The sequence below is a fragment of the Dendrobates tinctorius genome, unplaced genomic scaffold (assembly GCF_039654945.1).
Source record: "Dendrobates tinctorius isolate UK_male_01 unplaced genomic scaffold, ASM3965494v1 ptg000456l, whole genome shotgun sequence".
Taxonomy (NCBI): Eukaryota; Metazoa; Chordata; class Amphibia; order Anura; family Dendrobatidae; genus Dendrobates; species Dendrobates tinctorius.
In genome coordinates, this window is record NW_027362118.1 from 2,645 (window position 1) to 146,823 (window position 144,179).

The following is a 144,179-nucleotide window of genomic DNA, read 5'->3' on the forward strand; positions in this document are numbered from 1 at the left end:
AATGCTTCCTATTCTTCCCTCTTTTCGGAATTGTTAACAACTGTGCTTTGAGAATTTCATTTTTCAAGATTTCCCATCCTTCCTGGACATTTTTGTCTTTAAGGATATCCAGCCAATGGATCCCTCCAATTCTCTTTCTGAATCCCTTAAAATCTGCCTTTCTGAAATCTAACCTTGACGTCTGAGTCTTCACAGGTCTTCCACCTCTAGTAATCCAAAATTCTAAAATAGCATGGTCGCTACCTCCTAGGGTCCCAGCCACTTTTACCTCCTCAACCATTTCCTCCCTGTTTATAAGGATTAGATCCAAGGTAGCAGTTCCCCTTGTTTTCTCCCTTACCTTTTGGAAGATAAAGTTGTCAGCAAGAGAGGATAAGAATTTCCTTGACCTGTTAGTTTTGCCTGAGAGAGATTCCCAACAAATGTCTGGATAGTTGAAATCTCCCATGACAACTATGTCATATTTTTTGGAGAACTTGGCCATCTGATGCATAAAGAGTTCATCTATATCTTCGGCTTGCACAGGCGGCCTGTAGTAAATGCCTACAATGGTGTCCTTTCCATTGTTCTGTCCTTGTATTCTTACCCAAACAGTTTCCACAGAACTCCCAGTCTCTGAAGCTTCAATCTCTGTGCAGATATACGCGTTTCGAACATACAATGCGACACCCCCTCCTCGTTTATCAAGTCTGTTTCTTGCAAATAAGTTGTATCCTTCTAGTCTTGTATTCCAATCATGTGTATTGTCCCACCAAGTTTCAGTGATTCCAATTACATCATATTTCTGTTCCTGTGTTAGTAGTTCCAATTCTCCTTGTTTGTTGCCCATGCTTTGTGCATTAGTATAGAAACATTTTAGTTTGTGATTGGTTTCTCTTTCTCCAATATTTTTAGTAATTAGATTCTTTCGTCTTTGTTCTTCCTTTCCACTTCTAATAGCAGAGTTCTCAATAGCATTTGTCAGGTGTATGGCTTTTTCTGGTCTTTTGCTTCCCTTCCCATGTTGTTCTAGTTTAAAGCTCTCCTTACAAGTGTAGCAAGGCGACTTCCAAATACATGCTTTCCAGTCTTCGTAAGGTGCACCCCATCTCTAGCAAGTAGTCCATCGTATAAGTAGTTCACTCCGTGATCCAGAAATCCAAATCGTTGCTGACGGCACCATCGACGTAGCCAGTTGTTCACCTGCAGAATCTTATTCCACCTCCTTGTTCCATGGCCATCCACTGGGAGGATGGAAGAGAAGACCACCTGCGCTCCCAGTTCTTTCACTTTCTTGCCTAAGTCTTCAAAGTCTCTGCAGATGATTTCCAGGTCGTTTCTTGCGGTGTCATTTGTCCCCACATGTAGTAGCAGGAATGGGTAGTCATCTGTAGGTCTGAAGAGTCCTGATATCCTGTCAGACACATCTTTAATTTTTGCACCTGGAAGACAGCACATTTCTCTTGTAGTTATATCCGGTCTGCAGATAGCGGCCTCTGTTCCTCTCAGCAGGGAATCCCCCATGACCACCACTCTCCGTTTCTTCTTCACAACATTTTTCTTTCTCCATCCAGGAGGACTCTGAGGGCGTACAAGGTTGCTGTTTGTTGGCAAAGTCTTATCCTGATGTATTTCTTCATCGTTTTCCTGCGTGAGAGCCTGGTACTGGTTCCTGAGCAGTATGGGTGCTGACTGCCTTCTGATCCTCCTGCTTCTCTGGGTCACATGTCTCCATTCCTCTGTTTCTTCAGGTGCACTTCGAATTTCTTCTCTTTCTGTAACATGAAGAGATAATTCTGCTCTGTCCAAGAACTCTTCACCTTCCTTAATGATCTTCAACGTAGCTAACCTCTCTTCGAGATTTTGCAACTTTTCCTCCAACAGGGACACAAGCTTGCATTTGTGGCATGTGAAGTTTGGCTTTTCCACTGGTAAATCTGTGAACATGTAGCAAGAAATGCAGCTCACCAAATGGCTCCTGGCCTCTTCCATCTTGAGATTTCTTAAAAACGATGAAAGATGAGCCAAATTTCCGATTTCCTCTTTTCAGCTGCAACGGCCAAAACCCAGTGATCGTTGAGCTCGCGGACACTCTTCACTTATCCCAGAAGGCACTGGGAATATGCAAATGATCTCCTCAAGACTCTTCCCCTGGTTTTCCGATTTCCTCTTTTCAGCTGCAACGGCCAAAACCCAGTGATCGTTGAGCTCGCGGAGACTCTTCACTTATCCCAGAAGGCACTGGGAATATGCAAATGATCTCCTCAAGACTCTTCCCCTGGTTTTCCGATTTCTTCTTTTCAGCTGCAACGGCCAAAACCCAGTGATCGTTGAGCTCGCGGAGACTCTTCACTTATCCCAGAAGGCACTGGGAATATGCAAATGATCTCCTCAAGACTCTTCCCCTGGTTTTCCGATTTCCTCTTTTCAGCTGCAACGGCCAAAACCCAGTGATCGTTGAGCTCGCGGAGACTCTTCACTTATCCCAGAAGGCACTGGGAATATGCAAATGATCTCCTCAAGACTCTTCCCCTGGTTTTCCGATTTCCTCTTTTCAGCTGCAACGGCCAAAACCCAGTGATCGTTGAGCTCGCGGACACTCTTCACTTATCCCAGAAGGCACTGGGAATATGCAAATGATCTCCTCAAGACTCTTCCCCTGGTTTTCCGATTTCCTCTTTTCAGCTGCAACGGCCAAAACCCAGTGATCGTTGAGCTCGCGGAGACTCTTCACTTATCCCAGAAGGCACTGGGAATATGCAAATGATCTCCTCAAGACTCTTCCCCTGGTTTTCCGATTTCTTCTTTTCAGCTGCAACGGCCAAAACCCAGTGATCGTTGAGCTCGCGGAGACTCTTCACTTATCCCAGAAGGCACTGGGAATATGCAAATGATCTCCTCAAGACTCTTCCCCTGATCAATAAAATCCTCCCTCACCTCATCCATCGGGATCAGGTTGGTTTTATACCAGCGCGACAGGCCCCAGATAATATTAGGAGAGCGTTAAATATTATTCATACAACTAACCTACAGCGAAAGTGACTTCTCCTGCTTGCATTAGATACTGAGAGGGCTTCCGATTCGGTGTCCTGGTCGTATCTCTTTACGGTTCTATCGGAAGTCGGATTCTCCCCTAAACTTATAAAGTGCCTCCAATTGTTATATGATAGCCCTATCGCTTATGTAAAACTCCCGTCACCACATCCCCCTCCAATTAATATTCAGAGGGTACCAGGCAGGGCTGTCCTCTATCTCCGGATCTTTTTGCACTTACAATGGAACCCATTGTGGAAGCAATAAGGAGAGATCAGAATATCCTGGGCCCTGAGAATATGGGAGACCAATATAAAGTCAGCCTCTTTGCGGATGATCTCCTGCTAACATTAATAAGTCCCCACACTACACTCCCTCACTTGTTTTCCCTCCTTCACGAATTTGAGAAGATCTCAGGGTTAAAGATTAACATTGATAAATCCGAAGCATTATTTGTAAATTTTCCTAAGACAGAGCAAACTACCGTATATACTCGAGTATAAGTCGATCTGAGTATAAGTCGACCCCCCTAATTTTGCCACAAAAAACTGGGAGAACTTATTGACTCGAGTATAAGTCTAGGGTGGGAAATGCTCCATAGATTATTCCCCCATATGCTGCCCCCATTAGAAGCTCCATATTGTTCCCCCATATACTGCCCCCATAAGCAGCTCCATAGATTGTTCCCCCATATGCTGCCCCCATTAGAAGCTCCATATTGTTCCCCCATATACTGCCCCCATAAGCAGCTCCATAGATTGTTCCCCCATATGCTGCCCCCATTAGAAGCTCCATATTGTTCCCCCATGTGCTGCCCCCATTAGAAGCTCCTTAAAATTATTCCCCCATGTGCTGCCGCTGCTGCTGCATGTAAAAATAAAAAAATGACATACAGTCATGGCCAAAAGTATTGACACCCCTGCAATTCTGTCAGATAATATTCAGTTTCTTCCTGAAAATGATTGCAAACACAAATTCTTTGGTATTATTATCTTCATTTAATTTGTCTTAAATGAAAAAACGCAAAAGAGAATGAAGCAAAAAGCAAAACATTGATCATTTCACACAAAACTCCAAAAATGGGCCGGACAAAAGTATTGGCACCCTCAGCCTAATACTTGGTTGCACAACCTTTAGCCAAAATAACTGCGACCAACCGCTTCCGGTAACCATCAATGAGTTTCTTACAATGCTCTGCTGGAATTTTAGACCATTCTTCTTTGGCAAACTGCTCCAGGTCCCTGATATTTGAAGGGTGCCTTCTCCAAACTGCCATTTTTAGATCTCTCCACAGGTGTTCTATGGGATTCAGGTCTGGACTCATTGCTGGCCACCTTAGAAGTCTCCAGTGCTTTCTCTCAAACCATTTTCTAGTGCTTTTTGAAGTGTGTTTTGGGTTATTGTCCTGCTGGAAGACCCATGACCTCTGAGGGAGACCCAGCTTTCTCACACTGGGCCCTAAATTATGCTGCAAAATTTGTTGGTAATCTTCAGACTTCATAATGCCATGCACACTGTCAAGCAGTCCAGTGCCAGAGGCAGCAAAGCAACCCCAAAACATCAGGGAACCTCCGCCATGTTTGACTGTAGGGACCATGTACTTTTCTTTGAATGCCTCTTTTTTCTCCTGTAAACTCTATGTTGATGCTTTTGCCCTAAAGCTCTACTTTTGTCTCATCTGACCAGAGAACATTCTTCCAAAATGTTTTAGGCTTTTTCAGGTAAGTTTTGGCAAACTCCAGCCTGGCTTTTTTATGTCTCGGGGTAAGAAGTGGAGTCTTCCTGGGTCTCCTACCATACAGTCCCTTTTCATTCAGATGCCGACGGATAGTACGGGTCGCACTCTGCGGGATAATGATGAATGTTTATTGACACTGAATTACATGTCACGTCGGAGATGTGAAGGAGAGTGTGTCAAATGGCTGACTACGGCCGTTTCACACTACTCGAGCGCTTCCACGGGTCCTGGAAGCGCTCGAGTAGCGTGAAACGGCCGTAGTCAGCCATTTGACACACTCTCCTTCACATCTCCGACGTGACATGTAATTCAGTGTCAATAAACATTCATCATTATCCCGCAGAGTGCGACCTTTTTCTCTTGGAAACTACATTCGTCTTGCTACGAGGTCAAGCACCTGGGAGTCCTGGATGTGAGCTCTCCGCCTGCTGCCAGCCACGGACCTTAGCACGGTAACAGCGGTGCCGTCCGCTTTCTTGCATTGACTTCGACGGATAGTACGGGCTGACACTGTTGTACCCTTGGACTGCAGGGCAGCTTGAACTTATTTGGATGTTAGTGGAGTTTCTTTATCTAACATCCGCACAATCTTGCGTTGAAATCTCTTGTCAATTTTTCTTTTCTGTCCACATCTAGGGAGGTTAGCCACAGTGCCATGGGCTTTAAACTTCTTGATGACACTGCGCACGGTAGACACAGGAACATTCAGGTCTTTGGAGATGGACTTGTAGCCTTGAGATTGCTCATGCTTCCTCACAATTTGGTTTCTCAAGTCCTCAGACAGTTCTTTGGTCTTCTTTCTTTTCTCCATGCTCAATGTGGTACACACAAGGACACAGGACAGAGGTTGAGTCAACTTTAATCCATGTCAACTGGCTGCAAGTGTGATTTAGTTATTGCCAACACCTGTTAGGTGCCACAGGTAAGTTACAGGTGCTGTTAATTACACAAATTAGAGACGCATCACATGATTTTTCGAACAGTGCCAATACTTTTGTCCACCCTCTTTGTTATGTTTGGTGTGGAATTATATCCAATTTGGCTTTAGGACAATTCTTTTTGTGTTTTTTCATTTAAGAAAAATTAAATGAAGATAATAATACCAAAGAATTTGTGTTTGCAATCATTTTCAGGAAGAAACTGAGTATTATCTGACAGAATTGCAGGGGTGTCAATACTTTTGGCCATGACTGTACTCACCTCTCCGTCGCTGGGTGTCAGATTCTCACCTGTCCTGCGTCCATGGCTGCTCACCGCTATCTGCCACGTCATTGGTCAGTGACGTTCAGACTGCAGGGGGCGCGCACTAACCACGTCACCGCGCCCTCTGCTGTCTGAAGTCACTGACCGATGACAGACACAGACAGCAGCAAGCAGCCATGGACGCAGGACAGGTGAGTATCGCTATACTTACCCGTCCTGACGCTGTGTCTTGAGCCCCCAGCTTCTCCGGGCTCTCTCTTCCTGCCTTCAGCGGTCACGTGGTACTGCTCATTAAAACTCATGAATATGCGCATATTCATGAGTTTTAATGAGCGGCACCACGTGACCGCTGAAGGCAGGAAGAGAGAGCACGGGGAGAAGCTGGGGGCTCAAGACACAGCGTCAGGACGGGTAAGTATGACCTGACACCCCCGCCCCCCATCCCCCTCCGACCACCTTTGTATATGACTCGAATATAAGACGAGAGGGGGACTTTCAGCCCAATTTTTTGGGCTGAAAATCTCGACTTATATTCGAGTATATACGGTAATATAGCCTCCCATTTTGGGTTTATACACAAAGGACATTATCTAACATATCTGGGTATCAACTTAACAGCCAACAGGTCACCTCTGTTTCGGTGGAATTACACTCCACTGATCCAAAACTTCCAGAGGGACCTGGATAGATGGGCTTCCTCAAAGTTATCCTGGCTCGGCAGAACACATGCATTAAAAATGGTGTCACTGCCTCGCTTCTTATATCTATTTAGGTCCCTCCCAATTATGGTACCAGCCAGAACGATCACTCATTTACACTCTATGATGTCTAAGTTTCATTGGCTCGGAAAACAACCCAGAATTGTGCAAAAACGTATGTTCCGTCACAGAAAAGAAGGGGGTTTATCCCTCCCTAATTTTACACTTTATTACAAGTCGGCACAGATTGCTCCATTAATAAGTGCGTGTTCATATCCCAATAGTCTGAGATGGGTTATTCTGGAATCATTTCTCTCCAAACCATTCTCTTTATCAGGCCTAATGTGGACCACAGACCGACTTCCACGGGGGTTAATGAATGTGGCTCCTTTTACAGTCCACTCGTTGCTTCTTTGGAGGAAAGTCCGGTTTAAATATAACTTACAATCAAGCCCTTCTCCCCTGACAGCTATATTACAAAACCCCATGCTCCCGCCAGGCCTTGAGCCTCAAATTTTTTCTTGGTGGAAGCTGAAAGGTATTCATATACTTAAACATTTGTGTTCCCCATTTAATATCTTACTTGACAGAGAGGAATTTGTTCAAAAATTTGAACCAGATCTTCCACTTTGCAAAGCAGATCCTCCCGAGCGGTACTACTCTCAGGGCAACGAGTTTTGAAAATAAATGTCTAAATGACCCTTTGGGCAGGGGAACGATCTCATTGATCTACTATGCTATAAATTCTCCACAAAATGATAAAAAATTGAAGTATATGTTACAGTGGGAGGAGGATCTGGGGTTTGAACAGTCAATTGATGAATGGTATCGTAGCTGTGACACCCTATCATGAGGTAGTCACCAGACTTCCCTTGTGGAGACCTCCTTAAAACTATTGCACAGAGTCTATTATGTACCGGAAAAAGTTCACAGCATTTTTCCTAAAATCTCGGGAGACTGTTTTAGGGGCTGTGGAATATCTGGTGACATGAGACATATTTGGTGGTCTTGTATGGTGGTTTCTGGGCTTTGGGAGAAGGTGAAGTGTCTGATAGCACAGATGTATGGTGGACCGGTTGTTCTGGAACCTTCTACCCTTTTACTGGGAACCAGGCCTTCCCAGCTTCCAGAAAGCTTTCAGAAGCTAGTAAACTACTTATGTACGGCCACTAAAATCCACATTGCGGCAAAGTGGAAGTCGCCCTCACTGTCAATATCTATGGTGAAAGAGAAGATGAATGACATTATGTTATTCTCATTTGTGGCCCCAGCGTTTCTTGTAGAATAAATCCCTTTCTCACACAGTCCTGTAGTAATGACTTTGCTCTCACGTTTTGTAGGAGGGTTCGTCTGACTCCATCTTATGTTATCAGTATAAGTGCGAGAGATGAGACCGACGACCGCAGTTTTACCGTGTGTGTCCGGCGTCAGTTCTACAGTGTGAGAGATGCAGTGTCTGTGACCGAAGCTTGGGGTATATGGGTGTAAACAGCATACACAGAGGGGTCTGTGACCGAAGCTGGGGGTATACGGGTGTATACAGCGTACACAGGGGTCTGCGATCAAAGCTGGGGGTATACGGGTGTATACAGAGTACACAGGGATCTGCGACCAAAGCTGGGGGTATACGGATGTATACAGCATACACAGGGGACTGCAACCAAACCTGGGGGTATAAGGGTGTATACAGTGTACACAGGGGTCTGCAACCAAAACTGGGGATATACGGGTGTATACAGTGAACACAGGGGGCTGTGACCGAATCTGGGGTATACGGTGTATACAGCGTACACAGAGGGGTCTGTGACCAAAGCTGGGGGTATACGGGTGTATAGAGCATACACACAGGGTTCTGAGACTGAAGATGGGGGTATACAGGTGTATACAGTGTGAGAGACGCGGGGTCTGTGACTGAAGCTGGGGGTATACAGGTGAATACAGTATACACAGGGGTCTACGACTGAACCTGCGGGTATACGGGTGTATACAGTGTACACAGGGGTCTGCGACCAAAACTGGGGATAAACAGGTGTATACAGTGAACACGGGTCTGTGACCGAAGCTGGGGGTATACGGGTGTACACAGCGTACACAGAGGGGTTTGCGACCGAAGCTGGGGGTATACGGGTGTATACAGCGTAAAGAGAGGGGTCAGTGACCGAAGCTGGGGGGTATACGGGTGTATACAGCATACACACAGGGTTCTGAGACTGAAGCTGGGGGTATACAGGTGTAAATAGTGTGAGAGACGCGGGGTCTGTGACTGAAGCTAGGTGTATACAGTATACACAGGGGTCTGCAACTGAAGCTGAGGGTATATGGGTGTATAAAGAGCACACTGAGGGGTCTGCGGATGAAGCTGAGGGAATACAGGTGTATACAGCGTACACTGAGGGGTCTGCGACTGAAGCTGGGGGTATACGGGTGTATACAGCGTGCAAAGAGGCGTCTGCAACCGAAGCTGGGGGTATATGGATGTATACAGCATACAAAGGGGTCTGCGCCCGAAGATGGGGGTAAATGGGTGTATACAGCGTACACTGTGGGGTCTGAGACCGAAGCTGGGGGTATACAGCGTACACAGAGGGGTTCACACAAACACGGCTTCGCTCCGTACACCTCGTACACACACAGCTCCACTCCGTACACCTCGTACACATATGGCTCCGCTCCGTACACCTCGGACACACACGGCTTTGCTCAGTATACCTCGTACACACACGGCTCCGCTCCGTACACCTCATACACACACGACTCCGCTCAGTACACCTCGTACACACGCGGCTCCACTCCGTACACCTCCTACACACACGGCTCCTCTCCGTACACCTTGTACACATGGCTCCGCTCCGTACACCTCCTTCACACGTGGCTCCACTCCGTACACCTCGTACACACGGCTCCGCTCCGTACACCTTAAACACACAGCTCCGCACACCTCGCACACACACGGCTCCGCTCCGTACACCTCGTACACACACGGCTCCGCTCCGTACACCTCGTACACACACGGCTCCGCTCCGTACACCTCGTACACACACGGCTCCGCTCCGTACACCTCGTACACACACGGCTCCGCTCCGTACACCTCGTACACACACGGCTCTGCTACATCCACCCTGTAAACCCCTCCTGACCCCACACAGAAACTTCCCCTCATCCAGCACCATGACAACCAGCACAGCAGAGTCCTGCCCACACTGAGGCCCCTGATCATGTGACCCCTGACTCCTCCCCTCCTGTGACCTCATCACAGGTCCTGTGCGCACAGAGCAGCTGTAGAAATCTCCGGCTCGGGGGTCTCACCAGACTTCGCTCTTTTCTTGCAGGGGCCGCAGTGGATTTCATCCTGGATCCATAGAGCTGAATAGAGGAGCGATGTTCCTTCACTCTGATGGGAATTGATGGTGACGTTGATGAGTCTATGAGGAACGTGTTCAGCTGCCGACTCCGAGGAGGAAACTGCTTGTTGTCTGTGGCCTAAATATATAGGTTTTATTAGTAGATGTCAGGGAAGAAAACTAAACCCTGTAAGATAATAAATCTCCTCATATGTTTCCCTTATTATCTCCAGTAAGTGTATTATTACACAGGATTCTTATGATGTTACATCGGATCATCTTCTTCTCATTCAGGTCTCTACAATATCGGATCCTCTCAGTGAAGATCTTCTACAGAAGAGAATTTTCCTGATTTACCCATCAAGGATGGATATGGACAGAGACAAGATGGCGGAGAGGATGTTACACCTCACCCTAGAGATCCTCTTCCATCTCACTGGAGAGGTGAGAGATTCTGATGACGTCACATTACATCATTCTTATCTATGGGAATAACAGATGGACAGAACTGGAGAGGTGAGGACTCTGGAAATGTCTGTAGTGAGATTTATTAATGTGTCTCTCCATTACCAGGATTACACAGTGGTGAAGAAGACCTCTAGTGATCGCTGTCAGGACCCTGTGTCTGAGGGATGGGGAAGACCCCTGAGCCCAATCACGGGGCCTCCACCTCACCCCCTGATCCATGAGGACATCAATGACCAGAAGATCCTAGAACTCATCTACAAGATGACTGAGCTGCTGACTGGAGAGGTGACACTGCTGGGAATGCTGGGACATTATACAGTAACACTATGAAGGGATCGGGGGGATGACGGTATCATTGTATGTGTCAGGTTCCTATAAGGTGTCAGGATGTCGCTGTCTATTTCTCCATGGAGGAGTGGGAGTATTTAGAAGGACACAGAGATCTGTACAAGAACGTCATAATGGAGGTTCCCCAGCCCCTCACATCACCAGGTAATAGACAGGACTAAATACACACGGCCTATAATTATCTGTATGTAGAGAATGAATTCAGTCCCTGTATGTGTTTCCTCCAGATCTGTCCAGTAAGAGGACAACACCAGAGAGATGTCCCCATCCTCTTCTTCCACAGGACTGTAACCAAGAAGATCCCAGTGCTCCTCAGGATCATCAGGTAGATGGAGAGAAGGTGTCAGGAGATCCCCCCTATGATGTGTAGATGGCTGTGAAGGTCTTGTGCTCAGTCTTGTTTTATCCACCAGTATTATATGTTTTATACTTGTGTAATGAGAGCGGTGGAGATGGCAGGATTAGAGCTGATCATAGATGGGACTTCTCCATCTGTCTGTGACTTTTACAATATTTGTTTCAGGGTGAAGATCTGACCCATATTAATACTACAGAGACATATGTGAGAGATGATGAGCGGTGTAAAGAGGAGATTCCCACATATGACTACCCAGGTTAGTAGTAACCACTGAATGCAGAGAAGTCACAGATTCCTCTCAGTCACCGGCTGTGGCTGCTTTATCGGTGGTGTAGTCCGGCCGTATTACCATGATCACCATTTTCCCTCTAGACCACAACATTCTCCTCCACCCAAAACTGTTCTAATGACTTTGGGCAGTGAAAGCCCTTTTCTATAGAACTTACAACCAATTACATTGTTTCTGATCCTAAGGAATTCAGATTACTGCACAATCTCTCCTGAAATGGGGAGCAATATTATTTTCTCTAATCTTCTGCTCAGGATCCATAGTAGCTCCTATGGTCCACCATAAATGAGGGCAACTCTGGTTTACTGTTTAATCTGTATTTGTAGTTTTCAGTTAATGAGATTCTCGTGCTCTGGGGCGGGGCTGTGGGCGGGGCTGTGGATGGGACTGTGGGCGGGGCTTTATGTGGTGCACTGATTACATATTCCTCTGTATTGGCTTATGACCGGTCGCTGATCCCTCACTGACCTGCCCCCCATTATTACATAATGCATATAATAGCATTGATATTATTGGTGATAATGCCTATAATATTGTGGCCATTGTGAGGCTTAGAAAAAAATTTCATCCAGCAAAATTTCAACTTATCCAGATGTGTATTGATCACCTTGAACCCTCAAGTGCTTCACAGAAGTTAATTATGTAGAGCCGTGAAAATAAAAAATCATATTTTTTTCACAAAAAATGATCGCTTCTCTCTCACCCATGACAGCACCATGGAGAGAGGGGATCCGCCCATCAGGGACAGAAACCTACAGATAAAAAGGGCGGTACCTCTCCTCCGCCCCTGGTTGGGTTCCTGTCCCTGACGGGTGACCTACAGAACCGCAGCAGCTTAACTAATAGGAGATCCAGGGCTGTCCCGTCCGGGGGCTCACAGCGGGGAAGCCCCTGTCATGGCGGGTCGGTTCCTGAAGCCGCCACCGCTGCAGCCGACGGGCTCGACAGGGTGAGCGGGGGGGAGAGGACTGAGCCGCCGCTCTGGAAAGGATTCTGGGGCTGGTGGGGACCCGGGACACACACGGGCAGCGCCATGGTACAGAGGTGTACCAATATGGTGCTGCCCCGGAAATGGATAAATGTCTTCTGAGTCAGCGCACTGCGCACTCCCCGGGGCAGACAGTGGTGCAGTCTGGTAGAGGAGGTGACGTCACGCGCCGCGAAATTCGAAAATGAAAGTGCTGGAATTGCTCCTGGCTGGAGGCGTCCTGTAAGTATGGAAGACAGCGACCAGCAAAGGGAGCAACAGCTCAAGCAGCAGCCTAAGCAGCAGCCCAGGCAACAGCAACACCAGCATCACCGGCAAAAAGAGCAGGACAGGAGTGATGGCCGATCCAGTCGCCACTCCACGCAACGCAGCAGGTCGGCTGCAAGGAGCAAGTCACCATCCTTGGATCAGCCCGTACGGGACCTGAATCCACCTCCCGAACCGGTACCTGCAGCCGCGCATATCTGGTGAGTGACCTTCGAGAATGTTCACCATTGTAATAGACTTCTTTTCCCTTATCAGGGAAAAAAGAAGGGGAAACAAAGAACAGGGAATGCCCCACTTATAGCAGAGCCCTGCGAATCCTGCATACAGGAAGTTCTTTGTGAGGAAACCCCGGATTTCGCCTCGGACCTAAGACCTGTAATCAGATCAGAGGTTCAGAGTGCCCTTTTATCCCTGAAACAAGGGGAAAAAGTTAAAAGGAAGGACTCTGGAGTGGGTTCCCAGTCAGAAGTCTCGACGTCAGGGGAGGTTACCTCACATACCTCAGTCACCGGCTCATCATCCTCAGACGAGGAAACGGGAGGCCATCATTGTTTTCCCCCAGAGGAGGTAAACACGCTAGTTAAGGCAATAAGATCTACCATGGGGGTGGCAGTCCCTCGCCCTGATAGGTCAGTCCAGGACATAATGTCCGGGCCAAAAGAAACAGAGTGTTCCCGATAAACGAGAACGTACAGGGCCTTAAAAAAAGAAAAGGGAAAAACCAGAGTGGAAAAACTCCACTGTCCCTTCCCTTAAGAGGAAATATCCCTTTGATGAAGAGGCGTCCACATCTTGGGACAAAGCCCCGACACTAGACGTAGCTGTCGCCAAGGCCTCAAAAAAGTTTTGCACTCCCCTTTGAGGACACTTTTAGGGTACTCTGAAGGACCCCTTAGAGAAAATGGCCGATACCTTCCTCAAGGGCGCTTGTGAATCAGCTGGGGGAAATCTGAAGCCAGTTATTGTGGCAATATGTACCTCCAGAGCCCTTATGGTATGGGTGGATCAACTAAAGAGACAGTTAAGGGAAGGTACACCCAGAGAGAAGATTCTGGAATCTATTCCAGTAAATAAGGGGAGCGGTGGCATTCTTGGCGGACTCATCAGCTGACTTGGTGAGATTATCATCTAAAGCAGCAGCCATGTCAAACGCAGCCCAAAGAACGTTGTTGCTCAAATGTTGGCCAGGGGATTTACAAACTAAAATGAACCTAGGTCGATCCCCTGCAAAGGGAAGTTCCTATTCGGGGAGACGATAGATGACATCCTCCAAAAGGCAGGGGATAAAAGAAGGGATTCCCAAATCTGGGTCCTACAGTGTTTGAGGTCCTTTCGTAACAGAAAGTTCTTTCAGAGCAGAAATAGGATGACAGAAGGAGAGATATGGGGTTTCTCTTCGGTAACTCGTCCTGAGACAAGAAACCCTCTTGGTGACAGTTGCCCAAGGTGGGGGGGGGAGTCTAAACCTTTTTCTCCCAGCTTGGAGGGAAATCTCGAACAGCCCTTGGTTGGTAAGTCTGATTGGCTCGGGCCTAAGGATAGACTCTCTCTCTCCCACTGTAATGTAATGTCTGCAAAATATGATGTTTTCTGTTGGAACCTTCTAGAAGTCTCCCATTTTCTTATCAGGACATTGCAGCCTGCCATGTTGCTGCAAATCCCCCCTTTCTCTTCCCCCACACACACACACACACACACACCAGTGTCTTCATGGGCACAGCTCTGTGAAACCTGAAGCTGTCCATTTCCTGTGAGCAAGGAATGTTAATTAAGCTAGTGGAAAAGATGTTCCTTTGTTCTCTGATCTGTGGCTGAATGAAACTATGGGTGATATTAAAGAGACTGTACCGTAAAAACCATACGCAGCAGAGATATAAAACCCACATTTCTGCGAAGGGCACAAAGCCAGCTGTCTAAACCCCTAAGTTTCACGATTCTCGGACTTCTAGAAAATGAGATATGGATTCCTTCTAAACGGTGTGTCTGAAATACTGCATATTTGGTCTTGAATTATTGTAATCAACAAACTACAAAGAATGATACCATGTGCGTGTTTGTGCGAACTTCCTCCTGCGAGATACAGTTATATTAAGTTTTGTAGTTTGATTCTAAATCCAAGAGTAGGGGGCAGACCCTCTCCAGACTGCCCCTTCCGTGATGTCACACAGCAGAGGCTATAAGGCATTCCCTTGGCAAAACCAGTTCAGAGCAGCTGAAGTCCTCATGCCAGAGAGACGTGCCGATGAGTGGCGACGTTTGGTTACGTGCCCCTCCCCCTCCAGCCACATAGGATGCCTAAAGATTCATAAGCAACCGTGAGTGTACTTTCTGTTTTCATCCACTTTTGTTTTATACTTGTATCTGTACATATGTAATGTCTCAACTTTATAGCAACTTTCATCTATATAATCACTGCCCTCATTTTGGGGAATAAATGATATAATAATTCAGTCTGTCTTCATGCTCTTAGAAATGAACTATACGCCTTATTTAGATAATCGCTACTAATTTGGGGTTTGTCACGGACCCTCTTAATTAACTCTGTGATTAAGTAAAGCGTGGCTGGTGGCAGCGTAATGTGCGCGGCTGCCGAGACTAGCTGGCAGTACAGAAGGGTCTTATATTGCTGAATGAGGGGCTGCGGCCACAGCATTGATAATTCCTTACTGCAGTAGTCTAGAGGTCAGTGCACAACAAGCAGCCCATCCGGCGGCTAATTATCCTAGGTGCAGTTCCCTGACTGACCTGAGGGTAAGGGGGGCGCCGGAGAGCTGCAAGTTCCAAAGTGGAACTGAGAAAGTGGGATATACATAAATATTCGCAGTTCTTGGAAGGTTGTTAGCAGAGGTGGGGGCATCCAAAATAACCCCCCCTGTGGTAAATTGTTAGAGCAAGGTTAGTTTGCTGCATTTTGTTCACATGGTGCCAGTGGTGGGATAACTAAGATAAGCCCCCACTGTGCCTGTGATAGCCATGTGCCGGCAGTGTGTCGCGTCCCTCCGTCCACTGATACACCCGTGTCAGTGGTGAGATTGTGACATATTGGTGACACAGGGTCTGCTGTCCGTCACGTTTTGGTGGCAGCGGGACCCCTGTTCGTCATATTTGGTGGCAGCTGTGGGCTGTTCATCACACACCTCAAAAATACGTGGTAACTCCATACTCCATAAGATCTATATGAGAACAAAAAACTCTCGGAAATGAGGTCCTAAGTTTACTAAAGAAAGGAGGAAATGGAGTCAACCACCAAAATCCTGTTCCCACACTGCCTTATGACAGTATTAGATCTCAGCGACGCATACTATGACGTCCCCATCCACAAAGACTACCGAAAATACCTCAGACTGCCGGTCTCTATAAATGGCGAGATGAGTTTCAATACAGGGCCCTTCCGTTCGGAATATCTATAGCCCACGAGTTTTCACGAAACTAGTGGCAGAAATGATGGCCCACCTAAGGCAGCAGGACATATTAATAATTCCATGTTTGGACGACTTTTTAATAGCAAGCGACTCGGCTCAAAATGCAAGGAACGGAGGGACAGAGTGATGAACACTCTACAGAACCTCGGCTGGCTTCTAATCCTGGAAAAAATCAAGGTTGCAGCCCAGCAAAATTCAGGAGTTCCTAGGACTAACACTGGAATCAAACACCCAAGAGTGTTACCTCCCGGACCACAAAAAGAGAGAATTGCTCAAATGATAGCAAAGGCGATTCAGAACCCTTCCATGACACTAACAAAAGCAATGTCACTACTAGGCTCTCTCCTCTCTCTCCGCCTGCCTGCCGGCGGTCCAGTGGGCACAGCTACATAGGAGAGATCTCCAATGGGATGTATTAGCCAACCAGTTAGCATTAGGAGGTCACTTAGAGGGTCGCATTACCCTAGATTCCAAAACTTCATTCCCTAGCCTGTTGGGGAAACACAGACAACCTATCCAAATGGATTCCGTGGGTAATAAAAATCACATATAATTACCGCGGATGCCAGTCCCATGGGATGGGGAGCACACATGAACAGCAGGGTGGCTCAGGGGGAATTGGGAGGCCAGGAATTAGAAGCCTCCTCAAACCAAAAGGAACTCTGGGCAGTAGGCTATGCCTTAACACACTTCCTATCCATGCTGCAAGGTCATCATGTCCGCATATTTTCGGACAATCAAGTGACAGTGGCCTATATAAATCACCAGGGGGGGGATCCAGGTCCCGAGCCCTAATGAACACGTCCTCCAAAATCCTCACCCTAGCCGAGATAAACCTACTATCTCTTCCTGCACTGCACATACAGGGAACAGAGAACCAGACAGCAAACTTTCTGAGTTGCACTCAATTGCGCCAGGGAGAATGAGCCTTTAAACGGTCCATTTTCGGCAGATTGTGGAAATGTGGGGAATCCCAGACATAGATCTGTTTGCCGACTACAAAAATAAAAAAGTGGAAGAAAAGGGGGAATCCTCGGGCCCTGGACGCCTTGATGCTCCCGTGGACACAGAACCTAACGTATGCCTTTCCCCTGATCATTCTCATTCTGGCTGTCATAAGGAAAGTCAGAGAGGATGGGTCGAGAATGATACTGATACCCCCCTTCTGGCCAAAAAGAACTTGGTTTTCCTGGCTGAGAATGCTCTCGATAACTGACCCCTGGATCTTACCAGATCTCCCGGACCTACTGTCTCAGAGACCAAGGTTACACCCTCGGGCAGTGAACCTCCATTTTACAGCATGGAATTTGAAAGGGCACTGCTGAGGAAAAGGGGGTTCTCCGAAAGCCTAGTTTCTACACTACAAAAGAGTAGGCAACCGACCACGACGAGCCTATGGGAGAACTTTGAGGAAATTTCTGTCCACCTCCGGGACAAGGGTTCAGGATGGGGTCCAGATTGACAGAATTGTTGAATTTCTGCAGAGGGGCTTAGAGCAGAGACTGGCGGTTAACACACTGAAAATACAGATAGCAGCCATAGGTGCCCTTTATAACCAGGATATGGCAGGCAGCCCCGGGGTAACATGGTTTATTAGGGCCGCAACCAGGTCCAGGCCAATAGTCAGCCTGAAATTACCATTGTGGGACCTGAATCTCGCACTATCCGCACTAACAGGTCCCCCGTTTGAACCTATCCAGTCAGTACCCCTAAATATCTTATCATTAAAAACTGTGCTTCAGGTGGCGCTATCGTCGACTCGCAGGGTGAGCGATATTCAAGCTTTATCAGCGGCGCCACCGTTTACTAAAATACTAGACGACAGAGTCATCTTAAAGCCTGACCCGGCATATCTATCTAAAGTAGCATCACATTTTCATAGGTCCCAGGAGGCAGTCCTTCCTTCTTCTGCCCAAACCCTAGGAATAGGGGAGAGGAAAGATTTCATACCCTAGATGTAAAGAGGTGCCTAGTTCAGTACTTAGAGGCCACCAAAGAATGTAGGAAGGAAGGCTCTCTCTTTGTGTGTTTCCAGGGACCTCGGAAGGGACTCAAAGCATCTAAGAGTACCCTGGCAAGGTGAATAAGGGATGCGATTGCCAGGGCATATTCATCAAGTGGAAATACCATCCCGGAAGGGTTGAGAGCTCATTCCACAAGAGCGATGGTGACCTCATGGGCTGGAAGATCGGAGGTATCTATAGAACAGATCTGTAAGGCGGCCACCTGGTCATCACCTTCTACCTTTTTCAGACACTATCGTTTAGATCTAGCCTCTACGTCTGACCTGACCTTTGGGAGAAGGGTCCTTCAGGCTGTGGTCCCTCCCTAAGCTACAAATCTCTGAAATTCTCTCCGTGGTGCTGTCATGGGTGAGAGGGAATAGCTTAGTTACTCACCGATAACGGTGTTTCTCGGAACCCATGACAACACCCGCTTATTCCCCCCCTTCATGTGTGCGGTGAGCACGTTTTACTGTTCGTAGATTGGTTTTCATTTAGACACGGTGCTTCTTGATAATATGCAACATTACAATGTTATGTATATTCTTTTGTTGTTAACTAACCTGGAGACCCTCTGATGCTCTGTAACCAACTGGGGGCGGAGGAGAGGTGCCGCCCTTTTTATCTGTAGGTTCCTGTACCTGATGGGCGGATCCCCTCTCTCCATGGTGCTATCATGGGTTCCGAGAAACACCGTTATCGGTGAGTAACTAAGCTATTCACCCTCATTTTTTTTCCAAAGGGTAACAGGAGAAATTGGATGCCAAAAGTTGTTGAGCAATTTCTCCTGAGTACGCCCATACCCCATATGTGGAAGAATACTACTGTTTGGCCGCATGACAGAGCTTGGAAGGGAAGTAGCGCCATATAGGAGATCAGATTTTGCTGGAATTGTTTGTGGGTGACATGTCACATTGTCAGAGCCCCTGAGTTGCCAGGACAGCATAAGCCCCCAAAAGTGACTACATTTTTCCAAATACTTCCCTGAATGAATTCTTCTAGTGGTACAGTGAGTATACTGACACCACAGCTGTTCCATAGAAGATTATACCATTGGGCAGTGAAGAAAAAATAATAACTGTATTTTTCGGACTATAAGATGCACCCAAAATTTTCAAAAGGAAAATAGGGGAAAAAATGTGCCAAATGGGGGTCCATCTTACAGTCCGAATTCAGCTTATCGGGGGGATCAGCACAGGTGCAAGAGTGGTCACAGAGGTTGTTTGGTGGCCCAGGCCTCCGGAAAATCCCATCCCAGGCTGGTGAGGCAGCGGTGCTCTGTGCTGGGGTGGCAGCGCTCTGTGCTGGGGCGGCGGCAGTGCTCTGTGCTGGGGCGGCGGCAGCGCTCTGTGCTAGGGAGGCGGCAGTGTTTTGTGCTGGGGCGGCAGCGCATTGTGCTGGTGTGGCTGCAGCGCTCTATGCTGGGGCGGCGGTGCTCTGTGCTGCGTGGGGGGCTATGCCGCCATTTTGTCAAAGCCGGAGGCCCCTGCAGCTCCATTGCTGCGATGCGGTGGCAGAGATCTGAATCCGAGCATGCGCCGCCCACGGCGGCCATTTTTCCGGAGACCACCGCATCCCAGCAATGGAACTGCGGGGGTCTCCAGGCTTTGACAAAATGCCAACGGAGCTCTCCACGCAGCACAAAGCACCACCGCACTTTAGAATAAACCCTAACAGTAACTCTAACTTTAGCCTAACAGTAACCCTAACAGTAACCCTAACTCTAGCCTCAACACTAAACCTAACTCTAGCACTAACTCTAACATGCCTTATCTGTTTCTTTTTACTTTATAGCACAATCGCTGACTGACACAGCTGTTTGCAGCAGCACTTGTAACACTGTTTCTTCTCTAATGTCTCACTGACAGGAGATCTGAGGCAGATTGCCCAGAAAAGTTTGCTGCTACAACAAACTTATCTAGTGATTTGTCTCATTGGCTGGTGTGACACTGACGTCATAAGGACCTGAACCAATCAGGTCTCAATGAGGTCGGGGGTCACAGGAAGCGCTGTGTGCCAGAATCCCCCAGTTATAAGGTACATGGGGGGCCCGATGAGCACAAAACCGCTGACAAGCGTCGGCGGTGCACAAAGTCCTGCTAGCGCCGACGTTTATCTACTCTTGGTGGTCACAAAGCGGTTAAGTTAAGGGTACCATAATTCCTGTCCAGGCCTATTTCATGAGTTAAAAAAAAACAAAAAACTGGAGTCTGAACTGAGAAGGTAAGTTAATGTGTATGCACAATGTAAGTGCATATTAACACATGACCATTAACCAGAGAAAACAAAAAGCAAAAAACACAAATATCCTAAAATAAAAAATAAATTTCATGAGTTTTACTTTTTTTTTAAATACTGTGGAAGCATGGTTAAAAAGCTATGGTGTAACTACAAAGTTATGGGCCCCTATGCGAACTTTCAAATGGGGTCCCCCCACCCCGGGCTGCCACTAGGAGTTTCGGGGACCCCATACTGGCAAAATTTTCGGGGCCCCCTTGAGACCAGCCCAGGCTCCATCCCCCGAACTGTCCACAGCCTCATCGCTCCCATAATTCCACCCCCACATAGAGAATGAAAGGAGCAGAGGGCAGATGTCTGACTTGCTATACCATAGAATATAATGCCGCCCCTCATATTATATAACACAGCCTCCCCCATAGAATATAATGTACCCCCCATGGTATATAACACAGCAGCATAGTACATAGCACAGCATCACTGTTAGCGTGAGTGGTCTGGAGCAGGAAACCCCGGGAGTGGACCCTCTGGACCGTGGCACCGAGGGACCCCAGGCGAGCTGCCAGGTGGAACCGACCCCTATACAGGGACCGTTAGGAGCAGGCCCAGGGGTTCGAGTACCACGGTAGCCGGTACCAAGAGGGGCGGCTCAGGATGGATCGGAGTAAGACTGAGACTGGAGTAGGACGGCAGGAACACTGAAGGCAGGACTGGAGTAGGACGACAGGAACACTGGAGGCAGGACTGGAGTAGGACGGCAGGAGCACTGGAGGCAGGACTGGAGTAGGACGGCAGGAACACTGGAGACAGGACTGGAGTAGGTCGGCAGGAACACTGAAGGCAGGACTGGAGTAGGACGGCAGGAACACTGGAGACAGGACTGGAGCAGGAACACAGAAGACAACTGCGGAAGAGAACAAAGAACACGGGAAGCAGGACTGAGAAGCTGCTGCGGGGAGCAGCCGAGAACGGAACTGCAGGAGCAGAGCGTACACGATGTAGCAAGGCCAGAGTGCTGGAAACACAATGATCAGGCGCCTCCCTCAGGGGGAAGCAGCCTGATATGGCCCCGTCTGGTCCACCATTAGTCCAAAGGTGCTTCCGGGTCAGGGCACAGCCGGAGCATAAGAAGCAGGAAGGAGGCGCGGCCGCGGCCTATGGTGCATGCGCATAGCATGCAGGGACGGCATCGGTCGCGAGCCCGTCTCAGGTGACCGCTGCGGCCGTCGGGTGGAGAGAGGCTGCGGCATGGGAGCGGAGGCCAACTGCGGCGTGGGAGCGGAGGCCGGGTGAGTATGGCGGAGTGATGTAACCATCACATAGTATATAGCACAGCATCACATGGTATACGGCACATTACCGCATGGTATACAGCACAGCACCCCCCCCCATTCTATACAACACAGCACCCCCATGGTATACAGCGTAGCATGGTATACAGCCCCCCATGGTATATAGCATCGCATGGTATACAGCACAGCACCACATGGTATACAGCACAGCAACCCACCATGGTATACAGCACCCCCTGTTGTGAATTCGCTTTCTGGCCTCCCTCTGGTTATTACTGAAGGTAGTGGAGCTGGTCAGATTGACAGAGGGATTGTGAGTTCTCTTTCTGGGCTCCCTCTTGTGGTTACTGGAGGTAATGGAGCTTGTTGTGAGTTCATTTTCCCCTTCACTACTGAGGCCCGATGAACTCCCTCTTCTGGTAAGGAAAGGTAGTGAGCCTGATTATCAGGCACCTGAGCCTAATGATGATGACTGGCTGAGTGGAGTTACGGACTGGATATAAGGCTGCCTACGCCCTTCTGCCCTGCGGGTGATTTCTCTGTGGGATCCTTGGAGACCAGTCTGAATTCCTGCTCTTCTAAAGCTAAGTTTTTCTGCTCTGCTTTTTGCATTTGTGCTTTGACTTTGTTTGCTTTGTTTTTCTGGATTTCTGCCATTCCCTGCTGGGGTGAGCTGAATTCCTTTAGCTCTGTCTTCTGAAAATACCTGAGTGCTGATATAGTTTTTGAAGCCTAGCTGCTTCAGGGTCTTTTTCCATATCAGCTGTTGGCTTATGTCTTTGATAGGGTTTTGGCAGATTGCAGACAGCAACCTTCCTTTCCTGTCCTATTCGCATTAAGCATGGGGATGAATGGAAGACGGCGTTTAATACTCCGGAGGGACATTGTGAGTACCTGGTGATGCCTTTTGGGCTCACTAATGCCCCTTCTGTCTTACAGTGCTTCATGAACGATATTTTCCGAGATTTTGTCGATAAATTTTTGATTATCTATCTGGATGATATTTTGATCTTCTCCAAGGATTGGGATTCTCATGTGGAACATATTCGGACTGTGTTCCGGATCTTGAGGGAGAATTCCCTGTATGTCAAAGGATCTAAATGCCTTTTTGGAGTACAGAGGATTTCTTTTTTGGGATTTATTTTGTCTCCGTCAACTATTGAAATGGACCCGGCCAAGGTACAGGCCATTTACGATTGGGTTCAGCCCACTTCTTTGAAGGCCCTCCAGAAGTTTTTGGGTTTTGCTAATTTTTATCGGAAATTTATAGCAAAATTTTCTAGTATTGCCAAGCCATTGACTGATTTGACTAAGAAGGGTGCTGATGTGTTAAATTGGTCTCCGGAGGCTGTTTCTTCCTTTCAGGAGCTGAAGCGAAGATTCACTTCCGCCCCGGTTTTGCGGCAACCTGATGACCCTGCTCGTGAGAGCTTACAATCTACAATGAGGTGAGGGAGATACAAAGTACAGGTGTGTATTTACATTTGTATTTTTACAATGAAGGTCCAGCCATTTTGAGGGAGTGAAGGATGGATAGAGATAGTGAATGGGCTACACACGCACACTTACACATAGAATGACTTTGATTAGTGAATGTGATAGGCCACTGTGAACAAATGTGTTTTGAGGGAGCGCCTAAAGCTATGCAAATTGTGGTTAGTCCTAATTTCTTGGGGTAGAGCATTCCAGAAGATAGGAGCAGCATGGAGAAGTCTTGGAGTCGGGAGTGGGAGGTACAGATTAGTGCAGAGGTAAGTCGAAAGTTTGCAGAGCGCAGCGATCGGCTATGCCGATAGACAGAAATGAGGGAGGAGATGTGGGGGGGTGCCGCACTGTGGAGAGCTTTGTGGGTGAGAACAAGTACTTTGAATTGGATCCTATAATGAATGGGCAGCCAGTGTAATGACTGACGAAGAGCGGACACGTCCAAGTACCGATTAGCCAGATGGACGACCCTGGCAGCTGCATTAAGAATGGACTGGAGAGGGGATAGTCAAGTGACAGGGAGGTGTTGTGAGTTCATTTTTCCCTTCACCAGTGAGGTCTGATGAACTCCCTCTTCTGGCGAAGGAAGGTAGTGAGGCTGATTACCAAACAGCTGATGACTGGGTCACAGGAACTGATGACTGGATATAAGGCAGCCGACGCCCTGCTGCATTGCTGGTGATTTTCCTGCTGGATTCTTGGAGACCAGTCTGATTTCTGCTTCTCAAAGCTAAGTTTTGCTCTGCCTTTTGTACTCTTTAGTTCTGGTTTTGTTTGCCTTGTTTTATGGAGTTCAGCCATCCCCGGCCGGGGGTGAGCTGAATTCCATTTTTGTCTCTGATCTGTTGATCTCTGGCTCTGTCTTCAGAATTTACCTGAGTACTGATATAGTCTTTTTGAAGCCTAGCGGCTTCAGGGCCTGTTTTTCCTCCTTCGGTGACTCATCCATTACAGAATCACCAGCCATACCGCAGATCCTAGGGTACTCAATAGCAGGAAAGAATTGTAAGAAAAAAAAAAGGTGTCAGAATTTCTTTGTGTATATTTTTTCCTCTATCTCTGAGGCCGTAGGGGGAATTTTTTTTTTTCTCTCAATGGAGGTGAAGCAATTGTCTGATCGTGTGGAGCAGCTCGCTGCGGAAGTGCGGGGAATTTCCGCCTATCTTACTCATTCACATGCTGCTGGACCAAAGATCCCTACTCCTGATGTGTTTTTTGGGGATCGGTCTAAATTTTTGAATTTCAAGAATAATTGTAAATTATTTTTTGCCTTGAAGCCTAACTCGTCGGGGAGCTCCGCGCAGCGGATTAAAATTGTCATGTCTTTGCTGCGCGGCGATCCCCAGGATTGGGCGTTTTCTTTGAAACCTGATGATCCTATTCTAAATAATGTGGATGCATTTTTTCAAGCCTTGGGGTTGTTGTATGATGAACCTAATGCTATTGATCAGGCTGAAAAGGCCCTGTTGGCATTGAGCCAAGGTCGGGATTCTGCAGAGTTGTACTGTCAAAAATTCCGAAAGTGGGTGGTCCTTACTACCTGGAATGATGATGCCTTGGCAGCTCTCTTTCGGAAAGGTTTGTCAGAAACCGTAAAAGATACTATGATGGGATTTCCTGTTCCCTCAGGTCTTGACGATTCTATGTCATTAGCCATTCAGGTTGATCGGCGTTTGCGTGAACGTAAGACCGCACGAGAGGTGTTGCCACCTGTTGAACAAATGTCTGAACCTATGCAATGTGATAGAGTTTTGTGAAAGGGGGCAACATCAGGAGTTCAGAAGGCGTAATAAGCTGTGTTTTTTTTTTGTGGAGATGCCTCGCATATTATTTCTGTCTGCCCTAAACGAGAGAAACGTTGTGCTCACACGTTTTCTGTGGTTGGTGTTCAACCTAAGTTTCTTCTGGCAATTACTCTGATCTGCTCCCTGTCCACATTTTCCGCTAAGGCTTTTGTGGATTCGGGAGCAGCTCTGAACCTGATGGACTTGGATTTTGCTAAACGTTGTGGATTTCCTATGACGCCTTTGCGGATGCCTATCCCTTTGAGGGGTAATGATGCGACTCCTTTGGCGAAAAATAAACCTCAGTTTTGGACCCAGGTGGTAATGCGGGTCGCCCCAGACCATCAAGAAAATTGCAGATTTTTGGTGTTGCATAATTTGCATGATACCATTGTTCTGGGGTTTCCCTGGTTGCAAATCCATAATCCAGTTTTGGATTGGAAATCTGTGTCTGTGGTGAGTTGGGGTTGTCGGTGTGCCCTTAGTGATGCTCCTGTTTTCTCCACCTCTCCCCAGTCGCATGATGTTCCTGACTATTTGGCTGACTTTTATGATGTATTTAGTGAGAATGAGTCTGCGTCTTTGCCTCCTCATAGGAGTTATGACTGTGCAATTGAGCTGAGCCCGGGGTGCAAATTTCCCAAGGGTTGGCTCTTCAATTTATCTGTACCCGAACACGAGGCTATGCGATCCTATATTAAGGAGGCGTTGGAGAAGGGTCATATTAGACCATCCTCGTCACCCTTAGGTGCCGGTTTTTTTTTCGTGGCTAAAAAAGATGGTTCATTAAGGCCTTGTATTGACTATCGTGCCCTCAACAAAATTACTGTTAAATATCAGTATCCGTTACCCCTGATTTCTGATCTATTCTCCAGAGTTAAAGGTGCTTGCTGGTTTACCAAGCTTGACCTCAGGGGGGCGTATAATCTTATTCACATTAAGCATGGGGATGAATGGAAGACGGCGTTTAATACTCCGAAGGGACATTTTGAGTACTTGGTGATGCCTTTTGGGCTCACTAATGCCCCTTCTGTCTTCCAGTCCTTCATGAACGATATTTTCCGAGACTTTGTGGATAAATTTTTGATTATCTATCTGGATGATATTTTGATCTTTTCCAAGGATTGGGACTCTCATGTGGACCATGTTCGGACTGTGTTCCGGATTTTGAGGGAGAATTCCCTGTATGTCAAGGGATCGAAATGCCTTTTTGGGGTACAGAGGATTTCATTTTTGGGATTCATTTTGTCTCCGTCAACTATTGAAATGAACCCGGCCAAGGTACAGGCCATTTATGATTGGGTTCAGCCCACTTCTTTGAAGGCCCTCCAGAAGTTTTTGGGTTTTGCTAATTTTTATCGGAAATTTATAGCTAATTTTCTAGTATTGCCAAGCCATTGACTGATTTGACTAAGAAGGGTGCTGATGTGCTGAATTGGTCTCCGGAGGCTGTTTTTTCCTTTCAGGAGCTGAAGCGAAGATTCACTTCTGCTCCCGTTCTGCGGCAACCTGATGTCTCACTCCCGTTTCAGGTAGAGGTGGACGCCTCTGAGATTGATGCAGTAGCTGTTTTGTCCCAAAAAGATCCTGTGACATCTAAAATTAATCCCTGTGCTTTCTTTTCCCGAAAGTTCTCCCCATCCGAACGTAACTATGATGTGGGGAATCGGGAACTGTTGACCATGAAATGGGCATTTGAGGAGTGGAGACATTGGTTGGAGGGAGCTTGACACCAGGTTGTGGTCCTTACTGACAACAAGAATTTGATTTACCTGGAGTCGGCCAAACGCTTGAATCCTAGACAGGCTAGGTGGGCCTTGTTTTTCACACGTTTTGATTTTGTGGTCTCTTTTCTTCCTGGCACTAAGAATGTCAAGGCAGACACCCTCTCTAGGAGTTTCTTTGCTGATTCTCCTGTTGTGACCAAGCCTGCTACCATCTTAGGCGAGGGGGTAGTTCTTTCTGCCATCTCGCCCGATTTGAGACGTGCTCTGGAAGAGTTCCAGGAGGACAAACCTGAGCGTTGTCCCAGTGGAAAGTTGTATGTTCCTGACCAGTGGAGGAAGAAGGTGATGTCTGAAGTTCATTGCTCTGCATTGGCTGGTCATCCAGGTATTTTTGGTACTAGAGATCTGGTGAGTCAGTCTTTTTGGTGGCCCGCCTTGTCTCGTGATGTCTGGAATTTTGTGCAGTCCTGTGGGACTTGCTCCCGGTCTAAACCTTGTTCTCGCTCTAGTGGGTTGTTGATGCCTTTGCCGGTGCCCAAGAGGCCATGGACCCATATTTCAATGGATTTTATCTCTGATATGCCTGTCTCTCAGAGAATGACCGTTATTTGGGTGATTTGTGATAGATTCTCTAAGATGGTCAACACCTCGGCAGGTGGAGCCTTCTGCCTGCCCAGGTGTTGACACTGTGGTGGAGAGAATGCATCGGATCTGGGACCAAGTGGTGGATAAGTTGTCTCTCTCCCAGGAAAAGGCCCAGCGGTTTTCCAACCGGCATAGTACCATTGGTCCCCAGTTTAAGGTGGCTGATATGGTTTGGTTGTCATAAAAAAATATCGCTATGAAGGTGGCTTCTCCTAAGTTTAAAGCCTAGATTTATTAGACCTTACAAGATTTTGGAGATTATTAATCCGTCTCTTTTCGGTTGGCTCTTCCTGTCACGTTTAAGATTCATAATGTGTTCCATAAGTCCTTGTTGAAGAGGTTTGTTGAACCAGTAGTTCCTGGGGTGGCACCTCCTGACCCTGTATTGGTTGAAGGTAACATGGAGTATGAGGTAGAGAAGATACTGGATTCCCGTCTGGCTAGACGGAGACTCCAGTATTTGGTTAAGTGGAAGGGTTATGGTCAGGAGGATAATTCCTGGGTCTCTGCCTCTGATATTCATGCCGAAAGATTGGTGCGTGCCTTTCATCGGGCTCACCCTGATCGCCCTGGTGGCATGGATGAGGGTTCGGTGACCCCTCCTCAAGGGGGAGGTACTGTTGTGAGTTCATTTTTCCCTTCACCAGTGAGGTCTGATGAACTCCCTCTTCTGGCGAAGGAAGGTAGTGAGGCTGATTACCAAACAGCTGAGCAGGTAGATGATGACTGGGTCACAGGAACTGATGACTGGATATAAGGCAGCCGACGCCCTGCTGCCTTGCTGGTGATTTTCCTGCTGGAATCTTGGAGACCAGTCTGATTTCTGCTTCTCAAAGCTAAGTTTTGTCTCTGCCTTTTGTACTCCTTAGTTCTGGTTTTGTTTGCCTTGTTTTATGGAGTTCAGAGATCCCCGGCCGGGGGTGAGCTGAATTCCATTTTTGTCTCTGATCTGTTGATCTCTGGCTCTGTCTTCAGAATTTACCTGAGTGCTGATATAGTCTTTTTGAAGCCTAGCGGCTTCAGGGCCTGTTTTTCCTCCTTCGGTGACTCATCCATAACAGGGAGGCCAATTAATAGAGCATTGCAGTAATCCAGGCGGGAGTGGATCATTGCTACAGTGAGGGTTTTTGTTGCTTCCATGTTGAGAAAAGGGCGGATTCTAGAGATGTTCTTTAGGTGTAAGCGGCAAGAGCGGGCAAGAGATTGTATATGGGATGTGAAGGAGAGATTGGTGTCAAACATAACACCCAGACAGCGTGCCTGATGCCGGGGTGTTATTGTGGTACCACCCACAGAGAGGGAAATGTCAGATTTAGGGAGGTTAGTAGACGGCGGGAGCAGAAGAAGTTCAGTTTTGGAGAAGTTGAGTTTCAGATAGAGAGTGGACATGATATTCGAGACTGTGGACAGACAGTCACTGGCGTTCTGTAGTACAGCGGGGGTAAGGTCGGGAGAAGACGTATATAGTTGTGTGTCATCAGCATAAAGATGTTACTGAAAGCCAAATCTGCTGATGGTCTGTCCAATTGGGGCTGTGTAGAGAGAGAAAAGAAGGGGGCCAAGGACTGAGCCCTGAGGTACCCCGACAGCAAGAGGAAGAGGAGATGACGTGAAGCCAGAGAACAAAACACTGAAGGAGCGGTCAGAGAGATAGGAAGAGAACCAGGAGAGAGCAGTGTCCTTAATGCCTAGTGACTGGAGCCTAGAGAGTAGGAGATGGTGGTCAACAGTATCGAAAGCTGCAGATAGGTCAAGAAGAATGAGTAGAGAGTGGTCACCGTTACGTTTTGCTGTCAGAAGGTCATTGGTCACTTTGATGAGTGCAGTTTCAGTCGAATGTAGGCGGCGGAAGCCGGTCTGTGAAGGGGAGTGAGTGGAGAGGTAACGGGTAAGGCGGGAGTAAACTAAGAGTTCCAAAAGTTTAGAGATGAAGGGGAGATTGGAGACTGGTCTGTAGTTGTTGGTGCAGGATGGGTTGAGAGCGGGTTTCTTTAGTAATGGAGTAACAATGGCGTGTTTGAAGGAGGATGGGAAAATGCCCGAGGAGAGGGAGAGATTAAAGATTGTAGTTAGGTGGGTTGTGACGACTGGAGAGAGAGACTGGAGGAGATGTGAGGGAATGGAGTCAGTAGTGCATGTAGTCGGACGAGAAGAAGAGAGGAGTCTGGAGACTTCTTCTTCTGTGATGGGATCAAATGTGGAAAGTGAGCCAGGGGAGATGCAGGAAGGGATGGGAGTCACAGCACTTGGTGGTTGAGAGATTTCCTTACGGATATTATCTATTTTTTCTGTCAAGTGGGAGGCCAGGGCATCAGCACAAATGTCTGTGATAGGGGCTTGTGCTTTTGGCCTGAGGAGGGAGTGAAAAGTGTCAAAAAGTTTCTTGGGGTTGTTGGCTAGTGAGGAGATCAGGGTGGTGAAGTAGGTCTGTTTGGCGAGGTGAAGGGCAGCATTATAGGTTCTTACATAAATTTGAAGTGGATGAAGTCTTCAGGTGTGCGGGTTTTTCTCCATAGGCATTCAGCACTCCTAGAGCATTGCTGGAGAAGTTGAGTTTGCGATGTGAGCCAGGGCTGTTTTACTCTGTGCTTGGAGGTTCTGAGGGTGAGGGCAGCTACTTGGTCAAGGGTGCTTCTAAGAGTGTCATTGTAGTGATGAACAGCCAGATTAGGACAGGATAAAGAGGAGATTGGGGACAGTGATGAGTGTAGGGAATCTGAAAGTGTCTGAGGGTTAATGGCTTGTAGATTTCTGACTGTGTGGTAGGTAGGAGTAAGCTGGGGTGGGCGAGGATTTGTGAGCGTGAAGGAGAGAATGTTGTGGTCAGAGAGTGGAAGCGGTGAGTTATTTAGGTGGGAGATTGAACAGAGCTGACCGAAGACCAGATCCAGGGTGTTACCGTCCTTGTGTGTCTCAGAGGTTGAAAGCTGCGAGAGGCCTAGAGAGGTGGTTAGTGATAGAAGCTGGGATGCAGATGTGGAGGTAGGGCTGTTAATGGGGATGTTGAAATTTCCCAGGATGAGGGTTGGAAGTTCTGAGGACATGAAGTGTATAGCACAGCACCCCCCATGGTATACAGTCCCCTATGGTATACAGCATAGCACCCCGCCATGGTATACAGCAGAGCATAGTATACAGCACAGCACCCCCCATGGTATACAGCACGGCATGGTATACAGCACGGCACCCCCCATGGTATACAGCACAGCACCCCCCATGGTATACAGCACAGCACCCCGCCTTGGTATACAGCACCCCCATGGTATACAGCACCCCCATGGTGTACAGTACAGCACCCCCATGGTATACAGCACGGCATGGTATACAGCACGGCACCCCCCATGGTATACAGCACGGCACCCCCCATGGTATACAGCACTGCATGGTATACAGCCCTGCATGGTATACAGCACAGCACCCCCCATGGTATACAGCACCATGGTATACAGCCCCCCCGAGAATGGCCCCACAGTCCTGGCTGTACTGTTGCATAAACTAAAAGAAAAACTCTCCTCACCTTCTAATCGTGCTTCCGCTGCTCCCAGCTCCTGTCTCCTGCTCTGCCTGATAAACAGTTAGTGCGCATGTGTCAGAGGCAGACAGGGGAATGATGGGAGAGGGAGCGTCGGCTGACGCTCTCCTCCATCATTGCTTTGAACTGTACCGGCATCATAGACGCCGGTACAGTTCAATGCGGCGGGGGGGTCGGTGCTGACATGGTGCCTCTCTGACCCCCCTCCCGCCCAGCCTGCCCCGCCGCTGGGGCCCAATGCGGGCCTCCTCTGCTCATTGGGCTCCATACGCCAGTCAGGGCATTAATGCCCTGACTGGGGGCCCAGACCCCTAAGCGCTCGGGCCCCGTCGCAGCTGCGACCCCTGTGACCGCGGGGGTCATTTTTTATTTATTACTACTTTTGTCAGATTCAAGATATTTCTGTCACCATTGTGGGTTTTTCTATCATCAAACGAGGGGTACCAGCAATTTAGACCACAGGAGGAGTGAATATTTTGATTCCACAGCCACTTTCCGGAAATTAACACGCAGTGGATGTTGGAGAGTGAAAATTACACATTTGCCATTTTGATACCCAGCACATAATGCCCAGATTGTGCTCCAGGAGACACACACCAAAAATTAAGTGGATTCTTCTCACTATAATATTGCTAAATACAGGGATCCTAAATGTTGTTTGCGCACACTGCAAGACTCCGGAGTGAGAGCGGATTTTGCTGGATTGGTTTATAGAAACTCTGTTGCTTTTCAACAGCCTTTGAGCCACTAATAGTGTGGGAACCTCTGTTTTTCCAATGACAGATGATGGACCTGAGTGGGGACTTGTTTTTGTGAGATGAGAATTGGTATTATTTTTGCTTACATAACATTGATTGGTTTCTTTCTATTTGATATTTGGGAGGCAGAATGAACGGACAGTTGAACACCGCACACTACTGGTTCATCCAACAAGGTTTTCTATTAGACTGTGAATTGTCATTGTCTTGGTAAATAATTAAAGTTTTTTACATAGCTTGCCATTTTTATGGACAGTTTAAGTAGAAATGTTCAAGAATATAAAACTCAAGGATATTTTATTAAAAAAATTGTTTTTTTATCTTAGCAGATGACTGTACCAGGAGATCAGAGGGACAGCTGACATCTTCAACTATTAAATCTGATGATCTTGAGATCCTACAAGATACAACTGAAGTGATTACCATTACTCCAGATATATCATCATCCATTCACAGCAAAGATCTGTCATCTGATCCTATGAAACAGGTCCCATCTTCTGATTCATTACCGACTACTAAGGAAAATCAAAGTCACAAAAGAGACATTAAAAAGCAAACTGCTCCTAAAGCAAAGAAGTCATTTTCATGTTCAGAATGTGGGAAATGTTTTAACAACAAATCACATTTTGTTACACACCGGAGAACTCACACAGGGGAGAAGCCTTTTTCATGTTCAGAATGTGGGAAATGTTTTAACAACAAATCACATTTTGTTACACACCGGAGAACTCACACAGGGGAGAAGCCTTTTTCATGTTCAGAATGTGGGAAATGTTTTAACCAGAAAGGGAATCTTGATAAACACCATAGAACTCACACAGGGGAGAAGCCTTTTTCATGTTCAGAATGTGGGAAATGTTTTACACGTAAATCACTGCTTGTTACTCACCATAGAACTCACACAGGGGAGAAGCCTTTTTCATGTTCAGAATGTGGGAAATGTTTTGCACATAAATCACTGCTTGTTACTCACCATAGAACTCACACAGGGGAGAAGCCTTTTTCATGTTCAGAATGTGGGAAATGTTTTGCACATAAATCACTGCTTGTTACTCACCATAGAACTCACACAGGGGAGAAGCCTTTTTCATGTTCAGAATGTGGGAAACGTTTTAACAACAAATCACATTGTGTTGCACTCCAAAGAATACACACAGGAGAGAAGCCTTTTTCATGTTCAGAATGTGGGATATGTTTTAACCTGAAAAGAAATCTTGTTAAGCACCAAAGAACTCACACTGGAGAGAAGCAATATTCATGTTCAGAATGTGGGAAATCTTTTGCAGATAAATCACTGCTTGTTACTCACCATAGAAGTCACACAGGGGAGAAGCCTTTTTCATGTTCAGAATGTGGGAAATCTTTTAATCTTAACTCAAATTTGGTTAGGCACCAGAGAACTCACACAAGGGAGAAGCCTTTTTCCTGTTCAGAATGTGGGAAATGATTTGACCGGAAAGAGCATCTTGTTAGACATCACAGCAGTCACACAGAGGAAAAGCTTTTTTCATTTTCTTAATGTGGGAAATATTTTACTTGAAAATCAACTGTTAATAAACATCAGAGACATCACATAGGGGAGAAGCCTTTTTTATGTTCATAATGTTGGATCTTCTTAAAGGGGTTGTCTCTTGTCATTCCTCATGTTTACTGATGAAAGGAAAAAATAAACTTTATTAATTCCAAATGTAAAACTATACCCATAATTCACTCCCTGAAGGTTAGTCAGTAGGTGACTAATAGGTTGAGGGTATATAGGATGAGGTGACATATACACACTCACTCTCCAAGCCTCTCATTTCTACGGGTTTCATCATCCTCACCAAAGACGACTCATCAGGAGACAATTTAATATTGACCTATATTCAAGTGAGACTAGACAAAAAAAACTAAAATCATGTTATCCGAAACAGTCAGAAAACTAGCCACATATTGGCAGACCCCAGACCTCAAGCTATATACTTTGTAAGTTTATAAGCCACTCCAGTGTCAGGAATAGATAGTATGTGAAAATACAGTATAATTCTTGTGTTTTTATCCTATAGGGACCGACCTAGTTTGGTATTGTAACTGCTGTTAATTAGTGGTGCAAACAAATTGTCCTAGACCAGTGATGGCGTACCTATGGCATGCAGAGCCCTCTCTGCTGGCACGTGGTATCACCTCATCTACAAGTGTCCTCGCTCCAGATCTGTAGCTTCCTGCCTCACATGGCAGTCAGCAGTGCTGCTGGATAACATCATCATTCAGCTCCGCAGCCGCTGTGCCAGTGAGAGGAAGCTTCCGGCGAGTTCGCGGAGAGGTGAGAGGTGTGTGTGTGTAATGATGTGAGTGATGGAGAAGGAAATGATGGGGAGAAGGCAATGATGGGAGTGATGGAGAAGGCAATGATGGGAGTGATGGGGGTGATAGCAATGATGGAAGTGATGGAGAAAGCAATAATGTGAGTGATGGAGAAGGCAATGATGGGGGAGAGGGCAAAGATGGGGTGGTAGTGAAGAGGGCAAGGATGGGAGTTATGGAGAAGGCAATGATGCGGGTGATGGGGGAGAAGGCAATGATGGGGAGAGGGCAATGATGTGAGTGATGGAGAGGGCAATGATTGGGTGGTGAGGAGGAAATGATGGAGGTGGAATGGGCAATTTCTACATGAAGGAGATCATGATGGGGCAATTTCTACATGAAGGGGATCAGGATGGGGCACATTATTAAAAGAATGGGGCATATTACTCAAAGAAGGGGACAATGATGGGGCATATTACTACAAGAAGGGGACAATGAAGGGGAATATTTCAGGGTAGAATCTGCTTGTTATTGTTAGGTTCTTTAGAAGGACGTAGATCTGGGGATTTATTCTGACAGAATTTTATAGGCTGAACTGGATGGACTAATGTTTTTTTTTTGGCGTTACTAACTATGTTACTAAGTTATTCCATGCTAATATCTATCTAATCTGCATTTTTGTCCCTAAAGATCAATCCAGCCGCTGTGTCTGGAAAGGGCAGTGTGAGTGGCTCAGTGTCAGTGTGCGACAAGCACGCATGAGCTTGAAGCCCCCCTGCTGAACAGAAGAGAAGACTGCAAAGGTAAGTTTCAAATCAATGAATTGTTTACATAATAGAATTGATCATCAAGGTTTAGGGATGGCAAGCGCTGTACAGGGAAGAGAGTTTGCAGCTTTTCCTTCTATACCAGGAAAGATCTTTGAACAAATTATTAAACAACATGTATGTCAATACCTGGATAAGAATGAAGTGATTAAACAGAGTCAGCATGGGTTTGTAACTAATAAGTCATGTCAGACTAACTTAATTTCCTTCTATGACGGAATCACTGATTGGGTGGATCAAGGAAATGCTGTAGATATAGTATATCTTGACTTCAGCAAAGCATTTGACAAAGTCTCTCATACAATCCTTATTGAAAAAATGACTAAGTATGGAATGGACAAGGCAACTGTTAGGTGGATTCATAACTGGCTTAGTGATCGGACCCAAAGAGTGGTCATAAATGGCTCCACATCCGGTTGGAAGAATGTCTCAAGTGGGGTACCACAGGGCTCTGTCCTGGGCCCTGTATTGTTCAACATCTTTATCAACGATTTAGATGAAGGAATTGAGGGTAAACTGATTAAATTTGCTGATGACACAAAGCTAGGAGGGATAGCTAATACTAGAGAAGAGAGAGAGAGGATTCAAAAAGATATAAATAAACTGGAGAAGTGGGCAGCAATTAACAGAATGGTTTTTAACAGGGAGAAATGCAAAGTACTTCATCTGGGCAATAAAAATGAAAAAAGCATATACAGAATGGGAGGAATAGGGCTAAGTGACAGCACATGTGAAAAAGACTTGGGTATACTAATAGATCACAGACTGAATGAGTCAACATTGTGATGCAGCAGCAAAAAAGGCAAATGCAATTCTAGGATGTATTAACAGAAGCATACAGTCTAGATCACGTGAAGTCATTATTGCCCTCTACTCCTCTTTGGTCAGACCTCATCTGGAATATTGTGTCCAGTTTTGGGCACCACATTTTAAAAAAGACATCAACAAACTGGAGCAAGTTCAGAAAAGAGCGACTGGAATGGTGACCGGTCTGCAAACCCTGTCTTATGAGGAAAGGTTGCAGGATTTGGGAATGTTTAGTTTGCAAAAGAGAAGACTGAGAGGAGACTTAATAGCTGTCTACAAATATCTAAAGGGCTGTCACATTGTACAAGGATCAACTTTATTCTCATTTGCACAAGGCAAGACTAGAAGCAATGGGATGAAACTGAATGGGAGGAGACACAGATTAGATATTAGAAAAAACTTTTTGACAGAGTGATCAATGAGTGGAACAGGCTGCCACGAGAAGTGGTGAGTTCTCCTTCAATGGAAGTCTTCAAACAGAGGCTGGACAGACATCTGACTGGGATGATTTAGCAAATCCTGCTTTGAGCAGGGGGTTGGACCAGATGGCCCAGGAGGTCCCTTCCAACTCTACGATTCTATGATTCTTATCAGAGAAAATGAACTTCTGTATCGGGTTACCAATGCTGATTCCCTAGATAAGCCCTGGACTTATAGCAAACAGCTGATTGTTCCTCAGAAATACAGAATTCCCCTATTACACCTTGTTCATGACATTCCTACTGCTGGCCATCAAGGCAAAACACGCACTGAGAGACGATTGACTCAATCTTTCTATTGGCCTGGGATTTCCCAAGCCGTAGCGCATTTCTGCCGAACTTGCGACATTTGTCAGAGTAGAGGGCGACCCGGAGATCACCCAAAGGCACCCCTGCAACCGCTCCCTATAATAGAAGAACCCTTTCAAAGAGTAGCTGTCGATATCATTGGACCTCTGGCTAAACCAAGTAAATCTGGAAAGCAGTACATTCTCACTGTTGTGGACTATGCCACCCGATATCCAGAAGCTGTGGCCTTGTCAAGTATTTCTGCAGCCAAGGTGGCCGAGGCCCTGGTTACCATTTTCACCAGAGTAGGATTCCCCAGTGAGATCTTGTCAGACCAAGGATCCCAGTTCATGTCAGAGCTGGTCCAGTGTCTGTAGCGCACCTGTGGAGTACGAGCGATCCGAACGACCCCGTATCATCCCCAAACAAATGGACTTTGTGAACGATTCAATGGCACTCTGAAGAATATGCTGCGGGCCTTCACTGACAGAGATTCAGACTGGGAGAAGTACCTACCCCATCTCTTGTTTACCTATCGGGAAGTTCCCCAGGAGTCCCCCGGGTTTTCCCCCTTTGAACTACTCTATGGAAGAAAGGTCCGAGGACCCTTAACCCTGCTAAAAGAATATTGGGAGGGACAAGTTGAAGATACAGGAGCCCCTGTTGTCCCTTATGTCCTAAAGCTGCGAGAAACCCTGGCTCAACTCACTAGTTTAGCCCAGAGTCATGTGCGTATGGCTCAAACCAGACAGAAGACATGGTATGACCGTAAAGCACGCTATCGGGAGTTTGTAGACGGACAACAGGTCTTAATGATTGTTCCCTATTGGCAGAATAAACTGCAGACAACATGGGAGGGTCCCTTCCGGGTTCACAGAAAACTAAATGATACCAATTATCTTCTTGCTTAGATGATCAGGGGCTAAGACAAAAGACTGTCCATGTGAATATGATTAAGGAGTACCATGACCGGAACTTTCCAATGATAGCAAGCTGTCGGCTAGCTTCAGAAGACGGTCAAGAGGATGAGGACTCCCTACCTGATCTCGTGGAAGCAGAAAAAAGCCAGTAGAAAAAAATATATAAAGTGCTCTCAGTGAGAGAAACAAAATTCCTATTTCAAAATTCCTATAACAAGATTCCTATTTTGTTTCTCTCACTGAGAGCACTTTATATATTTTTTTCTACTGGCTAACACGGTACCAAACCACTTTTTTCGTTTTACTAAATGGAGGATACCAGAATGTACCGTAAATCTATGGAACTGAAAGATCGTCTGAAGAAACTGGCACAACTGGATAGCGACATCTTCTTTTTAACAAGATGCAAGAAGGAGCACTTAATACCCAAAGGACTAAGCTTAAAGAATCCCATTCGGAATACCTACAATACTCATTACTCACAACACCTCTGCTATAGGACTTCGGAGAGACTACGGAACCACCTTATTCATGTTTTCTACAGCACCAAGAAAACGGTCCAAATGGAAATACAAACTTTAAGGAGTACAATTGCTGGTGACATACAGCAGAAAATGCAGCTTTTCTATACAACACTGCAGTCGTACCTAATATACAACAAGAAAAAGAAACTCCACAGACTTCGACTGAAAGCAGGATTACATTCCAGCACCAGTCAAGACCCTCCTAAACACTACAGCATGGGGCAAAACCACCAGAAGGACACAGGTACAGTCAGCTGTGTTATTAATCTGTCATCTTACAAACCCACTAATCTAGAACTTAATGTACTTTCCAGAGGTCTCACATTCTGTCCTACAAAACCTCTAGACAAAACAGAACTTTGTAGTGACATGGAACAATACTTCAGGAGACTTAGACTGAAGGAGTTCTTCTCTGTCAAAGAGGACTTGGGGCTTCTGGGCAGCCAAACTCAAGTCAAACTAGAGAATAAGAAAAACTCTGACTGGACTCCTCCCTCTGGCCGCAACACCATTTTGGACCAATATATTGACTCATTTAGACATTCGATGCAGTCCACGATATTGGATAAAAAAGCAAAGGAAACATCTAATATAAGTTTGCAGGAGAAAAAGGCGATTCACGGCCTTAAGAACAACAGGGAGATCACTATTAAGCCTGCGGATAAAGATGGTGCCATAGTTCTCCTTAATACAACCGACTACATCAAAGAGGCTCACAGACAACTGATGGATATACAGTACTACACCAAACTGGATGATGACCCAACTCCAAAATATCTGAGGGAGTTGAAAAGAGTCATCAAAGGTCTATGTACAGACCCCATAAACCTTCTGGACTTAATACCCGAGAATCCAAGGATGTGAACTTTCTATATGCTTCCCAAGATTCATAAGCCAGGCAACCCAGGGAGGCCAATCATCTCAGGGGTGGGAACACTAACTGAAAAATTCTCAGGGTGGATTGAAAACATCCTCAAGCCGCTGGTAAGGAAGACAGCCAGCTATATACAGGACACTACAGACCTGCTTAATAAGCTATCCATGATCGGTCCCCTCCCCGACAGCACCATCTTAGCCACCATGGACGTCGAATCCTTATATTCCAACATCCCACACGAAGATGGACTAGCGGCCTGCCGAATGTTTCTTGAGGCCAATGGGATCCCCTCCAAGTCTGTAATAGCACTTACCAGATTCATCCTCACACACAACGTTTTCTCTTTCGGTGAGGAGCTATACCTACAACGCACCGGCACCGCTATGGGAAGTAAAATGGCACCCCAGTACGCTAATCTCTTCATGGCTAAACTGGAAAATGACTTTTTAGCATCCTGCTCCATCAAACCCTTTGCCTATTTCCGTTACATTGATGACATATTAATAATCTGAACTGAGCCTGAACAAGAACTTCTAAATTTCCATGACAAATTCAACAAATTTCATCCAACCATAAACTTGACTTTAGACCATTCAAAAACAAAAATCAACTTCCTAGACACCACCATAAAAATCCAAAATGGTTCATTCCAAACATCAGTATATCGGAAACCAATTGACCGTCCCACATACCTCAAATGGGACAGCTTCCATCCTAAACACATTAAGAAATCCATTGTCTACAGCCAGGCCCTCAGATATAACCATATCTGTTCCAGTCCCAAGGACAGGGATGAACACCTAACCCAGCTTAAAATGTCATTTTTAAATCAAGGTTACCATCCCACCTCCATTGATGGTCAGATCGTTAGGGTCACAAGGATCCCTAGAAGTCAAGTACTTCAATACAGAAAAAAAGAGGAAAATCGTGTACCTCTGGTAGTGACCTACAACACACAGCTTGAAATACTCAGAAAAATGGCTAAGAAACTTCACCATATCCTACACAAGGATGACCGGTTAAAAACACTATTCAAAGACCCCCCCTTGCTATGTTACAGAAAACCTCCCAATCTAAGAAACATCATTATCCGAAGTTCAATGCCCTCAGATTCACCAAGAGGAACATTTCCTTGCAATGGGAGAAGATGCAAAACCTGCATTCATATAGAGACCAAAGACAAAATCCAAATTCCCAACACACAGCAGGACTATAAGATCCCAGGGACATTCACATGTTCCTCTTCCAATGTGGTGTATTTAATTCTATGCAATATATGTCCTGTGGGTGGCCTCTATGTTGGAGAAACAGGACAGAGACTGAGAGCAAGGATGAGGTCTCATCGTCATACAATTACAGACAAAAAAACCCATTTACCTGTGGCCAAACATTTCTGTGGTCCAGGACACAACATAGGCAATATGAAAGTTGTCATTTTAAAAGGCAATTTTAAATCACAGACGCATCGGAGAGTGTGGGAGCATAAATTCATTACTATCTTTGATTCTATTCACACAGGACTCAATTTGTCAGAAGGTTTTATGACCCATTACCATATCTGAGCTATCTCCTCCAAGTAGCGCTTTGATCTTCAGAACTTTTCATACTACCTATCTGATCTTACCTAATTAAGGATTCTCTCTCCAAGCTCATTGTTTGTTTATTGAAATGTTGTGCTTTAACCCCTTTCTGACATCCGACGTACTATCCCGTCCATGGGACCCGGGCCCCTATGCCCATGGACGGGATAGTACGTCTACCGCGATCAGCGGCGCCCACGTGGTGAGCGCCGCTGATCACGGCCGGGTGTCAGCTGATACCCGGCACAATGTGTCAGGGGCGGTCACGGACCGCCCCCGACATGTTAACCCCTTGCACAACGCGATCAAACATGATCGCGGTGTACCGGGGGTTAAAGGGAAGCATCGGCATGATTTATTATCATACTGCCAAACAAAAAGTGTAATAACGCATGATCAAAAAGACGCATATAAATATCCATGGTACCGCTGAAAACGTCATCTTGTCCCGCAAAAAACAAGCTGCCACACAGCATCATCAGCGAAAAAATAAAAAAGTTATAGCTCGCAGAATAAAGCGATGCAAAAATAATTATTTTTTATATAAAATAGTTTTCATTGCATAAAACCGACAAAACATAAAAAAAGACCTAAATGAGGTAGCGCTGTAACCGTACTGACCCAAAGAATAAAACTGCTTCATCAATTTTACCGCACGCGGAACGGTGTAAACGCACCCCCCCAAAAGAAATTCATGAAACGCTGGTTTTTGTTCATTCTGCGTCCCAAAAATCGGAATAAAAAGCGATCAAAAAATGTCACGTGCCCGAAATTGGTACCAATAAAAACATCAACTCGTCCCGCAAAAAATAAGACCTCACATGACTCGGTGGGTCAAAATACGGAAAAATTATAGCTCTCAATATGTGGTGATGCAAAAACTATTTTTACAATAAAAAGCGTCTTTTAGCGTGCGACAGCTGCCAAATATAAAAACCGCCATAAATAGTAAATCAAACCCCCCGTTATCACCCCCTTAGTTAGGGAAAAATAATAAAATAAAAAAAATGTATTTATTTCCATTTTTCCATTAGGGTTAGGGCTAGGGTTAGGGTTTAGGTAGGGTTAGGGATAGGGTTAGGGTTAGGGCTAGGGTTAGGGCTAGGGTTAGGGCTGAGATTAGGGTTAGGGGTGTGTTGGGGTTCGGGTTGGAGTTAGAATTGGGGGTTTCCACTGTTTGGGCACATCAGGGGCTCTCCAAATGCATCATGGCGTCTGATCTCAATTCCAGCCAATTCTGAGTTGAAAAAGTCAAATGGTGCTCCTTCCCTTCCAAGCTCTGCCATGCGCCCAAACAGTGTTTTACCCTCACATGTAGGGTATCAGCCTACTCAGGACAAATTGCAAAACAATTTTTGGGGTCCAATTTCTCCTGTTACCCTTAGGAAAATAAAAAATTGGGGGCAAAAATATCATTTTTGTGGAAAAAAATGATTTTTTTATTTTCACGTCCGAGCGTTATAAACTTCTGTGAAGCACTTGGGGGTTCAAAGTGATCACCACACATCTAGATAAGTTCCGTGGGGGTCTAGTGTCCAAAATGGGGTCACTTGTGGGGAGTTTCAATAGTTTAGGTACATCAGGGGCTCTCCAAATGCACATGACACCCGCAGACCATTCCATCAAAGTCTGCATTCCAAAACGTCACTGCTTCCCTTCTGAGCCTCGACATGTATCCATACAGTAGTTTTCTCCCACATATGGGGTGTCAGCGTACTCAGGACAAATTGGACAACAACTTTTGGGGTCCAATTTCTCCTGTTACCCTTGGGAAAATGAAAAAATTGGGGACTAATTGATCATGTTTGTGGAAAAAATACGATTTTTTTATTTTCATGCCCGGGCATTATAAACTTCTGTGAAGCCCTTGGGGGTTCAAAGTGCTCACCTCACATCTAGATAAGTTCCTTAGGGGGTCTCGTTTCCAAAATGGGGTCATTTGTGGGGGGTTTCCACTTTAGGTACATTAGGGGCTCTCCAAAGGCAACATGACACCCGCAGACCATTCCATCAAAGTCTGCATTCCAAAACGTCACTACTTCCCTTCCGAGCCCTGACGTGTGTCCATACAGTAGTTTTCTCCCACATATGGGGTGTCCAGCGTACTCAGGACAAATTGGACAACAACTTTTGGGATCCAATTTCTCCTGTTACCCTTGGGAAAAATGAAAAAATTGGGAACTAATTGATCATGTTTGTGGAAAAAATACGATTTTTTTATTTTCATGCCCGGGCATTATAAACTTCTGTGAAGCCCTTGGGGGTTCAAAGTGCTCACCACACATCTAGATAAGTTCCTTAGGGGGTCTCGTTTCCAAAATGGGGTCATTTGTGGGGGTTTTCACTGTTTAAGTACATTAGGGGCTCTCCAAAGGCAACATGACACCCGCAGACCATTCCATCAAAGTCTGCATTCCAAAACATCACTACTTCCCTTCCGAGCCCTGACGTGTGTCCATACAGTAGTTTTATCCCACATATGGGGTGTCAACGTACTCAGGACAAATTGGAAAACAACTTTTAGGGTTCAATTTCTCCTGTTACCCTTGGGAAAATAAAAAAAATTGGGGACTATTTGATCATGTTTGTGGAAAAAATACGAATTTTTTATTTTCACGCCCGGGCGTTATAAACTTCTGTGAAGCACTGGTGGGTTCAAAGTGCTCACCACACATCTAGATAAGTTCCTTGGGGGATCTAGTTTACAAAATGGTGTCATTTGTGGGGGTTTCCACTGTTTAGGTACATTAGGGGCTCTCCAAAGGCAACATGACACCCGCAGACCATTCCATCAAAGTCTGCATTCCAAAACGTCACTACTTCCCTTCCGAGCCCTGACGTGTGTCCATACAGTAGTTTTATCCCACATATGGGGTATCAGCATACTCAGGACAAATTGGACAACAACTTTTGGGGTCCAATTTCTCCTGGTACCCTTGGGAAAATAAAAAAATGGTGACTAAAGGATCATGTTTGTGGAAAAAATACGAATTTTTTATTTTCACGCCCGGGCGTTATAAACTTCTGTGAAGCACTGGGGGGTTCAAAGTGCTCACCACACATCTAGATAAGTTCCTTGGGGGGTCTAGTTTACAAAATGGTGTCATTTGTGGGGGGGTTCCACTGTTTAGGTACATCAGGGGTTTTCCAATCACGACATGGTGTCCGATCTCAATTCCAGCCAAAAACGTCAAATGGCGCTGCTTCCCTTCCGAGCTCTGCCATGCGCCCAAATAGTGGTTTACCCCCACATGTGGGGTATCAGCGTACTCAGGACAAATTGCACAATAACTTTTAGGGTCCTGTTGCCCTTGGGAAGATAAAAATTGGGGTGAAAAGATCATTTTTGTGGAAAAAATATGATTTTTTAATTGTACCGCTGTACGTTATAAACTTCTGTAAAGCCCTTGTGGGTTCAAAGTTCTCACCACATATCTAGATAAGTTCTTTGGGGGGTCTAGTTTCCAAAATGGGGTCACTTGTAGGGGGTTTCCACTGTTTAGGTACATCAGGGACTCTCCAAACGTGACATGGCGTCCAATCTGAATTCCAGCCAATTTTGCATTGAAAAAGTCAAACGGTGCTCCTTCCATTCTGAGCTCTGCCATGCGCCGAAACAGTCGTTCCCCCCACATATCAGGTATCAGCGTACTCAGGACAAATTGCACAATAACTTTTGCAGTCCAATTTCTCCTGTAAGTCCGGTTTCACATTAGCGCATTTTCAGCGCGCGCACGGCCGGGGGTAGCTCCGCCCCCGAGCCGGCTCTCTGCCCGGCGTGCCCGCCCCTTCCTTGTAGCGCCGCCTCCTAGCGGACAGCGGCGCCTGCGATCGGCGCACCCTATCTTTAGCATAGGGTGCGCCGATCGTGCGCAGGCCGTGCGCTAGTTGCGCTTTGACCTGCGCTGCGCACTTTTGACGGTGCGCCGTGCGCGCCAAAATCCGAAAAGTTTGATTTTGGCGCGCACGGCGCACCGTCAAAAGTGCGCAGCGCAGGTCAAAGCGCAACTAGCGCACGGCCTGCGCACGATCGGCGCACCCTATGCTAAAGATAGGGTGCGCCGATCGCAGGCGCCGCTGTCCGCTAGGAGGCGGCGCTAAAAGGAAGGGGCGGGCACGCCGGGCAGAGAGCCGGATCGGGGGCGGAGCTACCCCCGGCCGTGCGCGCGCTGAAAAAGCGCTAGTGTGAAACCGGCCTTACCCTTGGTAAAATAAAAAAAATTGAACCTGAAGTATTTTTTTTATGAAAACAAGTTAATGTTCATTTTTTTTTAAATATTCAAAAAAATTCCTGTGACGCACCTAAAGGGTTAATAAACTTCTTGAATGTGGTTTTGAGCACCTTAAGGGGTGCAGTTTTTAGAATGGTGTCACTTTTGGGTATTTTCTATCATATAGACCCCTCAAAGTGGCTTCAAATGTGATGTGGTCCTAAAAATAAAATGGTGTTGTAAAAATGAGAAATCGCTGGTCAACTTTTAACCCTTATAACTTCCTAACAAAAAAAAATTTTGGTTCCAAAATTGTGCTGATGTAAAGTAAACATGTGGGAAATGTTAGTTATCAAGTTTTTTGGGTGCCATATCTCTGTGATTTAAGGGCATAAAAATTCAAAGTTGGAAAATTGCAAAATTTTCAAAATTTTCGCCAAATTTCCGTTTTTCTCACAAATAAACGCAAGTTATTTGAATGAAATTTTACCACTAACATGAAGTACAATATGTCATGAGAAAACAATGTCAGAATCACCGGGATCCATGGAAGCGTTCCAGAGTTATGACCTCATAAAGGTACAGTGGTCAGAATTGTAAAAATTGGCCTGGTCATGAACATGCAAACCACCCTTGGGGGTGAAGGGGTTAAACTGTATATAAATAAGGTTTCTTCAAATATTTTGTCATATCAGCCTGATGAAGGGACATAAGCAGTCCAGGAAGCTTGCTTTGTAACAACATTCACTATTATTTGTTAGCCATTAAAAGGTATCATACCCACAAGATTCCTATTTTGTTTCTCTCACTGAGAGCACTTTATATACTTTTTTCTACTGGCTAACACGGTACCAAACCACTTTTTTCGTTTTTCCTGGAATAAAAATCGTTCCTCTTTTTCTAAAAAAACAGAGATACAACATGGCTCATAAAAAGAAAAATAACTATGAAGGATGGACCACGGATTCGGACTCAAGTGTTGCAGACGATCGAGAGGACTCAAGCATGCTTACTTTTCCTTCTACCTCTAATAATTCGCCCCATTTAGGAAAAAAACAAGACGAGGCCGGAAAATTACAAAATCAAGGAAAGAAACGCAAGCAAGTATCATGGAGGAAATAACACCTCCAAGGACAATCTATGTATAATAAACCTTTCAAAGCGCCAATTATCCAGTGAACATACTGAAGTTCTATCTAAAGGCTTAAATTTTTGTATTCCAGAAAAATTTGATTATGTCGATTTTAGGATTGAATTGTTTAAAAGTATAAGAAAGCTACATCTTAAAAAATCTTTTTCCAGTGTTTCAGCTGCAGTTTCTGTTCCTATACATGAAGGTGAGAAAACTCCAACTATTGGTCCTTTAGGCTTTATGCTAAATTTAGATATCTGTCCCAGACAATTTTTAGGTGATGTTGAAATGTTAATGAGTATAACTGAACCGGATTTCTCCCTGGAATCAGTTAATTCCAACGAAGAAATACCAATACCTTTTAAAGGAGGAATAAAATCAAATTTCATGCCTCCTATATCTCCTGGGAACAGTATCGATCTTTTCCATGATATGGTCATCAAGGATGTAGAAGCTTTACTCTATCCCATGTCAGAAAAAAATTTGAAAGCATCTGAGATGAAAGCTTTGCAAGAAATGAAGGGATGGAATGATACTGTTTTCAGGAGATCTGATAAAGGAGGGAATTTGGTTCTTTTGGATAAGACATACTATATACAAGATGCCGTAAATCACTTGAATGATAGTAATACCTACTGTATGCTAAATGACAACCCTTTGCATAAATATAAGGACAAATTAAGATCTCTTTTAAGAAAGTATGTTCAATTGGGGATATTATCAAAAAAGAGAGCAGAAAAACTCTTTCCAGAATACCCAGAAATTCCCTATTGGTATAGTGTGCCAAAAGTGCACAAGTCTTTAAAAGAGCCTCCGGGTCGCCCTATAATTTCAGGGAAAAACTCTTTGACTGAACCACTTTCACAATACTTAGACTGGCTACTAAAACCTTTACTAAAAGCTGTGATATCCTTTGTAAAAGACTCAGGAGATTTATTGAAAAAATTGAAAGATTTTCATTGGCAACCACATTTCGCCCTTGCATCTATTGATGCTGAGGTCTATATACCAGCATCCCCCATGATAAAGGCATAGCAGCAATAAAGGAGATTTTACACAAACAAATCACAGGATTTTATTTCCTTTATTATCGAGTCACTCGATTGTCATTGTGATTGGCATTGTGTGTCAATTATGTTTTGACACATAATGCCTTCAAATTTCTGGATAAGTGGTATATACAAAGGTGGGCACAGCAATGGGCACGCCAGTCTCTTGTGTCATACAAAGGGTGGGCACAGCAATGGGCACGCCAGTCTCTTGTGTCATACAAAGAGTGGGCACAGCAATGGGCACGCCAGTCTCTTGTGTCATACAAAGAGTGGGCACAGAAATGGGCATGCCAGTCTCTTGTGTCATACAAAGGGTGGGCTCAGCAATGGGCACGCCAGTCTCTTGTGTCATACAAAGAGTGGGCACAGCAATGGGCACGCCAGTCTCTTGTGTCATACAAAGGGTGGGCACAGCAATGGGCACGCCAGCCTCTTGTGTCATACAAAGGGTGGGCACAGCAATGGGCATGCCAGTCTCTTGTGTCATACAAAGGGTGGGCACAGCAATGGGCACGCCAGCCTCTTGTGTCATACAAAGAGTGGGCACAGCAATGGGCACGCCAGTCTTGTGTCATACAAAGGGTGGGCACAGCAATGGGTACGCCAGTCTCTTGTGTCATACAAAGGGTGGGCACAGCAATGGGCATGCCAGTCTCTTGTGTCATACAAAGGGTGGGCACAGCAATGGGCATGCCAGTCTCTTGTGTCATACAAAGGGTGGGCACAGCAATGGGCACGCCAGTCTCTAGTGTCGTACAAAGGGTGGGCACAGCAATGGGCACGCCAGTCTCTTGTGTCATACAAAGGGTGGGCACAGCAATGGGCATGCCAGTCTCTTGTGTCATACAAAGGGTGGGCACAGCAATGGGCACGCCAGTCTCTTGTGTTTATGCAAATTTATTCCTAGCACGGTTTGAAGAGTTTTATATAAAAACAGCCCTAAATCCACACTTAAGACATTTACAAGCATATTTTCGCTTTGTGGATGATATTTTTATTATCTGGGGCGGTTCTCAGGAAGAATTTGCAGATTTTGTAAAATACCTGAACAATGTGAACAGTGACAACATGCGCTTCACATTTTCATTTGGGGGAAACACAATAGATTTTCTTGATGTCAAATTTAAAATAAAAAATGGCTCTTTAAAAACAGAAGTGTTTAGAAAAGAAACCGCAACAAATAATTACTTACATTATAAGAGCGCTCACCCATTACACACTAAAAAGGGACTTCCATATAGTCAAATGCTAAGAGTAAGAAAACTGAATAATGATGAAACCATTTTTAATGAACAAATTTCTGAGCTGAAACAACGTTTTTTGCAAAGGGGATATCCTATGACTTTATTAAATGAAGCATATGAAAGGGTAAAAACATTTTCTCAGATGGATTTATTAAAGGAAAGGACTAAAAATTAAATAGTGTAGTCAAACCTACAAAAAAAATAATTTTTGTTTCAAACATAGTGCAATGGATAGAGCAATACATGCAGCAGTGAGAAAACACTGGCATCTCATTGATGCAGAAAAAACCTTACACACAGATGGTAAATTAGTTCCTCAATTTGCATACAAAAGGGCCATTATATAGGGGATTTATTAGTACATCATAGACTTCGTCCCCCTCAAAAAAATTGGCTACGAGATTTATCAATAAAAGGAAATTATAAATGTGGTCACTGCAGATACTGTCATCTTCATCTGACAGGGAATTCTATACATTTCGGCTCTATGGAACATAAGGTACAAAACTACATTTCTTGCCAAACTAAATTCGTGGTTTGTATTATTTTTTGTCCATGTGGTTATTTTTATATTGGAAAAACTATAAGACCACTTACGATACGCTTTGGTGAACACTATAGATCTATTACATCAGGAAAGGGCTCACTGCGACTAATTAAGCATATTCAAGATGTGCAGAAAGCCAACCCAGAAATTTTGAGTTTTGCAGGGATTGAAAAGGTCAATTTTCCACCTCAAGGAGGTAACCATGACAAAGCTTTATTGCAACAAGAAGCAAAATGGATCCTGAAAACGAACGCACAAGGTCCTTTGGGACTAAATGACCGTATCGGTCTATCAGTATTTTTATAAAAAATGTCATATAAAAAACTGTATGTAAAGTTATTTAGATTATAATGTTCCTATGATATTGTAAAAATATAGATTATCTTGTAAATCGATATGGAAAGATTTATTCTTTACTAGTATCTTGCACTCTGTATATTGTATAACTATATATTTTTTTGTAAATGTTTGTTTCACAACTTGTTATGTATGTTAATTAGTAAGGTCTATGATCCTATATAGGGAATGACCTTTAGTTAATCCCCTCACCTGGACCCGTAGAAGCGAGTAATCACGAAACGACCGTTGTCCGGCACCTCCCTCCCCTAGCATTCCTCCACGTCCTGCATGTCCACACATTTGATGGAAATTATGTGAAATAAAGACTCACAGTTTTTTAGCTACATTGGTGAGTGCTGCATATTTCTTCTTTTTTTGCTTCCCCTGTAGTCTGCCTGTCCGATGTTCTACTGAAAATTTAAAATTTTGCAGGGACAGGAACCACCTGGTGACTCGGGCATTCCTCTCCTTAGCTTGACTCATCCACGTAAGAGGGGAATGATCTGTCATCAACCGAAATGTTCTCCCCAGCAAATAGTAGCACAATGACTCCAGTGCCCACTTGATAGCCAGTCACTCTCTCTCCACAATACTGTACCTGGTTTCAGCTGGGGTAAGCTTCCGGCTTAGGAAACTAACGGGATGCTCTTCCTACTGGGACAGGATGGCCCCGAGCCCTATCTCAGAGGCATCCGTCTGCACAGCAAACTCTTTTTTGAAATTTGGAGTGATCAGGACTGGTGTACCACACAGTACCCCTTTTAACTTTGTAAAGGCTTCCTCTAACTGATCATTCCAGTGGACCATCACTGATTTCCTCTCTTTTAAGCAGTCTGTTAAAGGCGCTGACAGGGTTGCAAAGTTGGGAATGAACCGCCTGTAATATCCCACCAAACCTAAAAAGGCTTTTACCTGTTTTGTTGTGAGGGGATGGGGCCAGTTCTGAATTGCCTCCACTTTGTTTACTTGAGGCTTGAGAACTCCTCTCCCAATGGCGTAACCCAAGTACCGAGCTTCCTCCAACCCTATGGAACACTTCTTTGGGTTGGCAGTTAGCCCTGCTTGTCGCAGAGAGTCTAAGTCACTTTCCCAGTCTGTGCTGTACACAATAATATCGTCTAGATAGGCTGAGGCATAACAGCGATGGGGACGGAGAACAATATCCATTAATCGCTGGAACATTGCTGGTGCGCCATGCAATCCAAAGGGTAACACCTTATACTGGAACAGCCCCTCAGGTGTTACAAAAGCCATTTTTTCCTTCACCGCCTCTGTTAGGAGTACCTGCCAATAACCATTTGTGAGGTCCAGAGTTGTAAAATACCGTGCCTGCCCAAATCGCTCTATCAACTCGTCAACCCAAGGCATAGGGTAGGTGTCAAACTTTGAAATGTCATTAAGTTTTCTAACATCATTACAGAATCTTAGCAACCCATCAGGCTTCGGTATTAGGACTATTGGGCTGGCCCACTCACTTTGGGACTCTTCTATGACCCCTAACTGTACCATAGTTTTTACCTCTTCCGAGATGGCTTGTCGCCGGGCCTCAGGCACCCGATATGGCTTTAGTCGGACTTTGGCCTGTGGCTCCGTGACAATGTCATGTTGGATTAGGGAGGTGCGTCCGTGGAGCTCCGAAGAGACATCTGTATTTAGGCTAATGAACTCCCGGACCTCCTGAACTTGTCTAGGAGACAAAGTGTCTGCAATTTTGACTGCGGGTTGGGCTTCTCCTGCCTCGCCCCGAGGTGATGGAGCCTTCTCCATCTGAAACGCAGGCAGCAGACTATCCCCACCAAGGTTTTCTCTATCTTTCCATGGTTTAAGCAAATTTACATGGTAAACCTGTTCTGACTTTCTCCGTCCTGGCTGGTGTACCTTGTAGTCTACTGGCCCCACCCTTTCCATGATCTGTCATGTGGACCAGTACTGTGTGACGCGACCAGCAGGCCGGTAACTAGAACAACAGGACGCGGCACGTGATACTGTCCTGTGTGACACGACTCGCAGGCCGCTAACTAAAACAACAAGACAAAGGGAAGGGAAACAGCTACAATGGTGGGCCCTGCGATAGGGAAAGGGGACGTGGAGACCTCCTGCACTCCCCTGAGTCAGTGTCCCTAACGCTCCTAACGTTCCCTATGCCGGCTCCACACCGGGCGCTGATCAGGAACCTGTCGCCCTAGCACACCCTACACCTATCCCTTGCTAGGGAGCTGGGTGGCGCAGGCACTGGCCCCACTGCTGTACTAATACACACTAAGGAAAAACACAAACAGGGAAACACCACTTAGCTTTACTCTGTTGCAATTGCTCCTGGCAACAGAGTCCACCACCAGCATGCAGTTCTCCTCCTGAGTTGCTGCCACCAAGCTCTGTCAGAGCTACAAGGAAATCCCCTATGACTCCTTTCACACCAGGCTAAGACAGTGCTGCAAGGAACGCTCTCCAGCTCCTTCCTCCACCAAGGATGGTTGAAATGAACACTATCACCAACAATGATTGCAACACCTGTGACTCTTTTATAGAGAGCCAGCAATCACACCTGCATTATAATCATGTGCACTTAACTAAAGAAACTAGAGTGCAATGATGCTCACCACCACTGGTGGCAAACTTAGAACAAACAACACCACAGTGCAATAATCCTAATTGCCACCGGGGGCAAAAAACAACCTTAAGCACAGCTTAGGGAATAAAAAAAGGTTACCTGTGCTTTTTATATGTCGTGATCCAGCATGGATCATGACAATCTCGTAGGGTCCCTGCCTTGCAAGAAATTTGCTATCTACGGTAGGCACAAGTACCAACGCCCAATCCCCAGGGCTAAAGGTTCTTACCCAAGCCCCCCGGTTATAGACCTAACTCTGTGACTGTTGTGCTGCCTCTATATGTTCCCGGACTAAGGGTAGGACTGTCTCCATTCTTTCTTGCATTTTTTCAACATGTTCTATCACACTTTTTTGGCGGTTAGGTTGGTTCTCCCAGGCCTCTTTGGCTATATCGAGTAAGCCCCGTGGATGTCTGCCCTACAATTGTTCAAAGGGCGAGAACCCCGTAGATGCCTGAGGCACCTCCTGCACTGCAAACAACAATTCTGGCAATAAGAGATCCCAGTCCTTCCCATCTTTGGAAACTGCTTTTTTTAACATGTTCTTCAGCGTCTTATTGACTCTTTCTACCAGACCATTTGTTTGGGGATGATAGACCGATGTGCGCAACTGTTTAACATTTCGCAAACGGCAGAGTTCCTTCATAATTTTTTAAATGAAGGGGGTTCCCTGGTCTGTTAAAATTTCTTGAGGAATTCCCACCCTCGAAAATATACCCATGAGTTCCTTTGCTATAAGCTTAGCTGATGTGTGGCACAGAGGAATGGCCTCAGGATATCGGGTAGCATAATCTAGAATTACCAAGATGTGTTGGTGTCCCCTTAACGACTTATTGAAAGGCCCGACCAGATCCATTGCCACTCTTTCGAAGGGTACCTCTATGATTGGTAAAGGCACAAAGGGACTCCGAAAGTGAGGCTGGGGACTGGTTACCTGGCACACTGGACAGGAATTACAATACCGTTTAACTTCTTCATGGACCCCTAGCCAGTAGAACTGCTGCAGAATTCGGTCTAGGGTTTTCTTTTGGCCCAAATGCCCCCAAGATATGTGCATGCGCAAAGTCCATTACCAGCCTACGATATGCCTGAGGTACCAGTAACTGTTCTACCATTTCCCCACGTATTTTCTCCACTCGGTACAACAAATCTTGGTTCAGCTTAAAGTGTGGCAACACTGTAGTTGCCCCAGGTTGTTGGGGTTCCCCATTTACAAACAGTACATTTTCTCTGGCACGAGCCAAAGTAGGGTCTCGGAGTTGCACCGTACCAAAATTATCACCTGCTACATTCAAGTCTGACAACTCGGGTCCTGGCGGCAAGTCTTCCACCTCTCCAGCCAATACTTCTATGGGAGAATTCTTCCACTCCTCCACCGAAGGGAAGGTTACCCCTACCGCCAGCACTTCTTCCTCCGGGCCACCAGGTTCATGCCCTACTTCTGGAGAATGTAACCTGGTTGCCTCTGGTGCCGGCAGTTGCTCCGTGGGTGGGACAACAGATGGACACATCACAGATACTAAAGGAAAGTCTCTTCCAATTATCACTTCATAGTGAAGATTAGTCACAACCCCCACCTCGTGGCACTGCCTTCCCGCTGGCGTGATTATCACCACTAGTGCGGTGGGATAGTCTTTTAAGTCCCCATATACACAACACCCCTATTTTCCGACCCGTATACTCGCTGGTTTGTATCCAACTGGCTCGTACCAGGGTTGCAAGACTCCCTTAGTCCAATAGGGCCACAGCCGGGGTGCCTTCCACTTCAACCCGGCACAAATGTTCCATATTGGGACCTTTCGGGGTGCCCATTGCACACATCGGTTCGGCATAGTGAGACTGGCGGTACCCAAAGTTTGTGTCCATGGGCTCAGCCAGGTGGGGGCAATCAGCTTTCATATGATTATGGGGCTCCTTCCTTACTTCCCCAGATAAGTCCTGAGCAGCCTTCCTGGGCTCCGTTCGCCGAACCAGGGGTGGAGACTTAGGGAACCTTCCTGTTACCTTCTGGGGAGTCCCTCCCTGTAGCTCTTTCTATGAGGTTTATCATCTGCATGGCATTAGTAGGGGATGCCGGTCTGACCCATGACTGGAGGGGGGGCAATGCCCTCCAAAACTTATCAGTCACTATGTGGTCCAGCATGGCCGTGGGGGAAAACACCTCAGGCTGCAGGCACTTTCGTAACAGGTGCATCAGGTCGTAATACTGGGTCCGAGCCAGCTTGGAGGGGGTAAACTCCCACTGGTGTACCCGCTGGGCCCGAACTAACACATTTACCCCAAGACGTGCCTTGACGACCCTTGAAGACCGTGTAGATCGCTCTTTGCTCCGTGGGTAGGTCCTGATATGCTTTCAAAGGTCCTGGGGCCAGAAACAGAGTGATGATTTCTGCCCACTGGTCCCGGGGTAGCTTTTCTCTCTCAGCGACTCCTTCGAACATCTCCAGGTACGTCTCCACATCGTCCAACTTCTCCATTTTGGAAACCGCTGTACGAACCACTTTCCGGGCATCATGGATTTCCCGGTTAGTTCCTTTTGTCTGCGCTGTTGTGATATGCTGTATCAACAGCTGATTGGTTTCCTGCTGCTGCATAGCCTGCTGCTGCATAGCCTGCTGTTGCATGGCCTCCTGCTGCTGCCGCATGGCCTCCTGCTGCTGCATAGCCTGCTTCTGCTGTGTAGCCTGCTGCTGCATAGCCTGCTGTTGCTGTCGCATGGCCTTTATGAGCGTTTTTACTGTGGCCTCCATTTCTGGAAAGTTCCCCGCCTGGGTCTGTGCCAGTCGTTTCACCCAGGACATAGGCTGGGGTACAAATCAAAAATAAGAAAAACAGCCTGGCCTCACTGCATTTGCCCGCATTCTTCACCAATTGTAGGGAATGACTCTGGTAGGTAATGGCAGGGCTGCAGTAATGAGGCAACACACAGGCTTAAAATCCAATTTCAGTGGTTTAATGTCATGTTGGAAACAGATTAACAGAAAGTAAGCAAAAACATAAATATACTCCAGCTTGGAGAACCACTGGTCCCAGACTCACCCCTTGCACGGGATGGGCTTAACTAAGTGGCTGCCAGGTCCGCAGCATCCGCCAGGTGCCATTCCCAGGGTTGATGAGAGTCTTGCTGCTATAGTCCTGCAGCACTGGGATCCTGTATACAAGTTCAGGCTAAGTCCAACCAAGCTCCTGTAACTTCCAGACACACACTCACCATGTGCCAAACACCAACCTCCATTACATAGCCCATAACCCCTCCTACAAGTGAGGTAAATATTACATGGGCTGATCACGTGATCATCACATCATCGCAGGTCCTGTCTTTAGGGAAAAACCCAGCCAAACATTAACCTGCTTGGAGAAATGTATCTCACATCCAGTAAAACACCCTTTACTTTACCACAGAGGTCTCAAGAAGGGAAGTCTGGTGACTACCTCTTGATATGGCGTCATAGCTATGATACCATTCATCAATTGACTGTTCAAACCCCAGATCCTCCTCCCATTGTAACATATACTTCAATTTTTTATCATCTTGTGGAGAATTTATAGCATAGTAGATCAATGAGATCGTTTCCCTGCCCATAGGGTCATTTAAACAGTTATTTTCAAAACTCGTTGCCCTGAGTGTAGTATCGCTCGGGAGGATCTGCTTTGCGAAGTGGGAGATTTGGTTCAATCGCATTACCTCCCTAACTGGAGGTTCAAATTTTTGAACAAATTCCTGTCTGTCAAGTAAGATATTAAATGGGGAACACAAATGTTTAAGTATATGAATACCTTTCAGCTTCCACCAAGAAAAAATTTGTGGCTCAAGGCCTGGCGGGAACATGGGGTTTTGTAATATAGCTGTCAGGGGAGAAGGGCTTGATTGTAAGTTATATTTAAATCGGACTTTCCTCCAAAGAAGCAACGAGTGGACTGTAAAAGGAGCCACATTCATTAACCCCCGTGGAAGTCGGTCTGTGGTCCACATTAGGCCTGATAAAGAGAATGGTTTGGAGAGAAATGATTCCAGAATAACCCATCTCGGACTATTGGGATATGAACACGCACTTATTAATGGAGCAATCTGTGCCGACTTGTAATAAAGTGTAAAATTAGGGAGGGATAAACCCCCTTCTTTTCTGTGACGGAACATAAGTTTTTGCACAATTCTGGATTGTTTTCTGAGCCAAAGAAACCAAGACATCATAGAGTGTAAATGAGTGAACGTTCTGGCTGGTACCATAATTGGGAGGGACCTAAATAGATATAAGAAGCGAGGCAGTGACACCATTTTTAATGCATGTATTTTGCCGAGCCAGGATAACTTTGAGGAAGCCCATCTATCCAGGTCCCTCTGGAAGTTTTGGATCAGTGGAGTGTAATTCCACCTAAACAGAGGTGACCTGTTGGCTGTTAAGTTGATACCCAGATATGTTAGATAATGTTCTTTGTGTATAAACCCAAAATGGGAGGCTATAATAGTTTGCTCTTAGGAAAATTTACAAATAATGCTTCGGATTTATCAATGTTAATCTTTAACCCTGAGATCTTCTCAAATACTTGAAGGAGGGAAAACAAGTGAGGGAGTGTAGTGTGGGGACTTATTAATGTTAGCAGGAGATCATCCGCAAAGAGGCTGACTTTATATTGGTCTCCCATATTCTCAGGGCCCAGGATATTCTGATCTCTCCTTATTGCTTCCCCAATGGGTTCCATTGTAAGTGCAAAAAGATCCGGAGATAGAGGACAGTCCTGCCTGGTACCCTCTGAATATTAATTGGAGGGGGGTGTGGTGACGGGAGTTTTACATAAGCGATAGGGCTATCATATAACAATTGGAGGCACTTTATAAGTTTAGGGGAGAATCCGACTTCCGATAGAACCGTAAAGAGATACGTCCAGGACGCCGAATCGAAAGCCCTCTCCATATCTAATGCAGGCAGGAGAAGTCGCTTTCGCTGTAGGTTAGTTGTATGAATAATATTTAACGCTCTCCTAATATTATCTGGGGCCTGTCGCGCTGGTATAAAACCAACCTGATCCCGATGGATGAGGTGAGGGAGGATTTTATTGATCCTGTCACAATGGATGTAAAGATTTTGAAGTCAATGTATAAGAGGGATATAGGTCTATAATTTGTGGTGAGATGATCTTTCTTAGGATTAGGGATTACGGTTACATGCGCCACGTAGAACTCAGGGGGCAGCTGTGAGCCATTTAGTAGTGAATTACAGAGGTTTTTATATGTGGTGTCAGCACATCGCTGCATTTTTTATAATATATTGCTGTAAGACCATCCGGTCCCGGGGCCTTTCCTCTTTTTAGTTTTTTGGTTGGTGAAACTATTTCCTCCTCAGAGATGTGTAAATGGAGTTGTTGTGCCGCGGACTCAGTCAGGTTAGGTAGATGTAGGGTGTGAAGGAATGACTCCAGTAGTGAGGGGGGGTGATTGTGGGGCGAATACAAACTCTGGGGGTATTCATTATAAGTGCTATACATGACATCGGGGTGGGCTGAGGTCTGACCCTTAGGGTCTGTTATAGAGGAGATTATATGCAGTGACTCTCTCATTCTGAGCTTACGAGCGGCATCTTATTAGGCTTATTGGCATGGTGATAAAACGCGGCTTTACTCCAAGTTAGCGCCTCTCCGTTCTGGTGGTGAGAATGGCGTCTAATTGTCATTTCATATCTTGTATTTGTGTAGATAAGTATAGGGGTGAAGAGCGCTGATTGGCCAATTCTGACTCCTGCAGTTTCTCCTCCAGTCTGGGCTGTAATTCAGACCTTTCTTCTTCCTGTCGGCCGATAACTTATCACAGAACCGGGAATAGATTTTCTGTGCGCGATTCACATTGCTCCAAGTGAGGCCTCCTCCGCTGTGTGAGTTTAGGGGAAATTTGTTATATCTTCTCTTATAGCGGTTACATTAGAGATTTGGGCATTTTAGCTCCTGGTGTGGAGTCGATAGCACAATCATATGCCGCCATATAGTAGACGGCCGGCAACTGGGGAGAATTCCCTCCTGTGTGGGGTCTATTTCCCTCCAGAGAAATCACACGTTACATTCCACACATAACACTGTGTAGAGAAGGCGGCGCAGGGTAATTGTGCCAGTAGTGAGGGGCGAATAATGGCGGGAATGTCACTGACTGAGGAGAAGGCTTCATGGAGGTCTGCACTCCGGAGATCATGTGACCCCTGACTCCTCCCCTCCTGTGACCTCATCACAGGTCCTGTGCACAGAGCAGCCATATATGTGGAGTGCGGCTCTGCAGGTTAGTGATGGGCAGTCCGGCTCTTCTGGCTCCTTTCCCCACTTTTCTCCCTCCTGTCCCTTCACTATAAAGCCTGGGCCTCATTATACAGCTGTACAGGGGTCTAGTGAAGGCTTTTTAGCTCTTTCCTCAGACTGTAGCTCCTGGGAACAGGCCCTCACTCCTGTCCCTTCACTGTAAAGCCTGGGCCTCATTATACAGCTGTACAGGGGTCTAGTGAAGGCTTTTTAGCTCTTTCCTCAGACTGTAGCTCCTGGGAACAGGCCCTCACTCCTGTCCCTTCACTATAAAGCCTGGGCCTCATTATACAGCTGTACAGGGGTCTAGTGAAGGCTTTTTAGCTCTTTCCTCAGACTGTAGCTCCTGGGCACAGGCCCTCACTCCTGTCCCTTCACTATAAAGCCTGGGCCTCATTATACAGCTGTACAGGGGTCTAGTGAAGGCTTTTTAGCCCTTTCCTCAGACTGTAGCTCCTGGGCATAGGCCCTCACTCCTGTCCCTTCACTATAAAGCCTGGGTCTCATTATACAGCTGTACAGGGGTCTAGTGAAGGCTTTTTAGCCCTTTCCTCAGACTGTAGCTCCTGGGCATAGGCCCTCACTCCTGTCCCTTCACTATAAAGCCTGGGTCTCATTATACAGCTGTACAGGGGTCTAGTGAAGGCTTTTTAGCCCTTTCCTCAGACTGTAGCTCCTGGGCATAGGCCCTCTCTCCTGTCCCTTCACTATAAAGCCTTGGCCTCATTATACAGCTGTACAGGGGTCTAGTGAAGGCTTTTTAGCCCTTTCCTCAGACTGTAGCTCCTGGGCACAGGCCCTCACTCCTGTCCCTTCACTATAAAGCCTGGGCCTCATTATACAGCTGTACAGGGGTCTAGTGAAGGCTTTTTAGCCCTTTCCTCAGACTGTAGCTCCTGGGCATAGGCCCTCTCTCCTGTCCCTTCACTATAAAGCCTTGGCCTCATTATACAGCTGTACAGGGGTCTAGTGAAGGCTTTTTAGCCCTTTCCTCAGACTGTAGCTCCTGGGCACAGGCCCTCACTCCTGTCCCTTCACTATAAAGCCTGGGCCTCATTACACAGCTGTACAGGGGTCTAGTGAACGTTTTTTAGCCCTTTCCTCAGTCTGTAGCTCCTGGGCACAGGCCCTCACTCCTGTCCCTTCACTATAAAGCCTGGACCTCATTATACAGCTGTACAGGGGTCTAGTGAAGGCTTTTTAGCCCTTTCCTCAGTCTGTAGCTCCTGGGCACAGGCCCTCACTCCTGTCCCTTCACTATAAAGCCTGGGCCTCATTATACAGCTGTACAGGGGTCTAGTGAAGGCTTTTTAGCCCTTTCCTCAGTCTGTAGCTCCTGGGCACAGGCAGGCCCTCACTGCTGTCCCTTCACTATAAAGCCTGGGCCTCATTATACAGCTGTACAGGGGTCTAGTGAAGGCTTTTTAGCTCTTTCCTCAGTCTGTAGCTCCTGGGAACAGGCCTTCACTCCTGTCCCTTCACTATAAAGCCTGGGCCTCATTATACAGCTGTACAGGGGTCTAGTGAAGGCTTTTTAGCTCTTTCCTCAGTCTGTAGCTCCTGGGAACAGGCCTTCACTCCTGTCCCTTCACTATAAAGCTTGGGCCTCATTATACAGCTGTACAGGGGTCTAGTGAAGGCTTTTTAGCCCTTTCCTCAGACTGTAACTCCTGGGCACAGGCCCTCACTCCTGTCCCTTCACTATAAAGCCTTGGCCTCATTATACAGCTGTACAGGGGTCTAGTGAAGGCTTTTTAGCCCTTTCCTCAGACTGTAGCTCCTGGGCATAGGCCCTCTCTCCTGTCCCTTCACTATAAAGCCTTGGCCTCATTATACAGCTGTACAGGGGTCTAGTGAAGGCTTTTTCGCCCTTTCCTCAGACTGTAGCTCCTGGGAACAGGCCCTCACTCCTGTCCCTTCACTATAAAGCCTGGGTCTCATTATACAGCTGTACAGGGGTCTAGTGAAGGCTTTTTAGCCCTTTCCTCAGTCTGTAGCTCCTGGGCACAGGCCCTCACTCCTTCCCTTCACTATAAAGCCTGGGCCTCATTATACAGCTGTACAGGGGTCTAGTGAAGGCTTTTTAGCCCTTTCCTCAGACTGTAGCTCCTGGGCACAGGCCCTCACTCCTGTCCCTTCACTATAAAGCCTTGGCCTCATTATACAGCTGTACAGGGGTCTAGTGAAGGCTTTTTAGCCCTTTCCTCAGACTGTAGCTCCTGGGCATAGGCCCTCTCTCCTGTCCCTTCACTATAAAGCCTTGGCCTCATTATACAGCTGTACAGGGGTCTAGTGAAGGCTTTTTCGCCCTTTCCTCAGACTGTAGCTCCTGGGAACAGGCCCTCACTCCTGTCCCTTCACTATAAAGCCTGGGTCTCATTATACAGCTGTACAGGGGTCTAGTGAAGGCTTTTTAGCCCTTTCCTCAGTCTGTAGCTCCTGGGCACAGGCCCTCACTCCTTCCCTTCACTATAAAGCCTGGGCCTCATTATACAGCTGTACAGGGGTCTAGTGAAGGCTTTTTAGCCCTTTCCTCAGACTGTAGCTCCTGGGCACAGGCCCTCTCTCCTGTCCCTTCACTATAAAGCCTTGGCCTCATTATACAACTGTACAGGGGTCTAGTGAAGGCTTTTTAGCCCTTTCCTCAGACTGTAGCTCCTGGGCACAGGCCCTCACTCCTGTCCCTTCACTATAAAGCCTGGGCCTCATTATACAGCTGTACAGGGGTCTAGTGAAGGCTTTTTAGCCCTTTCCTCAGACTGTAGCTCCTGGTCACCATGTGATCTCACCATAACCCTAACAAGCTAACTAAGGTTTGAAATCTTGGTCAAAATTATCTCAGTACACAAATCTCTAAAGGTGCCCAAAGTTTTGCATCGCCCTTTTTCCTTTTTGCAATTATGAAATTGTAAAAAAGTCTATATATATATTTTATTATTATTATTTTTGCCTAGAATACAAAGGCCATGTGTCATCTTAGAGGTTCGGCCTTTTAGAGATCATTTCATCTTCATCTTACTACTGCTCACAATAACGGTCATTTTGACCAGGGGCGCCCACACTTTTACATGCCGCTGTGAATGCTTCATCCCGCTGGTGCTCAATATTTAATAGGGTCTTACTATTAAACTTAATGAAAAGTTCGGTGAATTTCTTTGAGCTGTTATTACTAGAGATGAGCGAATATCGTCGGAGAAGTTGTTACTGGCTAATATCGCTTACCGAATAGCTGCATCGGGACCCCGGATCCCTGGAGCGCTCCCGATAATCAGCTGCGTGTGTCGCCCTCCATGCAGGTGCTGTGACTATCACACAGCGTGACACACGCAGCTGATTATCGGGAGCGCTCCAGCACACTGAGTCCTGCACACACTGAGGCCCTGATCATGTGACCCCTGACTCCTCCCCTCCTGTGACCTCATCACAGGTCCTGTGCACAGAGCAGTCATATATGTGGCAGACACTCCTGGACCTTCTGCTTTCTGGGTCGGTTCCTCCTGTGAGTCCTATTAACCCTTTTGCTCCCTGTATTCTCAATTCTGACAGGACAATATCTGAATTCGGACAGTGTGACAGGAATATAAGCAATGTGGAAGGAAAAAATGACAGTTTTACTTTTTTTCTCACAAAAATGTGACTTTAGCCCCAAAATTGGCAGCGTAACAAATCCTTATTTCCCCCACTGTAGTTTGTAGACTCCATATACAGATCCCTTAAGTGCGAAAAGAGCTGAATTCCCCACTTAAGTTATTGCATTTTGGAAATTGCCCCCACTGGGAATTTATCTCCAGGTAAAGGCACAATTGTGTCTCCATGGGGGTTGTGCTCACAGCCTAACATCGTGTGGCCTCCAAAGAAATGCCACCCCGCACCATTACTGACCACTGCCAAACCGGTCATGCTGAAGGATGTTGCAGGCAGCAGATCGCTCTCCACGGCGTCTCCAGACTCTGTCACGTCTGTCACATGTGCTCAGTGTGAACCTGCTTCCATCTGTGAAGAGCACAGGGCGCCAGTGGTGAATTTGCCAATCCTGGTGTTCTGTGGCAAATGCCAAGCGTCCTGTACGGTGTTGGGCTGTGAGCGCAACCCCCATATGTTGACGTCGGGCCCTCAGGCCATCCTAATGGAGTCAGTTTCTAACCGTTTGTGCAGACACATGCACATTTGTGGCCTGCTGGAGGTCATTTTGCAGGGCTCTAGCAGTGCTCCTCCTGTTCCTCCTTGCAGAAAGGTGGAGGTAGCGGTCCTGCTGCTGGGTTGTTGCCCTCATACGGCCCCCTCCACATCTTCTGGTGTACTGGCCTGTCTCCTGGTAGCACCTCCAGCCTCTGGACACTACGCTGACAGACACAGCAAACCTACTTGCCACAGCTCGCATTGATATGCCATCCTGGATGAACTGCACTACCATAGCCACTTGTGGGGGTTGTAGAGTCTGTCTCATGCTACTACGAGTGTGAAAGCACAACCAACATTCAAAAGTGACCAAAACATCATCCAGAAAGCATTGGTACTGAGATGTGGTCTGTGGTCCCCACCTGCAGAACCACTCCTTTATTGAGGGTGTCTTGATAATTGCCAATAATTTCCGTCTGTTGTCTATTCCATTTGCACAACAGCATGTGAAATTGATTGTCAATCAGTGTTGCTTCCTAAGTGGACAGTTTGATTTCACAGAAGTTTGATTTACTTGGAGTTATATTCTGTTGTTTAAGTGTTCCCTTTATTTTTTTGAACAGTGTATATAGATAGAGACAGAGATTTTTTTTTGTTTTTACGTTGGAGGGTCCAATTCCAGCTATTGCTGTGGGATCTGTGATTTCTATCTACTCCACTGTGTACAGGATAATAGAGTATAATAAAGTAGTTATGGCCGTGACGTAACTAACATTGTGCAGTGTCTCTGCTTTCCATATAGTAACAGATATTTCTTGTTGCTAAAACTGATTTTTTTTTTCCACTTTAAACCTTTTTTAAACCCCTCTGATCAGTGCGATCATACAACATACAAGCCTCTGATGGCTCCGGTGATGCCCTGTACTACTGTAGTGCCATGTATCATCACTGCCTGTCAGTGTAATACTAACGGCCCCATACACATGAGATCAGAGTTGGCTGAACGGTCATTTGGCAGACGGCCATCTCTCCCGACTCCCCCATACACACAAATATTCCAGCTTTCCTGTGGTCTGTATGAGAGAGTCGCCTCCAGACTCCTCTAGAGGAGGATTATCTACAGGAAGAACAAACGGATTATCCTCTGAAATTCAGGATGCCGGATCCTTCTCTGCCCTGACATCATCTGTCGGGAGGCCCCCAAATACATTATATGGTCGGCCAAACCCCCCGAAATCAGTGCTTTCATGGAACTTTAGTCTAATGTGTATGGGGGTGTAAGATGGGCGCCGGACGAGTCCTTGAGGGGAGATATGTGTCATCGTGGCTCTTAGCTGCGGTGATGTGAGCTCGGAAGAATACTTCAGCACATATAGTGCTGAGAGAGTTATTAGGCCATTCCAGTGATGGGATTGAATGACTGCTTACATGTCCCATTCCCAGGGGTGTGGTTTGGCAGATAAAATGGAGGCCGAGTCTCTCAGTCAGTGTCTGGAACTGGAGATGTGTGAAACTTCTGTGTGAATCAGAGCTGAGATCTAACGTGATAGAAGATTCCAGTGCGGGGAAGACGGGAAACCTTCATATAGACGGCCGGTGGGGATGGAGGCAGTGACCGACTCTGGCCAAATCTGTCTCTAGAGCCGCAGTAGAAGATGAAGATGTCGTCCTCATCATGAAGGAGTTATTTCTCATGTCGCGTGTAATGAATCTCTCCTGCAGTATTGCTAATGCCGATTCCAGTGTCGGTAATGAGACGAGAATTAGCGTTATGGAAGATGAGTCTATGAGGAACGTGTTCAGCTGCCGACTCCGAGGAGGAAACTGCTTGTTGTCTGTGGCCTAAATATATAGGTTTTATTAGTAGATGTCAGGGGAGAAAACTAAACCCTGTAAGATAATAAATCTCCTCATATGTTTCCCTTATTATCTCCAGTAATTGTATTATTACACAGGATTCTTATGATGTTACATCGGATCATCTTCTTCTCATTCAGGTTTCTACAATATCTGATCCTCTCAGTGAAGATCTTCTACAAAAGAGAATTTTCCTGATTTACCCATCAAGGATGGATATGGACAGAGACAAGATGGCGGAGAGGATGTTACACCTCACCCTAGAGATCCTCTTCCGTCTCACTGGAGAGGTGAGAGATTCTGATGACGTCACATTACATCATTCTTATCTATGGGAATAACAGATGGACAGAACTGGAGAGGTGAGGACTCTGGAAATGTCGGTAGTGAGATTTATTAATGTGTCTCTCCATAACCAGGATTACACAGTGGTGAAGAAGACCTCTAGTGATCGCTGTCAGGACCCTGTGTCTGAGGGATGGGGAAGACCCCTGAGCCCAATTACGGGGCCTCCACCTCACCCCCTGATCCATGAGGACATCAATGACCAGAAGATCCTAGAACTCACCTACAAGATGATGGAGCTGCTGACTGGAGAGGTGACACTGCTGGGAATGCTGGGACATTATGCAGTAACACAATGAAGGGATCGGGGGATGACAGTATCATTGTATGTGTCAGGTTCCTATAAGGTGTCAGGATGTCGCTGTCTATTTCTCCATGGAGGAGTGGGAGTATATAGAAGGACACAGAGATCTGTACAAGAACGTCATAATGGAGGTTCCCCAGCCCCTCACATCTCCAGGTAATAGACAGGACTAAATACACACGGCCTATAATTATCTGTATGTAGAGAATGAATTCAGTCCCTGTATGTGTTTCCTCCAGATCTATCCAGTAAGAGGACAACACCAGAGAGATGTCCCCGTCCTCTTCTTCCACAGGACTGTAACCAAGAAGATCCCAGTGCTCCTCAGGATCATCAGGTAGATGGAGAGAAGGTGTCAGGAGATCTCCCCTATGATGTGTAGACGGCTGTGAAGGTCTTGTGCTCAGTCTTGTTTTATCCCCCGGTATTATATGTTTTATACTTGTGTAATGAGAGCGGTGGAGATGGCAGGATTAGAGCTGATCATAGATGGGACTTCTCCATCTGTCTGTGACTTTTACAATATTTGTTTCAGGGTGAAGATCTGACCCATATTAATACTACAGAGACATATGTGAGGGGTGATGAGCGGTGTAAAGAGGAGATTCCCACATATGACTACCCAGGTGAGTAGTAACCACTGAATGCAGAGAAGTCACAGATTCCTCTCAGTCACCGGCTATGGCTGCTTTATCGGTGGTGTAGTCCGGCCGTATTACCATGATCACCATTTTGCCTCTAGACCACAACATTCTCCTCCACCCAAAACTGTTCAAATGACTTTGGGCATTGAAAGCCCTTTTCTATAGAACTTACAGCCAATTACATTGTTTTGATCCTAAGGAATTCAGATTACTTCACAATCTCTCCTGAATTGGGGAGCAATATTATTTTCTCTAATCTTCTGCAAGATCCATAGTAGCTCCAATGGTCCACCATAACTGAGGGCAACTCTGGTTTATTGTTGTGTAATCTGTATTTGTAGTTTTCAGTTAATGAGATTCTCGTGCTCTGGGGTGGGGCTGTGAGTGGGGCTGTGGGCGGGGCTTTATGTGGGCCTCTGATTACATATTCATCTGTATTGGCTTATGACAGGTCACTGACCCCTCACTGACCTGCCCCCATTATTACATAATGCATATAATAGCATTGATATTATTGGTAATAATGCCTATAATATTGTGGCTATTGTGAGGCTTAGAAAAAAATTACATCCAGTAAAATGTCACCAGCGGCGCCTGTGCAGTAGCCTTTATCTCTTACTTATAGATGCTACTGTGCAGGCGCCGCCATCGCCGGTGACATCTTGCTGGATGTAATTTTTTTTCTAAGCCTCACAGTAGCCACAATATTATAGGCATTATCAACAATAATATCAACACTATTATATGCATTATGTAATAATGGGGGCAGGTCAGTGAGGGGTCAGCGACCTGTCATAAGCCAATACAGATGAATATGTAATCAGTGCACCACATAAAGCCCCGCCCACAGCCCCGCCCTAGAGCACGAGAATCTCATTCACTGAAAACTACAGATCCAGATTAAACAACAACCACAAGACGGATTTCATCACCAGGTATCATAGTAATCAGTATAACGGCGCCGACCTGACAGTGTCTGTAGGTTACTGAGCACAATCCTGCTGACAGGTTCCCTTTAAGACATCTCAGCTCTGCACTATTATACATAGTTTGCTATAAATGTGTAATATTTCCTCTTGAAACTCATCTGACAGAAAATATTGGACCTTACTATAGTTTAGATTGTGAAATCACCGAGCCCATTGCTCTAATTATCTGTTAATTGCCCCCTGCTGTAAACCGTCCTCCAACTCCCTCCTCCTCCCTCCCTCACCTGGCTTCATTTCATGGACAGTTGAATGGTATAAGTTGAACAGAGAAGGTCAGAAATGACCTTGGTCAGATATGACATCATTTAAAGTGACATATTTAAAGTGATACATGAGAAATATACCAGAAATAGTCCAGAAATCGGTCAAACGGTAAGACTAACCACTGCTTTCTTACTTTACTTGTTTGTTTTTTTACTCTGCTCTTTAACCATGCTTACATTTGCCATCATCATTTTTGCTCCACTAATTATTATTATTATTATTTATTTATATAGCACCATTGATTCCATGGTGCTGTACATGAGAAGGAGTTACATACAAATTACAGATATCACTTACAGTAAACAAACTAATAATGATGGACTGATATAGAGGGGAGAGAGGACCCTGCCCTTTCAGGCTTATATGCTACAGGATGGTGGGGAAGGAGACAGTAGGTTCGCGGGTTGCAGCAGTTCCGGTGTTGGTTGAGGTGATATCACCGGTAGTGGTGAGAGAGAAGGAGGTAGCGGAGTCATTGCACAATGTAGGCTTTCTTGAAGAGGTGGGTTTTCAGGTTCCGTCTGAAGGATCCAAATGTGGTTGATAGTCGAACTTGTTGGGGCAAAGAATTCCAGAGAATAGGGGCAGTTCGGGAGAAGTCTTGGAGGCGGTTGGGTGAGGAGCGAATGAGTGTGGAGGAGAGAAGGAAGTCTTGGGAGGACCGGAGATTACGTGAGGGAAGGTATCGGGAGATGAGTTCAGAGACATATGGGGGAGACAGGTTATAGATGGCCTTGTAGGTCAGTATTAGTAGTTTGAACTGGATACACAGAGGGAATGGGAGCCAGTGAAGAGATTTGCAGAGGGGAGAAGCGGAAGAGTAGTGAGGAGAGAGATGAATTAGTTGGGCAGCAGAGTTAAGGATGGACTGGAGAGGTGCGAGGGTGTTAGCAGGGAGACCACAGAAAAGGATGTTGCAGTAGTCGAGGCGGGAGATGACGAAGACATGCACAAGTATGATGGTGGTCAGATAGGGAGAAGGGAGAGGTTGTGAGATTAGATAGGGAACAGAGGCGGGTGAAGATGAGGTCTAATGTATGTCCATCTGTGTGGGTGGCTGTGGAGGACCACTGAGTAAGTCCAAAGGATGAGGTAAGTGACAGGAGTTTGGAGGCTGCTGGCTGGTGGGTGTCAATAGGGATGTTGAAGTCCCCCATGATGATGGTTGGGATGTCAGAAGAGAGAAGGTAGAGGAGCCAGGTGAAGAATTGGTCGATGAAGGCAGTGGCTGAGCCCGGTGGTCGGTATATGACAGCCATTTAGAGATTAGAGGGAGAGTAAATACGGACAGAGTGAACCTCGAAAGAAGGGAGGATAAGGTAGGGTGGGGGTTGGATAGGATTGAAGGAGCAGTTTTTAGAAAGGAGGAAACCCACTCCTCCGCATTGTCTGTTGCCAGGGCGAGGAGTGTGGGTAAAGGGGATACCGCCGTAACTCAGTGCGGCCGGGGAGGCCGTGTCAGGGGGTGTCAGACAGGTCTCAGTGAGGGCCAGGAAGGAAAGGTTGCGGGAGATAAAGAGGTCGTGGATCACGTGGAGCTTGTTGCAGATGGAGCGAGCATTCCAAAGTGCTCCAGAAAGAGGGTGCGGGAGGGAGGGGGTCAGTGGCACAGGTTTTAAGTGTGAGGGATTGCAGTAGTTTCTCTTAGTGTGAGAAAGATAGGGGTGAGGATTAGTGGGATGTATGAGGCAGGGGGGGGCCAGGATTGGGGGATATGTCACCAGCAGTGAGAAGAAGCAGAGAAAGGGAAAGCAGGTGGGTGAAGGAGAGTGATCGTCTTGTATTGTAAGTTAGTAGGATAGGTCTGAGGTTAAGGAGTATGTCTGCAGATAAAGCGAGGTGGGAGGGTAAGAGAGAAGGGGAGATAGTTATTTGGTTTGAAGGTGCAGGGGTTTGGGGATAGCGAAGGAGAGTGAAGATTAGTGGACAAATCTGAACTCATCATCTTTCCTCCATCTCACAGATCTTCCTTACCCAACCTAACTAAAACAATTAATGACATCACACTTTCCCCAGTACCGGAAGTCCGCTGCCTCGGAGTAACCTTTGACTCTGCCCTGTCCTTCAAACCGCACATCCAAGCTCTTTCTACCTCCCGTCGCCTCCAGCTCAAAAATATTTCCAGAATCCGTCCTTTCCTCAACCCAAAATTACTGACCAATAGTACTAAAGACTTACGCACAGCCAAAGCTAACAGACAGTTCTCCATCCTCCTTCTTAACCTGTTCTCTGCCTTTGACACAGTTGACCACTGCCTACTGCTACAGATTCTTTCTTCCCTTGGCATCAAAGACCTTGCCCTGTCCTGGATTTCCTCATACCTTTCTGACCGCACATTCAGCGTTTCCCACTCCCACACTACCTCCTCATCCCGCCCCCTCTCTGTTGGAGTCCCCTAAGGCTCTGTCCTGGGGCCCCTACTTTTTTCCATCTATACTCTTGGCCTAGGACAACTCATAAAGTTCCATGGCTTCCAGTACCATCTCTATGCGACGACACTCAGATCTACCTCTCTGGCCCAGATGTCACCTTTCTGCTGTCCAGAATCCCAGAGTGTCTATCAGCCATAGCCTCCTTTTTCACCTTTCGCTTCCTAAAACTCAACGTAGATAAAACTGAACTCATTATCTTTCCTCCATCTCACATATCTTCCCTACCCGATCTATCTATTATGGTAAACGGTATCATGCTCTCTCCAGCACATGAAATCCGCTTTAACTTTCGACTCTGCCCTGTCCTTCAAACCACACGTCCAATCTCTTGCTACCTCCTGTCGCCTCCAACTCAAAAATATTTCCAGAATCCGTCCCTTCCTCAGTCCTCAATCTACTAAAACTCTTGTACATGCCCTCATCATCTCCCGCCTTGACTACTGCAACACTCTCCTCTGTGGCCTCCCTGCTAACTCTCTTGCACCACTCCAATCTGTCCTCAATTCTGCTGCCCAACTAATCCACCTCTCTACTCGCCACTCCCCTGTCTCCCCCCTCTGCAAATCCCTCCATTGGCTCCCAATTCCCCAACGAATCCAGTTCAAACTACTAACACTGACCTGCAAAGTCACCCACAACCTTTCCCCTCCCTATATCTCTGAACTAATCTCCCAATATCTTCCCTCACATAATCTTCGATCCTCCCAAGACCTCCTACTCTCCTCCACACTTATTCGTTCCTCACACAACCGCCTCCCAAGATTTCTCCCGAATATCCCCTATTCTCTGGAATGCCATGCCTCAACACGTCCGATTATCCACCATCCTCAGTTCCTTCAAACGGAACCTGAAAACCCATCTTTTCAGGAAAGCTTACAGCCTGCAATGACCATTCTGCCGCCTCATCACCACCAGAGCTGCTGCACCCCCGACCTTCTGTCTCTTCCCCACTATCCCGTAGAATGTAAGTCCGCAAGGACAGGGTCCTCTCCCCTCAGTACCAGTCTGTCATTGTAAATTTGTTTACTGTTAACAATATCTATAACTTTGTATGTAACCCCCTTCTCATGTACAGCACCATGGAATTAATGGGCGCTATAGAAATGAATAATAATTACCCCAGAGAGGTTTCACCACTAGCTACTCATTTATTACTGATGGAGACTGTGCAGTTTGATCATTTCAGTAGATGTTACTGTCTATAGTCACAGTGTTTGATTACAGTAGTGTCCAAAATCCTCTAATTTAACCTCTTCCCGCAGCCAGTTTTGTGTTCTTAATCAGGCCCCATTATTAATATCTGACGTGTGTCACTTTATGTGGTGACAAATTATTCACACAGGATAATAGGAAACAAATGGATCTTACAAATTATTTTCCAGCTTCTCACAATACCCTACATACGGTTGTACACTACTGTCTGGGCACATGGCAGTGTTCAGAAGGGAAGGAGCGCCATTTAGCTTTTTGAATGCAGATCTTGCTGGAATAGTTTGTAGACAAAATATATTGGGAGCACTGTTCATGGTCACCTGGCAGCTCAAAAGATGTCCACCATGAACATGCTTGGCTCTATCTTCTCTGCTTTCCATATCCCCAGGATTGCCTTGCTCATCGCCCTTTAACACCATTACGTGGATCTGCACTTACACTGGGACCCCTAGGCTTGGACCATGGTGTTACCTGCTATTCTGTGGTGTTAGATGCCAAGAAGAATAGTCAGGTAGCTGGGTCAGAACCAGAAGGACAGAATCAGAAGACACAACAGTCAGTAAACGGGCCACGGTCACAACAGGAAACAAATACACAAGCCGCAAGCTGAGCACAGAGGACTGAACCAGAGGAGAACAGCGCTGTATCTGGCAGATTCCGGCCATGTGCTTTGCGCTTTAGTAGGGTGTGGTACTTTACAACTGGCTGAAGTAGGGAGCAGATTACTCCAGCTGGACAGCAGGAACAGATCCCAGATGAGATTGGACACACCATATGCAGAAGCCCTAATATGAAAAAAAACGACAGAAAACCAAAATAGTAGAAATCCCCATAAAGTAATTCCATGTAATTAATTAATTCACTGAGGGTTATAATCTATACACACGTGGTCAAAATTGTTGGTACCACTCTGTTAATGACACAAAAATCCACAATGGTCACAGAAATAACTTGAATCTGACAAAAGTAATAATAAGTAAAAAATCTATGAAAATGAACAAATGAAAGTCATACATTGCTTTTCAACCAAGCTTCCACAGAATGTGTAAATCAAGGTATGCTCACTAATTTGCATCACAGGTGTCTACAGTCTTGGAATCAGTGAGTGGCCTGTACAGAGGCTACAGATACTCACTGTGCTGTGTGGTGACATGGTGTGTATCACACTCAACATGGACCAGAGGAAGCAAAGAAGAGAGATGTCTCAGGAGATTAGAAAGAAAATTATAGACAAACATGTTACAGGTAAAAGTTATAAGACCATCTCCAAGCAGCTTGATGTTCCTGTGACTACAGTTGCACATATTATTCAGAAATGTAAGCTCCATGGGACTGTAGCCAATGTCCCTGGATGTGGCCGCAGGAGGAAAATTGATGACAAATCAAAGAGACGGATAATACGAATGGTAACAAAAGAGCCCAGAAAAACTTCTAAACAGATTATAGGTGAACTTCAAGCTCAAGGAACATCAGTGTCAGATCGCACCATCTGTCGTTGCATGAGCCAAAGTGGTCTTCATGGGAGACAACCAAGGAGGACACCATTGTTGAAAAAAATCATAAAAAAAAGACTGGAATTTGCCAAACTACATGTTGACAAGCTACAAAGCTTCTAGGAGAATTTCCTATGGACAGATGAGATATAAATGGAACTTTCTGGCAAGGCACATCAGCTCTATGTTCTCAGACGGAAAAATGATGCATCTCACAAAAAGAACACTGTTCCTACTGTGAAACATGGAGGAGACTCTGTTACGTTCTGGGGCTGCTTTGCTGCATATGGCACAGGGTGCCTAGAATCTCAGTCACAGGTCATGGGTCTTGCAGCAGGATAATGACACACAATACACAGCTAAAACACGCAAGAATGGCTAAGAGGAAAATATTGGACTATTCTGAAGTGGCATTCTACGAGCCCTGACCTAAATTCTAATGAGCATCTTTGGAACGAACTGAAACATGTCGTCTGGAAAAGGCAACCTTCAAACACGAGAACTGGAGCAGTTTGCTCTTGAGGAGTGGTCCAAAATACCTGTCGAGAGGTGCAGAAGTTTCATTGAGAGTTACAGGAATCGTCTGATTCCAGTGATTGCCTCAAAAGGTTGTGCAACAAAATATTTTAGTTAAGGGAACCTTCATTTCTGTCCAGGCCTATTTCATGAGATTTATTTATTTATGTTTAATTCTGTGGAATCATGGTTGAAAAGCAATGTCTGACTTTCATTTGCTCATTTTCATAGATTTTTGATTTATTACTACAGATATTTCTGTGACCATTGTGGGTTTTTCTGTTATTAAACGAGGGGTACCAACAATTTTGACCATGTGTGTAGGAGGAGTGAATATTTTGACTCCACAGCCACTTTCTGGAAATGAATAGTGGATGTTGGAGAGTGAAAATTACACATCTGCCATTTTATTACCCAGCACATAGTGCCCAGATTGTGATCCAGGAGGCACACACCAAAAATTAAGTGGATTCTTCTCACTATAATATTGCTAAATACAGGGATCCTAAATGTTGTTTGCGCACACTGCAAGACTCAGAAGTGAGAGCGAATATTGCTGGATTGGTTTATGGAAACCTTGTTGCTTTTCAGCAGCCTTTGAGCCACTAATAGTGTGGGAATCTCTGTTTTTCCAATGACAGATGATTGACCTGATTGGGGACTTGTTTTTGTGAGATAAGAATTGGTATTATTTTCGCCTACATAACATTGATTGGTTTCTTTTTATTCCATGTTTGGGAGGCAGAATGAACAAACATCCAACAAGGTTCATCCAACAAGGTTTCCTATTAGACTGTGAACTGTCATTGTCTTGGTAAATAATTAAAGCTTTTTACATAGCTTGCCATTTTTATGGACAGTTTAAGTAGAAATGTTAAAAAATATAAAACTCAAGCATATTTTATAAATAAATGTTTTTATCTTAGCAGATGACTGTACCAGGAGATCAGAGGGACAGCTGACATCTTCAATTTTGAAATCTGATGATCTTGAGATCCTACAAGATACAACTGAAGTGAATGCCAGTACTCCAGATATATCATTATCCATTCACAGCAAAGATCTGTCATCTGATCCTATGAAACAGGTCCCATCTTCTGATTCATTACTGACTACTAAGGGAAATCAAAATCACAAAAGAGGCATTAAAAAACAAACTGCTCCTAAGGCAAAGAAGTCATTCTCATGTTCAGAATGTGGGAAATGTTTTACATGGAAATCACATTTTGTTGCACACCAAAGAACTCACACAGGGGAGAAGCCTTTTTCCTGTTCAGAATGTGGGAAATGCTTTACACTGAAATCAGATGTGGTTAATCACCATAGAACTCACACAGGAGAGAAGCCTTTTTCCTGTTCAGAATGTGGGAAATGTTTTACACATAAATCACATTTTGTTACTCACCATAGAACTCACACAGGGGAGAAGCCTTTTTCCTGTTTAGAATGTGGGAAATATTTTAACCAGAAATCAGATTTGGTTAATCATCAAAGAACTCACACAGGGGAGAAGCCTTTTTCCTGTTCAGAATGCGGGAAATGTTTTAACTGGAAATTACAATTGGTTAATCACCATAGAACTCACACAGGGGAGAAGCCTTTTTCCTGTTCAGAATGTGGGAAATATTTTAACTGGAAATCACAATTGGTTAATCACCATAGAACTCACACAGGGGAGAAGCCTTTTTCCTGTTCAGAATGTGGGAAATGTTTTAACCAGAAATCAGATTTGGTTAATCACTATAGAACTCACACAGGGGAGAAGCCTTTTTCCTGTTCAGAATGTGGGAAATGTTTTGCACATAAATCACATTTTGTTAGACACCAGAGAACTCACACAGGGGAGAAGCCTTTTTCCTGTTCAGAATGTGGGAAATGTTTTCACCAGAAATCAGATTTGGTTAAGCACCAGAGAACTCACACAGGGGAGAAGCCATTTTCATGTTTAGAATGTGGGAAATGTTTTATCCAGAAATCAGATTTGGTTAATCACCATAGAACTCACACAGGGGAGAAGCCTTTTTCATGTTCAGAATGTGGGAAATGTTTTTGCACTAAATCAGATTGTGTTAGGCACCAAATAACACACAGGGGAGAAACTTCTTTCATGTTAAATGGAAGCTAAATCTTGATCACATCAGAGAAGCCATTTTTCCTGTTCACAATGTGGGAAATGTTTTAACCAGAAATGGAATCTTACTAATAATAATAATCTTTCTTTTTATATAGTGCTAACATATTCCACAGCCCTTTACAGTTTGCACACATTATCATCGCTGTCCCCAATGGGGCTCACAATGTAAATTCCCTATCAGTATGTCTTTGGAGTGTGGGAGGAAACCCATGCAAACACGGGGAGAACATACAAACTCCTTGCAAATGTTGTTCTTGGTAGGAGTTGAACCCAGGACTAGAGCACTGCAAGGCTGCAGTGCTAACCACTGAGCCACCTCACCAGAGAACCCACACAGGGGAGAAGCCTTTTTCCTGTTCAGAATGTGGGAAATATTTTAACCAGAAAGCGCTTCCTGATCACCATCAGAGCAGTCACACAGGGGAGAAGCCGTTTTCATTTTCTTAATGTGGGAAATATTATGCTTGGAAATCAGCTGTTAATAAACATCAGAGACGTCACATAGGGAGAAGCCTTTTTTATGTTTATAATCTTGGAATAGTTTTAACCAAAATTGAATCTTCTTAAATGGGTTGTCTCTTGTCATTCCTCATGTTTGCTGACAAAAGGATAAAACTAAACTTTATTAATTCCAAATATAACACTATACCCATAATTCACCCCCTGAAGGTTAATCAGAAGGTGACTAATTGAAAAAACATATACTCCACATTTCAGTATATGGGGTGAAGTGACGTATACACACTCACTCTCCAAGCCTCTCATTTCTACGGGTTTCATCGTCCTCACCAAGAGGACTCATCAGGAGACTATTTAATATTGATTTATGTTCAAGTGAGACTAGACAAAAAACACTAAAATCATGTATCATGTTATCCGAAACAGAAAACTAGCCACATATCGGCAGATCCCAGACTTCAAACTTTATACTTCGTATAGTTTTTACATCACAAGGGACACGGATCTATCATTCTACAGGAAACAACCTAGGGGTTTTCAGCCTTGGTTGGATGAATACAGATCTGCTCCATTGACCATCGCTGAACCATGGATACGTTTGGAGAAGCCAGGTTGTGATCCTCGGATCAACTGGCCTTTTACCTTGTATGGACTGAATGGATTGTCATCTTCCTACGCTTGTCGTTACCTCCTCTCTGTGCATGCCACAGGTGGGGTAGTGACCCTGGGAGCAAATCAGTGGAAGGGTGAGACTCTGTAATGTGCACTCTGTTGGGTATTTTGCTGGGACTGTTCTATGTGTTATCTGCCTGTTTTGTGGTACAATAAAGCATTGCCACACTGTTTTACCCTCACTGTGTGTTGTCTGAGTAGCGTTATGCCCATGTTAAAGGGAGAGCATTCAATGGGATGATCCCTGATCACTGTGGTTTCAGCCAGCGGACCGGGGTGCCCTCTGACCACCCAATGTCTCCACAGGCATGCTTCAATAGTCTCAATGGGAGGCTAGAAGCTGCTATAACCCTGATCAGCTCTGCTACATACAGGCAATGATCAGATCACCTGCATGTAGCAGAGATGCTCACTTGCTATGAGCGCCGACCATTGGGCAGTGCTCATAGGATCTGGCAGTGATAACCATAGAGGTCTGCTGGAGACCTCTGGTTGTCATGCCAACCCATCAGTGACCCGCGATCACGTGACAGGGTCACCTATGTGCGGGATTTCTGGCCCATCATGTGCGAGAAAAGATGTGGGCTCAGCGCCGGGGCTCACATCAAAAGGAGGGAGTCCGACATCAGCATACAGTTACACCCGATGTCAGAAAGGGGTTAAAGGGGATTGTTTTTACAGAGACAGAAGTGGTAATTAATCATGTGCACATACAAATAATTACAAAAATACACAGCTTCTAATGTTAAATAGTAAAGAGTTAAGACAAGAAAATATAATTTGTGTAAATCATGCGTAGATATAAAAATTCAGGCAAATGTTCAAAAACAGCGAAAAGCAGAGATGCTTACCTGCCCAGACCTCCAAACAAATGCACTCAGGGTGAGTGCGCCCATATAGTTAGGATGGCGGCAACACAGGTGCAAGAATACTGATGAGACAACCGCTCACAACCTACCAATGTATGGAGGGGGCGGTTGCTTGGTATATTAATGCACAATGAAGACTTGTATGCTCCGCTGTTCACACAATGGTAATGCACAGCATCCAGGCTAACAGCCTATTAGTTACGCCCATACTATTAGATCAGGCGGGCTCCCAGCGCCATCCAAACGCATCCCATGTGAACAGACACCACAGTTTACAAGACCGAATGGGCCCAACTGCACCCTGAAAAATAAAGTGCAAAAAACACATATAGAAAATATGAGAGGTATTAGTTAATATTTTGGCCAAAATACGTAAGCAAGTAACCCACATCAAGCGTTGGCCTAAAAAAGTGTCAAAGACAGAAATTGCTTCTTCTACTTCCACCACTGCTGCTACTAATGTTTTGGCGTTGAAGAATTGACGGTCCAGAGGTTGGAAGTCTACAACCGCGATGTGAACGGTGTGCTTCAGTGCTATCTTGGGGAAAATCTCTCTTAAGGTTGTGTAAAAGCGTGTTTCAATACTCCAGCATTCGCTGTTCCCTTTCTAGGGCGGGAATCATCTGCAAAATTTAGTTTTATAAAATGGATCTATGTTGTGAGTTCATTTTCCCCTTCACCATTGAGGTCTGATGAACTCCCTCTTCTGGTGAAGGAAGGTAGTGAGGCTGATTACAAAGCACCTGAGCAGAATGATGATGACTGGGTGACTGGGATTGCTGACTGGATATAAGGCAGCCGACGCCCTTCTGCCTTGCGGGTGGTTACTCTGAGGGATTCTTGGAGACCAGTCTGATTCCTGCTCCTCAAAAGCTAAGTTTTCTGCTCTACTTTTTGCATTTGTGTTTTGGTTTTGTTTTGCCTTGTTTTTCTGGATTTCTGCCTTTCCCTGCTGGGTGAGCTGAATTCCTTTTTGCTCTGTCTTCAGATAATACCTGAGTACTGATATAGTCTTTTTGAAGCCTAGCGTCTTCAGGGCTTTTTTCCCTATCAGTCTGTTGGCTCTTGTTTTTGAGAGGGTATTGGCGGATTGCAGACAGCAGCTTTTCTCTTCTGTCCTATTTAGTTAGCTTGGGCCCCATCATTTGCTCAGCCTATCTTTCTATCTGTGTGTTTTTTCATCTTGCTTCACCGTCATTATATGTTGGGGGCTGCCTATTGCTTTGGGGTCTGCTCTGGGGCAGTTTAGATTTCCCTTTCTGTCTTTAGGCTGCTGTTGAAGACTGTGAGGGACAGTTAGAAATAGCGATTCTCAAAACAATATTGTGCTTTACCCAGGCTACATAAACCACCACTGTAGCTGGTGAGATGCAGAGGGGACACGATATTCTCCTTTTGTCCGCCCTCCCCCCACCTTTGTAATTCCCACAGTAAACATCGGCAGGCTCCGGCCACCTGCGGCTTTTGTAATGTATGTCTGGCCTGCCGCTTTTCTATTGGCCTGCCCTCTGTATCTGTGTGATATATTCTGTGTCCTGTCAGTAAAACGTTTGTTAGGCTAGTTTCACACTTGCTTTTTTTTGCAGCGCGTTTTTCCCGCAAAAAAACGCATTGAAAAAACGCATACAAAAGCATACAACTGCTGCGTTTTTTTCAAGCATTTTTATGAGCATGCATGAAAAAAACGCAGCGTTTTTATGCGTTTGTATGCGTTTTTAGTGCGTTTTTACCGCGTTTGCATTTTTTTCCAACATTAGGTGGCCCCTCACACTAACCCAAACCATGACTTTACTAACCCTAACCCTGACTCTAACCCTAACCCTAACCCTGACCCTAACCCTAACCCTGACCCTAACCCTAACCCTGACCCTAACCCTGACCCTAACCCTTAACCAAACCATACTTAACCTTAACCCTAACCCTAACCCTAACCCTGACCCTAACCCTTAACCAAACCATACTTAACCCTAACCCTGACCCTAATTCTAACCCTAACCCTGACCCTAACCCTTAACCAAACCATACTTAACCCTAACCCAAACCCTAAACCCTAACTAACCCTAACCCTAACCCTAACCCTGACCCTAACCCTTAACCAAACCATACTTAACCCTAACCCTGACCCTAATTCTAACCCTAACCCTGACCCTAACCCTTAACCAAACCATACTTAACCCTAACCCTGACCCTAACCCCAACCCTAACCCTGACCCTAACCCTAACCCTAAACCCCTTTAACTAACCCTAACTCTAACCCAAACCCCTAAATTCCATGGTTAACAAAAAAAAACGCATGTGCAAAAAAACGCATACATAAGCATGCCAATGCGCACATATGCGCACCCATAGGCTATAATGGCCATTTTTAGCGCAAAACGTGCGCATACGTGCGCATGCGCTTTTTTGCAGGGCCAAAAAATGCAACATGCTGCATCTGGAAAATACCAACGCACACCCCAAAAAAACTCAGCGCATGAAAATCGCATACGTGCGCATGCCAGCGCGCAGGTATGCGCACCCATGTTAAATATAGGGGGAAAAACGCATGCGCACGTATGCATTTTTTCCAGCGCAAAAAAACGCAAATGTGAAACCAGCCTTAGACTGGAAATACGTGGAGAAGCAGTGATCTTTTATATGCGCCCATGTAACCAAGGAATTCCAGCCAGCGTCATTCATTCAGACTCCAGCCAACGCAGATCGGACCTCTGAAAACACGGGGTGGTACTGCAAGAGGTACCCCAGCTTGGTAGACCCCGTTACACTCGTGGCAGACAGCGGGATATGATACCCCTTCTACAGGAGGAAAGGAAAGAATGGAAAACAACTACCAGAAGTTAAAGAGGACTACATTAAAAGATCTGGTGGAAGCCCGAGGGTTGATCGCCAGCAACAAAACAAAAGTGGATTTGATAGCAGCCATCATTGAACACGACAGTGCAGCGCCCCCCAATGTGAACATGGAGGAGACCGAATTCCAGAGGGAGGTAAAGAACAGACTGGCGTTCTATGGCCCAAACCCTGCAGTAGAGGTCATACGAGAGGTGATGGCTGATGTGCGTACTGATCTGAAGGAAAAGATGGCCGAGCGGACCAGGATAGAGCTAGCCAAGATGGAGATGGCAGAGTGGACCAAAGTGGAGCTGGCTAAGATGGAGATGGCAGAGCGGAGAGAGGAGAGTCAGCGAGCAGGGGGAGCTCTGGCCTTCGACCAGGTACCTTCAACAGTAAGCCACAAAAAGATCCAGTATAATGCCTTCCGACAGTTGGGGGAGGCAGAGGAAGACATTGATGGCTTTCTGCAGGACTTTGAGCGGCAGTGTGCCCTTCATCAAGTGAAGCCGGAGGAACGGGTTCAGATTCTGGCCAGCAAGCTGACAGGCCGGGCGGCAGACGCCTATCGCACGGTACCTGATGAGGACTGTATGGACTATGAGCGGATCAAAGAAGTGATCTTGGCCCGGTATGCGCTGACACCAGAGGCATACCGCCAAAGGTTCCGCGGACTTATAAAATGCGTAACCGATACCCACGCTGAATGGGCCTGTAAATTACGGCGGTCACTGCTACAGTGGGTACAAGGGAGCCAAGCAACCACTAAGGAGGACGTCCTCCAGCTCTTCTTGTTAGAACGATTCTTTAATGGACTAACCCCCGAGACACAGGAATGGCTTCAGGACAGGCGGCCAACGACTCTTGAGGAAGCCGCTCGTCTGGCCGATGAACATCATGATCCCAGGAGGCCGCAGTTGTCCAGATCAAAGATGGTCACTAGGGGCCCGCCCATGGACCTGGAGGGCCCCAAACCACCGAAGATTATAGGGGGACCAGCTGGAAACCCGGCCTACCACAGTCCCCCTGGGGCGCGATGTCACACCTGCCGTCAGCTGGACCACCTGCAAAGACAATGTCCCAACCGGACTCAGCATACCCAGTGGCCAAAGGCGGGAACAGCTACCTTCAGCTGGGCTGCTGTACACTGCTACCAAGGCGAAGCTGACCCGGCATTGGGAGCTACGACTAACCAAGGGGTGGAAGAGATGGAGGAAGTGCTGCATGAAGTAGACCCCGTGCAGGCAGCCCGGGCAGATAATCGACAACAGCATCGACAGGTCGTGTGGGTTAATGGGAAACGTATGCAGGGACTAAGAGATTCCGGAGCAACTTTGACCCTTGTCAAGCCTCATCTCGTCCGGGACCAAGAGAAGACGGACCGGACAGTGGCAGTCCGTGTAGCAGGGGGAGCTATACATCGACTACCCACTGCCAGGATTCACCTGAACTGGGGAGTCGGGGATGGCCTTGTTGAGGTCGGCTTGATGGAGAATTTGCCTGCAGATGTCTTGCTGGGAAATGACTTGTGGCCCATGTTGTCTGCATTCTCGGTGGCCCCTCTGGTTGAGACATATCCTGTGACCACCTGGAGACAAGCTCGAGCTGCGGAGGCGGAATCACACTCAGAGGAGACCCAGGTAAGACATCCCAGCCCTATACGTATTCCCATAGCCAGACACATTTCTTGGGCCACCCCAGATGAATTTAAGAGGGAGTTACTTGAGGATCCTGCATTAGAGGAATATCGTGGGAAGGCACAGGAGGGGAGAGGGGTACTGGAAGGGGAACAATTTGTATGTTAGCAGGGACTCCTCTACCGGATCACAGAGCAGCACCACACAGGGACGAGCCCCACTATAAAACGACAGCTGGTAGTTACCAAGCAGTATAGGCAGGAGTTACTGCGAATCTCTCATGATATACCCTTGGCCTGACACTTCGGCGTCAGTCGCACCAGGCATCGTCTGACACAAAACTTCTTTTGGCCGGGGGTAACCTATGATGTTCATCAGTACTGCCAGACCTGTGACAGTTGCCAGCGCATTGGCAAGAGGGGGGATCGATGCAAGGCCAAATTACGCCCCCTCCCCATTGTGGAGGAACCATTTAGCCGAGTAGCGGTCGATCGGATAGGGCTGTTCGCCAAACCCAGTCCGTCAGGGAAAAGGTATATATTGACAGTGTTAGATTATGCCACACGGTATCCAGAGGCGGTTGCGTTACCTAACATACTGGCAGAGACGGTGGCGGCCGCCCTGCTCCAGGTTTTCTCACGGGTTGGATTTCCCCAGGAGATTATATCGGACCAGGGTACCCAGTTTACAGCAGAGGTGACCAACCAACTGTGGAAGCTGTGCGGCGTAAAGTACATTAGAAGCGCCCCGTACCACCTGCAAACCAATGGGTTGTGTGAATGCTTTAACGGGACATTAAAACAGCTCATTGGGACTTTTAACAGGACCTACAGGGACTGGGAGAAATTCTTGCCACACCTCCTGTTTGCCTATTGGGAGGTGCCCCAAGAATCCACGGGGTTCTCCCCGTTCGAGCTGGTATACGGGAGATGGGTAAGGGGACTCCTAGACTTAGTGCTAAAACACTGGGAAGGGGAGGGCCTCATAGAAGGGGTACCTATTGTATCCTATGTGCTGGAATTCCGGGACCGCCTACAGGAGCTGACCCAGGCTGTACGTGAGAACATGCAGGCGACCCAGCGGCGCCAGCGCGTATGGTACGATCGGAGGGCCAGAGAGCGCACTTTGGAAATAGGACAGAAGGTCCTGGTGTTAGAGCCCACTAAGCAGAATAAGTTTCAAGCTGCATGGCAGGGGCCCTATCAGGTAGTGGGGAAAATAGCCGACACAATCTATAATGTCGCAGATTGTGACGACCCCAGGGTTATCCGCATATTCCACGTGAATATGCTGAAGCCCTACCGGGAGCGCCCTGAAGAGGTAGTGGCCATCTGTGCACCTGAAGCAGAGGATTTAGCCGGACTTCCCTTGCTGGATGTCTTAGGGGAAAGGACTCAGTCTAAAACATGGGACCAGGTACACTTGGGTGAAGACCTAGGCCCCCGGGAGAGACAGCAGGCAGAGGAGTTGTTGTGGCAGCGACAGAGGATGTTTTCGGGGAGACCAGGGTACACTCGCCTGGCACAACACAAGGTTGAGACCCAGGATCAGACCCCCCCCTGCGACAAAACCCCTTCCGCGTCCCTGAGTCTGTACGAGAGGGGATGCGACAAGAGATACAAGAGATGCTGCGTTTAGGGGTCATTGAAGAGCATGGTTATTAGATCGCCCCTCAGTCATCTTTTTTCTAGACTAAATAATCCTAATTTTGCTAATCTCTCTGGGTATTGTAGTTCCCCCATCCCCTTTATTAATTTTGCTGCCCTCCTTTGTACTCGCTCTAGCTCCATTATATCCTTCTTGGGCACCGGTGCCCAAAACTGTATACGGTACTTCTATGTGTGGTGTTACCAGGGATTTGTACAGAGGCAGTATAATGCTCTCATCATGTGCATCCAGACCTGTTTTAAACCCTTTACCCCGAGGGTGGTTTGCACGATAATGACCGGCCAACTCTGGAATGCTTCCATGGATCCCAGCGATTCTGAGATTGTTTTTTTCATGATATATTGTACTTCATTATATTGGTAACATTTCTTTGATATAACTTGTGTTTATTGTGAAAAAAAGGAAATTTTGAAAAATGTTGAAAATATCGGAATTATATCGGAGATATGTCACACAAAATACTTAATAATTAACATTTCCCACATGTCTACTTTACATCAGCACAATTTTGGAGCCAAAATTTTTTTTTGTTAGGAAGTTATAAGATTTAAAAATTAAAAAGAGATTTCTCATTTTTCAACATAATTTTTTTACTGACCACATCACGTTTGAAGTCACTGTGAGTCACTTTGAGGGGTCTATGTGATAAAAAAATACCCAAAAGTGACACCATTCTAAAAACTGCACCCCTCAAGGTGCTCAAAACCATATTCTAGCCGTTTATTAATCCTTCAGGTGCTTCACAGGAATTTTTGTAAAAAAAAAAAATGAACATTTAACTTTTTTTCACAAAGAAATTACATCAGATCCAATTTTTTTAATTTTCCCATGGGTAACAGAAGAAATCGGACCCCAAAAGTTGTTGCGCAATTTGTCCTGAGTATGCTTATACCTGATATGTGCAGGTAAATCACTGTTTTGGCGCATGGCAGAGCTCGGAAGGGAAGGAGCACGGTTTTACTTTTTCAATGCAAAATTTGCTGGAATTAAGATCGGATGCCATGTCGCGTTTGGAGAGCCCTTGATGTGCCTGAACAGTGGAAAACCCTCACAAGTGACACCATTTTGGAAACTAGACCCCCTTAGAGACTTATCTAGATGTGTGTGAGCACCCCACAGTATTTTTTCCACAAAAATGATATTTTTGATCCCAATTTTTTATTTTCCCAAGGGTAGCAGGAGAAATTGGACCCCAAAAGTTGTTGCACAATTTGTTCTGAGTACGCTGATACCCCATATGTGGGGGTAAACCACTGTTTGGGCACATGGGAGAGATCAGAAGGGAAGGAGTGCCAGATTTTACTGTTATTGTTTGCAGGTGCAATGACCCACTGGGAGGGGCCACTAGGTGCCAAACAGCAGAACCCCCATAAGTGACCCCATTTTACTAACTACATCTCTCAATGAATTCATCTAGGGTGCAGTGATCATACTGACACGATGGGTGTGTCACAGAAATTTATACCATTGGCCAGTGAGGACAAAATATCTACATTTTTACCACCAAAATGTTGTTTTAGTCAAAGATTTTACATTTTCACACAAGAAGTGGGTAAAATTGGAAATAAAACTTGTCCCACAATTTCTACTGAATGTGGCAATACCCCATATGTGACTGTACAGTGCTACTTAGCCATGCAGAGAGACCTGGGAGGGACATAGCGCCTTATGTCTATTCAAGTGAATGGGTCTCTGCACATGTCAGTGTGTTTCCACAGACCGTATGTTGAATAGGATAGGTCCCAACACGAATCTCTGCGGTACCCCATTGGTCACAGCGACCCAGTTAGAGAATATACCATTTATAACCCCCTCTGCTTTCTATCACTCAGCCAGTTACTTACTCATTTACACACATTTTCCCCCAGTCCCAGCATTCTCATTTTGTGTGCCAACCTCTCGTGTGGCACAGTATCAAACACTTTGGAAAAATCAAGATATACCACGTCCAATGACTCACCTTGGTCCAGTCTATAGCTTAGGCTAGTTTCACACTAGCGTTACAGGGTGCAGCGCTCGGCCGCCATTAAGCTCCACCCCCGGCCTCGCCCCTGCGGTCTGTTCCTCCTCTGATCACATGACGCTGCATACGATCAGCGTACCCTATGTTTAGCGTTGGGTACGCTGACCGTGCGCTGGTCATGCGCTGGTATAAGTTTGCTGGTGCTGCACCCTTTTGGTGCTGCGTCCAGCGCACAAAAATGCGCTGTGCTGCATTTCTGTACTGCATTTCTGTGCGCTGGGCGCAGCGCAAGCAAAACCATACCAGCGCACGACCAGCGCACGGTCAGCGTACTCAATGCTAAATGTGGGTACGCTGATCGCATGCAGCGTCATGTGATCAGAGGAGGAACTGACCGGAGGGAGCACGGCCAGGGGCGGGGCTTAGCGGCGGCCGTGCGCTGCGCCCTGTAGCGCTAGTGTGAAACTAGCCTTACTTCTTTATAAAAACTGATTAGATTGGTTTGACAGGAGCGATTCCTCATAACCCCATGCTGATATGAAGTTACACAGTTATTCTTATTGAGATAATCCAGAATAACATCCCTCAAAAACCCTTCACATAGCTCACCAACAATAGAGGTTAGAGTTACTGGCCTATAATTTCCAGGTTCACTTTTAGAGCTCTTGTGTTTATTGTTCATGTGAAGATTCACACATGTAGTAGTCAAATTATTGCACTTTTTTACCTCGACTCAGTTTTTTTTGCAAAGTTGGCATATTGTGTGAGTTATAATTTGCAATGTCAAAAAAGGCCCAGGCTAGGCAACCTTTGCCACCTCTGCGAACTGCAGACCCGTGGATGCTGCTGGTCAGAAGCACAGTTGTGGGTGATGCATCGCTCGTTGTGGCTGCCTCACTGTTAGAATCTGTTTAGTTTGTGACTATCTGCCATTTTCTTTTGGTGTTCTGGCTGCTGGTCTTTTTCCTCTGGTGCTGGGTCTGTCTTAGGTCAGGTGTTTGTATCACTCTTTATTAACCACCACCTGCCTCGCAGTCCTTGCTGGACAACAGTGTTAATCCTCTTGAGTTCTGGCTTGGTGTTTTGCTTTGCCTTCTGTGTGTGTAATATGTGCAGTGCTGGTGTGGCGCCCCTGAGGCTTCAGTCGCCACAGAGGTACTGCACCTTCTCCTAAGGTATAGTGCCCCACCATCCAGGTAAGGTGGGAACTCCCGACCGCACTCCACACCTGCACCCCACACACAGGATAGTTCAGCAGGGACCCATCCATGCTTTATGCTGGAAAGGTCAAAGGGTGCCTTTTGTGGTCCCTGACTTCATAACACGAGAGGTGCTGGGGAGGTGGGTGGAGTTAGCTATAAAAGAGAGGGAAAGTGTAGGATTTGAGTTGAGTCTGACGGGAGGTCATTCAGACGAGGGTCTGAAGGGCATGTCACACTAAGAGATATTGCTAGCAATATCGCTATAACTAGTGACGTTATAGCGATATTGCTAGCGATATCGCTGTGTCTGATACTTACCTACAACCCGCTCCCCCGCTGGTAATCGGTGATCGCGCGAGAACAGGCTGGACTGTTTCTCGTCGTCAGTTTCCTACGGCGCTTCCTGCTGTGACGACGAGTGACGCGTGGAGCCGGGCCTGGAGGACGCAGGATCGCCTGATGTGACAGGTAAGTAGTGACCCCCGTCCCCAGCGATGTCACTGGTGAGATCTGCCTGTGTGGCAGCTCACTAGCGACCACTTAGCGATGCACCAGCGATCCTGACCGCGTCATATCGCTGGTCGGGATCGCTGGTGCATCACATAGTGTGACAGTACCATGAGAGAGAGCAGGCTGACAGCAGGTCAGCCTGAGAGGAGCTCAAGGCGGAGGAAGGCAGTCAGTCAGGAGAGGCTGAGGACTGGTCTTAGAGGAATGAGCTCCCTAGCAAAGGAAGAGAAGGAGAAAGAGACGTAGACTGAAGACTACAGATTCCATAAGAGAGAGATAGAACAGATCTGAACGAAGGAGAATAGGACGGTGGGAAGCAGGCTGAGAAAGAGAGAGAACCCTTCCAGTCCAGAGAGCACAAAGGCCGGGGCCCGGTCCCCGAGGTTGATTGGATCTTTATGTCTGGCAACAGACACCGGAGGAGTAGTGAGCCGCTAACGCCTTGCTCCCATCATAGACTTGGGACACAACAGCAACTGAATAGAGAGCCAGGACGCAGTGAGGAGTCCCGGAAGCAGGCTACAGCTGTCTGTCATACAAGTAAAGACTAGGAACACCTAGAGAGAGGCATTCCAGGGTAACTAAGTACTGGAGTGCTTCGCACCTAAAGGCGCATTGGAGGAGTCGTTCAGTGAAGGTACATGTTGGCGGAGTGTGGAAGGGAGAATCCTATCCTGCCTGGAGGTTGGCTGGAGTCCTGACCTGGAGAACACAGTACGGAGGCAGGCAGTTGTGTGAACTGCAAACAGTGAGTAAAGCTTTGGAACCGCATGCTCTGGTGTCCTCCAGTTATTCCAGCACCTCTACACCTGTGTACCAGCATCACCACCATTCTGTGCCTCTCCTCATCCATTGCACCTACACTGCCCTGGGACTACAGCTCCACCTGTGGGGAGCTACACCATCTTTGCTGCACCACACCAACAGTTCCAGTGGATCTGCATGCAGCGTTGGCCTAACACCATACTTGCCAAACACCACGGGTGGTGTCACGAACTATCCATATAAACTTTAACACCATTAAAGTCACCGCCATTGATATTGGGCACCCAGGGCCACGGACCGGGTCACCGCTGCTGTGACACGCATCCCACTGACACCGGCCCGGTACCCAGTACCCCGCTGCCCTGGGTGTGAGGGCGACACACTGGGACCTCTGGTTCTGCTAGTCTTAGTTTCTGTATTCAGTTGGTTTCTGCAGCCTTCTCTGTGTTTTCTATTAGGAGGTGACTTGTTTTTGTACCCAGTCCTTAGATCTTTCAGGGACCCCCTTCCCCTATCTATATGTCTTTGCTTGAGATTAACCTAGGCTCATGGGTGGATCTATTCGCAAAGAATTGGTCGCCCACTCCATCGTAAGGTTTCAGCCTATTCATAGTGCAGGGTCAGTTTTCCCCCTTCTACCCTAGTCCTGTGTTGAAGATCTGTAACAGTTTGTCCAGCCCAAAAGAGTATAAAAAAGAAAAAAAACCCTCCCAGATTTCTGCAATATGAACAGCGTTCAAGATCTTGCTCGACGCCTGCAAGAGTTAAAGTTGGAAGTTGCCAGCTTACAGCAGCACGTGAGTAATTGCCCTGGAATCCGCTCTGAAGAACCTATGGTGGGTTTGCCTGAATGTTTTTCTGTTAAACGGCAGGAATTTTTTTTGTTTAAAAATGCATGTTTACTTTATTTTCGGATTAGACCCAGGTCTTCTGGAGCTGAATTACAGCATGTGGGGATTATTATGTCGTTATTGCGAGGTGAGCCGCAAGTTTGGCCATTTTGATTGCGTCCGGATGACCCTTGTTTGATGTCAGTAGAAGCGTTTCTCTGCTATGGGGGTATTATATGACGATCCTGATCGGGTCACTACAGCCGAGGCAGAACTCAGACGGCTGAAACAGGGTTCTAGCGACGCTGAGAGATATTGTACCCAGTTCAGACGATGGTCTGCAGAAGTCAGCTGGAATGATCCAGCACTCAAGAGTCAGTTTTTAGCAGGTTTGAATGACAGGGTTAAAGATTTACTCATTGCATATCCTGTACCTGCTATGCTGGAAGCTGCTATGCAGTTAGCTATCCGGGTGGATAGAAGATTGAGAGATAGACAGAATGAGGAGAAGGTTTCAATTTTGCTCGATCCAGTCTCTCAGGAGAGCCCCGTTGACAGTGGGGAAACGATGCAAATTGGGGCGATGTCCTCTCGTTCCCAGGAAAGGGAGAGAAGTTTCTCTGAGGGGCTATGCCTTTATTGTGGTAAGGCTGACCATTTTATTAAGCAATGTGAAGGACACATAAGCAAGGAAAAGAGAAAAAAAGGTCACTCACAGTAACCCTCCTGTTCGTATTGCATTTTTACAGTCCACAGGAATTTCTTTTTCTGGTAGTTCTACCTGTCGTGGTCATTCTATTGATTTTCAAGTGATGGTGGACTGTGGTTCTGCACTTAATTTGATTGATTGATCAACAATTTCTAGACAAGTATAATATTGATTCTATACCTTTATCATGCCCTTTTCCTGTAGTGGTGATTGATAACACTCCTCTAGAGCATGGGTGCTTTTCTCAAAAGGTCACCGGGTTTGCACTCACTGTGAATATGGAACACCAGGAATCTTTAGATTTGTTTGTACTTGATAAATTGCCTTTTCCAGTTGTCCTGGGGTTACCCTGGTAAAAAATGCACAATCCTCTACTGGACTTGTCATCAAGTATGATAAGATCCTGGGGTCAGTGGTGTTATGGGAAATGTTGTGATGTACCCATTGCTGCGGTTGTGAAAATAGAATTAGACTTACCGGTAATTCAGTTTCTAGGAACCTTCCACAACGGTATACAGAGGTTGCCTCTTTGCCCTGATGGGGGACCCGAAACACAGAGAGGTTAAAAGGCCCTCCCACCTCCCACTTGCCAGTGACTTATAACTGAGACCATAGCACCAGTTTACCTTCTGATTCCCAGATAGGAGTATAGGGGGGGAATTAGTGCCGTCGTGGAAGGTTCCTAGAAACCGAATTACCGGTAAGTCTAATTCTATTTTCTCTAGTCACCTTCCACGACAGTATACAGAGGAATACCAACTAATTTGGCACTAGAGAGGGACAACGGCCTGGAGAACTTTGCGGCCGAAGGCTAAATCCCTACTGGATGATACGTCCAGTCTATAATGTTTTGAGAAAGTATGCAGTGAGGATCACATTGCTGGCCTGCAGATGCACCTTCTTTTTCTGCCCAGGAGACTGATGTGGACCTGGTTAAATGGGCCTTGACCCCCACTAGGGGAGACATATTTTGAGCGATATATGCTTCCGCTATCGCTTTTTTTTATCCAATTGGCGATAGTGCTCTTTACCACCTTTTTCCCCTTGTTTTGACCTGAGGGATGGACAAACAGGTTCTGATAAACTCTGCAAGGACGGATTTGCTCCAAGAAATGCAGGACAATGAGTCGGACATTAAGAATATGGAATTTTTCCTCCTTAGAGTTTGCTGCATTTTGGCCAAATAATGGTAGGACGATTTTTTGGTAATGGTGGAATTCAGAGACTACTTTCGGAAGGAAGGATCGAGATGAAGGACTATTGAGTCATCTCTAACAAGCAAATAAGGTTCCCTTATTGATAGGGCTTGTAATTCTCCTACTCTCCTAGCTGTGGTTATGGCTATCAAGAAGACTGCTTTGTATGCCGGGATTTGAGGAGAACAGGAAGACAAAGGTTCAATGGGTGAACCTGTGAGCCACTGGATTACCAAGTTCAGATCCCACGGAGGGACTATCAACTGTTTCTTAGGGTTCACTCTGATGGCCGAAGTCATTAACCTCTTGATCCAAAGATGACCTGCTAGATCCTGGTCAAAAACAGAGCTGAGACCTGGATCTTCAGGGTGCTAGGCCTAAGGCCGATCTCTAAACCTTTCTGTAAAAAATCCAGAATTTGTGACATATTCGGACTAAGCGGATCCGGTAAGTTAGGTAGACAGAAGGATTAAATTTTTTTCCAAATTTTATTATAGATAGCGTTGGTTACTGGCTTCCTGGACTTTTGCAGGGTAGCAATTACTGGGTCTAACAACCCTTTGGCTTTCAGTACTTGGGCCTCAGTAACCACGCCGCTAGATTCCACTTCTGGGGATTTGAGTGAAGAATGGGTCCCTGTGAGAGGAGGTCGTCTTCTACTGTTAATAGAACCGGGCCATCTACTTGCATTTCGGTGATGAAGTTGAACCAATTCTTTTTGTCCAAAATGGGGCTACCAAGATAGTTGGGGTCCGGTGTTCTCGGATCTTCCTCAAAACTTTCGCCAGAATTGGAATTGGTGGGAAGGCATAGGACAGGTGGAAATCCCAACTCTAGGCTAGAGCATCCACTCCCCTGGATTGTCCCTGGGGTTTAAGGAGAAGGCTTCGACCTGTGTGTTTTGGTGAGAAGCATAAAGATCGATTTCCAGTAGGCCCCACCTGTCTACCAGTATTTTGACGCTTCGGTTGTTTAGTCTCCATTCCCCCGGGTGGATGTCCTGGCGATTTAGATTGTCTGCCTGTATGTTGGAAGTGCCTTTAAGATGGACCGCTGTCAGGGACAGTAGGTGTTTTTCGGCCCAACAGAATATTCGAGAGGAAATCCTTTTTAGGCTGCTGAACTTTGTACTGCCCTGGTGCTTGATATGAGCAACTGTGGTCATGTTGTCTGAATATATTCAGATGTGCTGTCCAGCAATCTGGTGACCGGTCACCAGAAGGGCTTCTTCAACAGCCTTCAGTTCCCTGAAATTGGACAATTTTCCACTTGTTGTCTGGTCCCAGAGACCCAGAACAGAATATGATTTATCATGGCTCCCCAGCCCCTCCTGTTGGCATCCGACGTGACTGTAGTCAGCGGGACCTGGGTCCAACTTACGCCTCTGCGGAGGTTTCTGGAGTTCATCCACCATGCCAAGGAGGCTCTTACTCGACCTGGCGTGTGCCCTTTCTTGTTCAGAGTACTGGAATGACTGTTCCAGTTCTCTAAGATGTGAGTCTGAAGGATTCTGGAGTGGGCTTGAGCCCAGGCTACCGATTGTATAGACGCTGTCATAAAGCCCAAGATCGACATGCATTCCCGGAGTGTAGGGGACCTCTTGTCCCTGAACCTCCTGACCTTTGATACTAGGGTAAGACGGTGGTTGTCTGGAAGGAAGGACATTTACTTTGCAGAGTCCAAAAGTACTCCCAGAAATTTTCTGGTCTTGGAGGGCCACAGCTGAGACTTTTTCAAATTCGGGATCCATCCCAGAGATCTTAATGTATCTAGAGTCTTTGACAACTGGGCTTCCATGATTGTCTCGGTGGAAGCTACTATCAGTAGGTCTTCCAGGTAAGGCACTCTGCAGACTCTGGATGAATGACACTGCTTCTGCCATTACCTTGGAGAAAACTCTCGGCCCTGAGGAGATGCCAAACGAAAGGATGTTGAACTGATAGTGCTCCACCTGATGACTCCCCTGTACCGCAAACCTGAGGTATTTTCTGTGTCTCGGGTGGATTGGGATATGAAAATAGGCATCCTTTAAGTAGATGGTCGACACAAGGAAGTATGGCCCGATCAGAGGGATGGCTGATCTTACGGATTCCATCTTGAACTTGCGATATTTTATGTGCCGGTTCAATCCCTTCAAATTTATAATATGGGCCTCGCCTGATGGTTTGGTTACCAGAAATAACCGAGAATAATGGCCCCGACCCCACTCCGATTCCTGGGGAGATCACATTTGATCCCACAAGGTCTCTGAGACCTAACCGCAGCATTGTCTGATCTTTTGGAGCCGGAAGGGAAGTGACTTTTAGACCCTGTGGAGGGGAGGAGATGAACTCTATCAATAGGCCCTCCTTGATGACATTGAGGACCCAATGGGAACTGGTGATGTTTTCCCACTGATGTGCATATCTTGAGAGTCTCCCCCTCACCGGGTCGGAGTCATTGTTTCTCCAGTTGGGCCTGCTGCTGCTGTGGGACGAGAATATTCTTTCCTTTACCTTTTGCATAGCTCCATCTCCCTGTCTTACCTTTACCTCTCGCTTGGGAGGTTTGAGACTGTGGGACATGAAAAAGCAGTTTTTTAAAAGGCTTTTGTTCCGGGAAGGCTTTTCTCTTGTCGGTGGCCTTTTCTAAGATCTCATCTAGGGCCGGTCCGAAGACCTACTCCCCCTTAAAGGGTATGGAACATAATCTGGCCCTGGAGGTGATGTCACCGCTCCACATTTTGAGCCAGAGCGCGCTCCTAGCGGAGTTGGATTGCACCAGAGACCTAGCGGCAGCTCTAATAGATTCCATGGAGGCATCCGCTAAGAACCCAGTAGCTTTATGAAGGATGGGTAGAGAGTCTAATAATTCACCCCTGGAGTTACCCTGGGATATATGGGTTTCTAATTACTCAAGCCAACGGAACAAAGCTCTAGCTACACAGGTGGAGGCGATGTTAGCTTTTAAAGTGGATGTAGATGTCTCCCAAGATTTCTTTAGGAGACTCTCTATTTTTCTGTCCATATGGTCCTTCAATTGAGAAGAATCCTCAAATGGGAGCACTGTTCTTTTCGCGACTCTTGCCACCTGAACGTCAAATTTGGGAATGTCCCATTTCACAGAATCACCTTCCAGGGGAATCTATGTTTCATATCTGAAGGGGTGCTGAGGCTCTTTTCTGGAAGTTCCCTCTCCTGCAAAATCATGTCCAGTATGTTGGCATGCACCGGGAACCCTATACATTTTTCCATTTTTAGCCCGCCAAACATTTGATCCTGAATGGACTGCGGCTCTGATTCCTATTCTAACCCCATGGTACTGCATACTGCAGATACCAGCTCCTCAATATAGTCAGAGGAGAAGAGGTAGTTTTGGATTTCAGAGGCCCTGGATGATACAGGTTCCTCCCATCTACCAGAGGACAATGTATGAGACAGGTCAGACTTGGAATCAGAGTCCTCGACCTGTATCTTTCTTTTCTTCCCTGGATAATGGGGTGGTGGTGGTGGAGTAAAAGCTGCTAGGGAAGACTGCACCTCTTTTCTGACCAGCGAGCGAATTTTCTCTAATAGGGATGGCTGCTCTGCTCTAACCACTTTGTCGGTGCAAGACTGGCAGAGTTTTTTATCCCATAATGAGGGCAATTTTATGTTACAAGTTGGGCACTTTTTACTGTTTCCGGCTTTGGGTGTAGACTTGTCTCCCTAAAACAAGAGGGAGAGATACGTCAGGAGAAAAAGGGGCCCCCAAATTATAACCACCCTCCGGACCCTCTCCCTGCATACACTCACTGTGGCAATGGCAGCGCTGGGCTCTGCAGACGCAGGGCATGAAGTGCTATCCATGCTGAGGGATTCCAGTCTTACCTCATGTGCGACTTCAGCATGCTTTTTATGCTCAATAGAGCCAGCACCTGCCCCCAGCGTTTCGGTTTCCCCCTCCTGGGTCCGTGTGGCAGCATCAGTAGCGGGCACCATGCGCTGTTGGGCACGGCCATTAGCCGGAAGTCAGTGCTCTCCATCTGGAAGCCGATACCAGAAGTGACGCGTGAGTTCCATTGATGTCACTTCCAGGACACCGCCTGTGGAGGACGAGAAGACCGGGGAGCTCCAGGAGGCCCCCGGTCCGGGATCCCTGGCCTGCTTTGACTTCTTGAGGGCGTGGGAAGGCCAGAGGGGTTCCGAAGTCACCCAGAGGGGACGACGGGAGCAGCCTAAAGGAGGAAGCGGAACGCGACCACCAGCTGCCCAGCATTTATTATACAGGTAACAAGCCTGTTTCCACGCTACTGCAGTCGCGGGCCACCACAGTGTACGGACCTCTCTCTGCTCCATGGGAAACAGGAAAGACACTGGCAAGTGGGAAGTGGGAGGGCACTTTAACCTCTCAGTGTTTCCTGTCCTCCATCAGGGCAAAGAGGCAACCTCTGTATACTGTCGTGGAAGGTAACGATAGAAAAGTGAGCTACCTGAAGCCATTCAGGAATACTGGAAAGTATTTTCAGAAGTGGAGTCACAAGCTCTACCACCCCATAGAGATTACGATTGCGCTATTGAGTTCGTCCCAGGTGCTACTCTCCCTAAGAGTGGTTTTTTTAATCTGACGATTCCCGAGGTGGAGGCCTTAAAGGAATACCTGCAGACTAGTCTTGCTGCAGGTCATATAAGACCCTCTAAGTCCCCTGTGGCCGTGGGATTCTTTTTTGTAAAAAAAAAAAGGATGGGGGTCTTAGGCCGTGTCTGGATTTCAGGGAGATTAATAAGATCACTGTGCGCAATCCTTACCCCTTGCTGCTAATTCTGGATTTGTTTAAACAATTAGTTGGAGCCAAGTGGTTCTCTAAGATCGATCTCCGTGGGGCATATAATTTGCTGTGGGTAAAAGAAGGCGATGAATGGAAGACAGCCTTTAATACCCTGGAAGGTCATTTTGAGTGTCTAGTAATGAATTTCGGCCTTACAAATGCTCCAGCTTTCTTTCAAAATTTAATTAACGACTCTGAGGCCATTGATCGGTAGGAGTGTTATTGTTTATTTGGATGATATTTTGATCTACTCTCCCGATCTGGAGTCGCATTGGCAGAGAGTCTGCGAGCTTCTGCAGATTCTGAGAGAAAACACACTGTTTGCTAAGCTGGAGAAATGTGAGTTTGCAGTACAGAAAGTTAGTTTTTTGGTGTACTTTGTTTCCGGTGATGGGTTAGAGATGGACCCGGTGAAGGTTCAGGCGGTATTGGAGTGGCCTAGACCTGAATGCTTGAAGTCGATTCAGAGATTCTTGGGGTTTGCTAATTATTATAGAAAATTCATAAAGAATTTTTCTGTTATCGCAAAACTCATTACTGATCTTACTAAGAAGGGTTCCAGTACTGTCCAATGGTCCCCTGAGGCTGTTAAAGATTTTGAGAATCTCAAGGAGAGGTTTAGCTCTGCTCCTGTTTTGATCCAGACAGATGAGACTAAGCCCTTTCTGGTAGAGGTGGATGCCTCATTAGTAGGAGTGAGGGTTGCTCTGTTACAGGAAGGAGAGGATGGGGTGCATCCCTGTGGTTTCTTTTCTAAGAGGCTGGACAGACATCTGTCTGGGATGATTTAGCGAATCCTGCTTTGAGCAGGGGGTTGGATAAGATGGCTCAGGAGGTCCCTTCCAACTCTACGATTCTATGATTCTAAGAGATTTTCAGAGGTGGAGCTCAACTACGATGTTGGGAATTGAGAATTGCTAGCTATTAAGCTTGCGTTTGAGCATTGGCGACATTTTTTGGAGGGCACTAGACATCCTATACAAGTCTTTACTAATCATAAGAATCTGATCTGGATGCTGCTAAACATTTGAATGCCCATCAAGCTAGGTGGGCATTGTTTTTTGCCCGGTTCCATTTCTCTGTGGCATATCCCTGGGACAAAGAATGTTAAAGCTGATGCTTTGTCTCAAAGTTTCTCCCCAGCGGTTAATACTGAAAAGGAGGAATCTATTCTGCAGAGAGGGGTGGTGGTGGCAGCATTAGGTTCTGAGTTGGAAAATAGCATTCTTAAAGCCCAGGATGCAGCACCAACTAATACTCCGTATGGGAAATTATTTGTGCCTAAAGCCCTGAGGAGAGCTTTGTTTACTGAATGTCATGAGTCTCGTTTGGCGGGTCATCCAGGGATTGCCAAAACTAGAAAGTCAATCGGTCGGAGTTTCTGGTGGCCGAGGTGGCTAAGAGAAATTGTCAAGTGGGTGCGTCAGTGTACCATGTGTGCTAGGCCTAAGGCTTCTCATGCTCCGGCGGCAGGGTTGCTTTGCCCGTTAGAGGTTCCTAGTTCTCCATGGATGCATCTAGCAATGGATTTTATCACCGACCTACCGGTCTCTGAGGGTTTTTCTGTCATCTGGATTGTAGTGATCGGTTTAGTAAGATGTGTCATCTGGTCCCATTCAATAAATTACCCTGTGCTAAGACACTTGCCAGGGCATTTGTGATAGAGATTGTCAGACTCCATGGTGTTCCCACAGACATTGTCTCCGATAGGCAACCTCAGTTTGTGGCTTGATTTTGGCGTGCCTTTTGTGACAGACTTAAGGTTCATTTGTCATTTTTGTTGGGTTACCATCCGGAGTCCAATGGACAGACCGAGAGGAAGAACCAGGACGTTGAGCAGTTTTTGAGATGTTTTGTAGCAGACAATCAGGAGATATGTTCGGAATATCTACCATTAGCTGAGTTTGCTCTCAATAATCATACGTCTTCTTCGGCTGGATTTTTTTTTGTTGTACTGTGAAGCATCCATATTTCAGTCCTTTTTCTAGGATTGGGGCAGCGGTGCCTGAGGAGGAGAGTTTTTCTGGAAATTTGGAAAGGGTTTAGAACAGTGTACGCCATAATTTTAAACAGGCTAATAGGAGGTTTAAGAAATATTTTGAAAAGAGAAGGGAGGCGAGGTTTATTGTTGGGGACATGGTTTGGTTGTCCTCTAGGAACCTGAGTTTGAAGATCCCTTCTAAAAAGTTGGGGCCTAAGTTTGTAGGACCCTTCAAAGTGGTTCAGATTGTCAACTCGGCAGCGGTGAGATTGGACATTCCTTTCTCCTGGAAAATTAATTCAGTTTTTCATGTATCTTTGCTGAAGAAAGTTGACACACCTGATAAGGTGGTGGTGCCGTCTGCTCCTCCAATTGATGAAGACTGCGAGTTTGAGATTTCACATTCTTGATTCCAGGTGGCACAGAGGAGGGGTACAGTATCTTGTCTCCTGGAAGGCTTTTAGTCCAAAGGACAATTCCTGGGTGAAAGCTGTGGACATCTCAGCCTCAAAGTTAATTAGGGTTTTTCACAGATTTCCGAATAAGGCCCAGCCTAGAGGATCCAGGGGATCCTCATTAAAGGGGAGGTACTGTTAGAATCTGGTTAGTTTGTGACTATCCAGCATTTTCTTGTGGTGTTCTGGCTGCTGGTCTTTTTCCTCTGGTGCTGGGTTTGTCTTGGGTCAGGTGTTTTGTATCACTCTTTATTAACCAGCACCTGCCTCCCAGTCCTTGCTGGACAAGTGTTAATCCGCTTGAGTTCTGGCTTGGTGCTTTTTTTTAATCAGATAGTTTTTATTGAGAATTTCAGATATGACAGGCATGTACAACTAACAACATGTTGTCAAACATTCCCTTCCCCCATAACACCCCCCTTCCTTTGTCCGATGGCATATGGACTGGTACATAGCAAATAAACCAATTCCATCACACAACCATATCATATGAGAAATGGCGAGTAACAACCGACAGGAGACCTCCTCCAGGGCCCACCCATTAATCCAGGAGATTCGAGGCAGCCAGGCTGGGAACCTTCAACCATCCCTCCCATATTTTCCCGAAAATATGCGGCACACCCCTCCTGAGGTACACAGACTTTTCCCTATATAATATTAGGTTCAGCCTATTAATGTATTCTTTTCTTGAGGGGATTCTGGCAGAAATCCAGTGATAAGCTATCAGCTTTCGAGCCACAAATAACATTCTGGCCACAGCAATTTGGAGGTATTGATCCCCTCCCACCTCATCAACATAACCCAAAACACAAATCGTGGGGTCCCTGGGAATATCCTGTCCCGTGACCAAATGTATAAGGCCAAGGACCACGATCCAGAATATTTGCAGGCAAGAGCATGTCCACATCATATGTAAAATGTCCGCATTGTCCATCGTGCACTTGGGGCACCTCGAATCCGACCGCAACCCTCTACTGAATAACCATTCGGGAGACCTGTATGCCCTATAAAGGATATATAGTTGAGACAGGCGGCCAGGCTCACTAAGAGATAATCTGGGAATCATCTGTAGAATCGAGTCCCACTGTTCCGCCGATATCTTACCCAGCTGTTGTTCCCACTTTGTCAGTGCGCCAATAGGATGCCTTGACAAGACCTGTCCAAGTAAGCCACCATACACCATTGAAATCAGTCCCCTGGTGGACCCCTGCATACCTAGCCTATGGATAATGACGTCGTGGTGTATGGTTAAGTCAACTTTTTTGCCCTGCACCATATACGCATGACGCAGCTGCAAATATTGATAAAACATAGAACGTTGGAGGGGAAATTCCTGTCCCAATTGCTCGAAAGTTTTAAAAACCCCTCCCTCCACCAGCTGCGACACCCACCATATGCCAATCCGCCTCCAGTGAGCAAAGCCTCTGAGCGTTTTCATGCATGGCAAATGCTGATTGTCCCATATGGGGGAGTACTTTGTAAGACCGCATATTCCTCTCAGCTGCCTCAACTTATCCCATACCCTAACCATTAGAAGCACCGTAGGGAACCTGGATGTAAGGGATCGAAATCTACCCGACTCCAGGCTCGACACCAGTGATCCCCGCCCCACTAGGAATTGAAGGATCTTCTGACCTCCCACCAAATCCACCAACTCGCCCTCCATTCCTCCTGCTACATGCTGGCATTGGGAAGACAGAAAATAAAGCCATGGGTTGGGCAACGCAAGTCCCCCCTCATCTTTAGGTTTTTGCAGGTGTTCAAGTTTAATTCTCGCGCCTTGTTTCAGCCAGATGAGCTCTCTAAAAATCATATTAATTTTATGAAACCTGTTTTGGGGAAGCCAGACAGGGGAGTTATGAAGGACATATAAGAGTTGCGGCATAACTACCATCTTCAACAGATTCACTCTTCCCACAACAGAAAGGTGTAACTTTGCCCAGGCCTTAACCTTCTGTTTGATCCTGTCCAACAGCGGAACAAGATTTAGGCTCTCATAGTCTGTCAGCTTATTAGATATTCTTATGCCCAAATATTGGAGGGACGTTGCAACCGGCACACCTACCACACTGCAGGAGCTTGAGTCCAGTTTAGAGGAGCGCAGACTTCTCCCAGTTAATAACCAGACCCGAAACCTCCCCAAATGCCCCAAGAAGTGTCATCGTGTTTTGCAATGATCTGTCCGCGTCCGCCAAAAATAACAACAGGTCATCTGCATATAATGCTACCTTCTCCTCATGTTCCCCATACCGGAATCCATCTATGCCAGCATCCAATCTTACCCTGGAGGCCAGTGGCTCCACCGCGAGAGCAAACAGCAGCGGGGATAAAGGGCATCCCTGCCTTGTTCCTCTATGAAGTGAAAAAGGATTAGACAACTGACCATTAGCCCTCAGCCGAGCACTCGGCTCCGAGTACAAGAGCCTGACCCAGCCAATAAAGCCCGGGCCAAAGCCCATACAGTGAAGCGTCACCCATAAATAGTCCCACTCCACACTATCAAATGCCTTAGCGGCGTCTAGGGACAGAACCACCCTCTTCCCGGCATTATCAGCCCTCACCTGCATATTCAGATACAATCTCCTAATATTCATAGCCGTCGATTTGTTAGGCATAAACCCGGTCTGATCGGGGTGTATTAAGACAGCTACTACCTTTGAGAGTCGAATGGCCAGGACCTTCGCTAAAAGTTTAATGTCTAACGTCAACAAGGAGATGGGCCTATACGACGCGGGTAGAGTTGGGTCCTTATCCTTTTTCAACAGCAAGGCAATGACAGCTTCTCGCATAGACTGTGAAAGAACACCCCGTTCCAAACTATCATTAAACACTGTCAATAGAGCAGGAAGCAACACCGTTCTATACCGTTTGTATACCTCAGCTGGCAACCCATCTACCCCAGGTGCCTTACCATTGGACATGGTTCCCAGAGCCTCCTCCAACTTGTCCAGACTTAGAGGTCTATCTAGAAAGTGTCTATCCTCAGGAGTCAACCTTGGGAGATTGGCAGCCTCCAAAAAGGCAACAACATCCTCTGTCGGGGCCCTAGCATGTGAGGAATATAAGTCAGCATAAAAAGACTCCAGAATTTTTAAAATCCCCGGTGCGTCAGTAAGTAGTCGCCCATTCACATCCTGAAGACCCGCTATAGTCGCAGACCCTCTCTGTGCCGATGTCACGACAGAAAGCAAATGCCCCACACTTTCCGCACTCTCAAAATATTGAGTAGATTGAAACAGCCGCTTTTGCGCCGCCGCCTCTAATGTCTGTTTGGTCACCTTCGACTGCGCCTCCCCCAATCGCTTCCGAGTGTCAGGCGTGCTCTGTATTGCAAGGGCCCTTTCCGCATCCTCCAATTCCCTAAATACGAGTTGTGATTTTGCCCTGGAGGCGGTCTTTATTTTAGAAATCTCCCGTATGTACATTCCCCTTAAGTACGCCTTTAAGGCCTCCCAGACGATCCCACTAGAAGCCGAGCCTCTATTAAAACTAAGATATTCCTGCAACTCAGGGATAAAGCCGTCATTCTTATCGATTAGCTGCAGCCAAAATGGGTTGAGGTGCCAGAGAGGTCTATCATTCCTCTCGTTCCCGCCCCCCCAAGCATGACTGAAACAGGTGAATGATCAGATACCGTTCGCGCCAAATATTTAACCTCTAAAGTTTTCCCCAGCATAAGATCATCACCCAGGGCCAGATCAATGCGAGACAGGGAGGAGTGCGTAGAGGAGAAGCACGAAAATTGACGGACACCAGGGTTACGGCATCTCCACAAGTCGGTCAAAGCTATCTCCCGCACGAGCACCCCAAATGGCGTAAGATTACCTCCCAGCCTCAGAGGTTCATGGCTACCCCTGTCCCAATGTGAATCCAGAATATTATTAAAATCTCCCACCACCATATGCGGAACCCCCGGAAAATCTCTCAGAATGGCAAGAACTTTATAAATAACTCTACTGCTATAAGGCGGAGGTATATATATAGATATCAACACCATTGGGGTGGAAAACATTGTACAAGACAGAAGGACAAATTGCCCCTCCGTGTCCACCACCACCCGGTGACACTTAAATTGAGTCCTGGAGTGAATTAATATACTAACCCCCCTGGAGTATTGGGAATGAGTAGAGTGAAAGCCCGCCTGTACCCATCTCTTATCCAGGATTCCCAGCGTCTCCTGTGTGAGATGCGTCTCCTGCAAGCAAACAACCGCCGGCTTCTGGTCCGTTATACAGGGGGATATGGCCTGTCGCTTTACCGGCGACTTCAACCCCCTGATATTCCAACTAAGTATCTTAAAATCAGCCATTATCGTACCATAGCATATTGCCTATCATCGCCCCCCCAGTCGTGCCATAGCCGATATTGAAATGTACAAGTATGCCAAAGGACATTTTGAACCCAATCCCTCCCCCCTCCCCCAAAAAAACACCCTCCAACAATTCCTTGGGCTGAACCAAGGGTGCAACAAGTAAGGGTACTGTCGAACCCTTCCACCCCATTCAGCAGGCGCTTCAGTTCCTTTTCACTACCCGCATTTGACAGGATATAACCCCACAGCACTTTGCATTTTCCCTTATCCGTATTCAGACTAAGGCCCCATAAGGACCACAAATTCTTAAAAAAAACAGCATATAACAGAATAATATAAGAATAAATAACAATATAACTTCTTAGGCAGTCCATTGCCTCAGGACCGCAGACTTCAACCGCAAGACTCCATAATAACCGAGCAGGCCAAGATACCATCAGCCACATTCCTGCTCCTTCCTCTCCTTCCTCAACTGCCGCTCGTTAAGGTCCAACCAGTCTACGGCTTCCCTGGGGTCCAGAAAAAAGTGGATTTTATTCCAGGCCTCAACACGCAGTTTAGCCGGGAAAAACATGGAGTACTTGACGCCACAGGCTCTCAGACGCTTCTTGATGTCTGTGAACTTCGCTCTCATCTTCTGAACCTCCGGCGAAAAGTCCGGGTAAAAGGAGACTCTGGATCCTTCTATTGTAAGGTCAGGGTGTTCTCTTGAGTATCTAAGGATAACGTCTCTATCCCTGTAATGGAGGATTTTAGCCAGCACAGGTCTTGGTGGATGACCAGGGAGGGGGGGGCCGAGTCGGGACTCTGTGTGCTCTTTCCACTGCATATAGGTGTGATAGATTGTCCACACCTACTGTTTCTTTAAGCCATGTTTCAATAAAGGCAGTAGGATTCTTTCCCTCACAGCGCTCTGGCATGCCCACAATACGAACATTATTCCGTCTGGATCTATTTTCAAGGTCGTCAGTTTTAGCCCAGATAGCTGCCATATCCTTCTTGAGCTCTGTACAATGCTGTCCTGAGTCAGAGGCCGAATTCTCCACAACACCCATACGTTTTTCCAGCTGGCTTGTTCTGTCTCTAACACTGTGCAGTTCATGTCGCACAGTCTGCATGGACTCCTGCAGAAAGCCCAGTTGTGTCAGGACATGTGAGATCGCAGTCCCACAGTGCACCACTGCCAGCATTACATCTTTGTTGGTGGGCTCGTCTGGAACCTGTAGTTGCAAGGCTGTGAGGTGCTGTTTGTTTCTTTCCACCAAATCACTCCAGCTAGACTCAGCTCCCTTCCCCCCCTGCACTCTGGCATGGGCAGCCTCCTCCTCCTCCCCCATTCTCGGGCTCATGTCCTCTGCCACAGTCTCCTGATCCATATCAGAGTCCTGAGAGACTCCTGTTCTGCCTCGGCCGTGCGGGCAAAGCGCTGCAGCCTAGCCGCCACTGCCCTATTCCTAGCCGCGCTGTCTTCTGCGGCCTCCTCCAGGGCGCGCGCTGTGGCGGCGGCGCCATCTTGGCTCCCCGCTCCGTCCTCTCCTGCCACCCTTCTCTGACCTCTTTTCCCCATATCCTGGGGTGAAACAGCGATCTCCGGTGCCCCGCGGTGTCTACCGACTCCGATGCAGCCTCCAGGGGTTATACTAGCCGTGCTGTGGGGACGGAACGGCTGAATTAATCAGGTATATGCGGGAGCTCAGCGGGCACACGTCTTCCTCACATGCCGCTCAGGCCACGCCCCCTGGCTTGGTGCTTTACTTTGCCTTCTGTGTGTGTAATTTATGAGGTGCTGTGACCTCGGGTTCTGCTAGTCTTTGTTTCTGTATCCTGTTGGATTCTGCAGCCTTCTCTGTGTTTTCTATTAGGATGTGACCCGTTTTTGTACCCAGTCCTTGGATATTTCAGGGACCCGACTCCCCCTACCTATAGGTCTTTGAGATTAACCTAGGATCGTCGGTGGGTCTATTCGCAAGGAATGGGTTGTCCACTCCAGGTTTCTGCCTAGTCATAGTGCAGGGTCAGTTTTCCCCCTTCTACCCTAGTCCTGTGTTGCAGATCTGTAACACTCACTACGTGTCTGCAACGTGCAGCGCAACATAACCTCGTCTTCGTCCTCAGATGACCTACTCAGCTGTGTGCCCCTATGTTCATGCCAACTGGGATGTAACACCTCATCATCATCATCCTGTGTTATCACATTCCTTGCCATTGGAGTCACCCTCCTCTTTTTGACCTGACAGCGCAGTATAGTCCACATAAACCTCTTCAGGGTCACCTCTCCCCGGGGATAACGTCAGATGATGAGGGTCAGGATGCTGTTTGGACCCTACTTCATCCTGCTCTGGATCCAAGCTAAAATTTTGGGCATCGGTGCAGATTTCCTCCTTTAGACTCTGCAAAGCTTTTGAGTACACTTCTAATGAGGATATGGGGGGGATGTTGTTATCAGAATTATTAGGGGTTTTGAGGAGCCACATCAGTAGGAATATTGCCCACATCTATGAATGAAGCAATTATTGTCCGGGAGAAAACCCTGAATCTCCAGACTCCCTGCAGATAATACAATATTAGTCAAACTACTACTTAAATAAAATGATAGTGGAAGTGATCCATGATGACAAACAGGATTTATGCCAAACAGATCTACGGCATCAGCATTACACGGTGATATCTTACTATACAGATGAGTAATAAGGAGGCTTGAAATAGACCAATAACTTCCCTGACACTATGAAAGTTTCCGAGCGCGTCAAGTGGAATTATTTATGGAAAGTAATGGGCAAAATGGGATTTGGCCATAAGTTTATAAATTGGATCAATGTTCTCTATGGGTCAGCGTCCGCTAGATTGAGAGTAAATGGCTGATTGTCGGGGCCATGTGAGTTGGGCAGGGGTACACGACAGGGGCGCCTGCTCTCATCTCCTCTATTTGCAATAGCAATGAGCCGCTGATATGTAATCTGAGAGATTCCAAGGACTTCATTGGTTTTATGTGTAATAACATCATAGACAAGATGAGTCTGTGTGCCGATGCCGCTGCTGTATGTGGGCGATATAGTCATCTGCTGGCCCAATAATGACAGATATAAAGGAGTTTGGTCCGATTTCAGGAATAAACATCAATTGGGATAAGTCATCTATATCAACACTGACCCTCTCCCACATATGGTAACAATTGTACCAGCTCGGACACAAGTGGTGGAACAGATTAAATGTCTCAGTGTGGTGGTCGGGTCTAACATTACAGACTATACAGCATTAACCCCTTCACTACCAAGGGTGGTTTGCACGTTAACTCCCGGGCCAATTTTTACAATTCTGACCACTGTCCCTTTATGAGGTAATAACTCTGAAACGCTTCCAGGGATCCCGGTGATTCTGACATTGTTTTCTCGTGACATATTGTACTTCATGTTAGTGGTAAAATTTCATTCAAATAACTTCCGTTTATTTGTGAGAAAAACGGAAATTTGGCAAAAATTTTGAAAATTTCGCAATTTTCCAACTTTGAATTTTTATGCCCTTAAATCACAGAGATATGGCACACAAAAAACTTGATAACTAACATTTCCCACCTGTTTACTTTACATCAGCACAATTTTGGAACCAAAATTTTTTTTTGTTAGGAAGTTATAAGGGTTAAAAGTTGACCAGCGATTTCTAATTTTTACAACACCATTTTATTTTTAGGACCACATCACATTTGAAGCCACTTTGAGGGGTCTATATGATAGGAAATACCCAAAAGTGACACCATTCTAAAAACTGCACCCCTTAAGGTGCTCAAAACCACATTCAAGGAGTTTATTAACCCATTAGGTGCGTCACAGGAATTTTTTTGAATATTTAAAAAAAAAAATGAACATTAACTTTTTTTCACAAAAAAAATACTTCAGGTTCAATTTTTTTTATTTTACCAAGGGTAACAGGAGAAATTGGACTGCAAAAGTTATTGTGCAATTTGTCCTGAGTACGCTGATACCTGATATGTGAGGGAGAACGACTGTTTCGGCGCATGGCAGAGCTCAGAATGGAAGGAGCGCCGTTTGACTTTTTCAATGCAAAATTGGCTGGAATTCAGATCGGACGCCATGTCACGTTTGGAGAGTCCCTGATGTACCTAAACAGTGGAAACCCCCTACAAGTGACCCCATTTTGGAAACTAGACCCCCCAAGGAACTTATCTAGATATGTGGTGAGAACTTTGAACCCACAAGGGCTTTACAGAAGTTTATAACGTACAGCGGTAGAATTAAAAAAATCATATTTTTTCCACAAAAATGATCTTTTCACCCCAATTTTTATTTTCCCAAGGGTAACAGGACCCTAAAAGTTATTGTGCAATTTGTCCTGAGTACGCTGATACCCCACATGTGGGGGTAAACCACTATTTGGGCGCATGGCAGAGCTCGGAAGGGAAGCAGCGCCATTTGACGTTTTTGGCTGGAATTGAGATCGGACATCATGTCGCGATTGGAAAACCCCTGATGTACCAAAACAGTGGAAACCCCCCACAAATGACACCATTTTGGAAACTAGACCCCCTAAGGAACTTATCTAGATGTGTGGTGAGAACTTTGAACCCCCAAGTGCTTCACAGAAGTTTATAACGCCCAGGCGTGAAAATAAAAAAATATTTTTTTTCCACAAAAATGATTTTTTTGCCCCCAAATTTTTATTTTCCTAAGGGCAACAGGAGAAGTAGGACCCCAAAAGTTGTTTTGCAAATTGTCCTGAGTAGGCTGATACCCCACATGAGGGGGTAAAACACTGTTTGGGTGCATGGCAGAGCTTGGAAGGGAAGGAGCACCATTTGACTTTTTCAACGCAGAATTGGCTGGAATTGAGATCAGACGCCATGTTGCGTTTGGAGAGCACCTGATGTGCGCAAATAGTGGAAACCCCCAATTCTAACCCTAACCCTAACCCTAGCCCTAATCTCAGCCCTAACCCTAGCCCTAACCCTAATGCGAAAATGGAAATAAATACATTTTTTTAATTTTATTATTTTTCCCTAACTAAGGGGGTGATAACGGGGGGTTTGATTTACTTTTTATGTTTGGCGGCTGTCGCACGCTAAAAGACGCTTTTTATTGTAAAAATAGTTTTTGCATCACCACATATTGAGAGCTATAATTTTTCCATATTTTGACCCACCGAGTCATGTGAGGTCTTATTTTTTGAGGGACGAGTTGACGCTTTTATTGGTATCATGTTCGGGCATGTGACATTTTTTGATCGCTTTTTATTTTGTTTTTTGGGACGCAGAATTTACAAAAACCAGCGTTTCATGAATTTCTTCGTTCCGCGTGCGGTAAAATTGATAAAGTGGTTTTATTCTTCGGGTCAGTACGGTTACAGCGATACCTCATTTAGGTCTTTTTTTTATGTTTTGGCGCTTTTATGCAATGAAAACAATTTTATATAAAAAATAATTATTTTTGCATCGCTTTATTCTGCGAGCTATAACTTTTTTATTTTTTCGCTGATGATGCTGTATGGCAGCTCGTTTTTTGCGGGACAAGATGACGTTTTCAGCGGTACCATGGATATTTATATGCGTCTTTTTGATCGCGCATTATTGCACTTTTTGTTCGGCGGTATGATAATAAATCATTATTTTTTGCTTCGTTTTTTATTTTTATTTTTTAAGGGGTTCGCTTAAGGGGTTAACTATTGGGACAGTTTTATAGGGCGGGTCGTTACGGACGCGGCGATACCTAATATGTGTACTTTTATTGTGTTTTTTTTTTTATTTCCAAAAAATGAATTTATTGGGGAATATTTTTTTTTTTTTTGTATTTATTTAGCGATTTTTTTAAAATTATTTTTACACTTTTTTTTTTTTTTACTTTATTACAATGTCCCAGGGGGGACATAACTGTCCTGTGACAGATCGCGTGGGGGGCTCAGGGAAGCAAGGAGGGAGCCCCCTCCCTGCTGATGCTTCCCTTTAACCCCCGGTACACCGCGATCGTGTTTGATCGCGGTGTGCAAGGGGTTAACGTGTCGGAGGCGGTCCGTGACCGCGCCTGACACATTGTGCCGGGTGTCAGCTATGATAATTAGCTGACACTCGGCCGCGATCAGCGGCGTTCACCACGTGGGCGCCGCTGATCGCGGTGACGTAATATTCCGTCCATGGTAATTAGGTACAGGGTCACATGGACGGAATATTACGTCAATTGTAGGTAAGGGGTTAAACATTAACCTCTTACTTGAGAGACTTAGATCCAAAACAAATTTGAGGTGTAAATTGCCTGTCTGTAATAGGTCGGGGGGAATCTCATTAAAGTGATTTTCAGGCCACAATTCTTGTATTTGCTTCCCAATTTTCCATGTTGAATCTCTCCTCCCATATTCCAAAAGGTTTAGTCATTGTTCAGAGAACCGATATGGTGCAAGCGAAATGCAAGCATAAAACTGGCATCACTTCAAAGGGACAAAACTGGGGGAGGTATGGAGATTCCAGATCCATGGATCTATTTTATAGCTTCACAGATGGAACATTTTCATGGGTGGGGAAAAAGAGAGCGTATGGGCAAGAATGGTAGTCATGTCCTTCAAGAAAATGGGTGTCACTCATATATGTGCTGTAGGTGGGCACTAAGTACACAGATATAAAGACCGACCTTAGCAATGATGTACAAGGTGTGGGACAGGGGAAGAGACTGTTGGGGATAAGGGAATCCTCTCATGTTGCCCCATTATGGCAAAATCAGTGACTGGTGAAGTTGACTGGTTTCGGAGGTTGGGAATCAAGGGGAATTCAGACTTTAGATCGGTTAGTAGAAAATGGAATGCTTAAAAGCTTTAACAAACTACCACAAGAGTTTGGATTGCCTCACGGCCTCTTCTTTCGATACCTACAACTTAGGCATGCATATCTAACTCAGCTTAGCACTGCGGCACCAGATATACGGAAAAAAATATTTACTGGACTCAATAGCGGTGGCAAAATACACGACCGGCTTAATTTTAAACATCTATCAGCAACTCTTACACTCTCACATGGGAGACCATCCCGACTGCTACATTAAAATAGATTGATAAATCTATTTCACAAGCATTGTATCAAGCTCGCAAACTTATTGCAGAACATTGGCTAGACGCTCAACCACCGACAGATAATAAATAGGCAAAACCATATTTGGTTGGAAATTTAACAACATCTGGGGATCCTGATTGACTGTCCAGGCCTACCATCTGGAGAACTCCTGAGAGATGACATATGGCAGTTTCTGGCTTCAGGAACACTTGTAGTATCATCAGTCTAGGTTAAATGATATAAGTAGGGCCAGTACACAAGCAAACGAATTATGATAACTGAGTGGCAGATATTCTAATGTAATACACATCATAAAAAAATAATAATATGAATACAGATTTCTCTTGAGTGTTAATTTGGCGAAAATTTTGCAATTTTCCAACTTTGAATTTTTATGCCCTTAAATCACAGAGATATGGCAAATATGAGATATGAGATTCACAAAAAACTTAATATGTAACATTTCCCACATGTCTGCTTTACATCAACACAATTTTGGAACCCAAAATTTTATTTATTAGGAAGTTATAAGGGTTAAAAGTTGACCAGCGATTTCTCATGACAATATCATTTTTTTTAGGGACCACATCACATTTGAAGTCACTTTGAGCGGTCAGTATGACACAAAATACCCAAAAGTGACACCATTCTAAAAACTGCACCCTTGACAGTACTCAAAACCACATTCAAGAAGTTTATTAACTCTTCAGGTGCTTTACAGGAATTTTTTGAATGTTTTAAAAAAAAAATGAACATTTAACTTTTTTAGAGAAAAAAAATATTTCCGGTCCAATTTTTATTTTACCAAGGGTAACAGGAGAAATTGGACTGCAAAAGGTACAGTATTGTGCATTTTGTCCTGAGTACGCTATACCCCATATGTGAGGGTAAACCACAGCTTGGGTGCATGGCCGAGCTCGGAAGGGAAGGAGCATCGTTTGACTTTTTCAACACAAAATTGTCTAGAATTGAGATCGGACGCCATGTCACGTTTGGAGAGCCCCTGATGTGCCTAAACAGTGGAAACTCCCCACAAGTGACCCCATTTTGGAAACTAAACTCCCCAAGGAACTTATCTAGATGTATGGTGAGCACTTTGAACCCCCAAGTGCTTCACAGAAGTTTATAACGCCGAGGCGTGAAAATTAAAAAATCTTTTTCACAAAAATGATATTTTTGCCCCCAATTTTTTATTTTCCCAAGGGTAACAGGAGAAATTGGACCCCAAAAGGTGTGCAATTTATCCTGAGTAGGCTGATACCCCATATGTGGGGGAAAAGCACTGTTTGTGCGCATGGCAGAGCTCGGAAGGAGCACTGTTTGACTTTTTCAACACAGAATTGGCTGGAATGGAGATCAGATGCCATGTCGTGTTTGGAGAGCCCCTGATGTGCCTAAACAGTGGTAACCCCCCAATTCTAACTCGAACCCTAACCCCAACACACCCCCAACCCTAGCCCCAACCATAATGGAAAAATAGAAATAAATACTTTTTAATGTTATTATTTTTCCCCTAAGTAAGGGGGTGATAACGGGGGGTTTGATTTACTATTTATAGCGGGTTTTCATGTTTGGCAGCTGTCACACGCTAAAAGACACTTTTTATTGTAAAATAGTTTTTGCATCACCATATTTTGAGAGCTATAATTTTTCCATATTTCGACCCACAGAGTAATGTGAGGTCTTATATATTTCCATCACAGTCCCGCAAAAAAATATGTATATATATGTATTTCATGTAGATCTCACTTGTATGTATACTCCTATATACGCAAATCTGATATATACTATAATCAATTGATTAGAATGACCTAATAACCCCATAAACCAGACAAGTGCAAACCAGACAGCTCCTTGGTACTTTCCAGACACTAAAAAACAGGAACCAACACCAGATGGCCCAAGCTGATGTCTCGATTTTTGCTGAATAGCAGGAAAAGGCGACAGCTACTCATAAATTGCTAAATCAGCCATTTTGTTATGCCTTGACCAGAATCCTCCATATACTCAAACAGCCAATAACATTGAAGCTTGACAATATGGGAATTAACTAACCACCCCCTTCTATATGCAATTATAAAACCATGTATGTACAATAAACCATGAGTATTGATGGAATGTTATTCTGTCACTTTGATTTACAGTCTCATTCTTGATTCTTAAGCGCTCAAAAATTCTCAGTCTAAGGCTAGTTTCACACTAGCGTTTATTCGACGCAGCGCACGGCGCCGCTAAGCCCTGCCCCCTGCCCGCCCCATCTGGTCATCGCCGCCTATCGCACATGGACGCTTGCGATCTGTGCACCCTATCTTTAGCATAGGGTGCACAGATCGTGCGCTGGCCATGCGCTAGGATTTTGGCGTGCGCTGCGCACTTTTGAAGGTGCACCGTGTGTGCCGAAATGTAACATGCTGCATTTGGCGCGCACGGGCGCACCTTCAAAAGTGCGCAGCGCACGCCAAAATCCTACTAGCGCACGATCTGCGCAACCTATGCTAAAGATAGGGTGCGCAGATCGCAAGCGTCCATGTGCGCTAGTAGGCGGCGATGACCGGATGGGGCGGGCAGGGAGCCGGCAGGGGGCGGGGCTTAGCGGCGCCGTGCGCTGCGTGGAATAAACGCTAGTGTGAAACTAGCCTAATTGGGAACGGCCGCAGCACACACAGGGATAGATTTATCCTAACCAAATTTCCATAACAGGATGAGTTGACGTTTTTATTGGTACCATTTTTAGGCACGTGACATTTGTTTATCGCTCTTTATTCCGATTTTTGGGACACAGAGTGAACAAAAATCAGCATTTCATGAATTTCTTTTGGGGGGGCGGTGCGTTTATACCATTCTGTGTGGTAGTTTTATTCTTCGGGTCAGTACGATTACAGCGATACCTCCTTTATTTTTTATGTTTTGGCACTTTTGCACAATAAAAACAATTTTATTTAAAAAAAATTTTGCATTGCTTTATTCTGCGAGCAACAACTGTTTTATTTTTTCGTTGATGACGCTGTATGGCTGCTCGTTTTTTGTGGGACAAGATGACGTTTTCAGTGGTACCATGCTTAATTATATCCATTGTGATGTACAATGTCTGTGAGGTATGGGGTTTTGTCCACAAAATATGATGTTTTCTGTTGTAACTTTCCAGAAAGATCCGGCACATATGACAATCCAGGCTGCTAGCTCTGCAGCTTCACCCCTCCTCCCTTCACACACACACAGAGCAGTGCCACCCCCCCTCCTCTACAGCCTGTGTTCGCACTAGTAATAGGAGACCCCCCTGCTGTTACAACCATTTGTTTCCTTCTCTCAGCTGAAAAATGCGGGAAAAGGTCTTTGTTTGAAATAAAGGTTAGTAGTAAACCTTTAAGAGCCTGCCCTGCGAAAACCGTACCAAGTAGAGATATGAAAATCATATTTTTGTAACCTGAGCGGTCCCAGCTTCGATACCGCGTATCTTTCGAAGTTCTACCCTGTCCAGAACATGAGATAGGATTTGCACCCAAATGGACGGTCATATCGCATAGATGTTTGATGTTTTCTTGATAGGCTCATTACGCTGGGAAACATGATACCACTGATGAGTCTATACCAGCTTCTCCCATAAAGTTATAGCTAATCTAAGTTTTGTAGCCAAAACATAACTTGGATAAGAGAGGTGGGATCAACCCAGAATGCACCTCTCTGTGATGTCACATAGGAAAGTCTATAAGGCATGCCCTGGCAGAACCAGCTCAGAATAGCTCAAGTCGTCGTGCTAGAAAGACCCGCAGATGAGCAGAGAAGTGCAGCTCCGCCTCCACCCCCCTTAAAGCCACATGGGATGCCAACTGACCACATGTGAGTGTGACTTTCTACCCTTTTAATCCTTTTATTTTATATCTGTACTGTACCTATTTTATGTCTCAATTTTATAGCAACTTTTATCTGTAATCACTGTCCTCTTTCGGAAAATAAATGAAATAATTATTTAGATCTGTCTCCATGCTCTAAGAATCGAACTATACGCCTTTGATAGATAATCGCTACTAATTCAAGGGGTTTGCCACAGACCCTCTTAATTTAAAACTGTGAATTAAGTAACCGTGACTGGTGGCAGCACGTTGTGCACGGCTATTGCGGCTTGCTGGCAGCCTAGAAGGGTCTTATATTGCTGAATGAGAGGCTGCGGCCACAGCTGATAATTCCCTTACTGCAGAAGCCTAATTGCCGGTTCACAACAGGCAGCCCGTCCGGCGCCTAATTATCCTAGGTGCAGTTCCCTGACTGACCTGAGGGTAAGGGGGGCGCCGGAGAGCTGCGAGTTCCAGAGTGGAACTGAGAAAGTGGGATATACATAAATCCCCGCAGTACTTGGAAGATTGATAGCAGTGGTGGGGCATCCAAATTAACCCCCCCTGCGGCAAATTGTAGAGCGAGAGTAGCTTGCTGGATATTTTGGTCACATGGTGCCAGTGGTGGGATAACTAAGATAAGCCCCACTGTGCCTGTGATAGCTGTGTGCCGGCAGTGTGTCTCGTCCCTCCGTCCGCTGATACACCCGTGTCAGTGGTGGGACTGTGACATAGTGGTGACACAGGGTCTGCTGTCCGTCACGTTTTGGTGGCAGCGGGACCCCCGTTAGTCGTCGCCCGTAAGTGGACGAATGGCGGTTTGGGCCGTTCGTCACATCCATCTTTTGATCGCGTGTTATTGCACTTTTTGATCGGCGGTATGATGATTAAGTATCTTTTTTGCCTTGTTTTTTTTTTTTTTGGAAGGGGTTCACTAAAGGGGTTAACTAGTGGGACAGTTTTATATAGGGCGGGTTGTTACGGACAAGGCGATACTAAATGTGTACTTTTATTGTTTTTTTTATTTACCAAAAAAAGAATTAGGGAATATTTTTTCTTTTCTTTTATTTAGGAATTTTTAAAAAAATATTTTTAAGTTTTTTTTTTTTACATTATTATATTGTCCCAGTGTGGGACATCACTGTATAGTGTCAGATCGCTGATCTGACACTTTGCAGTGCACTTTGTCAGATCAGCGATCTGACAGGCACTGCAGGAGGCTTTCTCAGCGCCTGCTCTCAGCAGGCACTTAGAAAGCCACCTCCCTGTAGGACCCCGAAGGCCCCCGCGGCCATTTTGGATCTGGGGGCCTGCAGGAACGAGCACATCTCGTTGTTCCAAAGGGCTCAGGGAAGCACGCAGGGATTCTTCCCTATGCCCCCGGTACACTGCGATCATGTTTGATCGCAGTGTGCCAGGGGTTAATGTGCCGGGGTGGTCCGTGACCACTCCTGGCACATAGTGCCGGGTGTCAGATGTGATAATCAGCTGACACCCGGTCACGATCAGCTGCACTCCCCCCGTGAGCGCAGGTGATCGCGATAACGTACTATCCCATCCACGGTCATACGGGCCCGGCTCTTTTTGACGGGATAGTACGTCAAATGTCAGAAAGGGGTTAAGAAAATACCATTTCCATTTAAAATATTTTCCACATTAAGAACATGAAAAAGGCTTCTCTCCTGTGTGCGTTCTCTGGTGGCGATCAAGATGCGCTTTCCGGGTAAAACATTTCCTACATTCTGAACATGAAAAAGGCTTCTCCCCTGTGTGAGTTCTGTGGTGCATAAAAAGATTACTTTTCCAGTTAAAACATTTTCCACATTCTGAACAGGAAAAAGGCTTCTCCCCTGTGTGAGTTCTCTGGTGGTGCTCAAAATGCGCTTTCCGGGTAAAACATTTCCCACATTCTGAACATGAAAAAGGCTTCTCCCCTGTATGGGTTCTCTGGTGTCTATCAAGATCCTGCTTCCAGTTAAAACATTTTCCACATTCTGAACATGAAAAACGTGTCTCCCCTGTGTGGGTTCTCTGGTGTATAACAAGATTCCTTTTGTGTCTAAAACATTTCCCACATTCTGAACATGAAAAAGGCTTCTCCCCTGTGTGGGTTCTCTGGTGTCTATCAAGACGCTGTTTCCAGTTAAAACATTTCCCACATTTTGAACAGGAAAAAGGCTTCTCCCCTGTGTGGGTTCTCTGGTGGTGATCAAGATGCGCTTTCAAGGTAAAACATTTCCCACATTTGGAGCAAGAAAAAGGCTTCTCCCCTGTGTGGGTTCTGTGGTGTATAACAAGATTCCTTTTCCAGTTAAAACATTTCCCACATTCTGAACAGGAAAAAGGCTTCTCCCCTGTGTGAGTTCTATGGTGATTAACCAAATCTGATTTCTGGTTAAAACATTTCCCACATTCTGAACAGGAAAAAGGCTTCTCCCCTGTGTGGGTTCTCTGGTGTATAACAAAATCTGATTTCTGATTAAAACATTTCCCACACTTGGAACAAGAAAATCTGCTCTCTGCTGTGTGAATTGTTTGATGGTTAAGAAAAGACTTTTCAAGAGGAAAGCTATTTCCATATTCCGAACGTGAAAACCGCTTCTTTGATTTAGGAGCAGTTTGTTTTTTAATGCTTATTTTGTGATTTTGATTTTCCTTAGTAGTCAGTAATGAATCAGAAGATGGGACCTGTTTCATAGGATCAGATGACATAGCTTTGCTGTGAATGGATGATGATATATCTGGAGTAATGGCATTCACTTCAATTGTATCCTGTGTGATGTCAAGATCATCTGATTTAAAAATTGAAGATGTCAGCGTTCCCTCTGATCTTCTGGTACAGTCATCTGCTAAGAATAAAACCAATTATTATTTTTCAATTAAATATCCTCAAACTTAATATTTTTGAACATTTCTACTTAACTTGCCAATTTTTAATGACAGTTTATGTAAAAAATTTGAATTATTCACCAGAATGACAGTATCACAGTCTAATAGAAAGCCTCATAATATGAACCAGTAGTGTGTGGTGTTCAACTGTTTGTTCATTCTGCCTCCCAAATATCAAATAAAGAGTCACCAATGTTATTTAGACAAAAATATCAATAAAAAGTTCTACTCATCTCACAAAAAACAAGTCCCCACTCAGATCTATCATCAGTCAATGGAAAAACAGGAGGTTCCCACACTATTAGTGGCTCAAAGGTTCTTGAAAAGGAACATGGCTTCCATAAACCAATTCAGCAATATCCGCTCTCCCAAAGTCAAATTTCCCCCTCGCTGCTGAGTCTTGCAGTGTGCCCAAACCACATTTAGCATCCATGTATTTGGCAATACTATAGAAAGAAGAACACTCTTAATTTACGATGTGTGTCTCCTGGAGCACAATCTGGGCACTGTTTTGGGTGATAAACGGTATATTTTCAATTTTTACTCTCCAACATCCACTGTGCTCTAATTACCGGAAATTGGCTGTGGAGTCAAAATTGTGACTACTTGTATAGATTAATTCACTGAGGGTTATACTGTCCAAAATGGAGTCACTTTATGGGGATTTCTACTGCTCGGTTTTTCTGACATTTTGACATATTAGGGCTTCTACAAATTCTGTGTCCCATCTTCTCTGGGAGCTGCTCCTATGATATCTGCTTATTCAGTCTGCAGGTGGCGATGGTAATGGAGGAGACATCAGAACCTGAAGCTCTGGGTGGTGCAGGCTCTCTCCAGCCACTAAGATTAAGGCGCCTACGACTTGTGGTACCATTCATTCTGGCAGTTTGGGTGTGTACGCTGTCCAGCTGGAGTAATCTGCTCCCTACTTCACCATACTAAAGCTCGGAGCATATTGCTGGAAGCTGCCAGATACAGGCTTGTTCCCCTCTGGTTCAGTCCTGGGTACTCAGCACCCGCCTTGTGTATTGGTCTCCAGTTGTGATCCTGGCCTGTTTACTTACGACTCTTGCGTCTTCTCATTTTGTATTTTCTCTGCCCTCCCGGTTGTGGCCAGACTACCCGACTATTCCTCTTATCTCATACTACAGGAAAGCAAGTATCAACGTGGCCCAAGCCTAGGGGTCTGTGTGTAAGTCCAGATGGAGAGGGGTTAAAGAAGATCAAGGATGATGGGCAAAACCGTGACTATAGACAATAACACCACTTCTGAAATAATCAAGCTGAACAGTCTGTTTAACCCCTTAAGGACCAAGCCATTTTGTAGGTTAATGACCAGGCCTTAATTTTGAAATCAGACCACTGTCCCTTCATGTGCTTAGAACTCTGGAACGCTTCAACGGATCCCGCTGATTTTGAGAATGTTTTTTTTGTGACATATTGTACTTCGTGGTAGTGGTAACATTTCTTCAATATGACTTGTGTTTATTTATGAAAAAAACGGAAATATGGTGAAAATTTTTAAAATTTAGCAATTTTCAAGTTTGTTATTTTTATACCCTTAAATCAAAGAGTGATGTCACACAAAATAGTTAATAAATAACATTTCCCACATGCTTACTTTACATCAGCACAATTTTGGAAGCAAAATTTTTTTGTTAGGAAGTTATAAGGGTTAAAATTTAACCAGCGATTTCTCATTCTTCCAACAAAATTTACAAAACCATTTTTTTAGGGACCATCTCACATTTGAAGTCACTTTGAGGGGCCTATAAGGCAAAAAAACCCAAAAGTGACACCATTCTAAAAACTGCACCCCTCAAGGTGCTCAAAACCACATTCAAGAAGTTTATTAACCCTTTAGGTGCTTCACAAGAATTGAAGCAATGTGGAAGGAAAAAAATAAATATTTAACTTTTTTTCCCCAAAATTTTTCTTTGGACAATTTTTTTATTTTGTCAAGGGTTTCAGGAGAAAATGAACTACAAGATTTGTTGTGCAATTTCTCCTGAGTACACCAATACCCCAATCTTTACACAAGTACTGTTACGGGGGCACCACAGAGTATTCTAATGGGAGCCAACCTAAGCCTGTACTGGTTAAGTCATGAAAAACAAAGAAGAAAGGAACAGGCCATACAAGGGGATCACCAGAGACAGGAAAAATAGTGTACAAAATATTGAAGTTTATTGGACACAAAAAAACATGCAAAAAACATTAAAACTGTCGATAATTACAGGGCTCATAATAGGACCAACCAGCTAAAACAAACTCCACAACAATAGAATATGAATACAGACCTAATGGCCATATAAGCAGCATACCATCTAGAAAATACCTCTACACAAGACTTATTCATATATACGACGTATAATCAAAATGGAAACATCATAGATTATAGTTGATGAGTGCCCACCTGGGCCACAATGCTAGCAGTCACCTGTAACCATACCACACAGAATACAAAAAGGTATAAGCACGATAGCATGGGCAGCCTACCGATAAATAGTGCTTGAACGTTGCAAAGCATATGGGCCCATGTGGCTAGGCACCAATGATGCGATATAGCGGTGCACAAAAGGTTAATGGTAAAAGCTGAAAGACACCATATGTGTATAATAGCACAGAGTGGTGTTCATCTGGTAAAGGGACCCATGTGGAGTAAGATTAGGCAGAGCAGAGACCCGACGCGTGTCGCCACCCTCAGTGGCTTCGACAGGGGTACCTGTTCCAAGTCACCTGTGAGCTCTGTTATATACCTCTGTGAAGCCCTTGGGGGTTCAAAGTGCTCCCCACACATTTAGATAAGTTCCTTAAGGGGTCTAGTTTCCAAAATGATGTCACTTGTGGGGGGTTTCCACTGTTTAGGAACATCAGGGGCTCTCCAAACGTGACATGGTGTCCGATCTTGATTCCAGCCATTTTGACATTCAAAACCTCAAATGATGCTCCTTCCCTACTGAGCTCTGCCATGCGCCTAAAGTGTGGTCTTCAAAAACAAAGAAGAAAGGAACAGGCCATATAAGGGGATCACCAGAGACAGGACAAATAGTGTACAAAATATTCAAGTTTTTTGGACACAAAAAAACATGCAAAAAACATTAAAACTGGTCACACATGTGACACAACTCGATAATTATGGGGCTCATAATAGGGCCAACCAGCTAAAACAAACTCCACAACAATAGAATATGAATACAGACCTAATGGCCATATAAGCAGCATACCAGCTAGAAAATACCTCTACACAAGAGTTATTCATATATACGACGTATAATCAAAATGGAAACATCATAGATTATAGTTGATGAGTGCCCACCTGGGCCACAATGCTGGCAGCCACCTGTAACCACACCACACAGAATACAAAAAGGTATAAGCACGATAGCATGGGCAGCCTACCGATAAATAGTGCTTGAACGTTGCAAAGCAAATGGGCCCATGTGGCTAGGCACCAATGATGCGATATAGCGGTGCACAAAAGGTTACTGGTAAAAGCTGAAAGACACCATCTGTGTATAATAGCACAGAGTAGTGTTCATCTGGTAAAGGGACCCATGTGGAGTAAGATTAGGCAGAGCAGAGACCCGACGCGTGTCGCCACCCTCAGTGGCTTCGACAGGGGTACCTGTTCCAAGTCACCTGTGTCCATATATACCCTTGAAGATTAGTAATGAAGCGCAGCTGCGCTACTTACCAGGCTAGCGTGGGGAGCGATGTAACAGCCATGGCCCTGAAAAGTGTATGGCCAATGATAGCGGTACACATGGTGGGTGTGTACCCAAAAATATTGGCGCATAGAACAGCCACTCAGTACTGCGCCTAACCCCATGCACACGTGCCGGCTGGTGCAGAGCAGGATGTACGTCATCCCTAAAGAGTGGGTTGCCGTGGCAACCAATAAACAAAGAAAACGGCGCTATAGTCACAGAGCAGCAGAGCTCTTCACCTACTGCGCATGCGTCAAGCGTGATGGAATCAAAGCACACAGACAAATCACACAGCCTGCCATGGTAGCCAGTTAAACAAAATAGCTGCGCATGCATCGTAATCACATCAGAGGGAGCATTAGCTCCCCACACTAGCCTGGTAAGCAGCACGGCTGCGCTTCACTACTAAACTACAAGGGTATATATGGACACAGGAAAATTTAAAAAAATCATTTTTTTTCACAAAAATTATCTGTTTGCCACCAATTTTTTATTTTCCCAAGGGTAACAGGAGAAATTGGACCCCAAAAGTTATTGTGCAATTTGTCCTGAGTACACTGATACCCCATATGTGGGGGGAACCACTATGATCGCCTAACTGCGATCTTTGGGAGGCAGAATGAACAAATCCACAAACGGTGAAGAATTGGTGTTATTTTTTATGCCGTTCCTCGTGCAGTATTAGTGATGTGGCGGCTTTATTCCTCGGGTCGGTGCGATTACAGCGATACCAGATTTATATCCTTTTTCATGTTTAGCTTCTGTCACTCACTAAAAGACGCTTTTTTTGGAAGAATTTTTTGTAAGAAGTTTTTGCATCGCCGTATTTTGAGAGCTATGATTTTTCCATATTTTGGCCGACAGAGTCATGTGAGGTCTTGATTTTTGTGGGAGGAGCTGATGTTTTTATTGGTACCATGATCGGACACAAAATGTTTTTTGATCGCTTTCTATTCCGATTTTTGTGGAGGCAGAATGAACGAAAAACAGAAATTCAGGAATTATTTTTTTCTCCGTTCCGCGTGTGGTAAAATTGATAAGGCAGCTTTATTCTTCGGGTCACTACGATTACAGCGATACCTCATTTATATCTTTTTTTATGTTTTGGCGTTTTTTTTTTTTTCACAATAAAAACTTTTATAGAAAAAAATAATTATTTTTGCATCACTTTATTCTGAGAGCTATAACTTTTTTATTTTTTCGCTGATGGCTCTGTATGGCGGCTCGTTTTTTGTGGGGCCAGATGACATTTTCAGCGGTACCATGCTTATTTATATCCGTCTTTTTGATCACGTGTTATTCCACTTTTTCCAAGCGGTATGATGATAAGGGTGTGTGCAGACGCTGCGGAATCCGCTGCGGATTAATCCGCACGGATTTTGCAAAAACCGCAGATAAACCGCAGGATTATCTGCGGTTTTGCCTGCGGTTTGGTCCTGCGGATTCACCATCTCCACAATGGTGGAGATAGGAACCCGCTGCGGATTTCGCAGAAAGAATTGACATGTCAATTCTTTCTGCGGTTTCAAAACTGCAGCAAATCCGCGCGGATTGTTCCGCAACGTCTACACAGCGTTTTTTTTTTACCATTCATTTAAATGGTACTGTACACCGCAGCTAAAACTGCTGTGGGTCCGCAGTGGCCAAAAACGCTGCGGAAACGCAGCGGAATCCTAACACTTGGAAAAAGTATAATTTGCTTTTTTGTGTTTTTTTTTACGGCGTTCAAAGAATGGGTTAACTAGGGTGACGCTTTTATAGGCGGGATTTTTACGGACGCGGCGATACCAAAAATCTGTTTTTTTTTACTTTATTTACATAAAAATGTGAATTTATTGGGAGATTTTTTTATTATTTAATATAATTTTTACCTCGTCCCTTTATGGGACTTTCACTTTCGATTGATGATATAATACATTGCTCCAGCATTGCAGTGTATTAGGCCTATGCTGAGACCGTGCTGTGAGCTTACGTTTAGTAAATCTATGAAACCAGGGCTGGAGCCATTATGTGCCACCCTGGATGAGCTGCACTACCTGTGCCACATGCCAGAAAGCATTGGCACTGAGATGTGGTCTGTGGTCCCCACCTGCAGGACCACTCCTTTATTGAGGGTGTCTTGATAATTGCCAATAATTCCCATCTGTTGTCTATTCCATTTGCACAACAGCATGTGAAATTGATTGTCAATCAGTGTTGCTTCCTAAGTGGACAGTTTGGTTTCACAGAAGTTTGATTTACTTGGAGTTATATTCTGTTGTTTAAGTGTTCCCTTTATTTTTTGAACAGTGCATATTACAGCCCTCAGCCCCGCACAGCTTAGAGATCTATCATGGCACAGGTGGAATGTTTGTCCTGGAGATTATCACAATCCTCCTGGAAGTTTGTTGGTTTTAATACAAATTGAAAAGTCAGGATAAAGGGAAACTCTGCTGTTATTCTACAGAAATTCACACTTGGCCTCACTGCACATTTACTGTTGTCGCTCATAAAACACATTCTAAAGACATACTGATAGGGAATTTAGATTGTGAGCCCCATCGGGGACAGCGATGATAATATGTGCAAATTGTAAAGCGCTGCGGAATATGTTAGCGCTATATAAAAATAAAGATTATTATTATTATTATAAAAGGGATGTTTGGCCAGAAAGACTGGACCTGGTCTTGTAGGGACCATGAGACATTCAGCAGCACAGAAGGGAGAGAAGATTCATCCGATAAGATCTCAGGGATCTAGGAAGCCACCAGCATCATCACCCTCCGCTTTCTCTTACAGGCCCAGCATAAGATTTTTCTTCAAGTGATTTTCTATCTTGTCAGCACATTCTACGTACGCTGTCATTTGGCTTTATAGTTACAGATCTGGGCAGGTAACGGTCAGCGTCTCCTAATTTAGGAAAGTGCATCTTCAAGGCTGTAATTTTTATAGAAGGGCTTTCAATGCCCAAAGTCACTTTAACAGTTTTTAGTGGAGGAGAATATTGTGGTAGGGAGGCAAAAGGGTGATCACATGATTGTGATACGGCTGGACTACACCACCGATAAAGCCACCACAGCCGGTGACTGAGAGGAATCTGTGACTTTGCTGAGAAAGGAGTAGACATCTAACTCTGTGTTCAGTGTGACTCTTTAAGCGCTCACTCGGCCTACATTGGGTCAGGTACAAGTAATCATATAGATCTCACTATAAGGGATCACCCTCACACTAATACCAGGGGGTAGGTGGATCCTCCAGGTTGTAAGTTCTATAGAAAATGGCTTTCAATGCCCAAAGTCATTTGAACAGTTTTGGGTGGAGGAGAATGTTGTGGTCTAGAGGCAAAATGGTGATCATGGTAATACGGCCGAACTACACCACCGATAAAGCAGCCACAGCCGGTGACTGAGAGGAATCTGTGACTTCTCTGCATTCAGTGGTTACTACTCACCTGGGTAGTCATATGTGGGAATCTCCTCTTTACAACGCTCATCACCCCTCACATATGTCTCTGTAGTATTAATATGGGTCAGATCTTCACCCTGAAACAAATATTGTAAAAGTCACCGACAGATGGAGACGTCCCATCTATGATCAGCTCTAATCCTGCCATCTCCACCGTTCTCATTACACAAGTATAAAACATATAATACTGGTGGATAAAACAAGACTGAGCACAAGACCTTCACAGCCGTCTACACATCATAGGGGAGATCTCCTGACACCTTCTCTCCATCTACCTGATGATCCTGAGGAGCACTGGGATCTTCTTGTTTACAGTCCTGTGGAAGAAGAGGACGGGGACATCTGTCTGGTGTTGTCCTCTTACTGGATAGATCTGGAGGAAACACATACAGGGACTGAATTCATTCTCTACATACAGATAATTATAGGCCGTGTGTATTTAGTCCTGTCTATTACCTGGTGATGTGAGGGGCTGGGGAACCTCCATTATGACGTTCTTGTACAGATCTCTGTGTCCTTCTAAATACTCCCACTCCTCCATGGAGAAATAGACAGCAACATCCTGACACCTTATAGGAACCTGACACATACAATGATACCGTCATTCCCCGATCCCTTCATAGTGTTACTGTATAATGTCCCAGCATTCCCAGCAGTGTCACCTCTCCAGTCAGCAGCTCAATCATCTTGTAGATGAGTTCTAGGATCTTCTGGTCATTGATGTCCTCATGGATCAGGGGTTGAGGTGGAGGCCCCGTGATTGGGCTCAGGGGTCTTCCCCATCCCTCAGACACAGGGTCCTGACAGCGATCACTAGAGGTCTTCTTCATCACTGTGTAATCCTGGTAATGGAGAGACACATTAATAAATCTCAGTACAGACATTCCCAGAGTCCTCACCTCTCCAGTTCTGTCCATCTGTTATTCCCATAGATAAGAATGATGTAATGTGACGTCATCAGAATCTCTCACCTCTCCAGTGAGACGGAAGAGGATCTCTAGGGTGAGGTGTAACATCCTCTCCGCCATCTTGTCTCTGTCCATATCCATCCTTGATGGTTAAATCAGGAAAATTCTCTTCTGTACAAGATCTTCACTGAGAGGATCCGATATTGTAGAGACCTGAATGAGAAGAAGATGATCCGATGTAACATCATAAGAATCCTGTGTAATAATACAATTACTGGAGATAATAAGGGAAACATATGAGGAGATTTATTATCTTACAGGGTTTAGTTTTCTTCCCTGACATCTACTAATAAAACCTATATATTTAGGCCACAGACAACAAGCAGTTTCCTCCTCGGAGTCGGCAGCTGAACACGTTCCTCATAGACTCATCTTCCATAACGCTAATTCTCGTCTCATTACCGACACGGGAATCGGCATTAGCAATACTGCAGGAGATATTCATTACACGCGACATGAGAAATAACTCCTTCATGATGAGGACGACATCTTCATCTTCTACTGCGGCTCTAGAGACAGATGTGGCCAGAGTCGGTCACTGCCTCCATCCCCACCGGCCGTCTATATGAAGGTTTCCCGTCTTCCCCGCACTGGAATCTTCTCTCACGTTAGATCTCAGCTCTGAGTCACACACAGAAGTTTGAGGCTTTTCTGGAAGAACAGGACAGGAGAGATCTGAGGCCGATGTCTCCATGTACAGGGTTTCCCCTCGGGATAAGAGGCTTTTCTATCCCTTTCCCCCAATTACAGGGGACACCTGTGGATATCGGGGTCTTTACCGGCTGCAGTCCTGGGGGGATTTACTCGGTAACGTGGACGTTGGACAAACGTCACCATCAATTCCCATCAGAGTGAAGGAACATCGCTCCTCTATTCAGCTCTATGGATCCAGGATGAAATCCACTGCGGCCCCTGCAAGAAAAGAGCGAAGTCTGGTGAGACCCCCCGAGGCCGGAGATTTCTACAGCTGCTCTGTGCGCACAGGACCTGTGATGAGGTCACAGGAGGGGAGGAGTCAGGGGTCACATGATCAGGGACCTCAGTGTGTGCAGGACTCTGCTGTGCTGGTTGTCATGGTGCTGGATGAGGGGAAGTTTATGTGTGGGGTCAGGAGGGGTTTACAGGGTGGATGTAGCAGAGCCGTGTGTGTACGAGGTGTACGGAGCGGAGCCGTGTGTGTACAAGGTGTACGGAGCGGAGCAGTGTGTGTACGAGGTGTACGGAGCGGAGCCGTATGTGTACGAGGTGTACGGAGCGGAGCCGTGTGTCCGGTGCGGAGCCGCATGTGTACGAGGTGTACGGAGCGGAGCCGCGCGTGTGCGAGGTGTACGGAGCGGAGCCGCGCGTGTACGAGGTGTACGGAGCGGAGCCACATATGTACAAGGTGTGTATGGGGCAGAGCCGCGTGTGTACGAGGTGTACGGAGCGAAACCGCGTTTGTGTGGACCCCTCTGTGTACTCTGTACACCCCCATCTTCAGTCACAGACCCTTGTGTACGCTGCATACACCCGTATACCCCCAGCTTCAGTCACAGACCCCTCAGTGTACGCTGTATACACCTGTATTCCCCCAGCTTTGGTCACAGACCCCCTCAGTGTGCTCTTTATACTCCCGTATAACCCCAGCTTCGGTCACAGACCCCTCTGTGTATGCTGTATACACCCATATATCCCCAGCTTCGGTCACAGACCCCGCATCTCTCACACTGTAAAACTGACGCCGGACACACAGGGTAAAACTGCAGTCGTCGGTCTCTCATCTCTCGCACTTATACTGATAACGAACCCTCCTACAAACCGTGAGAACAAAGTAATTACTACAGGACTGTCTGATAAAGGGATTTATTCTATAAGAAACGCTGGGGCCACAAATGAGAATAACATAATGTCGTTCATAGATACAGTTGTGGCCAAAAGTATTGACACCCCTGCAATTCTGTCAGGTAATACTCAGTTTCTTCCTGAAAATGATTGCAATCACAAATTCTTTGGTATTATTATCTTCATTTAATTTGTCTTAAATGAAAAAAACACAAAAGAGAATGAAGCAAAAAGCAAAACATTGATCATTTCACACAAAACTCCAAAAATGGGCCAGACAAAAGTATTGGCACCCTCAGCCTAATACTTGGTTGCACAACCTTTAGCCAAAATAACTGCGACCAACCACTTCCGGTAACCATCAATGAGTTTCTTACAATGCTCTACTGGAATTTTAGACCATTCTTCTTTGGCAAACTGCTCCAGGTCCCTGATATTAGAAGGGTGCCTTCTCCAAACTGCCATTTTTAGATCTCTCCACAGGTGTTCTATGGGATTCAGGTCTGGACTCATTGCTGGCCACCTTAAAAGTCTCCAGTGCTTTCTCTCAAACCATTTTCTAGTGCTTTTTGAAGTGTGTTTTGCGTCATTGTCCTGCTGGAAGACCCATGACCTCTGAGGGAGACCCAGCTTTCTCACACTGGGCCCTACATTATGCTGCAAAATTTGTTGGTAGTCTTCAGACTTCATAATGCCATGCACACGGTCAAGCAGTCCAGTGCCAGAGGCAGCAAAGCAACCCCAAAACATCAGGGAACCTCCGCCATTGTTGATTGTAGGGACCGTGTTCTTTTCTTTGAATGCCTCTTTTTTCTCCTGTAAACACTATGTTGATGCCTTTGCCCAAAAAGCTCTACTTTTGTCTCATCTGACCAGAGAACATTCTTCCAAAACGTTTTAGGCTTTTTCAGGTAAGTTTTGGCAAACTCCAGCCTGGCTTTTTTATGACTCGGGGTAAGAAGTGGGGTCTTCCTGGGTCTCCTACCATACAGTCCCTTTTCATTCAGATGCCGACGGATAGTACGGGTTGACACTGTTGTACCCTCGGACTGCAGGGCAGCTTGAACTTGTTTGGATGTTAGTCGAGTTATCCAAAATCTGCACAATCTTGTGTTGAAATCTCTTGTCAATTTTTCTTTTCCGTCCACATCTAGGGAGGTTAGCCACAGTGCCATGGGCTTTAAACTTCTTGATGACACTGCACACGGTAGACACAGGAACATTCTGGTCTTTGGAGATGGACTTGTAGCCTTGAGATTGCTCATGCTTCCTCACAATTTGGTTTCTCAAGTCCTCAGACAGTTCTTTGGTCTTCTTTCTTTTCTCCATGCTCAATGTGGTACACACAAGGACACAGGACAGAGGTTGAGTCAACTTTAACCCATGTCAACAGGCTGCAAGTGTGATTTAGTTATTGCCAACACCTGTTAGGTGCCACAGGTAAGTTACAGGTACTGTTAATTACACAAATTAGAGAAGCATCACTTGATTTTTCGAACAGTGCCAATACTTTTGTCCGCCCTCTTTTTTATGTTTGGTGTGGAATTATATCCAATTTGGCTTTAGGACAATTCTTTTTGTGTTTTTTCATTTAAGACAAATTAAATGAAGATAATAATACCAAAGAATTTGTGTTTGCAATCATTTTCAGGAAGAAACTGAGTATTATCTGACAGAATTGCAGAGGTGTCAATACTTTTGGCCACAACTGTATTGACAGTGAGGGCGACTTCCACTTTGCCGCAATGTGGATTTTAGTGGCCATACATAAGTAGTTTACTAGCTTCTGAAAGCTTTTTGGAAGCCGGGAAGGCCTGGTTCCCAGTAAAAGGGTAGAAGGTTCCAGAACAACCGGTCCATCATACATCTGTGCTATCAGACGCTTCACCTTATCCCAAAACCCAGAAACCATTGTACAAGACCACCAAATAGACTCTGTGCAATAGTTTTAAGGAGGTGTAGGGATTCACTCTGGTAGGTAATGGCAGGGCTGCAGTAACGAGGCAACACAGAGGCTTAAAGTCCAATTTCAGTGGTTTAATGTCACGTTGTAAACAGCAGATTAACAGAAAGTAAGGAAAAACAGAAATATACTCCAGCTTGGAGAACCACTGGTCCCATACTCACCACTTGCACGAGACGGGCTTAACTAAGCGGCTGACAGGTCCGCGGCATCTGCCAGGTGCCATTCCCAGGGTTGTTGTTACGGAGTGTGTTTCGGATGGCAAAAAACAAGGAGAGCAACACGGAGTGGACCCTCTGGGTCACGGCCCCAGAGCCCCTGCGGACGAGCTGGACCAGGTGGAGCCACCCCCTATACAGGGAGTGTTAGGGGCAGGCCCACAAGGGATGGAACCGTGACAGCCGGAGCCAAAGGGACGACTGGGTGAGCACCAGAGGAACTAGGGTGGAGAGTCAGCGGAGCAGCGGCACGGGAGGTCAGTGGTAGGAGCCAGAAGGACGCATAGACCTGGCGGGTTCGAAGCAGGTAGTGGCTGGAGGCTGCAAGAGAGAGAGCGGGTAAGAGAGGGAACGGACAAGGAGTTCAAAGGGGCGCAAGCACACCGGGAAGGAGGCAGGGAAACGGAACAGCCAGAGGGGCGAACCCAGAGAGAGAACAGCAAAAGAAACCTAACTGAGCGGGGCTAGGAGGTGAAGAGTAGCAGGGTCTGAGAGCGTACAAAGCGCTGGCCAAAAGGACAGCAGCCAGGGAATGATACACAGGCGTCTTACCTGGGGAGACGCCTGCCAGAAATAGGCGATGGGCGCCGCCATGTTGGGGGCGGAGCCACCGCTTCACATGACGCCGTCAGAGCTCCGGCCAGAGGAGCCTGGGAGCGACGTCGGGGAGGCCGGAGGTCAGCAGCGGGGAGGCGCCGGGGAGCGGGTGCCGTGACAGTACCCCTCCCTCTACTCCCTCCTCTCCTAAGGTTGTCGAGAAATCGTTTCATGATCCGAGGAGCATTAATGTTTTCTCGAGGTTCCCAGGACCTCTCCTCAGGGCCGAAACCCTTCCAATCGACAAAAAACAATGTTCGACCTCTAACAGTCTTAGTGGCGAGTATATCTTTAACCTCAAAGGTATTATCAGAAGTGCTGGGTTGGAAATTTTGCGAAGCGGTTGAGTGGTAGTGATTAAATACCGCAGGCTTGAGGAGGGATACATGAAAAACATTGGGAATTCTTAGCGAGGCAGGCAATTTTAATTTGTAGGCCACGTCATTGACGCGCCTTAGAATCTCAAAAGGACCGATGAAACATGGACCCAACTTATAGGACGGAACCTTTAGTCTGATATGCCGTGAGGAAAGCCAGTCCTTCTCCCCAGGGGAGTACGGAGGAGCATCTAAACGTCTCTTATCGGCGTAGTTCTTGATTTTGCAACTGGCTCTCTCAAGGGCCTCCCTGGTGTCCCTCCAGATCTGGGAGAAATCTATCGACACAGCATCCGCCGCCGGTACACCCGAGGTGGGGGAAACGGGAAGGGGAATGCCGGGATGTAGACCAAAAACCACAAAAAAGGGGGACTTGGTAGAGGCATCACTGGGGTGATTATTGTATGCGAATTCAGCCCATGGAAGAAGAGAAACCCAGTCATCCTGGTGCACGTTAGAAAAATGCCGAAGGTACGAAGTCAGGACTTGATTGACCCGTTCCACTTGTCCGTTAGACTGGGGATGATAGGCCGATGAAAAATCCAGAGTTATCTTCATCAACCCGCAGAGAGCTCGCCAGAATCGAGAGGTGAATTGGACTCCTCTGTCCGATACAATGTGCTGGGGAAAGCCATGGAGACGGAAGACGTGGAGCAAGAAAATCTTCGCCAATTCGGGGGCAGAAGGCAGACCAGACAAGGGAACAAAGTGAGCCATTTTCGAAAACCGATCCACGACCACTAAGATAACCGAACACCTCGAGGACTCTGGCAGATCAGTGATGAAGTCCATAGCTATGTGGGTCCAAGGAGTCGTGGGTATGGGTAATGGGTGTAGGAGCCCATAAGGTCGGGATCGAGGAACCTTGTTCCTGGCACACGAAGGACAGGAAACGATGAAGTCCAGGACGTCTTGGCGAAGCGATGGCCACCAATAATGTCGAGAGACGAGATAGAGAGTCTTCCTTATTCCAGCGTGTCCAGAAAATTTAGATGAGTGCCCCCAGTGTAAGACCCTAGCCTTGTCCCTGCTCGGAACGAAGGTCTTACCGGGTGGTGGAGAAAGTACGTTTAGGGGAGCCACAGTGATAATCTTAGCTGGATTGATGATGTGTGCTGGGTCATCTTCACTGTCCACAGGCAAAAAGGACCGAGACAAGGCGTCAGCCTTGACGTTCTTATTCCCTGACCGGAAGTGGAGCTGGAAATCAAAGCGCCCGAAGAACAAGAACCATCTAGCTTGACGCGGGTTGAGTCTTTGGGCAGTCTGAACATAAGCCAAATTCTTATGATCCGTGAATATGGTAAATGGATGGACAGCTCCTTCGAGAAGATGGCGCCACTCTTCAAGGGCGAGTTTAATGGCCAGTAGTTCTCTGTCTCCGATAGCATAATTACGTTCTGGGGCGGAGAAAACCTTAGAGAAGAACCCACATGTGACCACGCGTCCAGAGGAGGTTTTTTGTAGAAGAACCGCTCCTGCACCCACAGACGAGGCATCAACCTCCAGAAAAAATGGCCTACTGGCATCTGGACGGTGGAGTACTGGGGCTTTAGCGAATTCCTGCTTTAAATCTTTAAAAGTGACTTCAGCCTCCCGCGGCCAGGAGTGGGAATTAAACCCTTTGCGAGTGAGAGCAGAGATAGGCTTGACTAGGGAGGAAAAATGCGGAATGAATTGCCTGTAAAAATTGGCGAAGCCCAAAAAACGCTGGATTGTCTTCACTCCTTGGGGACGTGGCCACTTGAGAATGGCAGAGACCTTTTCAGGGTCCATCTCCAAGCCAGTGCTCGAAACGATGTAGCCAAGGAACGGTAGAGAGGACTGCTCAAAGAGGCACTTCTCCAACTTAGCGAACAGGTAATTCTCCCTGAGACGATGTAGAACCTGACGGACATCTCGGCGGTGGGTAGACAAGTCGGGAGTAGTGTTGAGCATTCCGATACCGCAAGTATCGGGTATCGGCCGATATTAGCGGTATCGGAATTCCGATACTGACTTCCGATACTTTTGTCATATCGGATACCGGAATCGGAAGTTCCTATCATGCTATGAGCCTGCTTTCTTTGATTAAGCCAATGGGAATCCTCCGAAGTGTGGGCACATCCTGTTAGGCATGTGGGCATGTTAACTATTGGCATGGCTGTGATTGGCTGCCGAAATGATGTCATGATGCACTATAAAAGCCACCGCAGCCGCCATTTCTGGTTCACTCTGCTGTGAATTCAGTTAGGGACAGGCTGCTGTAGAAGACTGTGAGGGACAGTTAGAAACAGCGATTCCACCAAACATCTAGTGCTTTACCCAGGCTACATAAACCACCACTGTAGCCTTCTTTGCCCTAGCAGCAGTGTTCACAGCTGTCTACAAGGGCTGTGTGAGTGCAGCTCACGCTGTGGAGTGGGTACTGCAGCGACGTCAGGTTGTAGGCTGCCCAGCGTGCCTCACTGCTGCCTCATACATCTTTTAATTTTTGAGCTGCATTTTTTACATAATTTCAATCTAGTGTGCTTCCATCCGTATCCATATACGTTGGTTGCAGACACTAGTAGTAGACAGCGGAGCCTTTCTGCAGCCTTTCAGTGCTAGTGTCCACTTTGCTGCACTGTTCACGGCTGTCTGAGAGGTCTCTGACTGTGTGTGAGTGCAGCTCACGCTGAGTAGTGTGTCCTGCAGCTACGTCTGGTTGTAGGACGCTCAGCGTGTGTCAGTGCCTCACACATATTTTTATTTGAGTGCAGCTCATTTTTTCTTCTATTAGTGTGCATCCATCCATCTCCATCTACGGTGGTTGCAAACACTATATAGGAGTACACAGCGGAGCCTTTCTGCAGCCTGTCAGTGCCAGTGCCCACTTAGCTGCACTGTTCACGGCTGTCTGAGAGGTCTCTGACTGTGTGTGAGTGCAGCTCACGCTGAGTAGAGTGTCCTGCAGCTACGTCTGGTTGTAGGACGCTCAACGTGCGTCACTGCCTCACACATATTTGTCTTTGAGTGCAGCTCATTTTTTCTTCTCCTATTAGTGTGCATCCATCCGTATCCATCAACATTAGTTGGTTGCAAACACTATATAGGAGTAGATAGAGGAGCCTTTTTTTCTGGCTTGTGCCCTGCCGGCGCAGCCAGATTAGTATTATCCAATTTTTTTGGAGCCTCATCTTTTGCATTGTAGGTTACCTGCCTGCATTGTAATAGCTCCAAAAAGTTGGTGATACTATCAGTTTCAATTCTTTGTTCACATACTTTGAGTTTGTTTCCAACAAAGAAACCACAAAAAAGTTCACCAAACACTACATTTGGAACTTGTGTAGGCCACATCAGCTCCTATTAAAGTGTAGTCCACACACACACACTTCATAAAATTAGTGTTTCTTGTACCTGTAACCAGCTATTCAGGAATAAGCACACTAAGGCCCCCCTTTGTACTTTTCTGCCTATCTTAAGCAGTCTGGCAAGATGAAGAAGGCAGGGAGTAAGGCGCGTGGGCGTGGGCGTGGAGTTTCAGCAGGGAGAGGACGTGGGGATTCTGCAGGGAGAGGACGTGGGGATTCTGCAGGTAGAGGACGTGGGGATTCTGGGCCTGCTGCGGGCACCAGTGGATCAGCATCCCCCAGTTTTAGCAGGCAACAGTCCTTTATTTGCAGCTTTGTAGGACCTCAACGTACCCCACTGCTGCGGGAGGAACAAATTGAAGCCGTTGTCGGATGGATGGCAGCTAACGCATCGACTTCAATTACTTCCACAGCCTCTCAGGACCAGAGCACCGAAGAGCAACCATCTGTCTCTTCACCACCTGCCAAAGTGCCCAGGCAGTCAGAGAGACATGGACAGGAGCCATCACAACCAGTAGTGGGAATGAGGACAGAGCTGGCGAACTTGCCGGACAAACATCAGGGGATGAACTGACGGGACTGAGCACCAGTAACACAGGAACAAGTGTAGATTGTGCTGACGCCACTTCAGAGATGTAGCTGGCGGGGTTGGAGGCCAGGGTAAATAGTAGAGACAGTGGAGCCAGAGGCCTAAGTGGAGCATGGTTAGAATCAGTAGTAGTCAACAACCTCCATAAAAACCGCTGCCCATTGGCCTCTGCATGCGGCATGCGTAATCCCGGGCTCCAACAGCGTCAGTTGGTGTTCAGAAGTGTCGTCTCCACAGAGCCAAACACATTCGTTCAAGTGTTAGTGGGGTTCAGCACTGCCAGCTGTTCCCCTGCTGTGGAGATGGCAAGTCTCCTGCTGCCTTCACCTGCCAAAAGCAACAGGCCCCAGCCTGCTCCTCGCCTAATTCTGGGCTCCAACAGCGTCAGTTGGTGTTCAGAAGTGTCATCTCCACAGAGCCAAACACATTCGTTCAAGTGTTAGTGGGGTTCAGCACTGCCAGCTGTTCCCCTGCTGTGGAGATGGCAAGTCTCCTGCTGCCTTCACCTGCCAAAAGCAACAGGCCCCAGCCTGCTCCTCGACTAATCCTGGGCTCCAACAGCATCAGTTGGTGTTCAGAAGTGTCGTCTCCACAGAGCCAAACACATTCGTTCAAGTGTTAGTGGGGTTCAGCACTGCCAGCTGTTCCCCTGCTGTGGAGATGGCAAGTCTCCTGCTGCCTTCACCTGCCAAAAGCAACAGGCCCCAGCCTGCTCCTCGCCTAATCCTGGGCTCCAACAGCGTCAGTTGGTGTTCAGAAGTGTCTTCTCCACAGAGCCAAACACATTCGTTCAAGTGTTAGTGGGGTTCAGCACTGCCAGCTGTTCCCCTGCTGTGGAGATGGCAAGTCTCCTGCTGCCTTCACCTGCCAAAAGCAACAGGCCCCAGCCTGCTCCTCGCCTAATCCTGGGCTCCAACAGCGTCAGTTGGTGTTCAGAAGTGTCGTCTCCACAGAGCCAAACACATTCGTTCAAGTGTTAGTGGGGTTCAGCACTGCCAGCTGTTCCCCTGCTGTGGAGATGGCAGTCTCTCCTGCTGCCTCGTCATTCCAAAGACAGTAGGCCTCTGCCTACACCCTCCTATTTCCTGGGCTTCAACACAGCCAGTTGTAGCTCGGAAGTGCCGTCCACACGGAAAGAGACACTTGCTGCCGTGTCTCAGTGGGGTTCAGTAACGTCAGCTGTTCCCCTGCTGTGTGGATGGCAGTCTCTCCTGCTGTCTCTGCATTCCAAAGACAGTAGGCCTCTGCCTATACCCTCCTATTTCCTGGGCTTCAACACAGCCAGTTGTAGCTCGGAAGTGCCGTCCACACGGAAAGAGACACTTGCTCCCGTGTCTCAGTGGGGTTCAGTAACGCCAGCTGTTCCCCTGCTGTGTGGATGGCAGTCTCTCCTGCTGTCTCCGCATTCCAAAGACAGTAGGCCTCTGCCTACACCCTCCTATTTCCTGGGCTTCAACACAGCCAGTTGTAGCTCGGAAGTGTCGTCCACACGGAAAGAGACACTTGCTGCCGTGTCTCAGTGGGGTTCAGTAACGTCAGCTGTTCCCCTGCTGTGTGGATGGCAGTCTCTCCTGCTGTCTCTGCATTCCAAAGACAGTAGGCCTCAGCCTACACCCAGATTTTGCCTGGGCTTCAACACAGCCAGTTGTAGCTCGGAAGTGCCGTCCACACGGAAAGAGACACTTGCTGCCGTGTCTCAGTGGGGTTCAGTAACGTCAGCTGTTCCCCTGCTGTGTGGATGGCAGTCTCTCCTGCTGTCTCTGCATTCCAAAGACAGTAGGCCTCAGCCTACACCCAGATTTTGCCTGGGCTTCAACACAGCCAGTTGTAGCTCGGAAGTGCCGTCCACACGGAAAGAGACACTTGCTCCCGTGTCTCAGTGGGGTTCAGTAACGCCAGCTGTTCCCCTGCTGTGTGGATGGCAGTCTCTCCTGCTGTCTCCGCATTCCAAAGACAGTAGGCCTCTGCCTACACCCTCCTATTTCCTGGGCTTCAACACAGCCAGTTGTAGCTCGGAAGTGCCATCCACACGGAAAGAGACACTTGCTGCCGTGTCTTAGTGGGGTTCAGTAACGTCAGCTGTTCCCCTGCTGTGTGGATGGCAGTCTCTCCTGCTGTCTCTGCATTCCAAAGACAGTAGGCCTCAGCCTACACCCAGATTTTGCCTGGGCTTCAACACAGCCAGTTGTAGCTCGGAAGTGCCATCCTCACGGAAAGAGACACTTGCTCCCGTGTCTCAGTGGGGTTCAGTAACGCCAGCTGTTCCCCTGCTGTGTGGATGGCAGTCTCTCCTGCTGTCTCCGCATTCCAAAGACAGTAGGCCTCTGCCTACACCCTCCTATTTCCTGGGCTTCAACACAGCCAGTTGTAGCTCGGAAGTGCCGTCCACACGGAAAGAGACACTTGCTCCCGTGTCTCAGTGGGGTTCAGTAACGCTAGCTGATCCCCTGCTGTGTGGATGGCAAAGTCTCCTGCTGCCTACACAGTCCTACTACTACTGATTTTTAACCGTGCTCCAATTAGGCCTGTGGCTCCACTGTCTCTCGTATTTCCCCTGTCCTCCAACCCTGCCAGTTACAGCTCCGAAGTGGAGTCTGCACAATCCACACTTGTTCCTGTGTTACAGGTGTTCAGTCCGGTCAGTTAATCCTCTGATGTGTGTCCGGCAATGTCGCCTGCTCTGTCCACATTCCCATAACACAGGAACAAGTGTGGATTGTGCAGACGCCACATCGGAGCTGTAACTGGCGGGGTTGGAGGACAGGGGAAATACGAAAATCAGTGAAGCCACAGGCCTAAGTGGAGCTTGGTTAAAATTAGTAGAAGTCTACAACCGATCTTAAAATTTCTTCAATGCAGCCTCAGCCTGCTCCGTGCTTGTCCCTGGGCTTCAACACAGCCAGTTGTTGCTCGGAAGTGCCGTCTTCACAGAGTAAAACACTAGCTCCTGTGTTTGTGGGGATCAGTAACGTCAGCTGTTCCCCTGCTGTTTTGATGGCAATCTGTCCTGCTGCCTCCCAATTGACAGCACATCAGGCCTCAGCCTGCTAAGTGCTTGTCCCTGGGCTCCAACATCACCAGTTGCTGCTCATAACTGACTTTGGCACGGGTACTCCCTCCTGCCCAGCTTGGTTCCAGCCCTGCCTGCTGTTTCCGGGAAGTGTCAATGTCAGTTTGCCACCCCAAGTTGCCATGTCGTGTTGCGGTTGGGTTAGCCGAGGCTAGGGTGCCAGCAGTTTAGGTGCTTCCTATGTGGACTGCGGGTTCTGGTAAGAAAGGTTTGTTCCGTAGTGCCAGTAGGACAAGCACCCCCTGTAGGAGTGTGTGATTCGGTAACTGTGGCCAGCTTGCGGCATGCCAACTTTGCTTTTCAGGGGTAACTTCAGCTGCCCCTCCGGGTTCCAGCACCGTCAGCTGGTTCTCGGCAGAGCCTTTGGCCTAGGTGCCTCCATCTCGGTATCCGAGTTCCGGCAACGTCTGCTGGTCCTTGGTAGTGCTTTGTAGCACAGGTACCTCCTGCTTAGTAACCGGGTTCCAGCACCGTCAGCTGGTCCTCGGTTGTGCCATTGGCTCTTATTCCTTCTGATGCCCCTCCGGGTGCCAGCACTGTCAGCTGGTCCTCGCTATTTCCATTTGCTCTTGCAGCTTATGCTACCCCTCTGGGTTCCAGCACCGTCAGCTGGTTCTCGGCAGAGCTTTTGGCCTAGGTGCCTCCATCTCGGTATCCGAGTTCCGGCAACGTCTGCTGGTCCTTGGTAGTGCTTTGTAGCACAGGTACCTCCTGCTTAGTAACCGGGTTCCAGCACAGTCAGCTGGTCCTCGGTTGTGCCATTGGCTCTTATTCCTTCTGCTGCCCCTCCGGGTGCCAGCACTGTCAGCTGGTCCTCGCTATTTCCATTTGCTCTTGCAGCTTATGCTACCCATCCGGGTTCCAGCACCGTCAGCTGGTTCTCGGCAGAGCCTTTGGCCTAGGTGCCTCCATCTCGGTATCCGAGTTCCGGCAACGTCTGCTGGTCCTTGGTAGTGCTTTGTAGCACAGGTACCTCCTGCTTAGTAACCGTGTTCCAGCACCGTCAGCTGGTCCTCGGTTGTGCCATTGGCTCTTATTCCTTCTGCTGCCCCTCCGGGTGCCAGCACTGTCAGCTGGTCCTCGCTATTTCCATTTGCTCTTGCAGCTTATGCTACCCATCCGGGTTCCAGCACCGTCAGCTGGTTCTCGGCAGAGCCTTTGGCCTAGGTGCCTCCATCTCGGTATCCGAGTTCCGGCAACGTCTGCTGGTCCTTGGTAGTGCTTTGTAGCACAGGTACCTCCTGCTTAGTAACCGGGTTCCAGCACAGTCAGCTGGTCCTCGGTAGTGCCATTGGCTCTTGTTCCTTCTGCTGCCCCTCCGGGTGCCAGTACCGTCAGCTGGTTCAAGAGGACAAAGAACAGGAAGACAACCACCAAGATGCAGAACAACAAGAGAGAGAAGACAAAGAAGCATAAAAAAACAAAGCAGAAGAACATGAAGCATAAGACTAATACTCTGAGCAAATGATATTATCTTATTTATAAGCAGAAGAAGACTAAGCAGTGTATGGGGGTGAGTCCGTTCCTCCTCGTGGTGCCCCTGGAAAAGGCCTGCTGCTGCAGGCCAAACTGAACACGGACAAATCCTGTTGTAAATTATTTGTGACAGGCAGAACGGAAGGTGTAAACTTCTAACTTTTCTAGATAACAACTACAGGAATGCCTGACACAAATAAGAATATGATGAAGAAGAAAAGGAAGAAGATGAAGAAGTTGAATATGTAGAATAATAATTGTTGAATAAGAAGAATATGAAAAATGTAAGAAAAGGAAGAAGAAAAAGAATGTAAAAAAAGGAAGTAGAAGAATTTAAAAAAAGGAAGAAGAAGAATGTAAAAAAAGGAATAAGAAGAAGAATGTAAAAAAAGGAAGTAGAAGAATGTAAAAAAAGGAAGAAGAAGAAGAAGAAGAATGTAAAAAAAGGAATAAGAAGAAGAAGAAGAAGGTAAAAAAAGGAAGAAGAATAAGAAAGAAGAAGAAAGAAGAAGAAGACATACATGTCTGGCAAAATATAAATGAGGCTAACATAGTCAATATCTTTGTAACTCCTAACGTCTTTAAAAAAAAAGTTTAATTCCTGCTATTCCATTTGATTGAGCTAAACCTCTATGGCTTTAATGTCTCCTCCACCTCCCACAATACATTCTACATTATTCTTAGTTGTTTTTCTTCATGTAGAATTAACCTACAAGGAAAGAAAGGTTTTTTTTTAATTCCGATATTTTGGCCGCATTGACTTGCATTGGTTCCCGGTATCGGAATCGGCGATACCGATACTTTTTTTTAAGATCGGCCGATCCATTCCGATCCGATATTTTCAAGTATCGGCTGGTATCGCTCAACTCTAGTCGGGAGAGAAAATCAAGATGTCGTCCAGATAGACCACTACACAGACATAGAGGAGATCTCGAAAGACGTCGTTGACGAGTTCTTGGAAAACTGCAGGAGCATTGCAGAGTCCAAATGGCATCACTAAGTACTCGTAATGCCTGTCCCGTGTGTTGAATGCGGCCTTCCATTCATCCCCAGACCGTATACGAACTAGATTGTAGGCTCCTCGCAGATCCAGCTTGGTGAAGACTCGTGCTCCTCTCAGGCGATCGAAGAGTTCAGGAATTAATGGAAGCGGGTACTTGTTTTTTACCGTGATGCGGTTAAGGCCCCGATAATCAATACACGGACGAAGAGTCCCGTCTTTCTTCTTCACAAAAAAGAAGCCTGCACTAGCAGGCGAGGACGATTTTCGAATGAAGCCTTTGGCTAGGTTCTCTTGGATGTACTCCGACATAGCCTGCGTCTCGGCTAAAGAGAGAGGAAAAATTCTGCCGCGGGGAGGAGTGGCACCAGGAATGAGCTCAATAGGGCAGTCATACGGTCGGTGAGGTGGAAGAACTTCAGCCTCCTTCTTGTCGAAGACATCCGCGTAGACCCGATATGCGGGCGGCAAACTAGAGGGACCAGGGAGGAGACAGGGAACACCTACGGGATGCACCGGCTGCAGACACCGAGACCGACAAGAGACCCCCCAGCACAAAACATTGCCGTTACGCCAATCCAAAGTGGGTTCATGGAGTCGCAACCAGGGAAGACCGAGGAGAATGGGATGAGAGATACCGGCTAAAACAAAAAACGAGATTTTCTCCTTGTGCAAGGCGCCAATCTGAAGCTCGACCTCGTGCGTAACTAACTTGACGGTCTCTTGCAAGGGATTACCATCTACGGATGCAAGGACTTGGGGATTCTCGAGGGCCTTCACAGGGACCGAAAATTTGGAAACTACATAGAGTCTAATAAAATTCCCAGCGGCGCCAGAGTCCACGTAGGCTGCCAAGGAGACCCGCTTGCCACCCACATGCAATAGGACAGATAGAGAAAGGGGTTGAGAGGAATCATGCACACCTAGGGAGGCCTCTGTTACCTGACCTAGGCGGAGAAGTTTTCCGGACGATCTGGGCAGGCACGGAGCAAATGAGACCCGCTACCGCTATAGAAACATAAGCCGTGAGAACTTCTCTCCTTGCGTCATTGTTCGGAGAGTTTCAAGCGATCTACTTGCATAGGCTCGGGTCCAGACGCGGAGGGAAAAGCTCTAGACCGAGGACTGGGTGGTCTGCGAGGAGATGGCAGCGGGCGCGCGAGTCTTCTTTCACAAGCTCGTTCCTGGAACCGCAGATCGATTCGGGTTGCCAACGAGATTAGATCCTCAAGAACCGTGGGAGTGTCGCGGCCTGCCAACTCGTCCTTTATCCGACCCGAAAGCCCCCTCCAAAAAGCTCCTACCAAAGCCTCATTGTTCCAACCCAAATCGGACGACAGAGTCTGGAATTGGATGGCATACTGCCCCACGGTTAGGGACCCCTGACATAAACTGAACAGAGATTCGGTGGTGGAGGCGAGAGGACCTGGCTCATCAAATACACGACGAAAGGTGTCCAAAAAATTTGACAAATGAGTAACCAGGGGGTCATCACGCTCCCAGAGGGGGTTTACCCATGCCAAAGCATCCCCCTCGAGGTGGGAGATTATGAAGGCCACTCTAGAGCGATCCGTGGGGTATGCTTGAGGCTGCAACTCGAAATGGAGGCGACACTGGTTCAGGAAACCTCGGCATAGTTTTGCGTCACCGTTATAACGGGGTGGTTTGGCCAACCGTGGAAGGGGGTGAGGACCAGTAACTGGAGGAGGAGCAGCCGCGGCTGCCTGGAGCGCAAGTAAGCGGCCATCAACTGAAGCCATGTAGCTGAGGATGAGACTTTGTGCGTCCTGCTGCTGCGCTAACTCTTGCTGTAAGCCAGCCAGCTGGGCCGCATTACCAGGATAGGAGGTTTGGAGAGCGGAGAGACGCGATTTCATGAAGGACATTATGCGCGTTTGGTTCTCGCGTAAAAAAAGTAACTCCTTCTGAGTAGCCGTGACTCCAGCGGGGTCCATGGCCTGTGTATCTGTTACGGAGTGTGTTTTGGATGGCAAAAAACAAGGAGAGCAACATGGAGTGGACCCTCTGGGTCAGGGCCCCAGAGCCCCTGCGGACAAGCTGGACCAGGTGGAGCCACCCCCTATACAGGGAGTGTTAGGGGCAGGCCCACAAGGGATGGAACCGTGACAGCCAGAGCCAAAGGGACGACTGGGTGAGCACCAGAGGAACTAGGGTGGAGAGTCAGCGGAGCAGCGGCACGGGAGGTCAGTGGTAGGAGCCAGAAGGACGCATAGACCTGGCGGGTCCGAAGCAGGTAGTGGCTGGAGGCTGCAAGAGAGAGAGCGGGTAAGAGAGGGCACGGACAAGGAGTTCAAAGGGGCGCAAGCACACCGGGAAGGAGGCAGGGAAATGGAACATCCAGAGGGGCGAACCCAGAGAGAGAACAGCAAAAGAAACCTAACTGAGCGGGGCTAGGAGGTGAAGAGTAGCAGGGCCTGAAAGCGTACCAAGCGCTGGCCAAAAGGACAGCAGCCCGGGAACGATACACAGGCGTCTTACCTGGGGAGACGCCTGCCAGAAATAGGCGATGGGCGCCGCCATGTTGGGGGCGGAGCCACCGCGTCACATGACGCCGTCAGAGCTCCGGCCAGAGGAGCATGGGAGCGACGTCGGGGAGGCCGGAGGTCAGCAGCGGGGGACGCGCCGGGGAGCGGGTGTGCGCCGGGAGGTGCGCACAGGACCCTGCAGGTGAGTATCAGCGGCGGCCGTGACAGTTGTTGAGAGTCTTGCTGCTATAGTCCTGCAGCACGGGGATCCTGTGTATGTGTTCAGGCTAAGTCCAGCCAAGGTCCTGTCACTTCCAGACACACACCATGTGCCAAACACCAACCTCCATTACATAGCCCATAACCCCTCCTACAAGTGAGGTAAACATCACATGGGCTGATGATCACATGACATCATCGCAGGTCCTGCCTTTAGGGAAAAACCCAGCCAAACATTAACCTGCTGGGAGAAATGTATCTCCCATCCAGTAAAAAACCCTTTACTGTACCACATACAGTACCTCCCTCCTATGTTCAACCCTAAGGGGGTGGACACATGACATACAGTGATCTCTGGACAGGGCATCTGCATTCCCCTGTAGTCTGATCCCAGCAAAGAGCAAACAGATGAACGGCATACTAGGGCACACAAATCACCACATTACCAGACGGAGCGCTCTTTATCTGAAGTATTGCGGCATATGATTCAGTCAAAAAATGGAGGTGCTTGCATGAAAAAACATGAATATTTCAATGTGAAGCAAAAAAAGAAGTATGCAGCACTCACCGATGTAGCTGAAAAACTGTGAGTCTTTATTTCACATAATTTCCATCAAATGTGTGGACATGCAGGACGTGGAGGAATGCTAGGGGAGGGAGGTGCCGGACATCGGCCGTTTCACCATTACTCGCTTCTACGGGTCCAGGTGAGGGGATTAGCTAAAGGTCATTCCCTTTATAGGATCACAGACCTTACTAATTAACATACATAGCAAGTTGTGAAACAAACATTTACAAAAAAATATATAGTTATACAATATACAGAGTGCAAGATACTAGTAAAGAATAAATCTTTCCATATCGATTTACAAGATAATCTATATTTTTACAATATCATAGGAAGATAATCTAAATAACTTTACATACAATTTTTTATATAACATTTTTTATAAAAATACTGATAGATCGATCCGGTCATTTAGTCCCAAAGGACCTTGTGCATTCGCTTTCAGGATCCATTTTGCTTCTTGTTGCAATAAAGCTTTGTCATAGTTACCTCCTTGAGGTGGAAAATTGACCTTTTCAATCCCTGCAAAACTCAGCTACATTGGTGAGTGCTGCATATTTCTTCTTTTTTTGCTTCACATTGAAATATTCATGTTTTTTCATACAAGCACCTCCATTTTTTGACTGAACCATATGCCGCAATACTTCAGATAAATAGCTCCGTCTGGTAATGTGGTGATTTGTGTGCCCTAGTATGCCGTTCATCTGTTTGCTCTTTGCTGGGATCATTCAACTTGTGTAATTGAACTGAGCACAGGGTTTATTTCACTCACTTTTTATCTATACAATGGACACAGATGAAAATATGGAGCTTTCTGATATGAATGCGGTTGAACAGGGACTTTTAGCAGGACGAGAGGATGCAATCGTAAGGAAGAGCTGCATATTATCAGCACAAGATCACTTGAATTTAAAATACAATCATTAGCTGAGAGAGAAATCCGATCATTCTGGACTGTAAAATCATTGAAATCATACACTGAATGCAAGAGAGTCCCGAGAGGTTTACGTATCTTCAAGGAAATTTCACAATTTCAAGATGATCCTATTTTCCAAAAGAAATGGACTGATCTCCTTCACCAATGTTCTCTCAATTTATTACAATTGGTAGCAGAGAAAAATGAGCAGGAGTATGATCATCTGACTGAACAGTTGGAGAAAGCGAAATCAGAATTAAAGTCACGCTACACAGAAAACCAAAATACACATTTTTACAAAAAATTGGATAAAAAACTCATATTACAACAAATCGATATTAAGAAGAAGAAAAAAAGAAAAGTTTTTGCGAGATAAAAATGACTACGAAAATAACCTGATTTTTTCCTGGAATAAAAATCGTTCCTCTTTTTCTAAAAAACGGAGATACAACATGGCTCATAAAAATAACTATGAAGGATGGACCACGGATTCGGATGCAAGTGTTGCAGACGATCGAGAGGACTCAAGCATGCTTACTTTTCCTTCTACCTCTAATAATACGCCCCCTTTAGGAAAAAAACAAGACGAGGCCGGAAAATTACAAAATCAAGGAAAGAAACACAAGCAAGTATCATGGAGGAAATAACACCTCCAAGGACAATCTACGTATAATAAACCTTTCAAAGCGCCAATTATCCAGTGAACATACTGAAGTTCTATCTAAAGGCTTACATTTTTGTATTCCAGAAAAATTTGATTATGTCGATTTTAGGATTGAATTGTTTAAAAGTATAAGAAAGCTACATCTTAAAAAATCTTTTTCCAGTGTTTCAGCTGCAGTTTCTGTTCCTATACATGAAGGTGAGAAACCTCCAACTATTGGTCCTTTAGGCTTTATGCTAAATTCAGATATCTGTCCCAGACAATTCTTAAGTGATGTTGAAATGTTAATGAGTATAACTGAACCGGATTTCTCCCTGGAATCAGTTAATTCCAACAAAGAAATACCAATACCTTTTAAAGGAGGAATAAAATCAAATTTCATGCCTCCTATATCTCCTGGGAACAGTATCGATCTTTTCCATGATCTGGTCATCAAGGATGTAGAAGCTTTACTCTATCCCATGTCAGAAAAAAATTTGAAAGCATCTGAGATGAAAGCTTTGCAAGAAATGAAGGGATGGAGTGATACTGTGTTCAGGAGATCTGATAAAGGAGGGAATTTGGGTCTTTTGGATAAGACATACTATATACAAGATGCCCTAAATCACTTGAATGATAGTAATACCTACTGTATGCTAAATGACAACCCTGTGCATAAATATAAGGACAAATTAAGATCTCTTTTAAGAAAGTATGTTCAATTGGGGATATTATCAAAAAAGAGAGCAGAAAAATTCTTTCCAGAATACCCAGAAATTCCCTATTGGTGTAGTGTGCCAAAAGTGCACAAGTCTTTAAAAGAGCCTCCGGGTCGCCCTATAATTTCAGGGAAAAACTCTTTGACTGAACCACTTTCACAATACTTAGACTGGCTAGTAAAACCTTTACTGAAAGCTGTGCCATCCTTTGTAAAAGATTCAGGAGATTTATTGAAAAAATTGAAAGATTTTCATTGGCAACCACATTTCTCCCTTGCATCTATTGATGTTGAGAGTCTATATACCCGCATCCCCCATGATAAAGGCATAGCAGCAATAAAGGAGATTTTACACAAACAAATCACAGGATTTTATTTCCTTTATTATTGAGTCACTTGATTATGCTTTGACACACAATGCCTTCAAATTTCTGGATAAGTGGTATATACAAAGGGTGGGCACAGCAATGGGCACGCCAGTCTCTTGTGTCATACAAAGGGTGGGCACAGCAATGGGCACGCCAGTCTCTTGTGTCATACAAAGAGTGGGCACAGCAATGGGCACGCCAGTCTCTTGTGTCATACAAAGAGTGGGCACAGCAATGGGCACGCCAGTCTCTTGTGTCATACAAAGGGTGGGCACAGCAATGGGCACGCCAGTCTCTTGTGTCATACAAAGGGTGGGCACAGCAATGGGCACGCCAGTCTCTTGTGTCATACAAAAGGTGGGCACAGCAATGGGCACGCCAGTCTCTTGTGTCATACAAAGGGTGGGCACAGCAATGGGCACACCAGTCTCTTGTGTCATACAAAGGGTGGGCACAGCAATGGGCACGCCAGTCTCTTGTGTTTATGCAAATTTATTTCTAGCACGATTTGAAGAGTTTTATATAAAAACAGCCCTAAATCCACACTTAAAACATTTACAAGCATATTTTCGCTTTGTGGATGATATTTTTATTATCTGGGGGGTTCTCTGGAAGAATTCACAGATTTTGTAAAATACCTGAACAATGTGAACAGTGACAACATGCGCTTCACATTTTCATTTGGGGGAAACACAATAGATTTTCTTGATGTCAAATTTAAAATAAAAAATGGCTCTTTAAAAACAGAAGTGTTTAGAAAAGAAACTGCAACAAATAATTACTTACATTATAAGAGCGCTCACCCATTACACACTAAAAAGGGACTTCCATATAGTCAAATGCTAAGAGTAAGAAAACTGAATAATGATGAAACCATTTTTAATGAACAAATTTCTGAGCTGAAACAACGTTTTTTGCAAAGGGGCTACCCTATGACTTTATTAAATGAAGCATATGAAAGGGTAAAAAAATTTTCTCAGATGGATTTATTAAAGGAAAGGACTAAAAAATTAAATAGTGTAGTCAAACCTACAAAAACATTTAATTTTGTTTCAAATATAGTGCAATGGATAGAGCAATCCATGCAGCAGTGAGAAAACACTGGCATCTCATTGACGCAGAAAAAACCTTACACACAGATGGTAAATTAGTTCCTCAATTTGCATATAAGAGGGCACATA

At 46.1% G+C, this 144,179-nt stretch overlaps 2 protein-coding genes across 2 annotated transcripts; one reads left to right on the forward strand and one right to left on the reverse strand.

Annotated features, from left to right (window-relative positions):
* The first annotated feature begins 11,333 nt into the window (after positions 1-11,333).
* On the forward strand, positions 11,334-75,109 carry LOC141077565 (uncharacterized). Its single transcript, XM_073564564.1, has 3 exons — positions 11,334-11,422; positions 31,923-32,966; positions 72,986-75,109. The coding sequence occupies exons 2-3, from the start codon at positions 32,075-32,077 to the stop codon at positions 73,894-73,896; spliced, it is 1,803 nt and encodes a 600-aa protein (XP_073420665.1). The 5' UTR covers positions 11,334-11,422; positions 31,923-32,074; the 3' UTR covers positions 73,897-75,109.
* A 37,513-nt stretch (positions 75,110-112,622) lies between these two features.
* Positions 112,623-121,736, reverse strand: LOC141077563 (uncharacterized). Its single transcript, XM_073564563.1, has 2 exons — positions 121,656-121,736; positions 112,623-114,472 (listed from the first exon to the last, which is right to left on the reverse strand). The coding sequence occupies exon 2, from the start codon at positions 114,336-114,338 to the stop codon at positions 113,283-113,285; it is 1,056 nt and encodes a 351-aa protein (XP_073420664.1). The 5' UTR covers positions 114,339-114,472; positions 121,656-121,736; the 3' UTR covers positions 112,623-113,282.
* Between the last annotated feature and the right edge of the window lie 22,443 nt (positions 121,737-144,179).

Excerpts from the sequence above, each read along its gene's own strand:
- LOC141077565 (XM_073564564.1), top strand. The coding sequence starts at position 32,075 with ATGAAACAGGTCCCATCTTCTGATTCATTACCGACTACTAAGGAAAAT. Across the intron at positions 32,967-72,985 it reads ATGTGGGAAATCTTTTAATC|GGAAATCACATTTTGTTGCA; the intron begins TTAACTCAAATT and ends AATGTTTTACAT.
- LOC141077563 (XM_073564563.1), bottom strand. The coding sequence starts at position 114,338 with ATGTCATCTGATCCTATGAAACAGGTCCCATCTTCTGATTCATTACTG.